The sequence below is a fragment of the Oncorhynchus mykiss genome, chromosome 17 (genome assembly GCF_057628025.1).
Source record: "Oncorhynchus mykiss isolate SJ-2025 chromosome 17, ASM5762802v1, whole genome shotgun sequence".
NCBI classification, from domain to species: Eukaryota; Metazoa; Chordata; class Actinopteri; order Salmoniformes; family Salmonidae; genus Oncorhynchus; species Oncorhynchus mykiss.
In genome coordinates this window covers 38,132,737-38,246,269 of record NC_143038.1, presented here as the reverse complement: position 1 = coordinate 38,246,269, position 113,533 = coordinate 38,132,737, and the positions used below count along the sequence as shown (strand labels likewise).

The window sequence follows — 113,533 nt, the reverse complement described above, 5'->3', positions numbered from 1 at the left end:
CTATTTCCATTTTAAAATAAAAAATCTTAGTCTCAGCATCACTCTGTTACCGTGGAAATGCCCTGATCAAATTGGTAGGCAACCCAGTGGATGTGTTTTTTGGGATTTTATTAAATGTATTCAGTGCAACAATTTTTTTATATATTTTTTTCAGAAAATTCCCAAAACATTCTCATTAGGTTTCCAGGTAAGGTAATAACAAACACAATGTATCAGTAAAGTTTATAGAATATACTGCCACAACTAAATGTGAGAGCAATGTCCTGGGAACGTTCAAGCCAATGTTTTATACAAACATTGTATAATCATCAGCACAACTGGACAGTTTTTGTGTTATGAGAACATTTACTGCTGGAAGTTGAAACCAGTCCCCTTTTTTCACCCCTTACTGTCTGACTGTTTGAAGAGGCCCCACTTGCAAGAGAACGTGGCTCGAACATTTGGGTTAAATTATTTGGGTGTATCAGTGACTGCCCTCATAATAAAGTCGAGACTCATTAGACAGCCTGACAGTTTTTATTTTGTGGTAATGTTTACTGATTCAGGTACACTTGAACAATCTGTCATAAGGAGTTAATAACAAGCACTTTCATTTCTATATCAGTGTTATGTAGCCATTGAAGAAGGTTCAAATAAAGTGTTGTGGTATTTCAATACAAGTGAACAATTATAATCGTCATGTTTTTATTTGTGAATATTTCTAAAAGACTGCATTTGGATATCTTAGGGGTTATTGATTATGCATACAAAAAATATTTGTTGAAGACACAACGAAGACATGGCCATCCATATTGTATCCTAGCAACTGATTGGACCAGCTGATGTTTGTAGTTGAAAATCAGTTCAGTTAAAAAAAATCTTTGGTTCAGTTCGCTTAGCAACAGTTATCCCTATAAAAAAAAACACAAAACAGGAAATTCAAACACTGAAATAAAAGTCCTCAATAGATAGCTCTTCGAGGCCAAGTGTGACATAATCGGTTAATAAGTCAAAAGTGTGTTTATTTAATAATCATACCTTGTATGCTTTTTATTATGAATCATTTAGGTACTCTCTGTTCAAGAATGTATATGAAATTCCTAATGTGAAGCAATGAAACGTACTTTCTCATTTTATTAGCTGTCAAAATGTTCATTCTTCAAGACTCATTTACCTAAAAGTCTATTTTACAATACGTTTTTTGCAAGTCTAATTTGTAACGTATTTATGACGTACAAGTGATGTATAATGTATTTTTGCATCTATAGCACAAATAGCTACGTTTGTTAGTTTGTGGCCAATGATCAGCTACTTTTATTTTGAAAGAGGAAAAGCCAGAAGTTAATATTATTTGTAGCTAAATGCTGCTCTTTGTACAACAGCTGTCATCTGTCGAGCGAAAACTTGTGTTGTGATTTGCAACGGTAGGTTGGTTTTGCTTTATTGATGACGTTCAATATAACAAATAACTGTTTTTCTATGTGATAGCTAAAATGCTGATTATAGATAAGCTAGCTACGGTAGTGTTGTTCTTATTTGAATGGAAATCGAGTAAAAACTAGCTGACTTCTGTAGTCGAGCTAGAAGTGCGCATAACGACGTGATTGCTGACAGTCAGCCTAGTTTGCTGTGATGTTAATGTTCGTCATCAGCTAGATTTGAAAAACTGCTCCAAAACGGCTTTATTGGCTCTGATTCAGTCTGTTAATCTTAGCATGGCTGGCTAGCTAGCTAGCTAACGTTAGCTAGTTATACAGCATGTGTCATGACCAATGACTGACTGTAGGGCATTGCTAACGTTATTTATTTTTTATTTTTTTACATTTCTTTATTTAACCTTTATTTAACTAAGCAAGTCAGTTAAGAAACCATTCTCATTTACAATAACGGCGTACCAAAAGGCAAACGTTAGCACCTGCACAGTCAGTATATCTCACCAGACTGGATGTTCCAGTCCGACTCTACCTGCTGTAGTTACTGTAGTAAGATACGGTATATAAAAAAAAAAAAACATTTGTAAGATGCTGTTTACGTCCAGAGCAATCAATCGTTGCAATTGTTGCCAGATTACTAGCTAATGTCGTTAGCCACCTCAGTCATGATCTGAGCTGTCATTTTTCAGATCTCTCAGGATACGTTATAGCTACAGATTTTATATTTTGTTATTATAGTCTGGGAGTCAGTCTACCTTTCTCTGTTTTTTCTAGGACTGTTCTGAATATGGCTGTGTCATACCTCATGGTCCTTTCAGCAGCTTTGATCCTGATCAGTCGTGAAACTCCAGTAACTAAGGTAGAGTAACATACAGTAACGTTACAGGTAATTCCTAAAGTGTTCAGACCCCCTTCACTTTTTCCACATTTTGTTACGTTACAGCCTTTAATAAAATGGATATTTTAAAAAATCAAAACATTCCCTCATCAATTTACACACAATACCCCATAATGACATAGCAAGAACAGGCCTCTCTCTATACACTTTTGCATATGTATAAAAAATACAAAACTGAAATATCACATTTACATAAGTATTCAGACCCTTTACTCAGTACTTTGTTGAAGCACCTTTGGCAGAGATTTTAGCCTCAAGTCTTCTTGGGTATGATGCTACAAATCAAATTGTATTTTATTTGTCACATGCGCCAAATACACCTTACTGTGAAATGCTTACTTACAAGCCCTTAACCAACAATGCAGTTCAAGAAATAGAGTTAAGAAAATATTTACTAAATAAATGTAAAAAAATCGAATCAAAAGTAACACGAAATAATTACATAACAATAACAAGGCTATATACAGGGGGTACCGGTACCAAGTCAATGTGCGGGGGGTTCTTCTACTTTGCACATTCTTCCACTGTAAATCTACCATTCCAGTGTTTTACTTGCTATGTTGTATTTACTTTGCCACCATGGCCTTTTTTTGCCTTTACCTCCCTTATCTCACCTCATTTGTTCACATCGTATATAGACTTGTTTATACTGTATTATTGACTGTATGTTTGTTTTACTCCATGTGTAACTGTCGTTGTATGTGTCGAACTGCTTTGCTTTATCTTGGCCAGGTCGCAATTGTAAATGAGAACTTGTTCTCAACTTGCCTACCTGGTGAAATAAATAAAAAAGTACATTCAGAGACTTGCCCTGAAGCCACTCCTGGATTGTCTTGGCTGTGTGCTTAGGGTAGTTAAGGTTTACAGTGTGTTTGTTTTTTTGTAGGCCCTACATCAGAATTACTTTGACTGCTGTGGAGAGCGACAGAGGCTGAACAGCTCGTGCTCAAATAGCACTCAATGCGAGCCAGGTACTGACCACCATGTCATCCTATAGTGCAGTTCTGTTAAATGTTATTCATTAACTTTAGAATTGCAACAGTGATTTCCTCATGCATTAGTAGTAGCCACTTTTGGATTAGACGCATGTACTAGGATTAGAAAATAGACATGGGCCTTTGTTCTTCCAGCATTTGAGCAATCATCAAATCTATTTACTCAGGATGCTACCTGCGTGTCCTTGAGAACAACACAGCTGTGTGTATGCACTGTGACTCGACTATTGCAGATCTTGAGAACTTCACCGCTTGCAACTACAGTAAGTGGACAAGTACTGGACATGAACGCTGGGTGGGGTGGGGAGTTCCACAGGTGTCCTGACCCTGTTCATTTTCCCCCTTTATCTCTTTGCCTTTAACAGCATACATCACAGAAAGGACCAATCATACAACTATAACTACAGTCCTTCCCACAATTGGTAAGAAATGGTGCCAGTTATACTTTACATACATTTTGGTTAATTCACAGGTAACTGCCAAAATAAAGGAAACACCAACACAGTGTCTTAATAGGGCATTCTACAAGTGTGTCTATTGGAGGGATGGGACATCATTCTTCCACAAGAAATTCCATCATTTGTTGTTTTGTTGATGGTGGTAGAAAACACTGTCTCAAGCGCCGCTCCAGAGTCTCCCATAAAGTGTTCATTTGGGTTGAGATCTGGTGACTGAGACACACATCCTGTAGACCCCCTATGCTCCTTTGAGACCCCTCTTTCAAAGTCACTGAGGTCTCTTCTAGTCATGGAAGCCAAAATAATGGGAAACTGGGCATTTTAATTCATGACCCTAAGTATGATGGGATGTTAATTGCTTAATTAACTCAGGAACAACATCTGTGCGGAAGCACCTGCTTTCTATATACGTTGTATCCCTCATTTACTCAAGGTTTTCCTTTATTTTGGCTGTTACCTGTGTGTTGAACTGTCAAACTGTATGGGCTGTATCCAACTCTTATATTGTTGTCATGCCATACAATTTGGGTATAGCACATATAGCAGGCATTGACATTAAGGGTTGTCCTGATGCCTGGGGCAAGTGACCTGAGCCGTTGAGCCTGCTCTGAGTTCGCCCCTTAGGGCAGATTATTATTTTTTTTTAAAGGAAGACAGCCTAACTGCAAAGAATTCCTGTAGCCTAAAATGGATCTTTCTTGTTCCTCCCCATTGTTTAAGTGAAAGACAGACTCCAGTCGGTCAAGTTGAGCCTGTTCTGAAAAGTTTTTTTATTGTTAACAACCAGAATACCAATAATTCCAGAACTGGTCATTCTGACCCCTCCCCTATGTGTATGTGAAAGGCAAGTTGATCCCTAATACAGCATGGGTCTTGACTAGATGAGCTGTATGTTTAGTGAGAACACTAGGAGTGATAAAGTTTATTTAACAATTGTCTGTCTGTGTGAACAGGTGGTCCGGGTGTGGCAGCCTCTCTTCTGTTCGGAACTCTGTTGATCAGCCTGTTCCTGATTCTCTCTGTTGCCTCCTTTTTCTACCTTAAACGCTCCAACCGTCTCCCAGGCATCTTCTACCGGCGGAATAAGGGTAAGTCGTTACGATGATGGGTTGAATTTGAATAACTGTAAACGGGACAATAGTTCTATGGTGTGCTCGAAATATGGAAAAGGTAACTAATACGTCTGGTGTACTTTCACAGCCTACATATTCCAACCAAATGAGACGGTAAGTCATTTTCAAACATTTCAACCGATTTTATTGTGAAACATTTACTCCATTGTTACAAAATGTAAATGTATCACCACATCGAATAAACAATACATTAGAATGATTTTATATGCAGTGCCAAAAATGAATATCAAGAAATATGACTTGTGAATTTTCATCTCTCTTCAAGGCTGTCATGATACCATCGGCGGCCTCTTCAGGTAAGAACACTTATTCTAAACCACATCACAACCTTTGATAGGGTTTTTGGTCGTTGTTTCACTGAGAAAAATGTGTCTATGTCTGGCAATTGCGTAATGTCATTGTTTTCAGACGTTTTACATGATCTCACTCCTTTATCCTGGCACGATCTTAGTCAGAGTTTGAACTACCTGCTGTGTGTGGGAAAAGTCAACATTGAGGTCATACCATATCCTATTGGGTTTATCATCCTCCTCTCTCTCCATTGTGTTGTGTAATCTGTAGTTAGGAAACCCAGATATGTGAGGAGGGAGCGGCCCTCAGCAAACTCTGCGTCCAGCGCTGCCACCATCCCCACCACTACCACAGTCTACAACGTGTAGGGAAGGAGGAGGCCTGAGCCAGCTGGCTAGCAGGTGCCAAATGACAGGGACAGGCTCAGGCCAGAGCACTTACAGTAAATTGGTGAGTATGTGTAGGCCTGTCCCTCTGTAGTGTTGCCTAAGAAGACCGTTTACTTCATTCAAAAGCAGGTGGTGTCAGCTTTTTGACTCCGCAACACCTGCAGTATAGCCTTGTTACCGGAATTCTGTTTTGTAATGTAAATAGATAGACCTTAGATTATTTATTTTGAATCCATGTTTTTTCTATTTAGATTTTATTCTATTGCTGTCTAGAATTGGGCCAATTGTTTGTTTTACTTGAACTCTGTAGAGAATGGGGTGAGGTGGACCGTGATAGCCCTAAATTTGAGGTTTATAATTTCCAAGCTGATTTCAATATGCTTATTGTTCTCATTTAGTGAATCTTGTGTTTTAAATTGCATACTTATTTTTTTTTATTATTTTTTTTCTCTGTGGTTTATGCACTGAACCAAACTGAATGTATTTTAATTTATTTAATACATGCACAAATACAAACACTACAAAATGAGAACATAATGTAAAAACGCTTAAAGCTCTTTAAGAGCTCTCCTCACATTCCATGAAAGGTGTGGATCTTCCAGAGCAACACACAACAAGAACGCTAACATGTGATCCACTGGCTGTGAAATATCTTAATATGTCTTATTTAATTCATCCCAAAAAGATGGATCCTCAAATGTTATTTCTCTATCAAGTAGGAAAATGGTCATCTAAGAGTTAGATGAAAAATGCTTCTCAGTAAAAATCTTTAATATTCACCCCAACACAGGTAATAGGACCTGAAAAAGGTGCTAGCTAATATGACGTATGCTTTATCTGGCCATAATGTGGGAAATTCATGCTGACATTTTGCCTAATCTTTTCAGAACCATTGCACATAAGCTATTACTTGAATTCCTTTATTTCAAGCATAAATTGTGACATTTGTTGGCTAAGAGTAGCAACTGTTGTCACTGTTGCCAAATATGTTGTGATGCTTGTCTTACCAAAATAATGTGCACTAAACTGAAGTCGTTAGTGTGCCATTGATGTAACGTGTGCTCAAAGATTTCTCCAGGAAACGGGTGGTGATCATTTTAAAGACAGGTGCATATGTTCTCTTCTGGTTTATTATTGGGTATTTGAGTGACCTCCTGTGGCTTTTTAGCAACACCTTGTATTAAATCAAGGTTAAGTATTTATTTATTTTTTTGTCTTGCTGGAGGAACGGTACAACGGGTTTTACTTGCTAAACTTCAAGGGTGATTGAGTGATGAAATGGTGAATTTAGGGACAAGTTTTAAGTGACATTTTAGTTATTTATGCTAGAAGAACTGTTGTATGAAGACATTTTGAGAACTAGTGTGACTGGTAATTCCAGTTTGTGTGTTCAGTGGGCATGAGTCTGAAGTGATGGTATTTCCAACAACAGGAACAACTGATTGTAAAATCATTTTAATCCCAAATAGAATTTATCCTTCTTACATTAGCTGTTGTACAGCCATTTGTAAAATTGTACACATGTACATTGTTTTTATACAAATGATGTATTGTTTTTGTAATGTGGTATTTTGTACTTATTGATTCTAGTTTTACATTTTATGAAGTATTTTCTGATTCTGAAGAGTATGTATGATTTACAAAAATAAAGCACCTTTCTTGTAATCCTTTGTGATTAGTTAATTTATTCTAATTTAATATTTACATTACTGTTGGTAAATAGTAGGATTTTACAATAGGATGTGTCGTAAAATTGGAATAAACAGATTGCCATAGCATACTCTTTTCCCTATAACCTCTGTGAAGGCTGAGTACCTTGGAAAGAGAAGAGTTTTATATTTGCAGCTGCAGTGTTTTTTAATAGGGAAGCAGGACTGCTGCTAGTATCCAAATGCAAGCTGCAGTAGGGGGTGCTGCATGACCTCCCCAAATCCACTGTCACATTGATCGGTAGTGGCCAGTTTATGAGTTCTGGATTACTACAGTATAACTATGTTAACATGATCATTGGAGCACCTTCCCTGAGGATGAATTCTAATTATTATCACTCAACAATATCTTATCTGTAAATCCTGAATAATTAATTCAGAGTGAAGTTAGACTAATCTTTTTGGGACATAAATAATGAGATGCAGCTGTGTGAAGTGTACTACTTTCAGGATGAGGAAATTGTATTTGAATATAGTTCTCTGGATGTTTGGAAAATAATCACCATGGAAGTTCAGATCAGCTTTATTGTGGCAAAAAGTCAGTTTCTGAATGTAGCTCTGCCTTGGTTGTATTGAACTGTGTCACTACCCAAGTCACAACACCTTTTATGACGCAGTGATTTTTTTATATAGATTTTATTGACATATCTCAAAGTGTTTATGGATAGGCATTGGATATAAAGAGCAATAAAAACCAGTTTAAACACATGGTTGTATAAATAGTGTTTTGATCTTCTGAGTGGTGACGTAGTAAGACATTGTATGTTTTGGTTCACATCCCTGGGTATACTGATGTATTAAAATACAGTATCAGTCAAAAGTTTGGACACGCCTACTCATTCACATAATAGTGAAGAAATAACACATGGAATCATGTAGTAACCAAAAAGTGTTGAACAAATCAAAATACATTTTTATTTTAGATTCAAAGTAGCCACCCTTTGCCTTGATGACAGCTTTGCACACTCTTGGCATTATCTCAACCAGCTTTATGAGGTAGTCACCTGGAATACATTTCAATTAACTGATGTGCCTTGTTAATTTGTGGAATTTCTTTCTTTAATGAGTTTGAGCCAATCAGTTGTGTTGTGACAAGGTAGGGGTCGTATACAGAAGATAGCCCGATTTAGTAAAAGATTTAAGTCCATATTATGGCAAGCACAGCTCAAATAAGCAAAGAGAAATGACAGTCCATCATTGCTTTAATGCATGAAGGACAGTCAATGCGGATAATTTCAAGAACTTGTGCAGTCACAAAAAACATCAAACGAACTGATTAAACTTTCTCTCATTAGGACTGCCACAGGAAAGGAATGCCCAGAGTTACCTCTGCTGCAGAGGATAAGTTTATTTGATTTACCAGCCCCCGAAATTGCAGCCCAAATAACTGCTTCACAGAGTTCAAGTAACAGACACATCTCAACATCAACTGTTCAGATTGTGAATCAGGCCTTAATGGTTAAATTGCTGCAAAGAAACCACTACTAAAGGACACCAATAAGAATAAGAGACTTGCTTGGGCCAAGAAACACAAGCAATGGACATTAGACCGGTGGAAATCTTTGGTCTGATGAGTCCAAATTTTAGATTTTTGTTACAATCGCTGTGTCTTTGTGAGACAGAGTAGGTGAATGGATAATCTCTGCATGTGTGGTTCCCACTGTGAAGCATGGAGAAGGAGGTGTGATGGTGTGGGTTGCTTTGCTGGTGACACTGTCAGTGATTTATTTAGAATTCAAGGCACACTTCATCAGCATGGCTACCACAGCCTTCTGCAGCGATATGCCATCCCATCTGGTTTAGTGGGACTATCATTTGTTTTTCAACAGGACAATGACCCAACACAGGCTGTGTAAGGGCTATTTTACCAAGAAGGAGAGTGATGGAGTACTGCATCAGATGACCTGGCCTCCACAATCACCCTACCTCAACCCAATTGAGATGGTTTGGGACTGCAGAGTGAAGGAAAAAGAGCCAACAAGTGCTCAGCATATGTGGAAACTCCTTTAAGATTGTTGGAAAAACATTCCAGAGAATGCCAAGCTGTCATTTTTTTTCTCCTTTATTTAACTAGGCAAGTCAGTTAAGAACAAATTCTTATTTTCAATGACAGCCTAGGAATAGTAGGAGTAGGTGTGTGGGATAACTGCCTGATAACTGCCTGCAGAACGACAGATTTGTTCTTTGTCAGCTCAGGGATATGAACTTGCAACCTTTCAGTTACTAGTCCAACGCTCTAACCACTAGGCTACCCTGCCGAGTCATCAATGCAAAGGGTAGCTCCTTTGAAGAATCTCAAATATAAAATCTGTTTTGATTTGTTTAACACTTGTTTAGTTACTACATGATTCCATGTGTTATTGGATAGTTTTGATGTCTTCACTATTATTCTACAATGTAGAAAATAGTAAAAAATAAAGAAAAACCCTGCAATGAGTAGGTGTGTCCAAACTTTTGACTGGTACTGTATGTCCCTCAAACATACAGCCCAATGGTCAAATTCAAGCCGATGTATGTGTTTTTTTATCATGAATGGGTAATACTATATGAGCTAGGCCCTATGTTTCCATTCACACCCATACTATAGTATGTCATACCAGGAAGAGGCCTTTATTTTTACAGTAAGACTCACTCCCTACTAAAAGTTTATCAAACAAACTTTATCAAATCTTTTGTCACTGTTACATGGCAAGATGTTTGTGTGTGTGTGTGTGTGTGTGTGTGTGTGTGTGTGTGTGTGTGTGTGTGTGTGAGAGAGAGAGAGAGAGGAGTGAGTAAGTGTTTTCCATTCCCTCCCACCTCCTTCCTGTTCTCCAGACAAGCCTGTGAGCACTGCAGGTGTAGGTGAGACTCCACTGTTAGTTCGTAGACAGCAGAGAGAGGGAGTAACTGAGTTATTACCTGAAGGATCACAAAGACAAGAGAAAGGTCCTATCTGTTGACGCTCCATCAGTTGGCCAAATACTGCCCCCTGGACAAAAAAAGCACCTCCTCTGGAAATACAACAGACATTGAATCAAAACTACTACTAATACCACTCCCTACAGGTAAGGACTATACTACTATTTTGAAAGGAATGGTAATGATAACCCATTTCGATCCTCCTTATCTCTCTGTATGTTGTTGTGGCAGCAAATCACAAAGAAAGCTTTCTCCTAATATGATATGTTAACGCATGTTAACATTTTAAACTAAAGCTGCTACCAAGCTAAAACATCTCTATACTGTAAATTGGTACCTGACAGTCACTGGTAAAACTGATGGAAATAATCTTAAAAATGTTATAAGGATGTTCGAGCTTCCCATGCTACTCCATACATAGAAGGAAGGGAGAGTCAGGAAGTAGAATGTAAAGTTAATGATTAATCTGCTGGACATAAAATGACGCCTGTCACCTCCCCTCTGGGCTGTTAACAAAGACCTCACTCACCTGTTGGCTACACTCAAGGACCTAGCCAGATCAATAAGGAAATGGGGATTTGGGATTTCTGTAACTCTTTCCATTTTTTTTCCCCATTTCCCCTGATGTTTCCTTTACATTGTCAACGTAACACATAATGTCTTTCCAAAAAGGTTGAGACAGACTATAGGACAGACAGAATACACAAGACAATGTAAATGTGAAATGAAGTATAATGTAAATGTTTAAAATACAACCAAAGAGACAATAATGTTTAAGGGTTGGTTGGCATAGTTGCATCAATGAAAAGCCTCCATTGAAAACATGTTCAGTAAAAGATAAGAGAAGCAAGACATGAAGAAAGTGAACAAACAGTCTAATCTATGATGTGTATTTCAATGCACTGTCTAATATTTGAAGAGAGACATTTTCTTTGGTATTGTACTGCCCTCAAGGAATCAATGTGCCAAAACCTTTAGTCAAATTGACACAGGCTAATCAGACCTAAGACTATCCCTTCTTAATCTTCATGGTGTGCAAACAAATCATGACACCAACTTAAACGTTTTCAAACAGTCACTGTCATCTTGGGCATCTATTTCTGTAGGTGCGTATCAGAAAATCAGAGGGAGAGTAAACCATGGAGGTCACCAAGGTCTGGCACATCCAGGCCCTGGACCCAGTGCCCGAGGAAGATGAGCAGGAGTCGGACTCTTCCTCCGGTGGGGACAAGCCAGAGTGCTCCATCTGTTTCAACACCTATGACAATGTCTTTAAGACGCCCAAGCTGCTGGACTGCACCCACACCTTCTGCCTGGAGTGTGTCACCCGGGTCATGGCCGTGTCTGTGGAACAGGACGGGGGACAGATCCCCTGCCCTCTCTGCAGGCACCCCACCTCCATCCCCGCCAGCGGTCCCCCTGCCCTCCTCACAAGCCTGGAGGTTCTGGGCAGGCTCCCCACCCACCTGCAGCAGGAGGAGAGGGTGTGGATGGAGGGGAAGAAGCTATGTTACTCCAGCCTCGGCAGCCCTGACCCCCTCCACCCTGTCGGCTCCTCCACCTGTATCTGTATCGACATTGGGAGGATCCAGGAGGATGCTGTGTCCAGACAGACTGAGGCTGAACAAGGGAGACGCGTCTGGGGCAGACGATACCTCTGTAGCTTCTTCTCAGACTGGAAGCGGCTGGTGTTGTTCGTGGTGCTGCTGGTCATGCTGGTGTGTGTCATCATGTGGCCGCTGCAGTGTGTCTTTAGTACAGGATCGGTTCGTTGTTTGAAAAGCAAGGCTCCAGCCACTTTGGGGCAGACCCCTACTCCCTCTACAGCTTCCACCATCACTCAGCTGCTACGGTGAGATAAGGAGGGGAGACCCAATGTGCAGCAAAGTGCCTGGGGGCACCTTATTATCGCAGGTGACTCTGACTGGCACAGCAGGACTGTGAAGGATGAGACTGAAAGACAAGCTAGCTCTCCTGGTGAAAGGACTTCAAATGAGCCAATTACTAAATGGGCTACATTGAGCTCCAAAAGTATTGGGACAGTGACACATGTTTTGTTGTTTTGGCTCTGTACTCCAGCACTTTGGATTTGAAATGACACAATGACAATGAGGTTAAAGTACAGTCTGTCAGCTTTAATTTGAGCATATTTTCATCCATATCGGATGAACCGTTTAGAAATCACAGCACTTTTTGTACATACAGTGCCTTCGGAAAGTATTCAGACCCCTTGACATTTTGTTACGTTACAGCTATATTCTAAAAATGTATGAAATGTTTTTTTTGCTCATCAATCTACAAACAATACCCCGTAATGACATCCAGGCTGTATCACAACCGGCCGTGATCGGGAGTCCCATAGGGCAGCACACAATTGACCCAGCGGCGTCCGGGTTTGGCTGTGTAGGCCTTCATTGTAAATAAGAATTTGCTCTTATCTGACTTGCCTAGTTAAATAAAGGTTCAATTAAATAAAAACAAACGACAAAGCAAAAAAAGGTTTTTGTTAATAAACATTTTAAAACTGAAATATAACATTTACATGAGTATTCAGACCCTTTAATCAGTACCTTGTTGAAGCACCTTTGGCAGTGATTACAGCATCGAGTCTTCTTGGGTATGACGCTACAAGCTTGGCACACCTGTATTTGGAGAGTTTCTCTCGTTCTTCTCTGCAGATGCTCTCAAGCTCTGTCAGGTGGGATGGGGAGCGTTGCTGCACAGCTATTTTTAGGTCTCTCCAGAGATGTTCGATCGGGTTCAAGTCCAGGCTCTGGCTGGGCCACTTAATGACATTCAGACACTTGTCCCGAAGCCACTCCTGCGTTGTCCTTTTGGAAGTTGAAACTTTGCCCCGGTCTGAGGTCCTGAGCGTTCTAGAGCAGGTTTTCATCAACAACAAAAAAGGAGTCACTGTCCCATTACTTTTGGAGCTCACTGTATGTCATCAACCCTGAAAGTCCCAGAATGGGGAGAAAATGGCAGCCATATTGGTCAGGGAGAAATCCAAACAAGTCTAATTGGAATGAATGCCAGTAGAGGCATAATCCTGATTTTACTTATGCAGGATATTAAAAGTAAGGCATGTGAAATATCAGAAATTGTGAAATATAATTTTTGTCAACGTAAAAGATTGTCATATATAAATACAGTGTATATGGTTTTTATACCAATTTTCTGAAAAACTGTTGGCACATTGTCATTTAATTTAAAACATTTATGGAATCATTATTCTAAAACTGTCTGGCTAGCTAGCTAACAAATATACTGTGCAGATACATTTTAAAATTCATAGGTTCTTTGAGGGTACATTGTTTTATATGATAGTTTGTTTTATATGTGAGATATTTTTTGATTAAATCATGTACCAAATTAAACAATTTTGTTTTTAGCAAATCATACTGTCTTTTTTAGGATACCTAGGGCTCTATTAAATCTGTAACGCTAAATAAATTGTTATATAAAAAAATGAAAAAGTTACAGATTCCGCAATATAAATGTAAAGGTAATTTCCAATTTATCCGACATATGCAGTGTTTTCCATGAATGCAGTCTCTGCTAAAGTGGGAACATTGCCTTTAAATTTCAATCACGCTGTAACGCTGAACTTCCGTGATGCGTTATGAATAGAGCCCCTAGTGTTTGGTTTGTGGGTTCTTTGGAAAAGACAGTGGCATCTTGGTATTTTCATGGCCTTGAGTGGTGATCATCACATGAGCACCCCTAATCCGCATGCACGTGTTACTCTTGTCTCACATTCACACTTACACATTTTATTACTTTCAATCAGCTGACACACAGCTATTTCATTATACTGTACCTCCTTATATAAAGACCAGTACACCTCTATTTCTGCTCTCTTGTCTGTGCAATCAACTTGTCGTGTCTGTCTGTACACACATGTTCATCTATTTAAGCAACTTTCTTAAGAGCGCTATGTTATCAAATGGTCTGTTTGTTCAGTGTATCACCTCATGCTACCAGATATCTATGTAATAATGGTTTGTTCATGAAGACATAACTCTCAATACAGGTGTACCATATCAACTTGTCTGCACACACACTGGTCCCCTCTTTATCACTGCCTCTGTTTAGATATAATATGCTCACTGTTGTTATTGTGTAAGGTAATAGGTAATTATATTGATCCTATCCTACCTCTTCCACTTCAGAGGGCTTCTATTTAAGGCACTGAAATGTTACACCTCTGGGAGGGAGAGAAAGAATGGGAGAGTGTGTGTGTGTGTGTGTGTGTGGTGTGTGTGTGTGTGTGTGTGTGTGTGTGTGTGTGTGTGTGTGTGTGTGTGTGTGTGTGTGTGTGTGTGTGTGTGTGTGTGTGTGTGTGTGTGTGTGTGTGTGTGTGTGTGTGTGTGTGGGGGGGGGGGGGTGAGAAGGGGTGAGAAGGGCGAGAAGGGCGTCCGGACCCGAGCAGATCCCTACATGTGACCAGGAGACAGACACACCGCTACAGGTCTATTTATAATGTGGTGAATGGCTAGGCCCCACTCTGACTCTGCTACACCACAGGCAAGGACAGGAGGACGCAGGAGGACAAACACACAGCATGTCACTGCTGCAGGAAAAGCTGAACCTGGAGACGTTATACTCATCCCACAGGTAGGAGGCCATTCTTGCTGAACACTAAACATATCAGCATGGAATACCTACACCACACATACTGTAGCCTACAATACAGTTCCCATCTTACTGAATGCTAGAATGCCACTTATGGACCCGTGTTGTGCTTATGACAAAAGTTACCTCTAGCCTACAAGGCCTCAGTGTCCTTTGCAAATTTTTTTGCACATTTCTGACTTAGTTTCATTATAAAAAGCTGTCTATCAAACCAGAACAAAGCCTCAACAGCATACGTTGAATGGTATCTGAACTTGTTGACTTTGAAGAGTTGGACGGGTTAAAGCTCTTTCCATGAAGTGGATTTTAATGCATATGAATCTTATATCTTTATGTATGTGAAAACAAAAGATACGCTAACTCGAATGTATTTATTTTGGACCACATTAGGATTTTTATGGGTATGTACTGTATGCCAAAGTTTATGCAGAGTGAAGAGGCGAGTTACAATATGTCTGACATAGATTGCACACGCTAATATAATTTTAACCTTGAGATGTTTCCAGTATGCATAGTATGTTGTGATATTGTAGGTGGAAGGTGACAGTAGTGTCGTTGCCCAACTCTGATCACATGACCATTTTTCCAGGAGTAGGGCCATGATGTATTTTTGGGGGTCTGTTATGGAACTGCAACTGCCATGTTTCTGTGACGCATACTAGCCCATAACATTTTTACATTAACTGATCTACCGAGTGTAGATTTCGACAAGGTACTGCTTGAACTAGAGTCCGCTTTCATATAGCAAGAGGGGAGGGCAGTGAGTTCATCACAACAACACCCCAAGACAAATCAAAACATTAGTTCTAAGTCTGAAATGGCACGAGGGCACCTTTTACAATCATCATTTTCAAAATATTCTGTACGGCATTGTGCTTGATTTACGGAACAACATAAAACATGTAGAAAACACTTCTTGCAGACACTGCGGGAAAAAAAACAATTTAAAAAAGTTATATTTTATTGTTTCCTTAAAAGTATTCATTACATCTTCAGATTAATATCTGTAAATATAATTAGTAAAAGATGCATAAACAATATGTGTCATACAGCATGTGCCTTAGGTTACTTTCAAATTGTTTTGCCCACTTCTCCCCCCCAAGTGAGAATACAGTGCATTCGGAAACTATTCAGACCCCTTTTTTTCCCCCTCATCAATTTACACAAAATACCCCATAATCACAAAGCAAAAGCAGCTTACATACAGTGAGGGAAAAAAGAAGAAGATCTGCAAAGAGGAGTTGGACAAAATCCCTCCTGAGATGTGTGCAAACCTGGTGGCAAACTACGAGAAACGTCTGACCTCTGTGATTGCCAACAAGGGTTTTGCCACCAAGTACTAAGTCATGTTTTGCAGAGGGGTCCAATACTTATTTCCCTCATTAAAATGCAAATCAATTTATAACATTTTTGACATATGTTTTTCTGGATTTTTGTTGTTGTTATTCTGTCTCTCACTGTTCAAATAAACCTACCATTAAAATTATAGACAGATCATTTCTTTGTCAGTGGGCAAACGAACAAAATCAGCAGGGGATCAAATACTTTTTCCCCTCACTGTAAGTATTCCGACCCTTTACTCAGTACTTTGTTGAAGCACCTTTGGCAGCAATTACAGCCTCGAGTCTTCTTGGGTATGACACTACAAGCTTGGCACACATGTACTTAGGGAGTTTCTCCCATTCTTCTCAGCAGATCCACTCAAGCTCTGTCAGGTTGGATGGGGAGCGTCGCTGCACAGACATTTTCAGGTCTCTCCAGAGATGTTTGATCGGGTTCATGTCCGGACTCTGGCTGGGCCACTCAAAGACATTCAGAGACTTGTCCCGAAGCCACTCCTGCTTTGTCTTAGCTGTATGCTTAGGGTTGTTGTCCTGTTGGAAGGTGAACCTTCACCCCAGTCTGAGGTCCTGAGTGCTCTGGAGCAGGTTTCATCAAGTATCTCTCCGTACTTTGCTCCGTTCATCTTTCCCTCGATCCTGACTAGTCTCCCAGTCCCTGCCACTGAAAAACATCCCCGCAGCATGTTGCTGCCATCACCATACTTCACTGTAGGGATGGTGCCAGGTTTCCTCCAGACAAGACGCTTGGTATTCAGGTCAAAGTGTTCAATATTTGTTTCATCAGATCAGAGAATCTTGTTCATCATGGTCTGAGTTTCCTTTAGGTGCCTATTGGCAAATTCCAAGCAGGCCGTCATGTGCCTTTTACTGAGGAGTGGCTTCCGTCTGATTAGTGGAGTGCTGCAGAGATGGTTATCCTTCTGGAAGGTTCTCCTATATCCACAGAGGAACTGGAGCTCTGTCAGAGTGACCATCGGGTACTTGGTCACCTCCCTGACCAAGGCCCTTCTCTCCCAATTTACAGTGCCTTGCGAAAGTATTCGGCCCCCTTGAACTTTGCGACCTTTTGCCACATTTCAGGCTTCAAACATAAAGATATAAAACTGTATTTTTTTGTGAAGAATCAACAACAAGTGGGACACAATCATGAAGTGGAACGACATTTATTGGATATTTCAAACTTTTTTAACAAATCAAAAACTGAAAAATTGGGCGTGCAAGATTATTCAGCCCCTTTACTTTCAGTGCAGCAAACTCTCTCCAGAAGTTCAGTAAGGATCTCTGAATGATCCAATGTTGACCTAAATGACTAATGATGATAAATACAATCCACCTGTGTGTAATCAAGTCTCCGTATAAATGCACCTGCACTGTGATAGTCTCAGTTGTCCGTTAAAAGCGCAGAGAGCATCGTGAAGAACAAGGAACACACCAGGCAGGTCCGAGATACTGTTGTGAAGAAGTTTAAAGCCGGATTTGGATACAAAAATATTTCCCAAGCTTTAAACATCCCAAGGAGCACTGTGCAAGCGATAATATTGAAATGGGAGGAGTATCAGACCACTGCAAATCTACCAAGACCTGGCCGTCCCTCTAAACTTTCAGCTCATACAAGGAGAAGACTGATCAGAGATGCAGCCAAGAGGCCCATGATCACTCTGGATGAACTGCAGAGATCTACAGCTGAGGTGGGAGACTCTGTCCATAGGACAACAATCAGTCGTATATTGCACAAATCTGGCCTTTATGGAAGAGTGGCAAGAAGAAAGCCATTTCTTAAAGATATCCATAAAAAGTGTAGTTTAAAGTTTGCCACAAGCCACCTGGGAGACACACCAAACATGTGGAAGAAGGTGCTCTGGTCAGAGGAAACCAAAATTGAACTTTTTGGCAACAATGCAAAACATTATGTTTGGCGTAAAAGCAACACAGCCCATCACCCTGAACACACCATCCCCACTGTCAAACATGGTGGTGGCAGCATCATGGTTTGGGCCTGATTTTCTTCAGCAGGGACAGGGAAGATGGTTAAAATTGATGGGAAGATGGATGGAGCCAAATACAGGACCATTCTGGAAGAAAACCTGATGGAGTCTGCAAAAGACCTGAGACTGGGACGGAGATTTGTCTTCCAACAAGACAATGATCCAAAACATAAAGCAAAATCTACAATGGAATGGTTCAAAAATAAACATATCCAGGCGTTAGAATGGCCAAGTCAAAGTCCAGACCTGAATCCAATCGAGAATCTGTGGAAAGAACTGAAAACTGCTGTTCACAAATGCTCTCCATCCAACCTCACTGAGCTCGAGCTGTTTTGCAAGGAGGAATGGGAAAAAATTCTGTCTCTCGATGTGCAAAACTGATAGAGACATACCCCAAGCGACTTACAGCTGTAATCGCAGCAAAAGGTGGCGCTACAAAGTATTAACTTAAGGGGGCTGAATAATTTTGCACGCCCAATTTTTCAGTTTTTGATTTGTTAAAAAAGTTTGAAATATCCAATAAATGTCGTTCCACTTCATGATTGTGTCCCACTTGTTGTTGATTCTTCACAAAAAAAACAGTTTTATATCTTTATGTTTGAAGCCTGAAATGTGGCAAAAGGTCGCAAAGTTCAAGGGGGCCGAATACTTTCGCAAGGCACTGTATCAGTTGACCAGGCGCCCAGCTCTAGGAAGAGTCTTAGTGGTTCCAAACTTCTTCCATTTAAGAATGATGGAGGCCACTGTGTTCTTGGGGACCTTCAATGCTGCAGACATTTTTTGGTACCCTTCCCTAGATCTGTGCCTCAACACACTCTACGGACAATTCCATGGCTTGGTTTTTGCTCTGACATCACATGCACTGTAAACTGTGGGACCTTATATAGACAGGTGTGTGCCTTTCCAAATCATGTTCAATCAAATAACTTTACCACAGTTGGACTCCAATGAAGTTGAAGAAATATCTCAAAGATGATCAATGGAAACAGGATGCACGTGAGCTCAATTTCGAGTCTCATAGCAAAGGGTCTGAATAATTATGTAAATAAGGTATTTTTATTTTATTTTTAATAAGTGTGACGTTCACTGTCTTCAAACTCCCTGTCATGAGCCAAGGCGCAGTGTGTATGTAATTCCACATCTTTTAATAAAGTGAAACTTTCACAAAAAAAACAGGTAAACAGAAACCGAACGTGACGCAACCGTGGCGCACACAAACACACACAGAAAATAAACAATTACCCACAACATTAGGTGGGAAAAAGGCTGCCTAAGTATGATTCCCAATCAGAGACAACGATAGACAGCTGCCTCTGATTGGGAACCACACTCGGCCAAAAACAAAGAAATAGAAAACATAGAATGCCCACCCAAATCACACCCTGACCTAACCAAATAGAGAAATAAAACGTCTCTCTAAGGTCAGGGCGTGACAATAAGTTTGCAAACATTTCTAAAAACCTGTTTCCACTTTGTCATTATGGGTGTAGACTGTAACGCAACAAAGTGTGGGGTCTGAATACTTTCGAAATGCACTGTTTGTAAAGGATTCTATAACCTTTCAACTTTGACATTTTAACTGACGCCCTTAAATGTTGTGTTGTTTACAGATGCAGGAGCCTGTGAAGGTTGCCATGGACGACTTAGACCACAGTGTGCACATAGCGGAGCGGGACTGGGACAGCTTCTATAAGGAGAGTGAGGAATGCTCCCTGCCACAGCCCGAGCTCGCAGGCTCAGACGACTTGGGCCTCAGTGATGAGGAACCAGAGGATTCTGTGTGTCCAGTGTTTCCGGCCTTAGGCAATGTCCAAGATGACCCCCGGCAGCAGAATGCAGCTCCAAACACTGCCATCCCATCTGAGCCCAGTGTTAAGGAAGAGGCTACCCTCAGAGAGGTTTTCATCTGTACAGACCTGCCTGTAAAGATTTGCGAGAGTGGCTCTGAAGAAACACAACTAAATTATCCATTGAGCTTAACTGAGGAAGAGGGTGGTGCTCTCTTGGACAGGGTCTTTGACAACTCCCCCCATGCACAGAAAGAATCAGATTCTGGCTACTATGGAGAAAACAGAGAATCTGGGTACTTTGAAGAAAACAGCCTCACCACAGAGTTGGTAAAAGACACCCCAGGAGAGACTGCTGAGCAGAACACAAAAGAGACCTCTAGGAACGAGGACATAACAAAAAATCTGGGTTCAGTTCCAGAATCTTCTAGCAACAAGTGCATAGCTAACAGTGACCCCTCTGGAGCCTGTGATGTCTCAGATATCAAAGGATTCGACGGAGAGCTGCCAAGCGAAGGTGGCACTGGTACATTACATGACATCTTAACACCCCTCTCCCTACAGCCTGTTCCACTGCCACACCAAGACCGGTATCCAGGCCAAAATATCAGCCAGGAGCAGCTGTTGTCCCACACAGAAACAGCTATATTATGCGAGAGACATGCCATTGTGGCGCCAAGGGAAGAAAAAGAGCGCTGGTTTGTGACCGTGAACGAAAGTCAAGCGCCTCACAGAGTACATGCTGCCACCGCGGTGAAAAAAAAAAGAAGAAAAAAAAAAACTTGTAGGAATTCAGTCCCACGGGGCCACCACACCTCAGAGGGGCCAGACCCTCCCCCTGAGAGTGAGTCAGAGATAGATATAGACGGAATGGAGGAATCTAACAGGCAGGAGACCATGAATGAGTTTAGTACCCAGTCATGCAATAAGTCAAAACCACTGCCAGACACACACACATTGCCAAATAATTATCATAGAGAAGTCTATATAGAGTTTCCCAAAATAAATGTAAGCTATTCGGAGTTACCCCCTCTCTTTTCAGAGTTAAGCTCTTCATCATCATTCAGTGAAGACGTGAATATTTCTACAGAGTCGCCCCTTCAGAGGGATGACTCCACCGAGGCGCTCGACCCAGAGTCGTCTGTAGAAGAAAACAAACAGGAAAATTACAGCTCAGCCGTTGGCTTAAAAAGGTCAGTAGACCATCCATTATCCAAACTACAACACCTATTACTTGCACTTCACCGCTCTGAGTCTGTGTACTCGAATGAGGAAGGGGAATTATTTTACACCACCAGCACCAGCTATGATTCTGAAGAGGAGTATGTCTCAGCCACAGAAATGGAGGATACTAACATACCTTCCAGTGAGATAGATTCCACTCGCTCTGCCTCTCTTCCTCTACAAACCCCTACTGCTAATTCACAGCCACTAATTCAGGAAGACTGTCTAAATTGCCCCTTGTTGTCACAACGTGAAGGTTATGAAAACACAGCTGACCAGGCTTACATCGAGTCTGTCAGAACATGTCCCTCCACTGGTCACAGTAACAGTAACCCTATAATGTCAGAGCAAAGCTCAGTGCCGGCTGATTCAAAGCACAGCCCTGACTCCCACATGACTAATGAGACACCAGCACACAGAGCTGGTGAGCCACTTACAGTCTGGGAACATTTACCACAGACAAACACTTCAGAAGATCAACCTCCTCTTCCTCATCCCGAAGTAACAGTGACACCAACAGAAAACCCTGAAACATCGTATAATGCATCAGACCCTACTCGCCCAGTGTATGCCATCTCTGCTTTTTGGGATGAAATGGAAAAATTGACGATTAAAGACATCTTGCACCTCAGGGTATGCAGAAGCCCATCTCCCCCGAAGGAGACCCTCCATCCTCAGGAATCTGACAGTGCATGTGTTGATGTCACAGTCACAGACGCAGACATGCTGAACAGTTCCCTGACTGATATTGAGGAATACTATTCACAAGACAGCTCACTAATGGACACTTCCGATACCGCAGACTCTGACTATTTCACACACAACGATGACTCCCCCAAGCCAGACCGCTCGAGTTGCGAGTTCTCTACCTTCTCCGATTTTGACGAAGAGTACATGCCATTTTTCGGCACTAGCTCAATCCCCAGCCCTGAGCTTGGGAACTTCGAACGGAGAAGATCAGAGTCTCCCCGCTCAGGGGCCATCTCACAGGAAGAAACAGACTCCAGTACTGGCCTGGCCACTCCTGTTGACTGTGAGGAGCTTGCAGCACTATCCTCCTCTTCTGAAGACAGCATCCCCAACAAAGACAGCATCTCCAACACCAGCCTCCTCCCAGAAGCTACATGCCTGAAAAGGATCAGGAAGAGCAGAAGCATGCTCAACATTGTGCAAGATCTGGAGGTAGCTCAAGTAGAGACGCAGCTGAAAGACATGCACAATGCCCAAGCTCTGGATGTCAAGAAGCAACTGAAAGACATGTGCAATGTACAAGCAGCTCTGGAGGTCCACATGCAGCTGAAAGACGTGCACAATGTACAAGCTCTGGAGGCAGAGATGCAGCTAAAGGACGTGCCCATTGTACAAGGTCTGGCTATAGAGATGAGGCCAAAAGACATGCGCAATGCCCAAGCTCTGGAGGTCGAGATGGAGCTAAAGGACATGCTCGAGGAAGCAGAAAAGAGCTTATTTCTCAACAGCTGTCAGGACTTAGACTTTGCGGAGAATCCTGTTCTTGCAGTGATTGATAGAATCAGCCGAATGCCCTCCCCAATTCTACCCAATACAGACATACTGGACGAGCGCTACAGAATCACCTTTCCAGAACTATACGAGTACCTGTTCACAGAGGATGTCCTCTCTGTCTACGAGTCCCTTATGTCTACGTCAGTGGCTGAGTGCTGTTATGACTACTCTCTCTCTAAGTACGGAGCTGGAGTGTTATTCCCTCCCCTGGTCCAGCAGTCCCTGCATGGTGAAGGAGAACCAGTCCCCATCTTCTCCTGCTCTCGCTCGGCTGCACGAGACCTCAGGTCCCCCGAACTGGAAGATTTTCTCTTCCCACAACAAGACACATATCTCGAATCCGAGGAGGACGACTGCTCCCCTATCAGAGTGGTGACTCGCTCCGACATCCAGGCCAAAGAGGCTGTGTCCTTCTCCTCGCCCGCTTCTGCCGCCCCAGATGGTTACCCACAAAACACCCACTTCTACAGCCAGAGAGGCTGGACAGGGAACTGGAAGAGCCTGCTCTCCCTGAGGAGGATCCGCTTCCCAGGAATGGGCAGCACTAGCAGTAGCTGGTGCTGGAGGTCTGGTGCCTGGATGTCTCCAGCTGTGGGTCAGGCTCAGAGGGCTTTGCCCCCTCCCATTACACCACGCAGCCAAGCTGATACAATTGTCAATGAGGCAACCAGGATCTCCCCTCCTCCACCTGAGGTCATTCAACTCGGACACCAGATCTTCAGACAGCTTTCAGAGAAGCAGAGACGATTCAAAAGCCTACAGACAACCGTCTCAGTGTCAAGTAAGTATTATCTAGTGATGTGAGATGGTTGATCCTTTACCTATACAATCACACATTGTGTACATACATACTCTTATACTTTTACACATACAGGTAACTGCCAAAATAATGGAAACACTTGAGTAATTGAGGGATTCAAAATATATTGAAAGCAGGGGCTTCCACACAGGTGCGGTTATGAGTTAATTAAGCAAGTAACATCCCATCATGCTTAGGGTCATGTATAAAAATCCTGGATAGGTCGTTATTTTGCCTACCATAGCTAACAATGCCCCCATTTATTAGGCACGAGTGGTCACTGAATGGTTTGATGAGCATGAAACGATGTAAACCACATGCCATGGCCTTCTCAGTCACCAGATTTCAACCGAATTGAACACTTATGGGAGATTCTGGAGCGGTGCCCGAGACCTCGTTTTCTACCACCATTAACCACACAACACATTTCCCGTGAAAAAATGGTGTCACATCCCTCCAATAGAGTCCCAGACACTTGTAGGATCTATGCCATCTATGCTGTTCTGGTTCGTGGTGGCCCAACGTCCTATTAAGACACTATGTTGATGTTTCTTTTATTATGGCAGTTACATGTACATTATACATAATACTTAATACATTTTATGTATTAAGGTCATGTATTTTCATTGACCCATCTCAGTTACATGTGTTTTCCCTCCTGTAGAGAAAGATGGCATCCTTTTCTCACTGAAGCAGTCTGACATGTGTCTGGTCTGTATTGCCTTTGCCTCCTGGGTACTGAGGTCAGCAGATCCAATGGCTGCAGATACATGGAAAGCAGGTAAATCCATAGAACCGCTTAGTATTGCCAAAAAGCACTGTCATCAATTATCATTGGTTTTTATATCAATGTTTTATTGTATTTATTCTATACATTTCATGGGTATTAAAACGGAATATAAATAAGTCAATTACTCATGTCTAATTGTAGCCAGGATGCCAGTCTGTTTCTGCACTTGCCAACTCTTTGTGGAATTGCCATGCCAAATATTGGCCAGACAATGAGTTACCAAGGTAGCACAAACAGAGCTTGGACCGGACTGGTATAATTGCGAGACAGGTTTCAAATTATGTAAACAAATCTCTCTGAACAATTGTTCAGCTCTGCTGGCAAATGTGAGTGCCATATCTGCCATCCAGTACCTTCGGCGCTACGTGGTGAAGAGAAGGGAAGCTGGAGATCTGAATGATTCAACTGAAGATAGGGCATGATATATAGCTATTGCTTCTAGAGAACCCTTTCCAGACATTTTAACTTGGGTCCATAGGAGTGTCATAAGAGTTTCATACAACGTAGAAACACGAATAACCATTTACAGTTGAAGTCGGAAGTTTACATACATCTTATCCAAATACATTTAAACTCAGTTTTTCACTATTTCTGACATTTAATCCTAGTAAAAATTCCCTGTTTTAGGTTAGTTAGGATCACCACTTTATTATAAGAATGTGAAATGTCAGAATAATAGTAGAGAATTATTTAATTAAGCTTTTATTTCTTTCATCACATTCCCAGTTGGTCAGAAGTTTACATACACTCAATTAGTATTTGATAGCATTGCCTTTAAATTGCTTAACTTGGGTCAAACTTTTCAGGTAGCCTTCCACACGCTTCCCACAATAAGTTGGGTGAATTTTGGCCCATTCCACCTTACAGAGCTGGTGTAACTGAGTCAAGTATGTAGGCCTCCTTGCTCACACACGCTTTTTCAGTTCTGCCAACACATTTTCTATGGGATTGAGGTCAGGGCTTTGTGATGGCCACTCCAATATCTTGACTTGGTTGTCCTTAAGCCATTTTGCCACAACTTTGGAAGAATGCTTGGGGTCATTGTCCATTTGAAAGAACCATTTGCGACCAAGCTTTAACTTCCTGACTGATGTCTTGAGATGTTGCCTCAATATATCCATATAATATTCCTTCCTCATGATGCCATCTATTTTGTGAAGTGCACAAGTCCCTCCTGCAGCAAAGCACACCACAACATGATGCTGCCACCCCTGTGCTTCACAGTTGGGATGGTATTCTTTGGCTTGCAAGCCTCCCCCTTTTCCCTCCAAACATAACAATGGTCATTATGCCCAAACAGTTCTATTTTTGTTTCATCAGACCAGAGGACATTTCTCCAAAAAGTACAAGCTTTGTCCCCATGTGCAGTTGCAAACCGTAGTCTGGCTTTTTTATGGTGGTTTGGAGTAGTGGCTTCTTCCTTGCTGAGCGGCCTTTCGATATAAGACTAGTTTTACTGTGGATATAGATACTTTGTCCTGTTTCCTCCAGTATCTTCACAAGGTCCTTTGTTGTTGTTCTGGGATTGATTTGCACCACAGTACGTTCAACTCTGGGAGACAGAACGCATCTCCTTCCTGAGCCTTATGACAGCTGCGTGGTCCCATGGTGTTTATCCTTGCCTACTATTGTACAGATGAACGTGGTACCTTTAGGCGTTTGGGAATTGCTCCCAAGGATGAACCAGACTTGTGGAGATCTACAATTAATTTTCCGAGGTCTTGGCTGATTTCTATTGATTTTCCCATGATGTCAAGCAAAAAGGCACTGAGTTTGAAGGTAGGCATTTAAATACATCCACAGGTACACCTCCAATTGACTCAAATGATGTCAATTAGCCTATCAGAATCTTCTAAAGCCATGACATAATTTTCTGGAATTTTCCAACCTGTTTAAAGGCACAGTCAACTTACTGTATGTAAACTTCTGACCAACTGGAATTGTGATACAGTGAATTCATTATAAGTGAAATAATCTGTGTGTAAACAATTGTTGGAAAAATAACTTGCGTCATGCACAAAGTAGATATCCTAACCGACTTGTCAAAACTATAGTTTGTTAACAAGAAATGTGTAGAGTGGTTGAAAAATGAGTTTTAATGACTCCAACCCAAGTGTATGTTAACTTCGGACTTCAACTGTATATCTCAATCACAGTAGTAATTGCCATAGCATTACATCATTTTTACTGGCAGGACAGTAGAAGTAAAGTTAATAAGCATTCTAATCCAGATAGAGGCAGTTTTCCGGATACAGATTAAATCTATTCCGGGACAACAACAAAAAGCAGGCTAAATGGAGAATCTCCATCGAAAGTGCTTTTTAGTCTGGTACTGGGTTTAATCTGTGTCTGGGACACAGGCCACTAATGTTTTACTCAACAGGAAGCTTGAGCTGGTAAATGATATTCGATTTTGACAGTGAGACATTACCTAAATTGCGATGTTCAGTATGCAAATATTTCTCAGACAGGATTAAACACACCTAAATAGCAGGGATAAAAATGTTCTGGGTGAACGGAGGTTGATGTGGACCATAGAGACTAATAGAGACTGTGCAGTATGTCAATGTAACTTTACAATAACATGGTAAGCATGACTATGTGGTGCCTTCATGTAATAAAACAGAGTATTCGGGTCTTGTAAAAAGCATTTGTTGTGATTAAGTCAGTCAGCATGGTCAGTTCCTACATTTTATCAAGAGAATTTGAAAGCTAACCATTAGTGCCTATTTTTGACATATGTGCAAAGCAAAATGCAATTTGTATGTAGAGAAAATGGATTTGTCAAGAGTTACGTGTAAGTCAAAGATGTCAGTCAGCCTGGTAGGTTTGTGTTAATGCTCGGAGAGAGGCTACAGCCTACAGAATATGTCTTTGCTTTGTCATGCATGCAAACGGGAGAAACGTGCTAAATATTCTGTGCTTGCAAAAAGGGAGATGTGCAACATTTCATGTGAATGTACATGGTCAACGTACGTATAGTTTAATGTACATGGTCAACGTACGTATAGTTTAATGTACATGGTCAACGTACGTATAGTTTATTGTACATGGTCAACGTACATATAGTTTATTGTACATGGTCAACGTACGTATAGTGTATTATACATGTCATGACAGAATGTCCTTCCAAAGCGTTACGTTGAGGGAAGAAAAATAATTGGAGGGAGTTTTAAGTATGTCTAAATGAAAGAATTGATACAATTTGATAACGCGTGGTTGGTTGCTGTGTAATAAATGATCTCAATGATGGTCAGTCCAAACAAATCATTCAGTTGTTGCAAATTACCATCTCAGATATCAATTACATTTCCACCAAGGGCTCTGTTGAGTACACAACATATTATATCACATTGTGCATCAATTAAAGTAACTGAATGTACTTCAGCATGATTCTGCATGTTTATAAAATGCCAATATTAACATGGTCTATGCAAGGCTCCGATTTGTTTTCTCGGCAGTGGAAAGGCCAAATGGTATCTGCAATATTTGAGATATTTGAAATGAATATCAAACACTAGCACTTTTCACCTTAGAAAAGTTGAATGAACCTCTATGATAATAGGGTACTGTGTGTGTGTAAGTTGATGGAATAACTTCAAGAAGCTATTTGTCATTGTTTAGCAATTAAATGTACCACTATGCATCTCTTCCTCTCAGTCTCCACTTCATTTCCATATAATTGCACAAGTCTGGATGTAGGGTCTACATTACCATACACTCAGTGTGTTGGGATTTGAAATGGCCACAGTGTACAGTGATCCTACTGAAACAGCACAGCTTCAATGAGGAAGGGTGAGGATTGCCCCCTATTGGCCAAATGCTGTTACCAGAACAATTCCCCCCCAAAAGGTCTATCCTAAGCAACCAATACATACAGAAGATATACTTTGAACAAATGTTATCATGTTATTGCAGAATTATTTATTCAAATAAATATGCAATGCATACATTTTTGTTTTTCCATATTATTATTATTTCACATAAATATTAAAACAGGATTTGTCCATGGTAGGGATGCCAAGGTTATAATGCTTTTTCTGTTTCGTCTAACCAACACAATATTACTTTCCTGATCCACTGTTCTAAACACTGTTTTCTGTCAGGGGTGACAATAGTGATACTCCAATTTATAATTTTCTGTGCTAACCCACTTTACTTTATAACGCTATATATACTGTGTGTATATCTAAATAATTTAATTTTATTGTGCCAGCTTGCAAGTCAAGAATTCACACCTCATATTAATAATAATCATAGTTATTAATATAGAATATTGAACATATATTATTTACAATCTCAAAAATGTACTGTGTGTGTCAGAGCTTAGGTTAAATTGTGAAAACTTATCTTGAAATATATAAAACTTTAGGGTTTAGACAAATATTTAGCAGATATAGAATAAAATTAATCTACTATGCTTTTTAGTTGTCTAAACACAAACGAACAACGCTACTCTAAGTTCTGATGAAAATCGAAAGGGAAACAGTCATGCAAGGTTATTACAGTCAATCATCCAAACATCTAATATTAAATGTCATTCTGTACAAGGAGATCATTCAGATTGTTTAGAAATTAAAATGATAGTTCACCCCCCCCAAATCAAAGTTTGTCAGATGTTTTCATAACTCCAAAAAAGGTGAGCCATATTCCGCACTCGCTATATATACTGCATTAGGAGAACTCTAGAAACAACAAAATCCATATGAAGTGGTAGACAACAAATGGTATGGAATAGAGACTACACTAATCTTCAATTTCTATAACCAGACCATTATTGAAATATGAAAAAGTCTCACAAAAACTTGGATGATTTGGGGGTAAACTATCCCTTTAAGTGCTGAGCAAGAAACAAGCATACAGATCCAAAGATAGTTCATTCTCAATTACATTTAGACTTTTAGAAAAGGATACACTAAGATTAGTTGTCGCATAATGTCAAAAGTACACAGCATTGCTATCTCTATGTATTTCCATGGTGACTCACACCGTCAGGTGTCTCACGATGGCTTGTCACCTTCTTTCTTCAGGCGGCTGCGGAGGAAAACAACAACAACACAATATTAATGTCAGTGCAATAGCTCATCAATAAACCAAGATCCTAATTTCGTCGAGGGATTGAAGACTTCTCAATAAATGCATAAATGAAAGCACTGTGGTTCAGCTAAACTGTTGTTGTTGGTTGTTTTTCGAGGTGGTAATCACCTCACCTGTAGTAATCCTCCTGCCCGGGCAGAGGCCCCCCATGTTGTAGGTGGTGGTGTCCATGCAGCCACTGCTGCTCCATGGCCAGCCTCTGCAGCTCTGCTGACTGGGCGTGCATGGCCTGGAGCTGGTGGGCTGCAGACATCTGTGGGATGGGGCCCTGAAGCTCACGGGGGTACCCTGCTCCTGCAACAGCGGCATAGGCTGTTTGGATGTTGATCAAGGGACACAAAACCTCAGAGTGAGTCTCAGCCAATTCACAATAACACAGAAATATAGACTAAATACAGTGAACTGAATGTGTGCGTTCCCATATAAAACAGTGAAGGTTGAGGTTCCTCACCAAACAGTGGGTGTCGCAGCATGTCATGGTCATGGGGCAGGTCGTTGAGCAGAGGGTTGGGGATGGGGCCTCCGGGGAAGGGGAAGCGGGCCAGGCGGGGCCCTGGAGCCAGGGGATCCAGAGGGTGGGGGCCATTACCTGGGTGACAGTAACACACATCATCTAATGAAGCAGGAGAACAAACAGTATATCAATTAACACATATCACACACATCAGTTAACATAGGGCAGGGGGGTGAACAATACACGCATACCAACTGATAACTACACTGATAACTCCTCTCTCAACAATAAATAAGACTACCAAACAACATTAAATAATTTATTTTATTTCAATGAAGATAGCTACCATGTAGCAGAGATTGGTCCTTAAGCTTCACTCACCATAGATGTGGAACAACTATTACCACTTAATTCTGTTTTACATTTTTTTATTTTTTTATCGGATTTTATTGTTTTAGAAGACAGAACAAAAACAATAATCAATTTGTGAATATGCAGAACACATATGTACACACATATCCTGAAGATGAAACAAAAACAAAAAAAACATACAAGTGCCCTTACCCTCACCTTGGTTGAGCGGGTCCTGCTGGTGCAGGTGCAGGTGTGAGTGGATGTGGGAGTGCTGGTGGTGATGCGGCGTCACGTTCAGCATCTGCAGCCTGGCGGCCGGGTCATTCGCCACAGACGCCATCCTCTCTGCGTGGAGCCTCTCGGCAGTCAGCCGCTCAGCGTAGCTCAGCTCCGGACGCATCTGGGGCCCGGCCAGGGCCAGCGCCTGTCTCTCCCTCTCCAGGTGGTTCTGCATGGCCGGGTGGAAATGACCAAAGGGGTGGTGGGGCGGCCCAGCGATGTGAGGCAGGGCCAGGGCTCCATGTCGGGCAAAGTGCTCCATGGGGTTGGCTGATGGATGCATGGTCTCCATTTCCGGGGGTTTGACCTCAAAACCGGGCTTCATCCTCTCGCGGAGCTCCCTCTCTCGGAGGTTACGGAGCTCCCTCTCTCGCATGCTGGGGTCGGCGGCGTACAGGCCGGGCATGTGGTAGGCCAGCAGTGGGTCCCCGGGGGACAGGGACACGAAGAAGGGGTGGTTGCGGTTGGTGGGGGACATGACGTGGGGTCGGGCGTACTCACTAAGGGTGCGCAGGGCCGGGGTGTCGGGGCCGATGTAAGGGGGGACGGCCGCCACGCTGGTGGGGGGCTGCTCGAAGGAGGAACGCATGTGGACCTGGCCGATCATCTGGACATCACTCATACGGCTGTCGTGGGACGAGCTGGACGCTCTCTGGAAGAGGGAACATTAAGGTGGTTAAAATTTGCGAGAAAACAATGTATAGAGCCCTACAGACATCATTAACTGATTACATTGTTTTACTATGTAATAATATCATTGCTGAGATAGGAGATGGTAAGACATGTCAGTTTCAAAAAGGAAAAGATGGGCTCTGCTCCTTCATGTAGCTCAGTGCCAGAGCAGTGAGCACAATATGCTCTATCAAATCCCTTGGAAGAAGAAACACAGAAATCAGACAGGCAGAGGCTGGGGGGAGGATCAGAAAACAGCAAGCATAGCGAGTAACAGCAGCGCGGCAGCAAGAGACACCAGCGCATGCGCCTGTCATCGAGGAAGCATGCGTAGAATTGGTCGACTTAAATAGACCGCATGTAAATAAGAGTGCGAATCCAACTGGTGCAATATCCACTGATGCCACCACACTTGGGTTTCCCTTTTGAACGGGCCACAATTTATTAATGTGAAAGAAAACAAACAAGGAATAGAGGGAAGACCACAGCATATTACTCACAGCATTTTTCTCTTCCTGCCTCTCTCGTTCCCTCTCCCGCTCTCTCTCCCTGTCCTTCTCCCTCTCTCGGGCGTTGTGTTCAGCCTCTCTCTTGGATCTCTCCACAGCCTCCTCTCTCTTCTTGGCCAGCTTGGATGAGGCCAGAGGGGTGAAGAACAGGTCTGTTCTGGAACACGAGTTGTAGCCACGGTCCAGGTGTTTGATAAACCTGAAAAGAAAAACAATGGACGTGTATCAAAACAGCATATTTAGAAATCACACAACATTACGTTTGAGAATGTAGCAAACTCAGATGAACAACATCTGTTATACATCGAGAAACACAACACCATAAGATGGTCAACAATATGGCCACAATTAAATCTGTAAAGGAGACCTATTCTATAAGGCCATCATGAGCGATGTCATGCAGTAAGTACCGTGCTGATTGGCTGGCGTGGCTGGCGATGTCGACAACCGAAGGTTCTGGCGAGGGACTTCTAGGTGGAGGGGGCGGGCTCTCAGGCTCACACTCATCCAATGGCTCTTCTTTAATCTGGACATGTGACCCTCCCATGCCAATGGGGTTTCCGGGCGAGGGTCGCAGGGGCATGGAGGTGAAGGAGGGCTGGAGACCAGGGACTGGACCCATGGTAGAGGGAGCAGAGGGGACAGGGTGCAAGGCCGAGGGGCCAGAGGAGGGCAGGGTGGAGTGGGAGTGACTGCCTCTGCCATGGAGGTTCTGCAGCTGAGTGAGCACGGGAGGTTGGGGTGGGAGTCCCTGCTGCATGGGTAGGGACTGGGGCATGAGCTGGAGGGGGGGTGGAGGGGCACCGGGAGGGTGCTGGTTGGGCAGGGAGTTGAGGGGCTTCAGTGCTGGCGGTGGGGGCAGGTTGGACGGCATCTGGGGGAAAGGGGGAGCAGAGGAGAGGTGCGGTGGCTGCTGCTTGTGCGATGGTGGGATGGGTGTGGTTGGGGGTGGTTTGATTTGGGGCCCAGAAGTAAGGGGGATCGCCTGGGAGAAAGGAGGTTCCCTGGGTATGTGAGGAGGGGGTCGCTGGGAGCGGGGGCCCTGGGTGGGAGCACCATGGAGGGGCAGGGTGGGAGGAAGAGAGCCAGGTGGAGGAAGAGGACCCTGGAACACAGGAGATGGAGGATGAAGGGCCTGTCCCAGTGGTGGAGGGAGGGGTGATGGGCCAGAGATGGGGTGTGAGGAGGGGGGTGGGGGTTGGCTGTGTGTTGGGCCTGACTCATAGCCAGCTGACTGACCAGCCTGAGCAGGCTGGGGGGGCTCTGGGGAGTGGGGTACCTGGGCCTGTACCTGGCCAGGCTCTGCAGAGGGAGAGGTGACCCGGGGGGGCAGGAATGTGGTCGAGACTGCAGCCTGCACTGGAGGAACAGTCGGTGCGGTCTGTGTTACAGCAAGGGCAGCAGCAGCAGGGGTGGTCTCTGCTGCCGCCTGGTGGGCACCCTGGGGCTGCTGGACAGAGGAGTCGGAGTCACTCTCATTGCCCTCGTTGCCCTGGTGAGGGCTGGGGATGCTGGGGGAGGAGGAGCGGTTGTCCTGGTCGATGTCTTTGGTGTCGCTGCTGCCGTCGTCTTGGGCACTGCGGCTGTCTGAGCAGCTCTCCTCCTCCACCTCCCCCCCCTCTGGCTCAGCCTCTCCATCGCCCTCTGACCGGCACTCCACCTGTTCACCCTGAGAGGAATGACACACGGTTAGAATTGTCGATGAGGGGAGTTAATGTTAATGTTACATGAAAAGAGGCAGTGGATAGTTCCAGGCACACCCAACAATGTAGCTCAGCGCAGGAAGATAAGACATTAACTGAAGAATAATGAGGAAACAAAAGCATTTCTGAGAGCTGGTTTTGTAAATTTTTGCTTCTCACTGATCTTGAACCCGTTCGCGGTAATCGCCTCGCTACCGTCTTAGTCTCCGTCTCACCTGCTGTGTTTTCGTCCTTTTAGTTGCTGTTCTCTCAGGCTCCTCTGGGTCCTGGGCTGCACTCTCCCTGGAACGTTTAGTACTCTTTGGTAGGGGCACCTCTTCCTTGATCTTCTGTTGGATGGAAGGAATAGAATTTGGTTATTCAATTCAGTTCTACGGTGTACGTACAACACAGTCAAAAGTCTTCGGACAAAGAGGAAGCTCTGGTCTGAATAGCAGATATACAACTAGACATTTGAAGTGTACTTTCAATTCACAAATGCGCCATTACAGTGAATACATACAGTGCCTTGCGAAAGTATTCGGCCCCCTTGAACTTTGCGACCTTTTGCCACATTTCAGGCTTCAAACATAAAGATATAAAACTGTATTTTTTTGTGAAGAATCAACAACAAGTGGGACACAATCATGAAGTGGAACGACATTTATTGGATATTTCAAACTTTTTTAACAAATCAAAAACTGAAAAATTGGGCGTGCAAAATTATTCAGCCCCCTTAAGTTAATACTTTGTAGCGCCACCTTTTGCTGCGATTACAGCTGTAAGTCGCTTGGGGTATGTCTCTATCAGTTTTGCACATCGAGAAACTGACATTTTTTCCCATTCCTCCTTGCAAAACAGGTCGAGCTCAGTGAGGTTGGATGGAGAGCATTTGTGAACAGCAGTTTTCAGTTCTTTCCACAGATTCTCGATTGAATTCAGGTCTGGACTTTGACTTGGCCATTCTAACATCTGGATATGTTTATTTTTGAACCATTCCATTGTAAATTTTGCTTTATGTTTTGGATGTATGTGAGGATCTCTGAATGATCCAATGTTGACCTAAATGACTAATGATGATAAATACAATCCACCTGTGTGTAATCAAGTCTCCGTATAAATGCACCTGCACTGTGATAGTCTCAGAGGTCCGTTAAAAGCGCAGAGAGCATCATGAAGAACAAGGAACACACCAGGCAGGTCCGAGATACTGTTGTGAAGAAGTTTAAAGCCGGATTTGGATACAAAAAGATTTCCCAAGCTTTAAACATCCCAAGGAGCACTGTGCAAGCGATAATATTGAAATGGAAGGAGTATCAGACCACTGCCAATCTACCAAGACCTGGCCGTCCCTCTAAACTTTCAGCTCATACAAGGAGAAGACTGATCGGAGATGCAGCCAAGAGGCCCATGATCACTCTGGATGAACTGCAGAGATCTACAGCTGAGGTGGGAGACTCTGTCCATAGGACAACAATCAGTCGTATATTGCACAAATCTGGCCTTTAGGGAAGAGTGGCAAGAAGAAAGCCATTTCTTAAAGATATCCATAAAAAGTGTCGTTTAAAGTTTGCCACAAGCCACCTGGGAGACACACCAAACATGTGGAAGAAGGTGCTCTGGTCAGATGAAACCAAAATTGAACTTTTTGGCAACAATGCAAAACGTTATGTTTGGCATAAAAGCAACACAGCTCATCACAATGAACACACCATCCCCACTGTCAAACATGGTGGTGGCAGCATCATGGTTTGGGCCTGCTTTTCTTCAGCAGGGACAGGGAAGATGGTTAAAATTGATGGGAAGATGGATGGAGCCAAATACAGGACCATTCTGGAAGAAAACCTGATAGAGTCTGCAAAAGACCTGAGACTGGGACGGAGATTTGTCTTCCAACAAGACAATGATCCAAAACATAAAGCAAAATTTACAATGGAATGGTTCAAAAATAAACATATCCAGGTGTTAGAATGGCCAAGTCAAAGTCCAGACCTGAATCCAATCGAGAATCTGTGGAAAGAACTGAAAACTGCTGTTCACAAATGCTCTCCATCCAACCTCACTGAGCTCGAGCTGTTTTGCAAGGAGGAATGGGAAAAAATTTCAGTCTCTCGATGTGCAAAACTGATAGAGACATACCCCAAGCGACTTACAGCTGTAATCGCAGCAAAAGGTGGCGCTACAAAGTATTAACTTAAGGGGGCTGAATAATTTTGCACGCCCAATTTTTCAGTTTTTGAATTGTTAAAAAAGTTTGAAATATCCAATAAATGTCGTTCCACTTCATGATTGTGTCCCACTTGTTGTTGATTCTTCACAAAAAAATACAGTTTTATATCTTTATGTTTGAAGCCTGAAATGTGGCAAAAGGTCGCAAAGTTCAAGGGGGCCGAATACTTTCGCAAGGCACTGTATATCCCTGACTTAAAAAAGAAAAGATTAAAAAAAGAACATGTACCTTGCCAGGCTTCTTTGTGGAGTCAGTCTTGTCTGAGCCGGAGCTTCTGGATGTGTTGGAGGTGGAGCTAGCTCCACTGGGTGCAGGAGACGGATGGCTACTGGACTGCTGGTCTTCACTGGTAGGGGAGCCTGTCCGCCTCTTGTGGCCACTTCTTAGTGAAGACAACTGGAGAGAGATACAACGGAGTAAGTACTGAAAGAGAGAATGATTGTAACGGTACTGACTGAGACAAATTAGTGAGGGTGGCAGGGGAGGTATCCACTAGACGGGGCTAAGATGGGAGGCTCTCAGCCTTACCGGTGCTCTGCTGCGTCGCGTCCTCATGCCGTGCTTCCCGTTGCCCTCCTCTTCCTCTTTGACAGGTTTGAACATGAAGGGAGGGTCAGCAGGCTTGGGGCCGGGCGGCAGGCGGCCATGTTTGTTGTAGAAGGTCCGACAGGTGGTACACAAGAGGATGTTATCTCTGCCGCCGTGCTGCCAGTCCTTAGAGGCTGAAATTAAGGCCCAGTGCAGTCAAAAAAGGGGAATTTCCTGTGTGTGTGTGTGTGTGTCTGTATGTATGTATGTATATACACTGCTCAAAAAAATAAAGGGAACACTTAAACAACACAATGTAACTCCAAGTCAATCACACTTCTGTGAAATCAAACTGTCCACTTAGGAAGCAACACTGATTGACAATACATTTCACATGCTGTTGTGCAAATGGAATAGACAACAGGTGGAAATTATAGGCAATTAGCAAGACACCCCCAATAAAGGAGTGGTTCTGCAGGTCGTGACCACAGACCACTTCTCAGTTCCTATGCTTCCTGGCTGATGTTTTGGTCACTTTTGAATGCTGGCGGTGCTTTCACTCTAGTGGTAGCATGAGACGGAGTCTACAACCCACACAAGTGGCTCAGGTAGTGCAGCTCATCCAGGATGGCGAGCTGTGGCAAGAAGGTTTGCTGTGTCTGTCAGCGTAGTGTCCAGAGCATGGATGCGCTACCAGGAGACAGACCAGTACATCAGGAGACATGGAGGAGGCCGTAGGAGGGCAACAACCCAGCAGCAGGACCGCTATCTCCGCCTTTGTCCGCCTTTGTGCAAGGAGGAGCACTGACAGAGCCCTGCAAAATGACCTCCAGCAGGCCACAAATGTGCATGTGTCTGCTCAAACGGTCAGAAACAGACTCCATGAGGGTGGTATGAGGGCCCGACGTCCACAGGTGGGGGTTGTGCTTACAGCCCAACACCGTGCAGGACGTTTGGCATTTGCCAGAGAACACCAAGATTGGCAAATTCGCCACTGGCGCCCTGTGCTTTTCACAGATAAAAGCAGGTTCACACTGAGCACATGTGACAGACGTGACAGAGTCTGGAGATGCCGTGGAGAACGTTCTGCTGCCTGCAACATCCTCCAGCATGACCGGTTTGGCGGTGAGTCAGTCATGGTGTGGGGTGGCATTTCTTTGGGGGGCCGCACAGCCCTCCATGTGCTTGCCAGAGGTAGCCTGACTGCCATTAGGTACCGAGAAGAGCTCCTCAGACCCCTTGTGAGACCATATGCTGGTGCGGTTGGCCCTGGGTTCCTCCTAATGCAAGACAATGCTTGACCTCATGTGGCTGGAGTGTGTCAGCAGTTCCTGCAAGAGGAAGGCATTGATGCTATGGACTGGCCCCCAGAGCTGAATCCAATTGAGCACATCTGGGACATCATGTCTCGCTCCATCCACCACAGACTGTCCAGGAGTTGGCGGATGCTTTAGTCCAGGTCTGGGAGGAGATCCCTCAGGAGACCATCCGTCACCTCATCAGGAGCATGCCCAGGCATTGTAGGGAGGTCATACAGGCACGTGGAGGCCACACACACTACTGAGCCTCATTTTGACTTGTTTTAAGGAAATTACATCAAAGTTGGATCAGCCTGTAGTGTGGTTTTCCACTTTAATTTTGAGTGTGACTCCAAATCCAGACCTCCATGGGTTGATAAATTTGATTTCCATTGATAATTTTTGTGTGATTTTGTTGTCAGCACATTCAACTATGGAAAGAAAAAAGTATTTAATAAGAATATTTCATTCATTCAGATCTAGGATGTGTTATTTTAGTGTTCCCTTTATTTTTTTTGAGCAGTGTATATATATTTCCACACTATGAGGTTGGAATAATACTGTGAAATTGTGGAAATTATGATAATGCCTTTTCGTATACATTTTCGCCTGTTTTGGTGGGATGGAGTTTTAGCCTGCCTGGTGATACGATTTCATACTGAGATCAAAACAGCTGCATTGGACCTTTAAAAAATGTAATTTAATTTAATCAACGGTATTGATCCCGAAAGGAGAAATTGGATTTGGCAGCTACATAGTACACAGACACACAATGCATAAGAACCCATTGACCTGAGCACTGGTGGCTGGTGGAGCAAGTACGATACATGACATCAATGCAAGCTAATATAATCAATGGGGGAATAACATTGTTGTGTTCTCTGAAGAGAAATGGAGAGAGTTCAGCTGTACTCACTGGTAGTAGCACAGTGTCCACAGGTGCCCTGCTCGCTGTCTTCACTGTCCAGATCATCCTCACTGGCCGAACTCACGTCCACTGCAGGAGAGAGAAGAGATCAGATTAAAGACTATACCCACTCCTATTCATTTCGATCTTATTGTGTTGTCTACAGTTACTGGACTAGAAGATAGACTAACGGCCTGCCATAAAATCAGCTAAATCTTAAGGGAATTGATCCTCCCCGGCACTCACATGATTGGGCGCGGGAGGGGGTATTCACAGTGGCAAGGGCGGCGCGAGTCTTGGCCTTGCGTGAGGATGGCTGTCTACGGTGCTGACGGTAGGGCCGGGTGCCTGCAGCCTCGGGCGTTTTCTTCCAGTGGTAGTAGAATGTGATCAACTCACCCTGCCAACAACACAACACGCATGATTTTGAGGAGGGGCACAGATTGCAGATTCCAATGAAGAGACTGACTGCATCTCAAACAGTTAGGTCTGTTGATTGTGTGTATAGTTATGTCCAATTATATCTGTCCGTTATGTCTAGACAGACATGAGAGGCAGTATGATAGTAAAACATATTACACCCGGTGTTTTCATTTACCGTCTTCTTGTTGGGCAACAGCTCTTTGCGAATCCTGAAGAAATGTTTACCGTACTGTCTCAAACCTTTGATAAACCGCTTCTGTTGATTGTAAAAAGATTGTCGTGGAAGCAAAACAAAGTCAACATAGTTCCCAAACATTTGTCTTGTGCAATATACCATGCAGTGTAAACGTGTTTCGTAATGTTGCACTGTTGTCTATGTTATACAATGGCCATAATTCATATTGAACATGCATAGCATTGTTGCTTGGAGTAACCCGATGCAACCACAGAGCAGCCCTAACAGCACATAGGGCCATATACTGTCTTGAAATTTTAGTGCTTAAATCAAATATCTGCGCTGACATCAAGGACTTATTTATGCAAAAGCCTGAGCTGCAACGCTCATCTCAACTCTAAATCGGGTCCATAGTGTCTAAAGTTAAACATTGTCTTTGCACCAGAAGTAAGCATGGTGCAAGCTGCCTTACCACGTCATCTTCTGACCAACATTTCTCAATAAGTTTGGGCACGGGTTTCTTCACTAGGCGCTGCAGAGCTTTAGCCGCGTCATAGCGGCTGGCGTGTAACTGTAAAGGGAGACAAAGGAACACAGAGCTCCTGAGAAGGGTTACAGATCTTATTCGTAGCAATATATTGTTCACACAATTGTACACGGGATATTTTTTTTCCATTTTTTTTTTATTTACCATATTTTTCGGAAAAAACACAAATTACATTTAAAAAGAAAAAGGAGAAAAAATGAAGTAAAACAGGTGAAAATTAAATGATCTTATTGTTCCATTTCATATTCCCATTTAAATGCAGCAAAGTTATCCTGCTGACCATGTTTAAAGCGTTGAGTGTGGTATCGTCACGAGAGGCCGCCAAACAACCATCCTCTGTGGATCCTCCATCACACATTCCTGCAAACGCTGCCATGCTCCTTCAATCAGGAAGAGGTAGGAAATATAAATAAATTAGGAGGGCTGTGCAGTCAGTCAGGATGACAAGAATGAAAAGCATTGTACACTACAGACCCCTACAGAAGTGTTTTTAAATGACATTATCTTTAACAATAATGACCTGACAGGCTAGCTCGAAGAACTCTGATAGGACAAGTCTTTGGACTAAATGACAACTAAAAACCAGCAGCAGTCACACTTTCTTGATATGCTCACCAATGTGAAACAATTATGTTCTTTCTGCACACAACTTCATGACCATAGTAATGCACATCCCTCTCACCACCAGTGTTATGCAACGCTGACAGACACCAAGGTTTTGAATGCATCCCACCAGTCTTTAAATCCGGCAGGAATCGTATGCACCATTCATCACACAAGAGATACAGTATGAGTGTAGCCTGGTCCCAGACCCATTTGTGCTGTATAGCCAACAACAACAAGAGTTGGATATATAGCAAAAACAGATCTGGGACCAGGCTAAATTGAGTGCTGCTGAGTTGACACTAACCTGGCAGCTCTGAGGTACATGAGGAGGTCACAATCATTGACCCCTGGCATCCACACCAACTCTTCATTCTCTGTCTGGGTCTGCACACCAAGCACAGGGCGTGATTGCAGCTCAGGGAGCTTGGCCTGCATACACACAAATAATACAGACAGGTACCATGTTATTCTCACCGTCACAGACAGTTTATTACAATGATATGACTTTTGCACCATGTAATTCACAAATACGGGCAAATATATGACAGGTTATGACCGTGAGATAGTTTATGATGACACACTGTATGAATCAAGTAGCTCACAGATTTTGCAACAGAGATGGTCAAAGACATAGCGGTACTGCTAAGGTCTCGTATGGGCAATACAGACTAGACAGAGTGACATCCTGCCTACAGGGGTTTGTTGGACTATTACCTGATGACTTGATCCCACTCTGATCTCCCCCTGTGTGCTGTTCAGGCTCCTGGAAATAGGGATAATTCAGTTATAACACAAGTTACATATAGCATTACATTGTTATATTATTACGTTATTGTAGATTTCATTACATTAACTAGCCTTTATTGTATAATATTTGCAACTGATAATATGAACAGAAAGGAACCAAGATAAATATTTTTTGGACAATGCAATGCAAGAAACACAAGTCTTATTTGTTGTTGCATCAAGTCAACTTGACACAATTTCATCAACTGTATTATTAATCAAGTAAACACTGTAAGGCCAGTAGGTAGCCCAGCGGCTAAGGAGTTGGCGCATTAGCTGGTTGCTGGTTTGAAGCCCGGGCTGGGCACTGGAAATAAAGGGCGGATTTGATCTGGCAACTGGAGAGCTGTTGGGTTCAGTTTAACAACAATCCCCTATGGTTGGGCCCTTAACCCCACAACATGCTCTTCATCCAGGGGTGCTACACTGCAGCTTGATCCTGTGCTCTTCTCAACTGTGTGCAATCAAATTTCTGTTGTCTGGTGTAACATATGGATAATAATGTTGTATTGGATTTTAATGTTTATTGCTATTCAATTCATGTTCTGTTCTAAAACGGAAAGAGAACTAAGTCTACTGCTAGATACCTCCCTTTTTATGACATACTAATGCATGTGTTGTTTATATGCAACAGTGATTATGCATATTTAACACAAATCACAGGGCAAATATGCTATATGAGTGAGTAGTGGCAATATTTTAATCCCTATTCTAAATATCAGAATATTACCGTTTTAAAATTGCATTTCAATTGGGCAGTGCTTTCCTTTAATCCCGCCCATCCATCAGTAAGAGCCAATCTGAGTGCGGGTATTACGTTCCCGCCTCCAAGCATTACATAAACGAGACTCGTCTCGAGGCCCTTGCAAACATATCAATCACACATTGACATCTTTTTACAAATTGTCAACAAGCATTTATTGCTTTCGAGCGTATAACGCATATTTGAGATTTTAAATAAATCAACCTCATGTCGTCAACGCGTCTATTTACGTGGCACGACAAGTCTCGCAAAATGGAGTATTGATATAACCTAGCTACATACTCTTTTCCAATGTGTAGCTAGCCACCCATCTTTACAGGGAGCAGAAAATCGACAGAAACCACAGCAACTCTGTCACAGTTGATTTGACACATACCGGTATGACACTAAAGTCCAAAATTCACTAACGTAATAATATATTTTGTCCGTACGGTAGCTAGCTTGTTAGCTTTACATAGATTAGGCTAACAACTCCATCGCGACAATTGCAATTCCCAAGTATGTCATAAAAATGGCAATGTAAACATTACAATACAAGATGTTCGCGTCCAAAAACATATACATTTAACGAGGCAACTCGAATACCTTCTCGGACTGAACAAGTCGTCCATGTCGGAGGCTTGTGTCGTTTTTATGTTGACACTGCCAGCGTAGTGGTCGATACAAACTATGCAATTCCTCTATTTCATAGCTACTACTCAAAATGGAGGCTACGATGAGTCGATTTTATTCCTACCACTAAGCTGTGCAATGACCTCAGCTCCCACACGCAGCCTTCAAAGTTCCTTTCTCTGTAGACATAACTGAGCATGTGCCGCGGTCCCTAATACGATCATCCACTTGATGTCCACAGAGCCGTGCCCCTTTTAGAGCAACGACGCAACAAAAAAAAAAATACAGAAGACCATCAAACGTATAAAATATAATTCAGAATTCCAGGAAGATTGTAGAAAGCGAGAAAACTGATTAGGTTAAATGACAACTGTCCTTACCAAAAACAATTAGCTATAACTAAATTCAAGATTAACATTCACCCATCACACTGTTATTATAATTTGCTTGACAATCAAACATTTATTTACACATCCCGCTGAGAATAAATGACCAAAGAATTGCAAATGGCTCAGTTTCAAAAAAGGGGTTTATTCACAGCATCTGCAGCCACAGGTAGGCAGCAGCTTTTGCAATTTCACAATCCATTATATTGATTACTCATGGATATAATTATTTTGCTCTATATTGAAATAGATTCAGTGGAAGACACTCATTGCAGCTCACAGGTAAATTGTTAATCTAGGGCAGCGGAATGTAGGTAGACTAGGGAATGTATGTAATAACCTATGGTATTGGACGGACTTTGAACAAGTCTTTCTAGCTACCTCGTTATGTGTATGTAACCCTTTCAGATTTGGGTTATCAGTAAGCTTCTTTAGCATTTGTAAGTAATCATTAGAATGCTTGCTAAACCGTTGAGTATGTTCCCATTGCACTCAGTTAAGCCAGGGGGTTCCTGAAGTTCTTCCCAGCAAAGACAGCCTTGTCTCCCAATTCCTCTTCAATTCTGAGAATGAACAGGGTGATAAAGTTTAGCACCACAAAGCAATAATACAATTTTTATGATGCCATATCTGAAAAGCATGCTCAACAAGAAAGCCTTTGTAGCAGAACAAAAATTACAAGCGTCACAACATTGATTAGGCTGTAAAGGACATGAACCCTCACCTGAGAATCTGGTTGTACTTGGCCAGACGCTCAGAGCGGCAAGGAGCCCCGGTCTTAATCTGGAGATGAACAGACAGAGGCAACATTACTTAAACAGCAATAATGAAGACAGTAACATGACTATATAATACAAATTGGTTTTTCAACTGTCATATACAGTTGAATACCAACAGTATTTCCTTTGGGAAGCCCCTTACCTGTCCAGTGCATAGGCCCACTACCAGATCAGCAATGAAGGTGTCCTCTGTCTCCCCAGAGCGATGGCTGACCATCACTCCCCAGCCACTTGACTGAGCCATCTTGCACCTGGACAGTGGGAAGAGAGGAGTCATTAGATATAATTTTCCAACTGTGTGAAAACATCTATAAATGTAAGGCTCACGTTAGACTTGCAACTGTCAGGCTATTTGACTTGCCTCATATGAGACGCATCTCGGTTTGTTGACAGTTTCATGAATAGATCATGATTGTAATTGCACTATAAATATGCATTACATCAACTCAAATCTCAGAAAAGGGCAGAAAATAAAAGAAACTGGAGTTCCTCTTGTAGAAGTCATTATGGAGTAAAGGGAGGTTGAAACTTACGCGGCCAGAGACTCGGTCACAGAGCCGATCTGATTGACCTTCAGCAGCAGGCAGTTGCAGGCCTTGTCCTCCACGGCCTTGGTGATGCGTTTGGGGTTGGTCACTGTGAGGTCATCACCCACCACTTGGATCTCTGTGCTGCCGGTGAAGTTGGACCACGCCTCCCAGTCATCCTGGTCAAAGGGATCCTCAATGGATACCACTGTCAAAGAGGGGAGATTGATCATAAGTGAACACATACAGAGAAGAAAGTCATGGTCCTGTACCTTACAGAGTAGACAACCAGAGAAAAGGACAATTGATAATTTTATGTGCGTAACTTTAATTTCAATTGCCAACTCAGAGCAGTCCTACAATAGGTATTTGAACCATACTATTTAAAACACAGTGCCCATCTCCATTAGTGTACAATGATTGAATTGTGAGAATTAAAATACATATAATGCTGATCCATCCAGAGACAACATTACATAGGTTTTAAACAATTATCAAGGAATGACTAATAGGTCAACAAGAGAGGACAGAACACACACCTGGGTAATCCTTGCAGAAGCTCTTGTAGAGGTCAGCCAGCTCATCAGGAGTGATGTAACGCTCTGGGTCATCAGGGGACTTGAAGTCTAAGTCGTATTTCCCATCCCTGTAGAACTCAGAGGCTGCCACATCCATGCCGATCACCACCTCTTCTGTGTATCCTGCTTTGCTGATAGCCTCTTTGATCAGCTCCAGAGCTATGGAAAATTAAGCAGAGATATACATTTGTTAAAATATGGTTAATTAGATATTGGCAGCACCTTGTGATCATGTGGGTACTACACAGGGGTGGATGAGGTGCGTTTTTCCCTTAATGTAAAGAGCTGAATCCAATCAAGTATCACAATATAGTTTTTGGGGCTGAAAATAAAACCCTCTGATCCTGTCGCTCTTGTACCTTCCTTGTTCTCCAGGATGTTGGGAGCGAAGCCCCCCTCGTCTCCCACATTGGTGGCGTCCTGGCCGTACTTCTTCTTGATGACGTTCTTCAGGTTGTGGTAGACCTCGGCCCCGATACGCATGGCCTCCTTGAAGGTGCTGGCACCCACCGGCAGGATCATGAATTCCTGCATGGCCAGCTTGTTGCCCGCGTGAGATCCACCGTTGATCACGTTGAAGGCCTGGGAAATCAGAAATCCACAATTTATTAAAATGACATTTCATTAAATAAAATAATTTTATTATCAGTCCCTTAAGATCTTTTAACAAAGAGACGTAGGTGGAGAAATGTAACTACACAACAAGCTGTAAGACAAGCATTGGTGGAAAAAGTACCCAATTTTCATACTTGAGTAAAAGTAAAGATACTTGAGTCATTTTCTTTTAAGGTAAGTCACCCAGTAAATACTACTTGAGTAATAGTCTAAAAGTATTTGGTTTGAAATGTACTTAAGTAACAAAAGTAGAATTATAAATCATTAAACATTTCTTATATTAAGCAAACCAGACGACTTGATTTCAATTATTATTATTTTAAACGGCTAGCCAGGGGCACAGTTCAACAGTTCAACATAATTTACAAACGAAGCATGTGTTTAGTGAGTCTGCTAGATCAGAGGCAGTAGGGATGACCAGGGATGTTCTCTTGATAAGTGCATGAATTAGACGATTTTCCTGTCCTGCTAAGCATTCAAAATGTAACGAGTACTTTGGGTGTCAGGGAAAATGTAAGGAGTAAAAAGTACATTATTTTCTATGGGAATTGGAGTAAAAGTTGTCAAAAACATAAAGTACATATGTTTTAATTTGAAGCTTTATTTAACTAGGCAAGTGAGTTCAGACCAAATTCTTATTTACAATGACATCCTACCGGGGAACAGTGGGTTAACTGCCTTGTTCAGGGGCAGAGCAACATGTTTATTTTACCTTGTCAGCTTGGGATTTGATCCAGCAACCTTTCGGTTACTGGCCCAACACTAACCACCAGGCTACCTGCCGCCCCACGGATTCCCCCCAAAACTACTTAAGTAGTACTTTAAAGTATTTTTACTTAAGTACGTTACACCACTGAAGACAAGGCGGCATGTGAGCGCGCACTTTGATATTAAATAAGAGTAAAATATGCCCTGTGCTCACCGGTACGGGAAGTATGACCTCTGGGTTCCCAGCGAGGTCAGCGATGTGACGGTACAGGGGGACGCCTTTCTCAGCTGCACCAGCCTTACACACCGCAAGGGAAATACCCAGGATGGCATTGGCACCAAACTTGGCTGATGTGTCAAAAACATGAAAAATTAATAAGTGAAATAGATAAGATATACTTTCATATGGGGGAAATATTTAGTCATTCAGCAGACGCCCTCATTCAGAGTGGCTTACAGTCAGTGCATTCAACTAAACTAGGTCAAACATAAGACAATATAAACAATAGTCCTCTGATGCATTCTAATCTGAAACAACTTACACTTGTTCTCGGTGCCATCCATGTCAAGCATGATCTGATCGATTTTCTCCTGCTCAACCACAGACACCTCCTGAGATGAAGAAATAAAATGAGTGTTTGGCACATTGCACACTGAGGAACTAGGCTTGCATTAACTAGGAGTATGTGGAAGTGGAGTGAACACTAGACCTGCTTATCTTTACCAGGGTGGGAAATATCAAGACAATATTCCATGTTATTCCGGCAATGACATCAACTTTTTAAAAGTATTATGTTCCTACCTGCCCAACGAGTGCAGGTGCAAGTGTAGAGTTAATGTGGTCCACTGCTTGTGAAACACCTGAAAGACCAAGGAAACATTACTGACTAAGAAACATGGAGACAGATGGGGGATTTGGAAACAAACTATTCAAGCAACATCAACAATTCAGTATGCTTTTTCAGACGCAAACAAATGGTCCTCAAAACTGTCAGAGCACTAATAATCCAATACGTGTTTTAGCTTCCTTGTTATCAAGCTTGGTGAATCATACAACCATTACTGTGACAGTGTTGACTTCATGCACAAGGATGAGTACAGTAGTTAAGAGAGACAACAAATCAGTCTGCTTTCATTTCCAAAGTCATCAAGCACATACATCACACAGCAAGACAGGAAAGATGCCTTGGATAAACAATGAAGCTAATTTGTAAAAAGAAATCATGCATAAATGAGCACTACTACTCCGTAGTTCTCCAGTATGTCGATACATATGAATGTTGATTTGTCTAGCAAATGTTCAATGTGTATAAACCTTGTATGACTGACAGAGGGTGCTGTTTTGGTAGTCTTTCTCAATTGTAAAAAAGCAATAAAAATGTCAACATTTGTTTTTGCCAAGGATATTCTATGATAGACACCTTAAGGCAGTGATCAGTCGTTTTCTAGACTGCCCCCAACCTTTAAAAAAAAAAAGAAAAAAAAAGGGGGGCCAAAAAAAATGAAGAGTACAGATTGTACAATTATGGGACCATATACAATTATGGGACCATATACAAATGTTTATGAGAAATATCATTTTAAATTACATGTATAGGCTTCTTTTCTTTGTGATAAAGAGATTAAAATGTAATTAATTTAAGGTTCCTTGTTTTTTGAAAAAAATCTAAATGTATCAATTTTAAGATTGTGACATATTTGGGATTGGCTCATCAGAAATTTTGATGGAATTATACATTTTAAAAAATTAAAAAAGGGGTCCCGGCTGAAAAACATTGAATACCACTGCAGGCTTAATTAACGTATACGTAAAAATTATATTATGTGAACGAAACAAGTGATTTTTTTCATTATAAATTAAAACATTTTATTGAAATACTGTAGAATTACTCATTCTCCTGAGGAGAACCAATATGGCAGCCTGTGGCTTTAAAGACTCATTGGCCAATACATAGCATCGATAATCCAGGGTTTACACACATATTTGGAGCAAACTCACCAATTTAACAGGCCATTTTAGACCTGACAGAGAGGAAGAGTATAAAAGGAAGGAAGACTGTGTGAAGATGGCAAGTTATAGAGACCTCCCTGGAAGAGACTGCCATCATAATCATACAGTATAATGAAGTTACACTATATTAACCCCAGATACACACCTTTCCCAAGGTAGCGTGACTTGTCGTTGTCTCTGAGCTCCAGGGCTTCATAAATACCAGTGGAGGCACCACTGGGTACAGCTGCTCTGAACAGACCTGGGAGATGGAGAACAGTGACAGAGATAAAAATACTGACTCATGAAAAGTAGGGCAATCGCCTATAGGAGGAAATATTGAACTCAGTGTCAAATTTGTATAAAAAAGGTAAGGAGGGTGAATGAACAGGCTGCTGCAGTCACTACTATGGGAGCCATTTCTAGAGCGCCTGGTTAAATTGTGCATAAGAACATTTTTAAAACTCTAAATGTATAATCTAGTGAGAAAGATACTGACTGTACAAAATATTGTGAGTGTCATGCTCGTTCCATGACAGACTGACAAGGTGAATCCAGGTGAAAGCTATGATCCCTTATTGATGTCAACTATTAAATCCATTTCAAAATCAGTGGAGACAAAGGGGAGGAGACAGCTTAAAAACCCTTCTTTAACCTGTGAGACATGTGAACGTGTGCCATTCAGAGGATGAATGGGCAAGACAAAAATAGGATTGAGAGATTTCAGGACGGTCTCTTTCTAAAAAAAGTCACTGGCCTCACGACACAGATTTGAAAGTCAAACTATCACTTAAACAGCCAACCCTTGTCAGTGTTGATATCCTATGTCGGGTCGTGATCCGTTAGATAACAAAGCAACTGATTCATTTCATCCCCGTTTCGGCAGCCTCCCAGAATCTCCACCCGACATTCCAAAAGTGACCACCGTCTTAAGCAAATTCTCTTGTAACCAGGGATATAAAAATACTCAGAATTAGTGTGGCCTTTGAATAATGTTAGTTTAAACAGTGTACACAACCAAAACATTTCCCGACGATTTCAATGTGATATCAACGAGTGATTAACAAAATAGTGTTGTGTTTACCTTTCTGCGTTGGCGACCCACGTAAAAAATGTATTTAAAAAAAGACAATCCAAAATGTAGCTGGTTGTCTTCTCCAAGTAGTCCTCTAACCAGTGATATACATATTATTCCCAGATTCCTGCGGTTTTTCAATAGGGTTAGTTTCACCAGCGCATACAACCTGTTGTCCCCCCTAATCGATACAAGTGATTCATTTACCACTTGTCAAAAAAGGGTTTTGGGTGCATATGCAGTTTAAGGTGCTCATTATTATTATTATTATTATTATTATTATTATTATTATTATTATTATTATTATTATTATTATTATTATTATTATTATTATTATTATTATTATTATTATTATTATTATTATTATTATTATTATTATTATTATTATTATTATATACTAGTAATATGATTACTATTGTGGCACATATATGTAGTACATTTTAATGTTTTTAATATACACTACATGACCAACAGTATGTGGACACCTGCTCGTCAAACATCTCCTTCCAAAATCATGGGCATTAATATGGATTTGCTGCTATAACAGCCTCCACTCTTCTGGGAAGACGTTCTACTAGAGGTTGGAACATTGCTGTGGGGACTTGCTTCCATTCAGCCACAATAGCATTAGTGAGGTCGGGCACTGATGTTGGGCAATTAGGCCTGGCTCGCAGTCGGCGTTCCAATTCATCCTAAAGGTGTTTGATGGGGTTGAGGTCAGGGCTCTGTGCAGGCCAGTCAAGTTCTTCCACACCGATTGACAAACCATTTCTGTATGGACCTCACATTCTGCACTGTTGTCACAAAGTTGAAAGCACGGATCGTCTAGAATGTCATTGCATGGCGTAGCGTTAAGATTTCCCTTCACTGGAACTATGGGGCCTAGCCCAAATCATGAAAAACAGCCCCAGAAGATTATTCCTCCTCCACCAAACCGTAGCTGGCACTACGTAGTCGGGCAGGTAGCGTTCTCCTGGCATCGCCAAAATCAGATGTCTGTCGGACAAGTAGATGGTTCAGCGTGATTCATCACTCCAGAGAACGTGTTTCCACTGCTCCAGAGTCCAATGACAGCGAGCTTTACACCACTCCAGTCGACGCTTGGCATTGCGCATGGTGAGCTTAGGCTTTTGTGCGGCTGCTCAGCCATGGAAACCCATTTCATGGAGCTCCCGACGAACAATTATTTTGCTGACGTTGCTTCTAGAGGCAGTTTGGAACTTGGTAGTGAGTGTTGCTTCAGCACTCAGTGGTCCCGTTCTGTGAGCTTGTGTGGCCTACCACTTAGTGGCTGAGCCGCTGTTGCTCCTAGACGTTTCCACTTACAGTTTGTAGCAGCTCTAGCAGGGCAGAAATTTGACGAACTCACTTTTTAAAAAGATGGCATCCTATGATGGTGCCATGTTGAAGGCCACTGATCTCTTCAGGAAGGCCATTCTACTGCCAATGTTTGTCTATGGAGATTGCATGGCTGGGTGCTCGATTTTATACACCTGTCAGCAACGGGTGTGGCTGAATTTGCTGAATCCATGAAAAGTTATTGTCAATAGGAAACAGCGACAGAGTCATTTTCAACTTATGTTTAAGGAATAAACATTTTACTTTCAACATTAATTTCCAATAGTATTCTGAATGGTATGGTGAAGATCCGGACTGTGCCCTCTGTTCCATGCCAGCCAACCTCAGGCACATTCTCACAGGGTGTAAAACAAGCCTCACCCAAGGACGCTACACTTGGCGTCACAACCAAGTCCTTAAAAACCTTGCGTCCGCCCTGGAGGACAAGCGAGCTGCCACCAACTCCCTACCACCCCCAGCAGCATCACACCCCTTGCGGACAAACTTTGTCCGCGAAGGGGCTAAACCACCGAAGAGCGGCTCGACACCATTAGAGCGAGACCAGCTGCCAGCCCGCGACTGGAAAATGCTAGCTGACATTGGCCGGCAACTTGTGTTTCCTCCGGAGATCGCAACCACCACCCTAAGACCTGACATGGTGCTCTGGTCCCGTTCGCTCAAGAAGGTCTTCATCATTGAGCTCACAGTACCCTGGGAGGACTCAGTAGATGAGGCTTATGAGCGAAAGCATCTGCGCTATGCCGATCTAGCTGCCGAAGCACGGCATCATGGCTGGAACACAGAAGTCCGACCAGTGGAGGTGGGCTGCAGAGGTTTTGTGGCAACATCTACAACCAGACTGCTTAGAGACCTTGGAATTAAGGGCCAGAGCCAGCGTTCGGCAATCAAAGCTGTATCGGAGGCAGCAGAAGGCAGCAGTCAGTGGCTCTGGATGAAGAGGAAAGACCCCAGCTGGGCCCCGAAGTGAGAGGGCCAGGAGGTATGCGGTCAACAATGCTTGACTCAGGGAGGAGGACGCCCCTGCCATGCATAGTCCCATGGATGTTGGCTATCAACAACAAGGAAACTCCTATGACTAATTGGGAATGGGATGCAAGCCTAGGATTGATCACCCTGTCGCTGGCCGCCTTTGGGGAGGGTGTATAGTGTGAAAGGCCGAAACACCCTAGGAACCAAAGGTATACTACTGACGATGCGCTCCCCAAATTTCACCAGGCTCACTGTTCATTAACTCTTGGAAGTGCTTGCACAAAGGATAGTAACATCTCATCCTGTGTTCTTGGAATCTGAATAGTACTACTGAATGAGTCCAAAAACATGCTGTGATGAAGTTATTTTGATGATATACCAGGAGTTGTGAAAACGGGTTTGTCCTGTCCAATAAAAAGGTAACAAAAGTCCCTAACCTGGATTTAATATCATGAAGTAAATGCTTTTACTTGCGAGTTCTTTGTAAGCCAGTGTTTACCTAGGTAAGCTAGGCTTAGGCTATTTTCAGATTTTATATGCCATTTAGCAGACACTTATCCAAAGCGACTTAAAATGTATGCACGCACTGAATGTTTTATTCTGGCATTGCAAGAGCCATGCTCTACCAACTGAGCACAGAGGACCACTTAACAATATGTTAGGCCGATAGCAACGTTTACCTTTGTCAGTGTAGAGGTCCACCTCCACAGTGGGGTTGCCACGGGAATCAAAGATCTCCCGGGCATGAATCTTCAGGATGGACATGGTGCTCGACCTTTGGAGGAGAAAAGTAATAAAACATATTTTTTTGAAGACTACCAGATAGTCTCACCATGATATGAGTTCTTAGCCCTATAAAACATGATACCTCTATGTCCATTGTGCAAACTATCTACTGAGCCTGAAAATGTGAATCAGCATGTTTCTTTCAGTTTATCAGTCATTTTTTGGTACTGAAGTTTCAGAAACCACCTGACCTTAGGCCAAGGCAATGAATGTGAACACTGCCCCAAATGGCCATTCCATATCACAGGTCATTTTTTGACTGCTGAATACAAATAACTTATCAAGTCCAGTACAACTTGTCAGTCAGTGGTGGTTAAAATTTTTAAATCTTTCACTCAAGTCTCCCCCCCTCCAAAAAAAACAAAAGTGTCCTTCCTGGCGGTTTTAAAGCTTAGTCGTGCTAGCAGTAGGTTGGCCACCTAATTCGATTAGCTACTGTCCATCTGATAAATCACATGACACTGGACTGCAGTATTGGTAAGGTATCTTTAGGTCAAGGCTAGAAGGACTACTGGATGTCAATAGACCACGTCTTGAAAGTCAAACCAATAATTTATCATTCTGAACGTTGCAAGCCATCTATTCTCGGCGTTGTGGATGACATTGTGTACGTTTTTTCTTAGAATGATACCTACAAGGATCTCAAATTATCCGATTGACATGAGATCCCCTATAAATCCTCCCAATGGGACGTCCCTTGAACGTGGAGTTGGTGTGCAAAAAGTCTCGTACGTGGGTTGAGAATGCACGTTATGAATGAAAAGGATACACACAGCTCTGGCCACATCACAGCGATGAAGATGAATTGTATCATCACATTACAGGAAAATGTACTACAGATGGCTACATCATTTTTAACACAGTCACTGGACTAAATATTGCGTAGCCAAATGAGCTAGGAATCTAACTAAAGTTACTCAAAAGTAATAGTGCGAAAGAGCGGATTGCACTGTTTGGAAAAAGAGGATGAATCAACATGATAGTGGATGGGCTGGCTAGCGGAAACGAATAACCTTATTTTATACCAACAATAGGAACAACTCAGAGCTCTGTCTTCAAAACGGTTTGAATATTGTGAATACACTAAGTTTCCTCACCAAACAGATGACTGTGGGTAGTCACTTACCTTTGTAATTATAATAGAGGTCAAGGTGACAGGAAGAGCAGTCTTTCTCGAGATGCCGGCGAGTTCAGTGCGAAGTTCTGAGAGGCGTCGCAAAGAGATTTCCGCTTGTTCCTTTTCTTTGGGATCGTCACTAGTTACCACAGCCACAAAGTCATAAACCCCGCCCATTTCTACAACTTCGCTTCGTAAAATGTGATTTTAAAGATAACCTTAACCCTAACCTTAACTGCACTGCTAACCTTATGACTAACCATAACCTTAAATGAAGACCAAATAGCACATTTGAGTGATATAGTCACTTTGTGGCTGTAAACTTTTCCTTGTTTTGCTCTTCTTCTCTGGAATCATCAACAAGAAAGCTCCACACCGCCACTATGGCTTAGGAGTAGGGCCTACAGTTTCAAATGTAAAGTTTTATTGAAGTCGTGTGTATGGGATGAGCATGGCATACATCGTCCAACGAAATGCTTACTTGAAGGTTCCTTCTCGAGAATGCAACAACAATAAGAAATAAGAAAAGATAAGGATACGAACATAAAGTAAATGGCTTAGAATAGAGTAAACATTTTAGCATACATATAATAAAGGAAGGATCCATTTTTAAACATGATTTTTATTTGACCTTTATTTAACTAGGCATGTCAGTTAATAAGAACAAATTCTTATTTTCAATGACAGCCTAGGAACAGTGGGTTAACTGCCTTGTTCAGGGGCAGAACAACAGATTTTTAACAATGTTTATATATATGTTTATATTTATAGTCCGATATTTACAGTGACTTGCGAAAGTATTCGGCCCCCTTGAACTTTGCGACCTTTTGCCACATTTCAGGCTTCAAACATAAAGATATAAAACTGTATTTTTTTGTGAAGAATCAACAACAAGTGGGACACAATCATGAAGTGGAACGACATTTATTGGATATTTCAAACTTTTTTAACGAATCAAAAACTGAAAAATTGGGCGTGCAGAATTATTCAGCCCCTTTACTTTCAGTGCAGCAAACTCTCTCCAGAAGTTCAGTGAGGATCTCTGAATGATCCAATGTTGACCTAAATGACTAATGATGATAAATACAATCCACCTGTGTGTAATCAAGTCTCCGTATCAATGCACCTGCACTGTGATAGTCTCAGAGGTCCGTTAAAAGCGCAGAGAGCATCATGAAGAACAAGGAACACACCAGGCAGGTCCGAGATACTGTTGTGAAGAAGTTTAAAGCCGGATTTGGATACAAAAAGATTTCCCAAGCTTTAAACATCCCAAGGAGCACTGTGCAAGCGATAATATTGAAATGGAAGGAGTATCAGACCACTGCAAATCTACCAAGACCTGGCCGTCCCTCTAAACTTTCAGCTCATACAAGGAGAAGACTGATCAGAGATCCAGCCAAGAGGCCCATGATCACTCTGGATGAACTGCAGAGATCTACAGCTGAGGTGGGAGACTCTGTCCATAGGACAACAATCAGTCGTATATTGCACAAATCTGGCCTTTAGGGAAGAGTGGCAAGAAGAAAGACATTTCTTAAAGATATCCATAAAAAGTGTTGTTTAAAGTTTGCCACAAGCCACCTGGGAGACACACCAAACATGTGGAAGAAGGTGCTCTGGTCAGATGAAACCAAAATTGAACTTTTTGGCAACAATGCAAAACGTTATGTTTGGCGTAAAAACAACACAGCTGAACACAACATCCCCACTGTCAAACATGGTGGTGGCAGCATCATGGTTTGGGCCTGCTTTTCTTCAGCAGGGACAGGGAAGATGGTTAAAATTGATGGGAAGATGGATGGAGCCAAATACAGGACCATTCTGGAAGAAAACCTGATGGAGTCTGCAAAAGACCTGAGACTGGGACGGAGATTTGTCTTCCAACAAGACAATGATCCAAAACATAAAGCAAAATCTACAATGGAATGGTTCAAAAATAAACATATCCAGGTGTTAGAATGGCCAAGTCAAAGTCCAGACCTGAATCCAATCGAGAATCTGTGGAAAGAACTGAAAACTGCTGTTCACAAATGCTCTCCATCCAACCTCACTGAGCTCGAGCTGTTTTGCAAGGAGGAATGGGAAAACATTTCAGTCTCTCGATGTGCAAAACTGATAGAGACATACCCCAAGCGACTTACAGCTGTAATCGCAGCAAAAGGTGGCGCTACAAAGTATTAATTTAAGGGGGCTGAATAATTCTGCACGCCCAATTTTTCAGTTTTTGATTTGTTAAAAAAGTTTTAAATATCCAATAAATGTCGTTCCACTTCATGATTGTGTCCCACTTGTTGTTGATTCTTCACAAAAAAATACAGTTTTATATCTTTATGTTTGAAGCCTGAAATGTGGCAAAAGGTCGCAAAGTTCAAGGGGGCCGAATACTTTCGCAAGGCACTGTACAGGTCAGTGGATGCTGTTGAGGGGAGGACGGATCATAATAATGTCTGGAACGGAGCTAATGGAATGGTATCAAACATATGGAATCCATGTGTTTAATCTATTGATACCATTCCCACTAATTCCGCTCCACCCATTATTACGAGCCCTTCCTCCCTGATTAAGGTGCCACCAACCTCCTGTGTTACATGTGTATTGGGGATGGGGGTCAAGTGTATAAATTGAGCAGTATAATAAGAGTCTTGTAGCAGCAGTTGTGATGTGTGTGTAGCATGAATGTCTGTGTGTGTGTGCATGAGTGAGTGCTTGTGTGCTATGGTGCAGAGAATTAGAGCAGGTGGTCAATCCAATTCAAGTGTTCAGCAGTCTAATGGCTTGTGGATAGAAACTGTCTCTGAGTCTGTTGGTATCAGATCTCATGCTCCGATACTATCTGCCTGACTGTAAAGGAGCGAACAACTTGTGGCTGGGGTGTGGGTTCCTTGACGATGCTGCGTGCCTTCCTCAGGCACTTTTTTGAGTAGATGTCTTGGATGGGTGGGAGCACGGTCCCAGTGATGTACTAGGCCATCTTCACCACCCGATGGAAGGCCTTGTGGTCTTGGACAAAGCATTTCACATACCAGGCCGTGATTCAACCGGTCAGGATGCTCTCGATGGTTCAGCGATAGTATTTGGAGAGTCCTCTGTGATGTGGATGCCGAGGACTCTCTCTACTGCAGTCCTGTTGATGTGGATTGGGGCATGTTCCATCCTCTGCTTCCTGAAATCAACAATCAACTCCTTTGTTCTGCTGGTGTTGAGGGAGAGGTTGTTGTCATGACACCACAATGCCAGTTCACTTACCTCCTCCCCATAGGCTGATTCGTCGTTGTTGATTATCAGGCCTACAACCTGTGTTAAAGACAATTTATGCTTTATCCGAAATGTGGTCGGAGGCTTTGTATGGAGGGTGTGATGTTATTGCTGAGCTGAGCTGCGCTTCGTATAGCTCCGCGTTGACATGATTGGTTGATGGTAGGTGGGGGCGGTAGGTCCTGTATAAATACAAACTCACTTCCTTGACAACTTCCTTCACAACAGCTCTGTTCTGCTCCGCTAAGCGCAAGAAGTATGAAAACCCTGACGTCTGCGGAGGCTGCATCGCAGTAAATGCTGTACGGCCACTTCAGACCCCGGATTGACTATGCAGAGCCTTTTAAGAGTCAGTGTGGAGGAGGTGTTGTTGCCAATCCTCACAGCCTGTGGACTGCCTATCAGAAAGTCCAGAATCCAGTTGCAGAGGGTGGTTTTCAGACCCAGGGCTCTGAGCTTGGTGTCGAGCTTGGAGGGAACAATAGTGTTGAATGCTGAACTGTAGTCAATGAACCGCATTCTCACATAGGTGTTCCTCGTTTCCAGTTACGTCTGTGTGAATAGCAATGGAAATGGCATGTCATGGATGAGTGTACCTTTAAGTGTGCCTTTGATGCACTGAGAGTAAATCATAAATCATAGACTAGTAAATGAATACTGTATCTGGACTGACATAACGGTCGTCTTCAGGATAGATTGCTATTTAGCCTATACCCCAGTTTACTTTGAGCTTTTTCCTACATGAAGTTGAGCACAAAGTCAAAGTCAAAGATGGCCACCTGGACAACATCTATTCATCTCTATCTTCCCCCAACCCCTGCCTCTCTTACTCAGTCCATCTTCCTGAAACCCACCTCTCCCCTTTTCTTTTTTGTTGTTGTCACTATGTCAGCCTTTGTGCTTTTACTCACATACCCTCTATCTTCTTCTCTCCATTCTCAAGACATTCCTATACAGTAATATGACAATTATAGGCAAACTATGTTGAAAAGAATAGATACAATTTTGAATGAAAATGCCGCAAAGAAATATTATTCCCCACCCAACTCCAGAAGCCTAATGAGATCACTTTGCTTTTCCTCCCCAATGTAACCCCATAGAATTAGGAATTAGTATACTAGGATCTCTATGTGTAACCCTTGGTGATATGTAGGCCTACTATAACTTGCTCTATGGACTGGTACAGTATACTATACGTGGGAATACATTTTTGCTTTTTCACGCAGTCTCGCTGGCTGTGCCCCAATTTCTCCCAGCTGGCAGGCACAGCATACTGTGTACACTATACTGCATGTAATCGGTGACTTTTATGAGCTATACAGCACAGGAAGTCTTATATGGTCTTGGCAGTCAACATGGCTTTCTACTACTTCCACTTGTATACAATATTTGGTTAAATCATATAGAATAACAAAGATAAAATGTGTTGTTGGTCAAATGTCAAATGCACTGACATATTCTTTCTTCGTCTTTATGAGAATGATGAAACAACATCAGGGATAAAGGTACAGTACCTTCAGGGCGGTGTGTTTGTGTGGCTTGGTACCCATGGTTACACTGTTGTAACAGGACTCCCTGAGCTGAACTCACCATCTCCACAGGGTCTGTCTCTGTCTGTCTGTGTACCAGTGGCTACATCATTCCCACAACCCCCATTCCATCTGTAGCTGGGACATGACATCTGTCTCTGGGTGATCTTCTTTATGTATTATGTATAAAGGCAGGGAGGTACTGGAGGGTCTGAGTGAAGTCATGGGATTGACAATGTTTGACAATTTGTTTGTGGTTTAACCACTGTATAATCAATGGAAGGCAGATGTCTTAAGTTGGAAGTGGAATCAGCCAGTTAATTGGCTTGTTTGGTTGCTGCTTTGCTTCCCAGATTCACCTGGTCCCATGGGGCTCTGGGGGTAGTCATTTGAATCCCCTGCACTGCCCCACCTGGTGCGCAAACATCCTGCTGGGCCCAATTACCTGGGAGTGCAAGTCAGAGCACAGCCTTGTTGCTTGGGTGCATGTGTTCTCTGATGATTACCCCATGCCCAAAGATGAACTCACAGCCACACCAAATGGAAGATCTCAAAGCCTTTGTCTGCTATTATACAGTGGACTAGAGTTAAATATTAGAGCTAATGAAATATTTAAATGTAGAGTTTATTGCTTGAATAATTTATCAAAAATATTAGATACTAGTTATTAGTGGCTGGTTCTGTATTGCTTATTCGTGGTTTTATGTGAGGTAAGATTAGTTGTGTGTCATGCAACCTGATCAATGACACATAAACAAAAATAAACCATAAAAATGTATGAAATCTAAAAACACAAATGAAAAAGGAATTGTTGAGGAGATATACTCCCCTCTGTATTTATTTGGAAGTGAAGCAAACATTTTTTTGTGCCCTATCATTTTGGATTTGAGATAAGATGTTTCATATGAGGCGATAGCACAGAATGACATCTTTTATATTAGGGTATATTCTAACATACTGTTTTACTGTTTAGAAATGAAAGCACTTTATGTATCTAGTCTCCCCATTTGAAATGTGTTATTTTTTTCATAAGTATTTGCACAAATTCACAAAGATCATAACCCCCCCCCCAAAAAATGCTGCCCTCCCCTCTTATTGGTCATGATGAGAGGTTAGCATATCTTGGGGGTATGATCTTTGTGCCTCTAACTTTCTCATCATTATTCACAATCCACATATGATGATGATCTGTTAACATGGTAGCATCCACATTAACCCACTTATTCCCAAATGTGTATGCCATTAGTGACACTAAAATGTAATCCATATTTATAGATTTTTTTACAAGTAAAAAAGGTATGTTTTATTCTTGGTCACAATTGTAACCGATGTGAACGTACAGTGCTCTGCCTATAATACAATTTACCACTATTCCTCAGCCCCAATATCTATATACCTCAGCCCAATTACCCACACACCCCAGCCCTGTTACCCCATGCCCTAACCCCCATATCCTACCCTTAAATTACCTATTTGTTACTCACAGACCCCAGTTCCTTTGCCAATACACCTCATCCGTGTTGCTTGCCTATCTCGGCCCTGTTTTCCACTTTCCTTAGGCCTATATTGCCCAAGTCACCAACAGTAACCTGTATCCAGCTATTCGCTGCACACACCAACCCTGTTTATATCTTATTCCTGTGATTTCTGACCTGTATACGCTATTAATTTCATAGATACGTGTTATACCACTGTACTGAGTGTGTCACAGCCCAATTCCCTTTTTTCTTACCACAAACGTGTTGCAAGAAAGGATTTGACTAGGAAATAGACATCCATCCAGACCCATTACCTGTATGAGCCTTGACTATCCATACACCACATTACACATATAAACTAGGTCAATTCATGGGCATACTCATAAAACAGTTCTACCCCAGTGCCCAAGCCTCAACTTTCCTACAAACCAGGCCTACACTAGTATATCAGCCCCAATATTCTTACAGGCCAGATGTTCACCTGTATGTCTAGCCCAATATTGATTTAAAAAAAATACAGGTCTACTGCTATGTCAACCCCACTTGTCATAAAAGTAGGTGTACTTATGCATTTCAGTCCCAATATTCATACAAACCAGCTATACACCTGTACTTCAACTCCAATTTACAGATATACAATGTCTGCACCTGTGCTTGAACCCAATTAGTCAACTGAGCCAGGTCTAAATGTGCCAACGCCTGAATAGTCATAATGTCACGGCCGTTAAAAGAACTGGACCAAGGTGCAGCGTGGTGAGCGTACATATTATTTTATTTAGAAAAGACGCCGAACAAAACAATAAACACTACAAAACAAACCGTGGCGCTAAAGGCTGTGCCATAAACAAAGTCAACCTCCCACAAAGACAGGTGGGGAAATGGCTACCTAAGTATGGTTCTCAATCAGAGACAACGATAGACAGCTGATTGAGAACCCTACCCAGCCAAAACATAGCAATACAAATAATAGAAGATAGAATACTCACCCCAAATCACACCTGACAAAACCAAATAGAGACATAAAAAGGATCTCTAAGGTCAGGGTGTGACACAAATTGTAAACTAGGTCTACCCCTGCAACTCAGCTCCAGTACTTGTACACCTTTGACTGAGTCCCAATACTAATATAAAGAAGATCTACATTTGCATGTCTCAGCCCAAATACACATACAAACCAGGTTTACACCTGTGGCTATGTCCTCTGATAAACCAGGTCTACCCTTGTGCAAGAGACACTAACATATTCCCTCTGAAATAACAAAATATGAAGTTTTACAGTCAAAATCAGAGATTTAAACATACTATACATGACCAAAAGTATGTGGACACCGGCTTGTCGAACATCTCAGTCCAAAATCATGGGCATTAATATGGAGTTGGTCCCCCCTTTAATGCTATAACTGCCTCCACTCTTCTGGGAAAGCTTTCCACTAGATGTTGGAACATTGCAGCATGGATTTTCTTCCATTCAGTCACAAGAGTTGAGGTCGGGCGATTAGGCCTGGCTCGCCATTGGTTTTCCAATTCATCCCAAAGGTGTTCAATGGGGTTTAAGTCAGGGCTCTGTGCAGGACAGTCAAGTTCTTACACACCAACCTTCCCCAAACTGCTGCCAGAAAATTGGAAGCACAGAATTGTCTAGAATGTCATTGTATGAAGTAGCGTTAAGATTTACCTTCACTGGAACTAAGGGGCCTAGCTCAAAGCATGAAAAACAGCCCTCAACAATTATTCCTCCTCCACCAAACTTTACAGTTGGCACTATGCAGTTGGGCAGATAGCGTTCTCCTTGCATTCACCAAACCCAGATTAGTCCATCGGACAGCCAGATGGTGAAGCGTGATTCATCACTCCAGAGAACACGTTTCCACTGCTCCAAAGTCCAATGGCGGCGAGCTTTACACCACCCCAGCCGACGCTTGGCATTGCGCATGTTGATCTTAGGCTTGTGTGTGTGGCTGCTTGGCCATGGATACCCATTTCATGAAAATCCCGACAAACTGTTCTTGTGCTGAAGTTGCTTCTAGAGGCAGTTTGGAACGCAGTAGTGAGTGTTGCTACGCGTTTCAGCATTTGGAGGTCCCGTTCTGTGAGCTTGTGTGATCTATCGCTTCTTGGATGAGCCGTTGTTGCTCCTAGACGTTTCCACTTCACAACAACAGCACTTACAGTTGCCCGGGGCAGCTCTAGCAGGGCAGACATTTTACGAACGGACTTGTTGGAAAGTTGACTTCCTATGACAGTGCCACGTTGAAAGTCACTGAGCTCTTCAGTAAGGCCATTCTCCTGCCAAGGTTTGTCTATGGAGATTGCACGGCTGTGTGCTCGATTTTATACACCTGTCAGCAACGGGTGTGGCTGAAATAGCTGAATATGCTGATTTGAAGGGGTGTCCACATACTTTTGTATATATATATATATATATATATATATATATATATATATATATATATATATATATATATTGTATGTAAAGGCTAATGGATAATGGTAAAATAATCTGTAAGATTATCTTGATCAAGTATATCTATAACCAACTCACCTTCAATCTACTGAAAAAAAAAAAAAATCTTATATGATTAAATATATATAATAAGACACTGTATTTTCCCATTGGTCATAAATGTAACTGCTGAGATATTTTCATATACCACGAGCATCCTGGATTCAATGTATTGAAAATGAAGGCACATATGTTATCTACAGTAGCTAGACACTTTAAAAATTATATTTACAAAAATATATATTAAAAAAAAAAATATCGAGGTATTTTTTTTTCAAGCTGTTGAATACAGACTTCTGGTGCCAAATTTGTCCGTAGAAGTAGGCCTTGGAAATATATGTGTCACGTGTGCTCCCTCTCCGGCCTCTAGGTCACCAGGCTGCTCGTTATGGCGCACACCCGCCAACATTGTTATGCGCACCTGCGCGTCGTCAGACTCACCTGGACTCCATCACTTCCCCGATTACCTTCCCTATATATGCCACTCCCTTTGGTTCCTTCCCCAGGTGTCATTGTTTCAGTTTGTTTCATGTCTGTGGGCTGTTAGTGGTTCTCGTTTTGGATTATGTTTATTTTATTAAAACACTCACTCCCTGAATTTGCTTCCCGACTCTCAGCCATATCATTACAGTATGCTTGTTCTTGTGACAATTTAGAGAAATCCTATGAAACTACTCTGAATCATACTACACAACTTAGTAATGCATAATACATGACTTTGTTGATAAGTACAACTTTAATCTCTAGAGCCTGTGAAGTAAAAAAAAAAAAAAAAATGTATCTCTCCATTGTGACCGATGGGATTAAATGGGTTGTAGAAGTGTTCATAAACAGATTATATTCTTATTAACAATAAGTGACTCCAAAATGACACAATACATGATGTACCATTAATTTCTATTGGGCACAACATACTCTGAAACACAACCAAAACAAACAGCAAATGTACCCAGCAAGTTTGTATAGCCACAAGCTGTAATCATTGTGTGCTATGGATATGGGACAAGCACATAAAGTGCTTTCATTTCTAAATGGTGAAACAAATAAAAGGTTATGTTCTGACCTGTCAACTTATATGAAACATTTGATCTCAAATCCAAAATTCCGGAGCATAGAGCAAATAAAAAGTTTTAGCTTCACTGTCCAAATAAATAAGTAGGGGAGTGTATAGTTAAACCAAATAAATAAGTAGGGGAGGGTATAGTTAAACCAGTCAAAAAAAGAAAACTGTTGCTAGGCTATCAGCTAAATTGACACAGCCCTAAATAGCTCAGCTGTATAGACCTCCAGTCAGTGTTACAGGTTTGTAAAGCTGGTCTGGTGGTCTTTTCTCTCAGTTCATTTCAGTACCACCATGTCTATGACTCCATGGCCTTTCACCAGCTTTACCTGCAGGGACCCAAACAGTGCGCCGGTTTATTTTATTTCAGTTTAGTACTAGTCCAGCACACCTGAGTTTAACAAATCATCTAATCATCAAGCCCTTGATCAGTTGAGTGAGGTACTGTATGTTAGTACTGCCTTAGAGAATATGTTTAGATACTGCTTTAGAGAATATGATTAGATAGATGTATGTATGTATTCTGACCAAGAATGTACTTTTACCTCAAGGTTTTACTATTACTTATACCTTCTACCTTTTACTGTGTTACACTCCAATAGTAGTTCAATTATGATGTTGTTCTGTATACCCATGCACTTTGTTAATTCATTTGAATCTTCAACGTGAGCTCAGGTCATAGGGAAAAGGCGTGTTTGAGACGAGGAAGAGAAGCCATGCCGGATAAGGCGTGGTTCTCAACTGTAAAGCTGATGTCATACATGCACGAACACACATACCCCAGTGGACTCTCAGTAGGTTGACCCGACCAATCACAGTGAAGGAGACACACCTGCTTGGTGCTTGGTGCAAGGTGATTGGTTACATCGTGGAGAGACACTGAGGTAGGGCTGGTAGGTGTACATGTAAACCAAGCCCTTTACAAACTCAGACTCTTTGCATTAGGAGCTTAACCAGGTAACATCATTACCACTTCGGGGCCCCTTGTCGATGGACATCACCCGAAACCTCTACCTCTGATGTCTTCCTTCTACATCAACTGATCAACTGATCTCCTGAATCTCGGAGGCCTCTGCCTTTTGAATCTGACCCAGTAATGGAAGAAATCATTCATCGTTCAGCAAGAGGAGGAAAGAGGGAAGAGGAAGAAAAAACACAACAAGACCCGGCAACACAATGGTATCTCTTGTTATGTCTTCTGGCTCTCTGGCTGCTCCAAGGAAGGATAGAGTAACTCGTAATTATAAAACCAAAGTTTTTCAACAGTCATATCTTTATACTTTTTTTCTTAATTGTTGTCATATTTTTTACTTTTAACTTCTATGCAAGGGACTTTTTGAAAATAATCATATCACTACCACAGAATAATATTATTTTAAGGACCGTATTTGTATATTTCCCTGTTTGTCTTATCTGCAGTAAGATTTTAATTTTCTAATGGGAAAACAAGTCAAGTTGAAGGGTGTTTGACTGTGATGGCATCAGATTAGAGACACCTGTCATTTCACGGAGGAAGCCTCTCTCCCTAGTTTATGCTCTAAACAGAGGAGAATGGAAAACCTCTATTCTTTGACTAGACAAACCAGTTACGGCACATATGTCTAAAAACTCTCAACAGAATGAGTTGTGTCAACAGTTTCTCAATACCACTATGTACAGGATAAGCAAATCATGATGGCCTCTCATGGATGAATTTACTTGATGCTGTGGTTGATATGCTGTAAAAAAGACAGTTTCTCTATTCAGTGATTTAAAAACAAATTCTACTCAGACAATTGTTCGGCTCCAGATTTAAAAGAGAAAAGGCGGAGAGTTCTTTTCAGTACAGTAGATGTAACTGACATGCTTGTCTTCTCTCAGAATAACTTCAAAAGGCTCTGGTCAGGCTTGTTCTTACTTGTTTTTTACTGGTATGATTAGAGAAGCTTTCCCCCTTCTCGTTCAACTGGAAGATACGATAGGAAAATGCATTAAAACAGTCTGTTTTAGGCAGTAGTTGATGCTACTGTATACACAACCAACACCTGTCATCTACAGGTAATGATAATGTCATTTTCTCAAGATATCATTGCATATGGCTTTTTATGATTTCCTCCTGCAAGAATAAGATACATCATGTGTCGATGTGCATAGCCTCATATACACTACGTGTGGTAAAAATGTATAAAGATATAATGTTGTTCACAGGTGAGAGGTCAAGTAGTGCATAGCTTGGTTTTGTGTGGTTAAGACCATGCAGCCATTTTGTCAGAATGACTAAGCACCCGGTTGGGTCCTTTGTTTCATTTCTGTTTGTTCGCGCATGCAAAACACTCAGGGTAGGTGGTGACCATGCAGATGCTGATTTACCAGTATGGCTTTGAAGCAAAATAGATTTTTGCATATTGCTTAAAGTCATATCTATATTTGTATCAGTTGAAATGTATCAATATACTGTTCAAACAATTGAGAGGTTTATTAAATTATTCAAGAGCAAAACTATTATTGTTAAAACGTCATGTTTACCCTATAGTAAGGTTTTACTCAGGAGTATTGAAAACAAGTTTCATCCAAGGAGAATATAATATCACATCCTCCTTAGCCCCGGGGATAGATTAGGGACAAGACTAGGGATAAGGATCAGATTATTATTTGATAGAGTCCAAATATGTAAATTGTTTGTGTTTCAAATTGCTTCCTTATTTAATTGTACTTTCAGCCTCCTAAAATATTTGTTCTCTATTTTCTTTCCCTCTCTCCTTTTCTCCCATTGAGGGCCTCTAGTGCTGGTCTGTCTACTGAAATGGTGCCTGGCTGATGACTGGGAGGGATCAGGGCATGTCTGTGGGGTTTGCCTTTCATGGGGCCTTGAATGACCCGAGAGAGACTGGATGTGGCTCTCTCTTGGGCTCCAAGGGGAAATTTGAGATATGTCCCCCTCTACTTTCTCCTTTTACAACTCCTGACTTAAAAAAAAAAAAACTTCTCTATTCACAACGGTAAGATTACAGGTGTTTCTGTTTGATTTCCTTCTCAGTCCCCCTCTCCCAGAGTATTGTCCGACATTTTCACCTGCTCCCACTGCCATACAACCTTTCCTGCTCTCACAACATTTGCATCCAGTAATGTTTGCTTTGCTTGTTTCAGAGCAAAACCTTTTCTTTATGCTTGTTCTGACAGCAATGGAGGCTATGTATTTTGAACATTAATTAATTTTTAAATATATATTTTTTCACCTTTATTTAACTAGGCAAGTCAGTCAAGAACAAATTCTTATTTACAATGACGGCCTGCCGGGGAACAGTGGGTTAACTGCCTTGTTCAGGGGCAGATTTGTACCTTGTCAGCTCAGGGGATTTGATCCAGCAACCTTTTGGTTACTGGCTCAACGCTCTATCCACTAGGCTACCTGCCGCCCCAAAATAAAGAAATCAAATAATATTTTACTTGTAGTCTGTCAAACATCTACTACTGAAAGTAATGTTACTTCACATGAAAGGGCTAATGTAATCGGACAATATGTATATGGTAAAATAACACAGTACCAATTTTTAAATGCTATGATAGTGTATTTACCAGTGCAGGAACAGTGTGATTTGTGCACAGTGCACACAGTTTGTAGATATAGGTATTTAGGCTTGCCATAACAAAGTGGTTGAATAGTTATTGACTCAAGACATTTCAGCTTTTAATTCCACTTTGACATGATACAATATTGTGTTTAGATCAGTGACACCAAACCTCAATTTAATCAAATTCAGGCTACAACAACACAACAAAATGTGTAAAAAGCAAAGGGGTTTGAATACTTTCTGAAGGCACTGTAGCTGTTGTGTAATGTATAATGTTTGCCATGAAATGTCAATGAGGGCATTCTACAACGTTGGTGGCAGTTTGCCAATGAGGCAATGATAAAGAAATAATATAGTTAACTGTATTATGGTTCAACAGTCATAATCTAGTATGACTAGGATTGCAAAGGGAGGGTATATTACTGGAAACTTTCACATTTACCAGTAAACTGCCAGAATTTTGGGTTCTTTCAAGGATGTTATGTAATCTATATCAAGACATGTGGACCATTTGGGTACTTCAGATGTCTGTAATAATCTTTGACCCTCTGTGTGGCTTTATCACATGTAAAATATATGAAATAATGAAATAAGAGATTTAAAAAATAAATAATTCAATGACAAAGCTGTAAAACATTATCCTAAATATAAACCATCAACTTAGTGAACGCCATTGGTGTTTAATATGAGGGTTTCACCATGAAATATCCTAAGATTTTTTTTGACACTTTTATTTATTTGACTATGTCAGTATGTATTTGTTGTCAATGTTTGAGCTTCAAATTGGTGGCAGTTGTTAGTATATGGAAGACAGTCAATATTTAGAAGAATTGCATTAAAAATAATGCCATTGAAAATAATGGCATTGAAAATAATGCCATTGTTGATCAGATGCTTATTATTAATTGGGCGATTTTCTCTTGAACCATATGGCCTATTTACTAGAAACTCATGGACAGCGTGGCCACAGATATATAAAAAAATGAATACTAAATATGAATAAATTTTTTTGAAAGTTATTCAAGCATAAATTACCAAAGTTACGATAGATTGCCATAGATTTTCTGTTCATTACCAAAATTCCTTAAGATTCCAGTAACTTCAGTAAATTACCGGTGGCTTTGCAACCCTAACTATGACATACTCTGATAAATCTAGACATGACAGTAATCTGATTTCTGAAGTCAGTCCAGTTTTTCTGATATTCCTGTCACTGTGGTACTCTAGAATACTAAATTATTGACATCATACTTTTGATGCAGCTGAAGCTTGACTTTGCGATGGCCCAGTGCCATACTTTTTAAAACTAACAGCGCAGATCGTATAACGTCAAGGAACTTTTGTAAAACCGCAGCCTCTTAAATTATAGTTTAGGTTCTTGGATCATAAAAAGAAACGGTTTAGTAGCGTTTGGATAATTATTAACAGTGACTTAGTATACTGATGTTGTTGCACAATGATTGAATGAAACCATCAAAAAAAATCCGTCAGGGTTGGTAAACACAGCAGTCAGTAAGTGCTTTTCTGGACCAGGAGCCTCCCCTATTGACACTGTCCGCATCTGTGTTGCTCTTGTAAATGAAATGTTGAAATTTGGATGGCCATCTCCATCTTACAAGGCAGTTTTGGATGTCATAACTCTCTCTAATACTGCCTGGTAATGATGATGATGACCCCCTGCAAGCATCATAGAGTCAACACATAACACACAAACACAATCCCGTTTAGCACTGCATTTTCTTAGTCCTTGAGCCAGTGTGTAGTTGTATCTTATGAGTTGCTGGTAGCTTTGAGTACTATTCTAAGGGTTGTGTAGACTTAGATATGCTCTGAGTTGGATGTAGATAGATATAGTTATGTGCTTTTGATATTCACTTTCTCTGGCTTCCAGGACACATCTTACCTGACAGTGCTCGGCTGTACACAGATGTTCTAACACTGTCTGGTAATGATGTTCCCTGAAAGACCTTCAAACAACCACATCAACACTGTAGCATACCTGAAGCAGGAAGCATTTGCTGTTTGTAAATAGTTTTTGGTACATTTTCTGGTCAATGCTATATGTTTAATAGTGAGGCCCTTGTATGGCATTGTCATAGTTCAGCTGTAGACTCCAAATCAGGTGATCTCCAGTTTACAGTACAGCAATTGAAAATATGGATGCTGTAGTAGGGTAGTTATTTTTAAAGGACTACGTAGGTGAATAATAAGATGATGGAACAACTGGCTGGAGGAAGCAACCAGAACAGGTGGCACACACTAGACAGTGAAGGCTGACAGAGATAGTCCAATAGGAAAAGAGATTGACGCTGTCTGTGGTGAACACCTTCTGCCTAACCCCCCTTTTGTGATAGGTAGTTCCTTCCTACCTCCTGCCTTTTGTGTAGATATTCCACCCCACCCAGTAGTTAAAGAATACCAGTGAAATTACTGTTGCAGTGGGAGCCACTTCCTCTACCCCTCCCCCAGTCGGAGCTGAGCCTGTGCTTTAGTTGGCTTGTGATTGGTCCAGCGCTACTGTACCTGCGTGGCATATTGTGTAGCTGACACCTGAGATCTGTGTGAGAAAAATAAACACAACGATCTCTATTGCTCTCCTACTCTCATACTCTCTCTCTCTCTCTCTCTCTCTCTCTCTCTCTCTCTCTCTATTCTCTTTTATAACTCTCTACCTATTTATAACTCTCAACCAATTGGCCTGTTTTTCTATTCAACACACTATTTTTCAAGGAAAAGTGAAGGGAGACGAGGAACTAGGCGGCTCCCACCTGGTACTCTACCCTGCACCTTAGAGACAGCTGTACATAGAGTCATTGAAAACTGGTAACATTAATGTTTACATACTGTTTTACCCACTCTATATGTATATACTGTATTTTAGTCATGGATCATCCTATATAACTACTGTTGTACGCATCTTTTCTATTCATATGCTGTCTAACACACTACATTATATGCATACTGTATACAGTACCAGTCAAAAGTTTAGACACACCTACTCATTCAAGGATTTTTCTTTATATTTACTATTTTCTACATTGTAAAATAATAATGAAGACATCCAAACTATGAAATAACACATACAGAATCATTTAGTAACCCAAAAAATGTTAGTGTTATTTGAGATTTGAGATTCTTCAATGTAGCCACTGACAGGTTTGCACACTCTTGGCATACTCTCAACCAGCTTCATGACGTAGTCACCTGGAATGCATTTCAGTTAACAGGTGTTCCTTGTTAAAAGTTAATTTGTGGAATTTCTTCACTTCTTAATGTGTTTGAGACAATGTTGTGTTGTGACAAGGTAGGGGTGGTATACAGAAGTTAGCCCTATTTGGTGAAAGACCAAGTCCATATTATGGCAAGAACAGCTCAAATAAGCAAAGTAAAACGACAGTCCATTGTTACTTTAAGACATGAAGGTCTGTCCATGCAGAACATTTCAAGAACTTGGAAAGTTTCTTCAGGCACAGTCGCAAAAACCATCAAGTGCTATGATGGTACTGGCTCTCATGAGGACCGCCACAGGAAAGGAAGACCCAGAGTTTCCTCTGATGCAGAGGATAAGTTCATTAGAGTTACCAACCTCAGATTGCAGCCCAAATAAATGCTTCACAGAGTTCAAGTAACAGACACATCTCAACATCACCTGTTCAGAGGAGACTGCATGAATCAGGTCTGGAATTGCTGCAAAGAAACCACTACTAATGGACACCAATACTAATGGACACCAATAATAAGAAGAGACTTGCTTGGGCCAAGGAACATGAGCAATGGACATTAGACTGGTGTAAATCTGTCCTTTGGTCTGATGAGTGCAAATATGAGATTTTTGTTTCCAACCACAGTGTCTTTGTGAGACGCAGAGTAGGTGAACAGATGATCTCTGCATGTGTGGTTCCCGCCGTGAAGCATGGAGCAGGAGGTGTGGGGGTCTTTGCTGGTGACACTGTCAGTGATTTATTTAGAACTCAAGGCACACTTAACCAGTGTGCCTTGAGAGAATGGCTGAGAGAATGCCAAGAGTGTGCAAAGCTGTCATCAATGCAAAGGGTGGCTACTTTGAATAATCTAAAATCTAAAATACTTTTTTGGTTACTACATTATTCCATGTCTGTTATTTCCTAGTTGTGATGTCTTCACTATTATTCTACAATGTAGAAGATATACAAAAATAAAGAAAAACCTTTGAATGAGTAGGTGTGTCCAAACTTTTGACTGGTACTGTATATATTTATATTCCAGTCTTTGACATAGAAACTTCTGATATTTCTTAATTTCTTTTTTTTTTCTGGATAATGTGTATATTGTTTTGTTATTTTGCATTCTGCTGCATCTACAATAATTTCTGCAAATCTGTGTATGGGGCCAATAAACTTTGATTTGAAAATGTATGCACGGATGACTGTAATTCACTTTGGATAAAAGAGTCTGCTTAATGGCATATTTTATGATATTATAATTAGAATCATTTTATCAGACTGTGTGTTCTCAAACAATAGGTTGACTGTACAAGTCAATGGACAACAGAGATAAAAGCAGAAGGTGATTGAGGTGTTTCAAAGGTGATGTTTGTCAAGGGCTGTACTTCTGAGTTCTGGTTTAACACACAAATATCGAATCACCACTTCGCGCACTCATTCTGTCCTCTGAAATTGTAGGCCAATTTCATAATTCATTTGCATGTCCTTTTTTAAAGTTCAAATTATTGAAAGATTGTGTCATCTTGCCTTTTGACATGTTTTGCTCCACTGATAAACTATTAACTCTGATAGATTTGTACATTTTTCACCACTGGTACTTTGATGATGTATTTCTATAAACTATTCCAATTCTCCAACATTTCTGTCTTCTGTCTTCACAGCTTGTCTGTCATCAAGCTGCTGTAGCTCCAAAGACCCTGGCTACTTTCCTCTGATGCTCCTACCTAAACCTTGTAATTGTCGTCTTACCAGACAAGTTTAGATCTAGCTACTCTGTCTAATACTGTCTGGTAATGCCGTCCATTACAAGGTGTCTCATCGCTCTTTCTCTGTCAGTCTCTTGGACAATCCTGTACAAATGAACTGGTATCGGGTCATGTGATGTTTTTTCGCCCCTCAATGATTTCTCCAATTACTGGCTTAGGATGTTTAATTGCAGGTACATTTTTTTGGTGGAATTATGTATTTGTATGTAAAATATTTGCTAACAGTATTTTGTTGATTATATTAATAAAGGTCATCAACGTTCTTTTGTGCTTTTCAGTATCATATGAATCATTATAAACGAATTCACACCCACCCACAAACACATACACACACGCACACACTGAGCAACTCACACACACATATATTATTAAGCAATAATGCCAGAAGGGGTGTGGTATATGGCCAATATACCACAGCTAAGGGCTGTTCTTACGCACAACGCAACGCAGAGTGCCTGGACATAGCCCTTAGCCTTGGTATATTGGCCATATATCACAAACCACTGAGGTGCCTTGTTGCTATTATAAACTGGATACTAACGTAATTAGAGCAGTAAAAATAAATGTTTTGTTATACCCTTGTGGTATAAGGTCTGATATACCACGGCTGTCAGCCAATCATCATTCAGGGCTCTAACCACCCAGTTTATAATTGCTGATGAAGCATGATTACACCAACTAGAACAGACTGATGCTGCCACACATGAAGCATAGATGGGAGTCTCAATTTTTTTTATATATATATCTACCACTAAAAAAAAGCTTATATCTTCAGTCGTTGTACAATGCTTTTTGTGCACTAGGTGGCGGTAAAGTTCCATTCTGAATTCAAGCAATAAAAAAAATGCATTTCCGGCACAGTGCACATACGGGGGTTACTTCCGGTTTCTACCACAGTAGCCGTTAGACAGTTTTTCATTGATACAGCGCACAACATTCGCTACTTTGCCGTTTTAGTATATTTATTTATACAATTACTCTAGGTTTGTTAAGTCACCATGTCGGGAATACCACCAGATACCTGGCAGCCACCCACAGTAAGCCTGGAGACAACGTAAGTTCTCATAGCTTGCTAGCCTAACTAACCTTAGCTAAATGTTTTGAGTGAATGAATAGCTAACATTAGCTAGTTAGCTAACTCGTTCGGAGTTACGCAAATCATGTTTTTCGAATACCAAATGCTGTCCAATGGTTAATTTAATATCCGATGGAAAATGAATGCTCCATCTTAGCAACATGTCATGCCCTCTCTTGTTTTCCAGAATGGGTACAATTGCAGTGGAACTATACTGGAGACATGCTCCCAAAACCTGCAAAAACTTTTCTGAGTTGGCCAGGAGAGGTTACTATAACAACACAAAGTTTCATCGTATCATCAAGGACTTCATGGTGCAGGGAGGAGACCCCACAGGAACAGGTGAGACAGAGACACACACAGACACACACACAGATATACACACACTAACATAGATGAGGCCTGGAGAAATTCTTCAGAATGCCACTTGTTCCACTGCCAGGCTTTTGTCTTCCTGAGCATGAATCACCTGTTCACTTTCTTTTTAGATGCATTCAGAATGTTCCAGGGAGACAGAAAAGAAGAGTCACTAACTCAGATGACTAAGTCTGTTGATGTCAACATCAGATTCTTACTCCCTGTAATGTGTGTTGCTTATAGGTCGTGGCGGTGCCTCCATATTTGGCAAAGAGTTTGAAGATGAACTTCACCCTGACCTGAAATTCACAGGTAACAATAGTCTCACAGTAATGAAATGGAAAAAAACATATCATAGTACCAAAATGTAGTATTTTTATGGTGCTTTCTACTGCTCTCTTATGGTGCTCTCTCCCTAGGTGCTGGGATCCTAGCGATGGCCAATGCAGGACCAGATACAAACGGAAGCCAGTTCTTCCTGACCCTGGGGCCTACTCAGTGGTTGGATGGGAAGCACAGTATCTTTGGGAGGGTATGCCAAGGTATGGCAGTGGTCAACCGCGTCGGCATGGTGGAAACAAACACACAAGACCGACCTGCCGATGACATAAAAATCCTCAGGACGACTGTACCCAACTGAGATGCATTCATACAACCAAGGGCAACATTTTTTATTTGTACATTCATTTTGTCATGATTTTTTTGTAATAAATGCCTTTGAATTAATTTTGGTATTCTCAAATCAATAATGTAACCATTGTCATAATCGCTTAAATTGTTGTGGGTGTGTGGGTAAAATCACTGGGCAAGGCCCACCCCCATCTTTTTAAAATTTGTATTACCATATTACAACCTATATGTTGTGATAATTGCATTTGTTTGCTCTATAAGCTGTTGGTTCATATGCCTTGCAAACGTATTGGCCTAAGGCCGAGACAATAAGACGCAGTGGCAGAATAAATTCATCCACACCTATGTTTCATCATAAATCCGGAGAGCAACCTCTGTTACATGACTTACAGCATGGTCAAGCAAGTGAATGCTTCCAACATTTTCGGACTACTAAACAATTTGATTTAGAACCAGAGTTACTGCAAGTCGCAAAGAAAACAGGAGCTGCCTCCACTATTCCAGCAACCACTTCAACATCATCAAATCACCTATGCTTAGTCTACAACTAAATGATTCCAAAAACAATTTAGGGCAATCAAAGTAAGCTAAATATGATGTAGCTGGCCATGATTCTGACTTCTCTGTGCGTATGTGCGTGCACGTGTTTGTGCAAGTAGAAAAAACATGCTGACACCCTATTTATAGAGAAATGCCAATGCCATCTTCCTCTCATGTTGACGAAGCAGTCTGACTCGTACAGTACACGCTTTTATTTTATTTCGTAGGCTACCTGGCTAAAATGCTTTCTCGCTAGCCTAACTTTTTCATTGGCAACAATGCGCCAGGCCAGCTATTTAACATTAGCCTACTACATCTGGCTACATATCGAACTTCCATCCTCTCAAGCCAGGGGCACAATGTATGAATTAATGGTTGGATCAGATTTGACGTTATTGGCCAGTAGGGAGAATTAAGTAAAACCACAAGTCCAAATCCCTATTTCCATCCATGTCTAATTTAGGGAACTAGCAACCAGAGGACAACAACACAAGGCTACAATTCAGGTTTTATTTTCTGTCATGCGTTTTGCTCTCGATGTGACTTTAGTGAATCCAAATCCAAACTGGCTTCCCTTGACACTTTTTTTGTGATGCGCCTGGACCATTCATAGCTGAGTTCCCTCAGTTTAGCTCAACGGTTGATTGGCTATTATTTTATACTTTTTTATCAAGGGAGGCCAAATGCTCGCTGGCTTCCCTTGCGTACAATGCTACGGGTGGCAACAATGTCATATTCCTTTTGACCAGACAGCATCAGATAGATGGCCTACACATACAGATATAGAGGGGTGCTGTTTCGCTCCCTCGGATACTTTCTCTGGTGATATAGTACATTCAGCCTCTTGCAAACTGAAAGAAAATTATGAAGCACAGAGACGAAAGATACATTATTTTATTTTCCCGAATTGTTTTATTGGTCAATTTTGAATACACGCCACTGTGGGTGACATGGTCGGAGTGACAAACTTGAAATAAAATTGTGAGCAGCAATGAACGGGGTTCACAGTATGACTGAAAGGACACAAGATCAGTTGGATAACAAAGTAAGAACTCTATCATGTAGGAACTATCTCGTTTATGTGCAATCATGAGTCTAAAAACAAAATGTAGTGAATCTGAAGTTTGGTTCATGAGGAGAAGGTTATTGCAGATTATTTTGCATGAATCGTTTCCTTATTTTTTGAGATATAAAAACCTGAATAACCTGTTTCCCAGTCCCTGCCGATGGAAAAACATCACCTCAGCACGATGCTGCCACCACCGTGCTTCACTGTGGGGATGTTCTCGGGGTGATGAGAGGTGTTGGGTTTGTGCCAGACATAGCGTTTTCCTTGATGGCTTAAAAGCTCAATTTTAGTCTCGTCTGACCAGATTACCTTCTTTCATATGTTTGGGGAGTCTCCCACATGCCTTTTGGCGAACACCAAACGTGTTTGCTTATTTTTTTCTTTAAACAATGGCTTTTTCCTGGTCACTCTTCCGTAAAGCCCAGCTCTGTGGAGTGTACGGCTTCAAGTGGTCCTATGGACAGATACTCCAATCTCTGCTGTGGAGATTTGTTGCCTCTCTGATTAATGCCCTCCTTGCCTTGTCTGTGAGTTTTGGTGGGCGGCCCTCTCTTGGCAGGTTTGTTGTGGTGCCATATTCTTTACATTTTTTAATCATGGATTTAATGGTGCTACGTGGGATGTTCAAAGTTTCTGATATTTTTTTATTTTTTATAACCCAACCCTGATCTGTACTTCTCCACAACTTTGTCTCTGACCTGTTTGGAGAGCTCCTTGGTCTTCGTGGTGCCGCTTGCTTGGTGGTGCCCCTTGCTTAGTGACGTTGCAGACTCTGGGGCCTTTCAGAACAGGTGTATATATACTGAGATCATGTGACAGATCATGTCTAATTATGTGACTTCTGAAGGTAATTGGTTGCACCAAATCTTATTTAGGGGCTTCATAGCAATGGAGGTGAATACATATGCACGCACCATTTTTCCATTGTAATTTTTTTAGGAATTTTTTTGTAACAAGTTATTTTTTTGATTTCACTTCTCAAATTTGGATGTCCAATGCAAATAAAAATCATTTTTAATTACAGGTTGTAATGCAAAAAAATAGGAAAAATGCCAAGGGGGATGAATACTTTTGCAAGGCACTGTTACTCAGCCATATTTTCTCAAACTAATGAGCCTATATTCCAAATTTGGTGTCGTTTGGTCCTATAGTTCATGAGGAAGAATTCTATATATTTTGCGTATGTGCTAATATGCATCTATGTGGCCATCTTTGAATGCATCAAAGTTATTTTCACAAACTCTTTAGGGACGATTGTGATGAGTCCAAATACCAAATTTGGAGTGAATCTGACTTTTAGTCTATCAGAAGAAGATGTTTTTTTTCATGATTGTTTTAAGCATTAGCATTACAGTTTTTAAAAAGGGGAATAGTTCATTTTACAATTTTTTTAACGATTTCAATGTCAAACTTAACATGGTAATCATGGTAATGTCTTTGATGACACTTAAATGTTTCAAGTTGATAGGCCACTGTGAAGTTCATTTACAACGGATTTAAATGGACACGTCAAATCGTATTTCCTGATTTATCAGTTTCTCAGCCATGTCTTAACCAATCAAATTGAGGCAAATTTGTTTGACATGAGGAAAGACACCTACATACAAAGTTTTAAGTCTAGGTCGAACGGGGCGGCGGATATGAGGATGTGAGACTGCTTTTAACAGTGCGAACTATAGGCCAATCGGTGGCATTCTTTTAGAACAATTTTCTCATGGCCTCTAGTTTTTGTGTGCAAATCTAGAAAACAAAGTTATCAATCTAGGTTATTATCTAGGCTTGAGTTATTTGACCATGTCAGCTTAGCTGAGAACCCCTAAATATGCCTGCTGTTTCTTATCTGATGCTTGCAGAATACTCTCATCCTATAACTTGAACAGACTACCTCTGGAGGGAGACAAACAACAAAGCATACTGTAGGCCTTCTATTTCATTGGATGGTTATGTGACATAAGAAATAGCCAACTCTTGTGGACACAGATAGGATGTTTTGGTTATAATGTTTGGTAATCTCCCTATAGCTTAAGGCACGTTTCCCCAAGTGGCATTTACATTTTTTTTTAGCCCCACAAGTTTTCTGAGCAAATATTATATCATTATATATTATATCTGTTTGGGGTTCTTGCGGTCAATTTGCAGTCTACAAATTATTTGTAATTATGTTCCACCCCCCCCCGACCATACGCTCAAGAAAAAAATTGTCCTGCGGCTAAATCTAGTTGATGATCCCTGGTTTAAGGGTTATCCAAGTTCACCTGGCACCTGCCCTTAGCAGGGGTTTGACTACTCATTTACTGGCTCCCACGGTTCATTGCATAAGATGCCAAACTTGCGTGCCAATTTGACAAAGGACCAAATTCACTGAAACGTTTTGTAACATCTAAAAGGTCCCTTATACAACCTTGGAAATCTGCCAATTTAGGAGGATTTTATGGATCCTGATTTTGTCCGTAGGCTATATTATAAGTTCTGAGTCTCGAGTACACAACTGGGTCAAAGACAGAACATGTCCTAAGAGATAACATTTCTTCAATCATGACATTTTCAATTATCATTTTTAGCATTCAATGTGTAAGCAAATTTGGATCTGTTACAGGAAGGTATAAGGAAGTAATACCGAAGACAAGATTCCAACATTAGTAGGAGACCACTGCCATATCTGTAACTCATCATAATGAATCTGAAGTAGAGTTTCTCCATGAGCAAGCAAATCTTATATAACTGAATTAATTGTTAACAGGTTTTTTGACAAAGTAGAGAGGAGAAGTTGGTTTTCACAGCCTGCCGTCAACTTTAAATGACTTAATCATGCCAGGAGATGAAGCAAGACTGAAATGTATCATGGGGCTGTACACACCTACAACATTAAACACAAATCCTCCATTAACACAAATGTCTCCATAAAAAAAAAAAATCCATATTTTAACTAAATTGATTTGTGGCCGCCCCTCACTTTTTTCGCTGACCTTAGCTGTTCTCTGGGAGATAAAGCGGTGCATCACTGTTACACCAAACTCACTCAACTCAGAAAAGTGCTATCTTCTTCTAATCAGTTGAGCGAACACATTTTTGTTAAGTCCACCAGACCAAACAGATGTGTTATGAAACGTTCCCCTTTGTCCTCTTCAAGCAGAGGTCTGGATCAGAGTTGGGGTTAATGGGTTTGAATTGGAATGCCGACTGCGAGCCAGGACCAATCGCCCAACATCAGTGGCCGTCCTCACTAATACTCTTGTGACTGAATGGAAGCAAGTCCCCACAGCAATGTTCCAACATCTAGTGGAAAGCCTTCCCAGAATAATGGAGGAGGCTGTTATAGCAGCAAAGGGGAGACCAACTCCAATTTAATGCCCATGATTTTGGAATGAGATGTTTGACGAGCAGGTGTCCACAGACTTTTGGTCATGTAGTGTATTTATGTCAAACTCTTTTCAATTTCGGCATTTTCAATTCAAATCCCTTCCTCAATTGAAATACTTAAATTCAAATTGACCCCAACCCTGGTCTGTATCACATATTGTAGGCTAAATGATACATAGGCCTACATCCCACCAGACACTCTTACTGACAGTTGGGGCTGCTTTGCGTGACGTGTTGCCTCTACCTTCTTGTCCTTTGTGCTGTTGTCTGTGCCCAATAATGTTTGTACCCTGTTTTGTCCTGCTGCCATGTTGTGCCGCTACCATGTTGTTGTCCTATTGTGTTGCTACCATGCTGTGTTGTCATGTGTTGTGCCATGCTATGTTGTTGTCTTAGGTTTCTCTTTAAGTTACAAAAATAAACAAGAATAGACAAAAAAAAGGGCTGGTTTCATGGACACAGAACAAGCCTTGTCCTGGATACTATGTTGTTGTCTTAGGTCTCTTTTTATGTAGTGCTGTGTTGTCTCTCTTGTCGTGATGTTTGTTTTGTCCTATATTTTAATGAAACGTATTTGTATTTTTAATCCTAGTCCCCGCAGGAGGCCTTTTCGTAGGCCATCATTGTTTATAAGAATTTGTTCTTAACTGACTTGCCTAGTTAAATAAAGGTCAAATAAATACAAATAAGGAGTAAGAAGGATCAGTGTTCTGTTTAAAAGTATTTTATTACAGAAACGTTAACAAAAATATCTTGTAAAACAGTATTAGATAAAATAGAACATTTCTACATAAGTTGATATAATGAGATATAGGTAACTGCTAAAATAAAGGAAACACCAACATAAAGTGTCTTAATAGGGCGTTGGGCCACCATGAGCCACCATCACAGCATCAATTCGCATCAGCATAGATTCTACAAGTGTCTTGAAATCTATTAGAGGGATGCAACACCATTCTTCCACAAGATATTCGATAATTTGATATTTTGTTGATGGTTGTGGAAAACGCTGTCTCAGGTACCAGTCCAGAGTCTCCCATAAGTGTTCGATTGGGTTGAGATCTGGTGACTGAGACACACAAACCCACTTTAAACCCCTCTTTGCTCCTTTGAGACCCCTCAAGTCAGAGATCTCTCCTTCTAGCCAGGGTAGAATGACGGGATGTTTTTAATTGCTTAATTAATTCAGGATCCACACCTGTGTGAAAGCAACTGCTTTCAATGGACCTTGTATCCCCCATTTATCCCTCAAGTGTTTCCTTTCTTTTGGCAGTTACCTGTATGTACAATGTTCCAGGTGTACTTGTTGACTTTCAACAAATACATCAAAACCCCTGCTGTGGTAGATTTGTATTGCACGACCAACACTTCAGCAAGATACAACATGATACAGACATCAGAAATGGATTTGAAGTTAAACAGTAGACTACAATGCATTATCTTTTTTGTGACCAAATTACACACAGGGGTTTATAACATTATTCTTTAGAATTAGATCCTGAGGTTGTTCATTTTGTTTGTTCAAATAAGAATAGTTCATTACAAATGGGGTGATTGTCAATTTATGTCAATTTACCCGGTAAAATAAAAGGTACACGTCAACGACTTGGATTGATGAACTACTGTATACTGAGTGTATGCACAGATTAAGCCTAATCCTGGACTAAAAAACATGTTCAATGGAGATTCTCTGTGTGTGGGAAACCGGCCCAAAATGTTAAGGTGATCTAGGTGTAGCTATTTTATGATTGGTCTTCAACCCACTAATCATTTCAATCTTAAGAAAAATATGTTTCTATGATTTCACACATTATGCTATAGATATTAAGTTGATTAAGCTAAATAAAACTATGATATTACACTCACTATACATCATACTGCAGTTGAAACCTAATACCCCACATTACTCAAGCACAACTCTGAGCAGCTACATGAACTATATAAAACACAAAGCCCCCAAAAACTCTTAATATATATACAGTGGCGAGACAAAGTATGTGAACCATTTGGAAATACCTGGATTTCTGCATAAATTGGTCATAAAATTGGTCATCATCTGATCTTCATCTAGGTAACAACAATAGACAAACACAGTCTGCTTAAACTAATAACACACAAACAATTATACGTTTTCATGTCTTTATTGAACACACCGTGTAAACATTCACAGTGCAGGGTGGAAAAAGTATGTGAACCCTTGGATTTAATAACTGGTTGACCCTCCTTTGGCAGCAATAACCTCAACCAAACGTTTTCTGTAGTTGCGGATCAGATCTGCACAAAAGTCAGGAGGAATTTTGGACCATTCCTCTTTACAAAACTGTTTCAGTTCAGCAATATTCTTGGGATGTCTGGTGTGAACTGCTCTCTTGAGGTCATGCCACAATATCTCAATCGGGTTGAGTCCTGACCTCAACCCAATTGAGACTGGGCCAGTCCAGAATGCATATTTTCTTCTGTTGAAACCATTCTGTTGTTGATTTACTTCTGTGTTTTGGGTTGTTGTCCTGTTGCATCACCCAACTTCTGTTGAGCTTAAATTGGCGGACAGGTAACCTAACTTTCTCCTGCAAAAAGTCTTGATAAACTTGGGAATTTATTTTTTGGTCGATGATAGCAAGCTGTCCAGGCCCTGAGGCAGCAAAGCAGCCCCAAAACATGATGCTCCTTCCACCATACTTTACAGTTGGGATGAGGTTTTAATGTTGGTGTGCTGTGGCTTTTTTCTCCACACATAGTGTTGTGTGTTCCTTTCAAACAAGGCAACTGTAGTTTCATCTGTCCACAGAATATTTTGCAAGTAGCACTGTGGAACATCCAGGTGCACTTTTGCAAACTTCAGATGTACAGCAATGTTTTTTTTGGACAGCAGTGGCTTCTTCCGTGGTGTCCTCCCCTGAACAGCATTCTTGTTTAGTGTTTTACGTATCAAAGACTCATCAACAGAGATGTTAGCATGTTCCAGAGATTTCTGTAAGTCTTTAGCTGACACTCTAGGATTCTTCTTAACCTCATTGAGCATTCTACACTGTGCTCTTGCAGTCATTTTTGTAGGACAGCCACTCCTAGGGAGAGTAGCAACAGTGCCAAACTTTCTCCATTTATATACCATTTATCTTGCACATCAAGGCTTTATGCAAGTCAACAATTCTTAGGTCTACTGAGATCTCTTTTGTTCGAGGCATGGTTCACATCAGGCAATGATTCTTGTGAATAGCAAACTCAAATTACGGGTGTTTTTTTATAGGGCAAGGCAGCTCTAACCAACATCTCATCTCCTCTCTTTGATTGGACTCCAGGTTTTTTTCATTTTACCTTTATTTAACTAGGCAAGACAGTTAAGAACAAATTCTTATTTTCAATGACGGCCTAGGAACAGTGGGTTAACTGCTTTGTTCAGGTGCAGAACGAGAGATTTGTACCTTGTCAGCTCAGGGATTTGAACTTGCAACCTTTCGGTTACTAATAAAACACTCAAACTACTAGGCTACCCTGCCACCAGGTTAGCTGACTCCTGACTCCAATTAGCTTTTGGAGAAGTCATTAGCCTAGGGGTTCACATGCTTTTTCCAACCAACACTGTGAATGTTTAAATGATGCATTCAATATAGACAAAAAAATACAATAATTTGAGTGTTATTAGTTTAAGCACACTATGTTTGTCTATTATTGTAACTTAGATGAAGATCAGATCAAATTTGATGACCAATTTATGCAGAAATCCAGGTATTTCCAAAGGGATCACATACGTTTTCTTGACACTGTGTGTGTGTGTATCTATATATATATATATTTTAAGTTACAAAAATAGACAACAAAAAAAGGCTGGTTTCCCGGACACATATTAAGCCTTGTCCTGGACGAAAAATCATGGTCTCAGTCCCACTAGGCTTAATCTGTGTCTGGGAAACCAGCCCCAAAACTAGTAGAATAGTCAGTCTATAGATTATTGCTGTATGTCTTCTCATCGTCAGTAACATGGTCCAGAGCATAGAGACCTACCATCTCCTCCTTCATCATCATAGGAAGGTCATCTGCTGGCCGACAGATTGTCTGGAGGCGCTTGGGAGCAAAGTGGTCTCAAAGTAAGTATAATCAATGTGCTACAAAAGTATTCTTACAAATCTCAGAATAGTGCATAAACTCTATGCTAGAGATGAAAGAACCAGATGAAAGGTCCCAGCCTTTCCGATTAGATTAATTTTATTTAGCTTTTCTATTTTAAATTTTCTAGATTGTTAACTTTGTAAATGTGACAAAGAGCAACAACAAGAATATAAATTTGATGCAATCATTCACACTTTTAAATGTTCCAGGGAAAACTTCCCATCATACTGACCTGCCAGAAAGTCCCTTTGCCCCAGTACAATTTGTAGACCATGGTGATGGGGATGAGAGATAAGGAGGACATAGCCAAGAACCAGCCTAGCCAGTAGGCCCACCATGGGTACAAATATGTGTTGTTGAACTTCAAAGGGCTGTACTTCAGCAGGGAAAATACAAAGGTTCCCTTGAAGAGAGAAAGGAAGATGGCAGAAATATGTTGTTTCATTGTTGTTTTGATTATGCCTTGCCATTGATAGACAGCAGAATGTTTTGTAAGCATAATTTCAGTTGTATCCATTAAAACAAAGAATGGAATAATGATAAAAATGGACTGGGTTTAAACTCACTGTGCAGATAGTAGGGGTAATGTAGAGCCAACAATACTTGACCAGGGAGGAGGGCCTATAGCCAATCATATCCTCAATGTTGTCACAGAAGCGTTCAGCACCTTCGAAAGAGACAGACATGTTACAGGATGTAACGTGTACGCTAAGAATTGGGAAGCAAGTACAGGGAGTGTATTTAATAAAGGTTACATGGAACAAAACAAGAAACATGAGTAGCGTACATACATGAAACATATAAACAGAAACAATAACGCCTGAGGAAAGAACCAAAGGGAGTGACAGATATAGACAAGGTAATCAGGAAGGTGATGGAGTCCAGATGAGTCTCATGAGGCACAGGTGCTCCGTAACGATGGTGACAGGTGTGTGTAATTATGAGTAAACTGGTGACAATGAGCGCCAGAGAGGAGCGGGAGTAGACGTGACAGTACCTCCTCCCTGAGGAACCCGACGAGCAGGCATGAGACGAGTGTACCCGCAGAGCCGGATGATGCGCAAGAACCCGCAGAGCCGGCGCCGCCTCAGCCGGCACGAGGTGCGTGAACCGCAGAGCCGGCACGAGGCGCGTGAACCCGCAGAGACGGCACGAGGCGCGTGAACCCGCAGAGCCTGCTGAGGCTTTCCTTTGGTGAGGCATTATTCTGTAACGTGTATGCTAAGAATCGGGAAGCAACTACAGGGAGTGCAAATTTTATAATAAATGGAAACTAGTACAAAACAAGAAACACAAAATGTGTACAGACATGAAACCGAGTCAGCAATGCCTAGGTAATGAACCAAAGGGAGTGACTGATATAGGGGAGGTAATCAGGAAGGTGATGGAGTCCAGGTGAGTCTCATGAAGCGCAGGTGCGCGTAACAATGGTGGCAGGTCAAATCAAACAAGCATTTGTGTAAGTTTATTGATAGCCTAGCATAGCATTTTGTCCAGCTAGCAGCAGGTAACTTGGTCACGGAAATCAGAAAAGCAATCAAATTAAATCGTTTACCTTTGATGAGTTTCGGATGTTTTCACTCACGAGACTCCCAGTTAGATAGCCAATGTTCCTTTTTTCCAAAAATATTATTTTTGTAGGCGAAATAGCTTGTTTGTTCTTCACGTTTGGCTGAGAAATCGCCCGGAAATTGCAGTCACGAAAACTCCGAAAAATATTCAAAATTAGCTCCATAATATCGACAGAAACATGGCAAACGTTGTTTATAATCAATCCTCAAGGTGTTTTTCAAATATCCATTCGATAATATATCCACCGGGACAATTGGTTTTTCAGTAGGGCCGATTGGAATAATGGCTACCTCTGTATTTTACGCGAGAATCACTCTGAGAGCATCAGGTGACCACTTGCGCAATGTAGCCGCTTACGGGTATTCTTCAACATAAATGCGTAAAACTGCGTCACAATGCTGTAGACACCTTGGGGAATACGGAGAAAAAGTAATCTGGTTGATAGCCCATTCACTGCTCAATAGGGACGCATTGGAACGCAGCGCTTTCAAAACATGAGGCACTTTCCGGATTGGATTTTTCTGAGGCTTTCGCCTGCAATATCAGTTCTGTTATACTCACAGACAAAAATTTTTTAAGTTTTGGAAACTTTAGAGTGTTTTCTATCCTAAGCTGTCAATTATATGCATATTCTAGCATATTCCAAAAATGAAAATACTGCCCCCTAGTCACAAAAGGTTAAGACATGAAGGTCAGTCAATACGGAACCATTTTAAGAACTTTGAAACCATCAAGCGCTATGATGATGAAACTGGCTCTCATGAGGACCGCCACAGGAATGGAAGACCCAGAGTTAACTCTGCTGCAAAGGATACATTTATTAGAGTTACCAATCTCAGAAATTGCAGCCCAAATAAATGCTTCACAGTTCAGGTAACAGATACATCAACATCAACTGTTCAGAGGGGACTGTGTGAATTGCTGCAAAGAAGACACTACTAAAGGACACCAATAATAAGAGACTTGCTTGGGCTAAGAAACACGTGCTTCTACACCTGCATTGCTTGCTGTTTGGGGTTTTAGGCTGAGTTTCTGTACAGCACTTTGAGACATCAGCTGATGTAAGAAGGGCTTTATAAATACATTTGAATGATGGACATTAGACCAGTGGATATTTGTACTTTGGTCTAATGAGTCCAAATTGGAGATTTTTGCTTCCAACCGCTGTATCTTTGTGAGACGCGGTGTGGGTGAACGGATTACATAGATTGTATTTTATTCGTGTATTTGCCACCGTAAAGCATGGAGGAGGTGTGGAGGTGCATTGCTGGTAACGCTGTCTGTGATTTATTTAGAATTCAAGGCACACTTAACAAGCATGGCTACCACAGCATTCTGCAGCAATATGCCATACCATCTGTTTTGGGCTTAGTGGGACTATCATTTGTTTTTCAACTTGACAATGACCAAACAAACCTCCAGACTGTGTAAGTGCTATTTTACCAAGAAGGAGAGTGATGGAGTGCTGCATTAGTTGACATGGCCTCCACAATCCCTGACCTCAACCAAATTGAAATGTTTTGGGATGATTCGGACAGCAGAGTGAAGGAAAAGCAGCCAACAAGTGCTCAGCATACATGGGAACTCCTTCAAGACTGCTGGAAAAGCATTCCAGGTGAAACAGGTTGAGAGAATGTCAAGAGTGTGCAAAGCTGTCATCGAGGCAAAGAGTGGCTATTTGAAGAATCTCAAATAAAAAATACATTTTGATTTGTTTAACACTTTTTAGTTTACTACATGATTCCATGTGTTATTTCGTAGTTTTGATGTCTTCACTACTATTCTACAATGCATAAAATAGTACAAATAAAGAAAAACCCTATGTGATCTAAAACTTTTGACTGGTAGTGTATATTTCATTTTGCCTGCATTAAGTACACGTTGTAAATCAACAAGGCCTTTCTGTAATGTAACAAAATAAGATTGCAGCTGTAACATAGCTTGATCAACAGTTGGCGCAATGGCATACATAACCACATCGTCTGCATACAATATTACAGGATTCAATAGATAGTCCCAAAACCAATCCTTGTGGTACTGTCACGTTCTGACCTTTATTTCCTTTGTTTTTTATTTATTTAGTATGGTCAGGGCGTGAGTTGGGTGGGCAGTCTATGTTTGTTTTTCTATGATTTGGGGAGTTGTATGTTTCGGCCTAGTATGGTTCTCAATCAGAGGCAGATGTCATTAGTTGTCTCTGATTGAGAATCATACTTAGGTAGCCTGGGTTGCACTGTTTGTTTGTGGGTGATTGTCTATGTTAGTGGCTTGTGTCAGCACAGGTCTCATTTGTAGCTTCACGGTCGTTATTTGTTTATTGTTTTTGTATTCAGTGTTCAGTGCTTTCTTTTATTAAATACTCATCATGAACACATACCACGCCGCATTTTGGTCCTCTGATCCTTCTCGCCTCTCCTCTTCAGATGAAGAGGAGGACGACCGTGACAGGTACACCTTTGATAATATTGAGGAAACTAGACTTGACACCATCAGTTAAGCACACATTGTGTCCTGTCTGTATTATAAGTCTTAAAGAATTTGCTAGACTCCTGATCCAGTCCCATTTCAGACAGTCTTTTAATGAGTAGGGAATGGCCAACAGTGTTGAAGGCTTTGGAAAGGTCTGTAAATAAGGCAGCACAATGATTTTATGATCTAGGCAATTTAACACAACATGTAAAACAAGCATAGACTTGAAAGAGTGCTATGTCCAAATCTAAACCAGACTGGTTAGCATTCAGAATAAAGTAAAAAGTTAGCTGTGAGCTGGTCAGGGATTCTAATAGCTTGACTAGGCAGGTTGAGAACTTCAAGTTCCTTGGTGTCCACATCACCAACAAACTATCATGGTCCAAACACACTAAGACAGTCGTGAAGAGGGCACGACAAAGCCTATTCCCCCTCAGGAGACTGAAAAGATTTGGCATGGGTCCTCAGATCCTCAAAATGTTCTACAGCTGCACCATCGAGAGTGGTTCCATCACTGCCTGGTATGGCAACTGCTCGGCCTCCGTCCACAAGGCACTACAGAAGGGTTGTGCGTAATGCCCAGTACATCACTGGGGCCAAGCTTCCCGCCATCAAGGACCTCTATACCAGGCAGTGTCAGAGGAATGCCCGAAAATTGTCAAAGACCCCAGCCACCCTAGTCATAGACTGTTCTTTCTGCTACCACACGGGAAGCGGTACCGGAACGCCAAGTCTAGGTCCAAAAGGCTTCTTAACAGCTTCTACCCCCAAGCCATAAGACTCCTGAACAGGTAATCAGATGGCTACCCGGACTATTTGCATTGTGTACCCCCCCCCCCCAGCCCCTCTTTTACGCTACTGCTACTCTCTGTTCATCGTATATGCATAGTCCCTTTAACAATATCTACATGTACATACTACCACAATAAACCTGACTGTGTATAGCCTCGCTACTGTTATTTTTCACCGTCTTTTTACTGTTATTTTTATTTCTTTACTTACCTATTGTTCATCTAATATATTTTTTGCACTATTGGTTAGAGCCTGTAAGTAAGCACTTCACTGTAAGGTCTACACATGTAGTATTCGGCGCACGTGACAAATAAACTTGGATTTGATCATTGCATGATGCAGAAAATGCAAGGGAGTTCAAGGACCTTGTTTTAACAAAGTTAACCATTTTCACTGTAGTGCCCAAAATGTATTTCAAGCTGTCAGGCATTCCCTTGGCAGCAAGAGCCTCTCGGTGGATGCTGCAGTGTACCCAAGTGGCGTCGGGAGCAAATGCTTGCACGCGCGTTACCATTCCACTGTGTCTCCCTGTCATGGCTTTTGGGCCATCAGTACAGATACCAACACATCTTGACCACCAAAGTCCATTTGATGTCACAAAGCTGTCCAGTACTTTAAACATATCCTCTCACGTTTTCCTGGTTTCCAATGGTTTGCAGAAGAGGATGTCATCCTTAATTGATCCCCCATAAACGTAAAGGACATATACCAAGAGCTGTGCCAGGCCCACCATGGTCTCTTGACTCAGCTGTAATGCATATAATTCACTAGCTTGTATGTGAAGCAGTAATTGTTTCAAAACATCTCCTGCCATATCACTGATGCGTCTTGAAACAATGTTGTTTGATGAAGGCATTGTCTGTATAGTTTTTTGGGCCTTTTCCCCCAGCATTGTCCCAACCATATCCGCAGCAGCAGGAAGAATTAAGTCCTCCACAATAGTATGGGGTAGCTCACCATATAAGACGCTTCTAGCCCCTTCTTATTAATGGTATCTGTTGCTTTTATACATGTCTTACTACTTGAAAGTCATATTTATTCTCGCTCAAAAAACTCCCGTGGCTTGTTTTTTACATTCTCATGTTTCGTTTCTAAATGTCTGTGCAAGAGTGAAGGTTTCCCGTGAGAGAGTAACAGTTAATGTGATTGGATGTTAATTATTTGACTAGGCTACCTGTATTTGACATTGTGTTGTTATTTCGCTGAACACTAGATGGTTTAATTTTATTTCTGTCAGTGAAAAGAGGCTACTCAGGCAAGAAAAAAAAATACTGGATAGCTCCACTGAAAAATATAAATGTACTGTTTGAAAATGTGATTCATATTTTTATTTGGCGTACCCCGATGGCCTTGTGCGTACCCCGTACCCCAGTTTGGGAATACCTGATATAGGGGACAGATCAGAGTGGCAGCAAGTCGCAAACCTGTAATGGTTGAGTGGCTGGCCTTGTCCTTTTGATCTGTTTGTCCCTGTAGTCACTGTCAGTTTAGAAGCCTTTGTTAAGGCCTGCAAGTGATATAAAACACCAAATATCAGTTGGTATGCTGTAATATATAGTTACATACACACTATTAGCAATTCCTTAATACTTTTTCAATACAATTCAACAAGAACGTACTGTATTATTGTTTTGCTGTATATTTAATGCTGCATACTATAAATGATGGTGCATTGTAGAAAAGTATTGTGGGAGGGGAAAGAATCGCTGGCTCATTAACATATTTTAAGGCATGCCTTGAAAGTGGCTATATTTGTTCCACCCGGTTAGTGAGAGTCCTGTATCAATTTAAGTGATATGTGTTAGTAGTTCCCAAACAATTAAAAATGTATATACGGGCCAGATCAGACTGGCAGTGGGTCTTAAAACCTCTACAGGATCGGTGGGTCCCCCGCGGGACGGTTGAGTTAACGTAGGATAATGTGATCAGTCTAAAACTTTGCACATACACTGCTGCCATCTAGTGGCCAAAAATCTAAATGGTGCCTTGGCTGGAATAATACATTTTGGTCTTTCTCTTGCATTTCAAAGATGATGGTAATAAAAAATATCCAAAAAATACATTATTTTTTTGTATTATCATTTACCAGATCTAATGTGTTATATTCTCCTACATTAATTTAACATTTCCACAAACTTCTAAGTGTTTCCTTTCAAATGATATCAAAAATATTCATATCCTTGCTTCAGGTCCTGAGCTACAGGCAGTTAGATTTGGGTATGTCATTTTAGGGGAAAATTTTAAAAAAGGGTTCGATCCTTAAGAGGATTTATTAAACCTATAATGGTTGAATATTCAACCACGTCCATTTAATCTGTTTTACCCTGTAATCACGGACAGTTTGGAAGCCTTTGTTTAGGCCTCTAGAAGCGCATGTTATATAAAACACCTAGTATTAATATGCTGTAATATACAAATGCCTAGCAGCCAACCTACTTGCTCCAATCCCTTGTAATCAGGTGTTGGAACCAGTTCAGGGAACAGAATTTAAAAACAGAAAATAATATTTGAGGAACAGAGTTAGAACCAGGAACGAAGGTGATCTATATATTTCTGGAACAGAACCGTTATTTTAAAAGCATGGGAACCGGTTAACAACGTTCTTTTACGTTACAAGCCTTTTTTTCCAGTCCCACAAAAATTGCAACAAACGCCTATGCAAGCCCTCACTCTGTCACTCAAACGTCTTCTAGTGTCTGCCTGCCAGCTGGAAATCTTTGCCAGTGTGTGTGTGTGTAAACTACCTGGCCCTCCCTCTCCGAAGCATCGCTTACTATAGCCAACTGACGACATTACAAGTGTGATTCAAAAATTAGGAAGATACATTTTTAAATAGAGAAGAATGGATTAACATTTTCAATGCTAGTTAAGGATACTATAATTATCATGTTCCACATTGGATTTACAGATTTACAGAAAGGTAAGTTGTAAGTTGGTAAGAAAGGTAAGGTAAGTTGTGTTTATGTTCTAGTGCTGCTCTGCACACACAAGATTGTTAGCTCTGATCCAACGTTAAGCCAAATCTCTCAAGTTCAAAGACATTCAAAATTCCTTCATAGAAGCCTAATTCCAGTAAATCATGTCATAACAAGATGCCCAGCACTTCAAGCCAAGCCTCCTCCTCCACCCTCTCTCCCTACTCGCAAAATTTCAGTCGCATCTCGCACCCTACACTTGTCTGTCCATAGTGACTGACAGCACAGTGCAGTGTGTGTGTTTGTTTGTCATTATGATTTAATTAAACCATGCTGTTACGGCAAAAGACAATTTGCTCTTAACGACTTCCCTATGAAGATTAAATCGCAAGGCACTGTATATAGTTCTGATGATTATGTTGAAATTAAATTGATGTAACAACCTGTTAGTCAGGTTAAGTCAATGTATTCAAGTTACATTTTTACCCTTATTTAAATGTTTACAATGCTGGTTGAAATGAGATGAAAACAGTACTGGTGACTAAACTGATGACTAAAATCTGATGTATTTTCCACGTTGATTCCACATCACAATACGTTGACCAATTACTTTGAAACAACGTTGATTCAACCAGTGTCTGTTCAGTGGGTATCCTGTGTCACGTCTACTCCAGCTCCTCCTCTCTGGCGTTCGTTGCCGCCAGTTTACTAATTATTACGCCCACCTGTCACCATCGTTACGTGCACCTGCGCCTCATTAGACTCCATCACTTTCCTGATTACCTTCCCTATATCTGTCACTCCCTTCGGTTTTTCAGGCGTTATTGTTTCTGTTTATATGTTTCATGTCTGTATGCTAGTCGTGGTTCTTTGTTTGTTCCATATACCGTTATTTATTAAATACACTCCCTGTACTTGCTTCCCGATTCTTAGCGTACACATTACAATATAACGCTTTACAGAGTAACAGTGATTTTCTTTTGCTGTTTTTTACTGGTGTTTTTTACAGGTCCAAGGGCAGCTGCCAAAGCAACTGCGGATGCCCCAGCTGGCTCGTCAGGCTTCCATGCCTCAGCTGGCTTGACAGGTTCACAAGCCTTGGTTGGCGTGTCAGGCTTCCATTGCCAAAGCTACCAGGGATGCCTCAGCTAGCTCATCAGGCTTTCATGCCTCAGCTGGCTCGACAGGTTTTCAAGTCTCGTTTGGCTCGTCAGGCTTCCATGCCTCAGCCGGCTCGACGGGATCCTATGCCTGAGCCGGCTCATCAGGCTCCCGTGCCTCAGCCGGCTCGACAGGTTCCCGTGCCTCACCCGTCTCTACAAGTTTCCGCACCTCAGCAGGCTCTACATTCTCCCACGCCTCAGCCGACCATCATTCTTTCCTCCTGATTCCTGCTTACAGGCAAAAATTAAAGCAGGACGCACCAATCACTAGATCAAAAGTGGTCAGATGAAGCATATGCTAAGCTACAGGACTATTTTGCTAGCACAGACTGGAATATGTTCCGGGATTCCGCCAATGGCATTGAGGAGTACACCACAGCTGTCATTGGCTTCATCAATAAGTGCATCGATGACGTCGTCCCCACAGTGACCGTACGTACATACCCCAACCAGAAAACATGGATTACAGGCAGCATCCGAACTGAGCTAAAGGCTAGCGCTGCCGCTTTCAAGGACCTGGACTCTAACCCGGAAGCTTAAAAGAATCCCGCTATGCCCTCCGACGAACCATCAAACAGGCAAAGCATCAATACAGGACTAAGATCGAGTCGTACTAAACTGGCTATGACGCTCGTCTGATGTGGCGGGGCCTGCAAAGCATCACAGACTACAAAGGGAAGCACAGCCGAGAGCTGGCCAGTGACACAAGCCTATCGGACGAGCTAAACTACTTCTATGCTCACTTCGAGGCAAATAACAATGAAATATGTGTAGAGCACCCGCTGTACCGGAAGACTGTGCGCTGAGATCACGCTCTCCACAGCTGATGTGAGTAAGATCTTTAGAGAGGTCAAACATTCACATGGCCGCTGGGCCAGATGGATTACCAGGACGTGTACTGCGGGCATGTGCTGACCAACTAGCAAGTGTCTTCACTGACATTTTCAACCTCTCCTTGTCCGAGTCTGTAATACCAACATGTTTTAAGCAGACCACCATAGTGCCTGTGCCCAAGAACACTAAGGTAACCTGCCTAAATGACTACCAACCCGTAGCACTCGCGTCTGTAGCCATGAAGTGCTTTGAAAGGCTGGTTTGGGCTCACATCAACACCATCATCCCAGAAACCCTAGACTCACTCCAATTTGCATACCACCCCAACAGATCCACAGGTTATGCAGTCTCTATTGCACTCCACACTGCCCTTTCCCACCTGGACAAAAGGAACACCTATGTGAGAATGCTATTCATTGACTACAGCTCAGCGTTCAACACCATAGTGCCCTCAAAGCTCATCAATAAGCTAAGGACCCTGGGACTAAACACCTCCCTCTGCAACTAGATCCTGGACTTCCTGACGGGCTGCCCCCCAAGTGGTAAGGGTTGAAAACAACACATCCGCCACACTGATCCTCAACACAGGGGCCCCTCAGGGGTGCGTGCTCAGCCCCCTCCTGTACTCCCTGTTCACTCATGACTGCACGGCCAGGCACGACTCCAACACCATCATTAAATTTGCAGATGACACAACAGTGGTAGGCCTGATCACTGACAACAACGAGACAGCCTATAGGGAGGAGGTCAGAGACCTGGCCGGGTGGTGCCAGGACAACAACCTCTCCTTCAACGTGATCAAGACAAAGGAGATGATTGTGGACTACGAAAAAGAGGACCGAGCACGCCCCCATTCTCATCGACGGGGCTGCAGTGGAGCAGGTTGAGAGCTTCAAGTTCCTTGGTGTCCACATCACCAACAAACTAACATGGTCCGAGCACACCACGACAGTCGTGAAGTGGGCACGACAAAGCCTATTCTGCCCCAGGAGACTGAAAAGATTTGGTCCTTAGATCCTCAAAATGTTCTACAGCTGCACCATCGCTGCCTGGTATGGCAACTGCTCGACCTCCAACCGCAAGGCACTACAGAGGGTAGTGTGAATGGCACAGTACATCACTGGGGCCAAGCTTCCTGTCATCCAGGACCTCTATACCAGGCATTGTCAGAGGAAGGTCCTGAAAATTGTCAAAGACTCCAGCCACCCTAGTCATGGACTGTTGTCTCTGCTATCACACGGCAAGCGGTACCGGAGCGCCAAGTCTAGGTCCATGAGGCTTCTAAACAGCTTCTACCCCCAAGCCATAAGACTCCTGAACATCTAGTCAAATGGCTACCCAGACTATTCACATTGCCCCTCCCTCTCCACACCACTGCCACTCTGTTGTCATCAATGCATAGTCACTTCAATTAATTAACCTACATGTACAGGACATACTACCTCAACTAACCGGTGCCCCCACACATTGACCCTGTACCGGCACCCCCCTGTATATATTGTTATTTTTACTGCTCCTCTTTAATTACTTGTTACTTTTATCTCTTATTCTTATCCATATTTTTTTTAACTGCTCTGTCGGTTAGGGGCTCATAAGTAAGCATTTCACTGTAAGGTTGTTGTATTCGGTGCATGTGACTAATACAATTTGATTTGACTTGATTCGTGGTTCCCGCGCCTCAGCCGGCTCTACAGGTTCCCGTGCCTCAGCCCAGCTCTATAGGTTCCCGCGCCTCAGCCCAGCTCTACAGGTTCCCGCGCCTCAGCCCAGCTCTACAGGTTCCCGCGCCTCAGCCCAGCTCTACAGGTTCCCGCGCCTCAGCCCAGCTCTACAGGTTCCCGCGCCTCAGCCCAGCTCTACAGGTTCCCGCGCCTCAGCCCAGCTCTACAGGTTCCTGCCCCACAGCAGAAGCAATCGGCCCACTCCTGGTCCTTGAGACCGTCCCTCTGGTCTGCATCCCGAGGCTGAAGCCAAGCGTCAGGGAAGGGGTACTGTCACGTCTACTCCAGCTCCTCCTCTCTGGCACTCGTTGTCGCCAGTTTACTCATCATTACGCACACCTGCCACCATCGTTGCGCACACCTGCGCTTCATGAGATTCACCTGGACTCCATCACCTTCCTGATTACCTCCCCTATATCTGTCACTCCCTTTGGTTCTTTCCCCAGGTGTTATTGACTGTTATTGACTGTTTCTGTTTCATGTCTGTACACTTTTCACGTTTCTTATTTTGTACTATGTTCAATTTATTATTAAATGTGCACTCCCTGTAGTTGCTTCCCAATTCTTAGCGTACACGTTGCAGTTTCTGTAAAAAATGTATTATATGAGACACCAAACCTGTTCACAGGGATGTTAACTCTCAAAGTTCCAATAGTCCGTACTGGTTTAGGTAGATCCACTTTCAGTTTTAATGTGCAGTTGCCATACCAGACGGTGACACAACCAGTCAGGGTGTTCTCAATGGTGCAGCTATAAAGTTCCTAAGGATCTGAGGGGCCATGCCAAATCGTTTCAGCCTCCTGAGGGAAAAGAGGGACTACCGTGCCTTCTTCACAACTGTGCTGGAGTTAGAGGACATTGATGTGTACACTGAGGAACTTGAAGCTCTTGACCCTCTCCACTGCGGCCCCGTTGATATGGATGGGGGTGTGCACCTGCCCCTGTTTCCTGTAATACACGACAGCTCCTTGTTCTTGCTGACGTTGAGGGAGAGGTTGTTGTCCTGGCACCACACTGCCAGGTCTCTGACCTCCTACCTGTAGGCTGTCTCATCGTCATTGGTGATGATGGAGTTGGAGTTGTGCATGGCCACACAGTCGTGGGTGAACGGGGAGTACAGGAGGGGCTAAGCACACACTCCTGGGTGGCCCCGTGTTGCATGGCGTTGAAACAATGACGTTGGTTCGAACAAACCATTTTACTATCAACATTGAAATGAGGTCAAATAAAATATGTCTAGTTAAATCTCAAATTCAACATGTAAAGTGTTGGTCCCATGTTTCATGAGCTGAATTCTTTTTTTTTTTTTACATCCCTGTTCGTGAGAATTTCTCCTTTGCCAAGATAATCCATCCACCTGACATGTGTAGCATATCAAGAAACAGCATGATCATTACACAAGTGCTGGGGACAATAAAAGGCCACTCTAAAATGTGCAGTTTTGTTAAACAACACAATGCCACAGCTGTCTCAAGTTTTGGGGGAGTGTGCATTTGGCATGCTGAGTGCAGGAATTTCCACCAGAGCTGTTGCCAGATTTCCACCAGAGCTGTTACCAGCCACACGGACAGCTGATGAAATTGTGGGTTTGCACAACCAAAGAATTTCTGCACAAACTGTCGGAAACCGTCTCAGGGAAGCTCGTCTGCATGCTCGTCGTCCTCACCAGGGCCTTGACCTGACTGCAGTTTGGCGTCGTGACCGACTACAGTGGGCAAATACTCACCTTCGATGACCCCTGGCACACTGGAGAAGTGTGCTCTTCACGTATGAATCCCAGTTTCAACTGTACCAGGCAGATGGTAGACAGCGTGTATTGCATTGTGTGGGCGAGCAATTTTCTGATGTCAACGAGTTCTCGTACTGACGTTCCCCATGGTAGCAGTGGGGTTATGGTATGGGCAGGCATATGTTACAGACAACAAAGACAATTTAATTTTATAAAAAGCAGAGATACCGTGACGAGATCCTGAGGCCCATTATTGTTCCATTTCTCCGTCGCCTTCATCTCATTTTTCAGCATGACAATGCATGGCCCCATCATGCAAGGATTGGTACACAATTCCTGGAAGCTGAACATTTCCCAGTTATTCCATGGCCTGCACACTCTCTCCAATATCCAGCAACTTCGCACAGCCATTGAAGAGGAGTGGGACAACATTCCACAAGCCACAATCAACAGCCTGATCAACTCTATGCGAAGGAGACGTGTCGTGCTGCATGTCGAAAATGGTGGTCAACAAGTCAGTTCATAAAATTTCTGCCCTGCTAGAGCTGCCACGGTCAACTGTAAGTGATGTTATTGTGAAGTGGAAACGTTTTGGAGCAACAGTGGCTCAGTCGCGAAGTGGTAGAACACACAAGCTCACAGAATGGGACCGCTGAGTGCTGAAGCGTGTAGCACGTAAAAAACAGTCTGTCCTCGGTTGCAACATTCACTACTGAGTTCCAAACTGCCTCTGGAAGCAACGTCAGTACGAGAACTGTTGGCTGGGAGCTTCATGAAATGGGTTTCCATGGCCGAGCAGCCGCGCACACCATGTGCAATGCCAAGTGTCCCCTGGAGGGGTTTAAAGCTCACCGTCAATGGACTCTGGTGCAGTGGAAACAGGTTCTCTGGAGTGACGAATCACACTTCACCATCTGGCAGTCGAAATGACAAATCTGGTTTTGGCAAAGCCAGGAGAACGCTACCTGCCCAAATGCATAGTGACAACTGCAAAGTTTGGTGGAGAAATAATGATCTGGGGCTGTTTTTCATGGTTCGGTATAGGCCCCTTAGTTCCAGTGAAGAGAAATCTTAACACTACAGCACACAGTGACATTCTAGACAATGCTTTGCTTCCAACTTTGTGGCAACAGTTTGGGGAAGGTCCTTTCCTGTTTCAGCATGACAATGCCCCCATGTACAAAGCAAGATCCATAGAGAAATGGTTTGGCGAGTTTGGTGTGGAAGAACTTGACTGGCCTTCACAGAGCCCTGACCTCAACCCCATCGAACACCTTTGCGATGAATTGGAACACCGACGTCGAGCCAGGCCTAATCGCCCAACATCAGTGCCAAACCTCACTAATACTTTTGTGGCTGAATGGAAGCAAGTCCCCGCAGCAATTTTCCAATCATCTAGTGGAAAGCCTTCCCAGAAGAGTGGGGGCTGTTATAGCAGCAGAGGGTGGATCAACTCCATACGAATGCCCATGATTTTGGAATGAGATGTTCAGCATGCAGGTGTCCACATTCTTTGGGTAACCAACAACAGTGGTATTTCAGCCACGCAGTCAATGTTCCCTCTAAGCGGCCACACACCTCCTCCGGGACTGCCTCGCAGAAGAAATGCCAGTCCTTGCAAAGATGCAGGAGATTGAACTTCACAGTTCGCCCCATTAGTTTGCACTATAGATCAATGTTTTCTCTGATGTGATCTAATCGACATAATATCAGCTTCTTTTCTTGTGCAACAAACCAAACCAAATTGAACTTTGTCAGACTGAGCCTGTGATTTTGTTGTAGTCAGAGCCAGAGTGCATCTATTGACCCTAGCCCACGAGCAGCCTTTCAATCACCTGCCAGTGGATGCCCCTTTTCAGATCAGGGCACAGAGCCACGCGTGTGCACATTTGTTGATGTTCTTTGCTAGTTAGCGAGTTATTAGCCCAGGAATTACTTCTTCCTACAAGATCACAACACATGTACATTTCAAACTGTCTTTTAAAAGCGAGTCAGGAGAAAAAAGCTTGTTTATTTGTATTAAAGGGAAAATGTTGTATTTTGAGATAGGCTTGATTATGCAAATAAGCCAATAGGCAGAGGGTAGCCTACATTGTCTTGTTCTCTGTATGGTTTCTTGCATCAAGCAAGACAATACAATTACAGTCACATAATTACAGTCACCTATTTACAGTCACCTATTTACAGTCACCTATTTGGCCCATGGTGTTCCAGATCAAGTAAAAAAAACATGAATCGATGTCAAGCCCTGCATAATCTAAAACAGTTTTTAACGGTCTCATGATGGAATGTAGGCTGTTTTGAGCACCACATAGGCTGCTGTAGGCTATATCATAGAAATCAAAAGCTATTTCCATGTGAAAATGCTATAGGATTTGCCACTCTGATAGACCTATATTATGCTCAAATAGCTACAATAGCCTATTGGTTACAGTCTAAAACTGTAACTTAAAGTGGGTACAGCCTCAGTTTTCCACGGCAACACAAGCCGGAAGTTGCACAGAATTCTCACTATATTCAATTAGAGGGAACATTGCACCCAATATACAGTATATTGAATGTAGGATGAAAAATACTTTGTTTTCTTTGTGGAATTTTTTATGCAATTTCAACATATAGATAGTTCTGTTGATTATGTTGAAATTAGATTGATGTAAGAACCTGTTAGTTAGGTTATTTCTATGTATTTAAGTTGACGTTTTACCATACTTTAAATGTTTACAACACTGGTTGAAATGAGATGAAAACAGTACTGGTTGATGTATTTTCCAAGTGGATTCCATGTCACAATATGTTAACAAATGACGTTGAAACAACGTTGATTCAATCAGTGTGTGCCCAGTGCGTACTCATGTCCCTTTCAGGACTTTCAATTATTATTATTTTTTATAGTGAGAGAAAACCTGGCGAGGAAACTAGATTTGCATATGTATGTGTTTTTCCCATGATTACATAGTGTAATTTCTCTATTCTTACCATATATCCATCCAATACTGAGTGACTGGCATATGGAGAGGAGCAGCAGAGTGGCACCACTGCACACATAATGGTCAAACAGCTGGATGATGTAGAGGCCACCCTGCAAAAAAAAATGAAGCTTCAATATACAGTACAATCAATTTTTACAGATCACAGTGCGTGCGGAAAGTATTCAGACCCATTGACATTTTTTATGTTACAGCCTTATTCTAAAATGTATGAAATTAATCTAAATTGAGCTCAGGTGCATCCTGTTTAATTTGATCATCCTTGAGATGTTTCTATAACTTGATTGGAGTCCGCCTGTGGTAAATTCACACACCTGTCTATATAAGGTCCCACAGTTGACAGCCATAAGGTTGAAGGAATTGTCCGTAGAGCTCCGAGACAGGATTGTGTTGAGGCACACATCTGGGGAAGGGTACCAAAACATTTCTGCAGCATTGAAGGTCCCTAAGAACACAGTGACCTCCATCATTCTTAAATGGAAGAGGTTTGGAACCACCAAGACTCTTCCTGGAGCTGGCTGAGCAATCGGGAGAGAAGGGCCTTGGTCAGGGAGGTGACCAAGAACCCGATAGTCATTCTGACAGAGCTCCCTTAGTTCCTCTATGGAGATTGGAGAACCTTCGAAAAGGACAACCATCTCTGCAGCACTCCACCAATCAGGCCTTTATGGTAGAGTGGCCAGACGGAATGCACTCCTCAGTAAAAGGCACATGACAGCCCGCTTGGAGTTTGCCAAAAGGCACCTAAAGGACTCTCGGACCATGAGAAACAAGATTCTGTGGTCTGATGAAACCAAGACTGAACTCTTTGGCCTGAATGCCAAGTGTCACGTCTGGAGTAAACCTGGTACCATCCCTAAGGCGAAGAATGGTGGTGGCAGCATCATGCAGTGGGGATGTTTTTCAGCGGCAGGGACTGGGAAACTAGTCAGGATCAAGGCAATGATGAACGGAGCAAAGTTGAGAGAGTTCCTAGATGAAAACCTGCTCCAGAGTGCTCAGGACCTCAAGCTGTGGCGAAGGTTCACCTCCTAACAGGACAACGACCCTAAGCACATAGCCAAGACAATACAGGAGTGGCTTCGGGACCAGTCTCTGAATGTCCTTGAGTGGTCCAGCCAGAGCCCGGACTTCAACCTGATCGAACATCTCTGGAGAGACCTGAAAATAGCTGTGCAGTGACACTCCCCATCCAACGTGACAGAGCTTGAGAGGATCTGCAGAGAAGAATGGGTGAAACTCCCCAAATACAGGTGTGACAAGCTTGTAGCGTCATACCCAAGAACAATGTTTGTCATTATGGGGTATTGTGTGTAGATTGATGAGGCAAAAAACAATTTAGTACATTTTAGAAAAAGGCTGTAAAGTAAGAAAATGTGGAAAAAGTCAAGGGGTCTGAATACGTTCCGAATGCACTGAACAAAAATATAAAAGCAACATTTAAAGTGTTGGTCCCATGTTTCATGAGCTGAAATAAAAGATCCCAGACATTTTCCATTTGCGCAAAAAGCTTATTTCTCTCCAATTTTGTGCACAAATTTGCTTACATCGCTGATAGTGAGCACTTCTCTTTTGCCAAGGTAGTCCATCCACGTGACAGGTGTGGAAAATCAAGAAGCTAATTAAACAGTATGATCATTATACAGGTGCACCTTGTGCTGGGGACAATAAAAGGACACTCTAAAATTTGAAGTTTTGTCACACAACACAATGCCACAGCTCTCAAGTTTTGACGGAGCGTGCAATTGGCATACTGTCTGCAGGAATGTCCACCAGAGCTGTTGCAATGTTCATTTCTCTACCATCAGCCGCATCCAATGTCGTTTTAGAATATTTGACAGTACGTCCAACCAGCGTCACAACCGCAGATCACGTGTAACATTCACATACGACTTCTTCACCTGCGTTATCGTCTGAGACCAGCCACCTGGACAGCTGATGAAACTGAGGAGTATTTATGTTTGTAATAAAGCCCTTTTGTGGGGAGAAACTCATTGTGATTGGTTGGGCCTGGCTCCCCATTGGGTGGGCCCATGCCCTCCCTGACCAACCCATGGCTGCACCCCTGCCCAGTCTTGTGAAATCCATACTTTAGGGCCTGGTCCTGGTCAGTCCTTGGATGGGAGACCAGATGCTGCTGGAAGTGGTGTTGGAGGGCCAGTAGGAGGCACTCTTTCCACTGGTCTAAAAAATATCCCAATGCCCCAGGGCAGTGATTGGGGACACTGCCCTGTGTAGGGTGCCGTCTCTCGGATGGGACGTTAAAACGGGTGTCCTGACTCTCTGAGGTCATTAAAGATCCCATGGCACTTATCTTAAGAGTAGGGGTGTTAACCCCGGTGTCCTGGCCAAATTCCCAATCTGGCCCTCAAACCATCACGGTCACCTAATAATCCCCAGTTTACAATTGGCTCATTCATCCCCCTCCTCTCCCCTGTAACTATTCCCCAGGTCGTTGCTGCAAATGAGAACGTGTTCTCAGTCAACTTACCTGGTAAAATAACGGATAAATAAAATAAAATAAAATAAAAAGGGCCTAATGAATTTATTTCAATGTATTGATTTCCTTATATAAACTGTAACTCAGTAAAATCCTTGAAATTGTTGCATTTTGCATTTATATTTTTGTTCACTATAGTTATTGTAATACACAACCATAAAGGACGGATCAAAAAGTGCTACCCAGATCCACCCTTTTATTGCCATTATTTTGAAGGTATTTAACTTACCTCACTAAGGTGCTTCAATTTATGTTCCTGATATTATATGTTCAGATATCAGAGAACCACCCCTGTAGTCACACAACAACAACAACAACAGTCTTCGAGCTGGTGTGCATTGGAGACCTGCGTCTGTGACCTCTCACCTCTGTGACCATGATGAGTCCGACCAGGTAGCAGCAGCAGCAGATGAGCAGCAGCAGCATCTCCCTCCGGTAGCCTTTTCTGATGAGGTTTGGGTAGACGTCCGTTACTGAGGTCATTAGGCTCTCAAGGCCGACAAACTGGGGAACATGAGAGAGGGCAATGTACTGTACATGGGAAAGGAAAGTAGAGGAAAGAACAGCAGAGACAAGACACCCAGGTGGAGGTGTTGGTGGAGGGCGTAGTGAGCTCTAACCTGGCCGTCCACTCCCAATAGGATGATCATGGTGAAGAAACAGACAGCCCAGAACTGAGGGCAGGGGAGCAGGGACACTGCCTGGGGGTACACTATGAACACCAGGCCAGGACCTGCAGCAGGGCAACAAGGAAAATGTTATAGAAAATATGTACCCAAACATAATTTGATTGAATTAATTGAATGAAACATTCAGTTATGTGTAGTAGTATGTAAAAAATAAAAAAATAAAAAAATATTAAGATTCCATGAGGTGAGACAGGGGCTGTGTCCAAATACCCGCACTTTCGTTCTAAATAGTAGGCATTTTGGGAATGCAAAAATATAACTTTTCATATATGTGACGTTTTTCAAAAAAGTATGCTTTAAATGCCAGGATGTCATACTCATTTTAGCTTTTCATCTTGTAGAATTTGCTGCACACTATTGAGGAAGAGAATCGTCTTTCGAGACCTACGTGTGTTTGACAAGAGCTGACAATAAGCTGAGTGGACGCGCTGTACCAAAATGAAAGGAATGTCAGGAATCAACGTAATTGAGCATTAAAGGCAACATTCTCAGTAGGATGAGTCTAGTATGTTGATATTTGTTGCTTACTGCATTCGTTTTTACTAAACAGTATGTTCTAAATAGTATGTAGTATGATTAGTACACAGTATGTTGTTTTAGTAAGTAGTAGGCAAGATGTACAGTACTTCGGACACAGCCAGTGCTTTTACCAGAAGAGGTAGACAAAAATTAAGTTCAGATGAGGAAAGTGTGCAGTTATGTTGTCAGACAGTATTTAGGTTGATCAGGAGAACAATAAGGAGTCACACCCTTGTAGATGAATGTCCTTTAGAGCCTCACCTGACTCAGCAACCACAGAGATGTCCACACCCTGTTCTCGAGCCATATGACCCAGTATGGAGAAGATGGCAAAACCAGACACGAAGCTGGTCCCACTGTTCAACAAGCACAGGTAGAAGGAGTCTCTGCAAGGCACGAAACCGTTTTCAACACATGATATAGTCACTCTCTTTAACATGCAGTGTTGTCATTGGCAAGGGTCTAATAAGATGTAAATACAGGTGATTAACGTTCATGGCAATTGAGGTAGTGTTGTGACATGACATGTTGTGCCATGAATCCTCCTGGCGTACTGTGTTTGATGGAGACAACTTTTCTTATATGCTCTGAAGAGATCTTGACCTGCAGTGTTTACCAGATGAAACCCTGATGAACGCCGCTTGCTGTCGAAACATTATTCAGTGACTAGAATGAATGCATCAGAGCCATGAGATTGTGCAGCTTTTCTTATCTAAGTGTTCTACTCCTCCAGCCAGAACCTCACCTACCCAGATGTGCCTTTTTACTGTCTCCAGACTGGCTGGAGAAATCTTGTGGCTATGGATCCTCATGGCACTGCTAAATAAGCCAACTGTGCGAGATCTTCAACGCGCCACATGTTTTATTAAACCCACAGCCTAGTTGAAAACTCACTTGTAACAGTTGTTGTTGTATTTGTTGTAGCTTCCAAGAGAAGTCAGGTAGCCCAGGCCTATGGCGTAAGAATAGAATATCTGCGTTCCTGCATCCATCCAAACCTTATTGATGAACAAACAGACAAAGAAGACTTAAACTAAAGTTATAAACTGAACATGTCACCACAGAATTGTATACCAGTAAGATGTGGTGAGAATAGAGGAAGACTTAGAGGGCTGGTTTCTTGGACACTGATCAAGCATACTCCTGCGATAAGACTCAATGGCCTTGTGGTTAGACAGTCCTCCCTAAGATTGGAAGGTTGGGAGTTCAATCCCTGGCTGTGTAAAAATGGGACTTGATGTTTTTCTGCTTGCTACTCAGCTTTGAGGAGATAGATTGGGGCTAAGGCCCTGTGAAAGACTAACATCCTGTTTAGGGGGTCTACTCGTACATCAAGCTGCCTCATGTGACAGGAGATACAGTAGGCTCCTGTTCCTATGATCTTTTTAGTCCAAGACTAGGCTTAATCTGTCTGGGATTTAATCTGTCCATAGATTTATACTACAGATTATACTACAGATAATACCTGTGGATCAGCTAGCCGTGTTGTATTGGGATACAAGTAGTAGAAGATGCCATCTTTAGCTCCTGGAAGGGTCACTCCTCTGACGAATAACACCACTAGCATGACATAGGGGAAGGTAGCCGTGACGTACGCTGCCTATGAATTAGTAGTACGGGGTTAGTACAATACAGAAAACACAACATAGCCACACATACCGGTATTACCACACTAACGACGGACCCATTGTCTCACCAAGTAACTTTACAGCTACAGAAAATAACTGTTTTTTTTTCTGTTTTTCTTTGTTACTTTTTACCTCTGATTTTAATTTGATTGAGATTGGAATGATGCATAATTATGAAACTACTATCTGACTACAATATCTTATAACTCTCACCTTCCCAGTAGACTTCACTCCTTTCCAGATACAGAAGTAACAGACAATCCATGACAGTAGAAGACACAGAGCCAGCTCCCATCTAATACCTCCCAAGGACTCAATCCCATCTGATATCCGCAGCACTCGCCGCCTGCAAGGAGAAATGGTTGACACTGCAATACATTTGTTCCCCAAAGAAAATGTATTGTATGTAAATGTGTTGCAGCCTATTGTAGTTTATTGTATTCTTATAACAATAATTTAAACATTATGATACAACTCTCTTTAAAAATTGTTTAACTATGGTACCTTATTCATTTCTCATGTAAGTAGTCAAGCATCTAATCATGAAAGATGCAGTGGTGAAAAAACACAGCATTAATTATAGACTTACTGCCAAAACTCCACAACGGAAGATGACGAATTCAGGAGAGAACCAGTCCAATTGCTGCTGGCATTCTTGTTGCCAAATGTCACACAAGCATCTGAAATACATTGAAGTCTAGTTGTAACATGTTATAAACTTGACAGCTTTAAGTGGACATGCTAGCTAATATCCAGATCCTCTTAACGTGATTGACTCAAAAGCGACTTGTGTATGCTAAACGCTATGGGGCAGAAGTATCAAACCTGGTTTGAATAGGACAGTTTTAGAGTCTGTTTACTTTTTAAAAAAGAGAGTGGGTCTTTCCACGAGAAGAGTGCACCAATATTGCATTTTAATATAGACCACATGGAGAATTAAAAGTGTCACATCTCACCCTCTGTGACTTCTAGGAAGATTTTAACCCACTTCTTAGGGCTGCAATCCCGTTAATGGGATGATATGACAACAGCCAGTGAAAGTGCAGGGCGCCAAATTCAAAACAACAGAAATCTCATAATTAAAATTCCTCAAACATACAAGTATCTTATACCGTTTTAAAGATAATCTTTTTGTTAACTTCTTATGGCTGCCATCCCATTATTGGGATAATTGTCATCAACAACCGCTGAATTGCATAGCACCACATTAAAATAATATTACTCAAAATATTTATATTCATGAAATCACAAGTGCAATATAGCAAAACACAGTTTAGCCTTTTGCTAATCCACCTGTTGTGTCAGATTTTGAAAATATGCTTTACAGCGAAAGCAATCCAAGCGTTTGTGTAAGTTTATCACATTATGTACACCTAGCATCAAGTAGCTTGGTCACGAAAATCAGAAAAGCAATAAAATTAATTGTTTACCTTTGATGATCTTCGGATGTTTCACTCACGAGACTCCCAGTTACACAATAAATGTTCCTTTTGTTCCATAAAGATTATTTTTATATCCAAAATACCTCCGTTTGTTTGGCGCGTAATGTTCAGAAATCCACAGGAAGAGCGGTCATGAAAACGCAGACAAATTCCAAATAGTATCCATAATGTCCATAGAAACATGTCAAACGTTTTTATAATCAATCCTCAGGTTGTTTTTAAAATATATAATCAATAATATATAAACCGCAACTGTCTTTTTCAGTCGGAGAGGGAAAGGCAATGGCTGCCCAAACTCTGTTACGCATACAAAACGCTGCTGGCACCCGGCCATACAATGACACGATGCTATCTTTCTCGCTAATTTTTCAAAATAATAGCTTGAAACTATGTCTAAAGACTGTTGACACCTTGAGGAAGCGATAGGAAAGGGCATCTGGTTGATATCATTTTAAATGGAGCAAAGGCAGGCTATGGAACATGGAGTTTTCAAAATAGAAGCCACTTCCTGGTTTGATTTTCCTCTGGGTTTTGCCTGCAATATCAGTTCTGTTATACTCACAGACAATATTTTGACAATTTTGGAAACTTTAGAGTGTTTTCTATCCAATACTAATAATAATATGCATATATTCGCAACTGAGACTGAGGAGCAAGCCTTTTAGTTTGGGCAAGTTATTCATCCAAGCTACTCAATACTGCCCCCCAGCCATAAGAAGTTAATCCCACCACAGTGTCTGATTTCAAATAGGCTTTACGGTGAAAGCACCACAAACGATTATGTTAGGTCACCACCAAGCCACAGAAAAACACAGCCATTTTTCCAGCCAAAGAGAGGAGTCACAAAAAGCACAAATAGAGATAAAATTCATCATTAACCTTTGATGATCTTCATCAGATGACACTCATAGGACTTCATGTTACACAATACATGTATGTTTTGTTTGATAAAGTTCATATTTATATAAAAAAATCTAATCTGAGTTTACATTGGAGCGTTACATTCACTAGTTCCAAAAACATCCAGTGATTTTGCATAGCCACATCGATTCAACAAAAATACTCATGATAAATGTAGATGATAATACAAGTTATACACATGGAATTATAGATATACCTCTCCTTAATGCAACCGCTGTGTCAGATTTCAAAATAACTTTACGGAAAAAGCAAACCATGCAATAATCTGAGACGGCGCTCAGAAAATTAATAAAATTAGCCGCCATGTTGGAATCAACAGAAACCAGAAATTACATGATAAATATTCCCTTACCTTTGATGATCTTCATCAGAATGCACTCCCAGTAATCGCAGTTCCACAATAAATGCTTGATTTGTTCGATAATGTCCGTTATTTATGTCCAAGTAGCTTATTTTGTTAGCATTAGGTACACATATCCAAACACTTGTGCGTTTGGACAAAAACTTTGGACAAAAACTTCAAAAAGTTATATTACAGGTCGAAGAAACATTTCAAACTAAGTATAAAATCAATCGTTAGGATGTTTTTATCTTAAAAATCTTCAATAAAGTTTCAACCGGAGAATTCCTTTGTGTCTACAGAAGCAACGGAACGCAAGTCGATATCATGTGGAATGCGCGTGACCAGGAAATGGCTCTTTGCCAGTAAGCTGACTCATTCAGCTCTTATTCAGTCCCACAACACAGCAGAAGCCTCATTCAAGTTTCTAAGACGGTTGACATGTAGTGGAAGCCCTAGGAAGTGCAACTTCATTCATATCCCAATGTGATTTCAATTGGGCATGGGTTGAAAATATACCAACCTCAGATTTCTCACTTCCTGTTTGGATTTCTTCTCAGGTTTTTGCCTGCCATATGAGTTCTGTTATACTCACAGACATCATTCAAACAGTTTTAGAAACTTCAGAGTGTTTTCTATCCAATACTAATAATAATATGCATATATTAGCAACTGAGACTGAGGAGCATGCCGTTTACTCTGGGCACCTCTGGGCACCTTTCATCCAAGCTACTCAATATTGCCCTTGCAGCCATAAGAAGTTTTAACCCCAACATTTCTCCAAGTTTTCACTATCATTGCAATGCTCTAGTTACTTTGTTGTGTTTACAACGTAATTTATGAAGATTATTATTTATTTAATGTGATTAGTGATTCATTTGCATCTGTCCCTCATTTTAAGGTCAACCCCATTACGTGAACTGATTTCTCAATTTAATACCATGAAACTACTCCTTTTAAAATATTTTTTTCAAAAGTAACATTCAAAATCTAATAGTCAGATCATAGCGTAAAAGCAGGTGAGCTGGTTCTACTCTTTTTGGCAATTTTCTAGTGTTTAGTGGTGGAAAACTGAGCACAACGTGTCAACCCTGTTGCCCATAGATTAGCCTCTGCTGAGTCCACAACAACTGGATGTTCCGGTTTTCAGGGGAAATTGAAAGAGTGCCTGTGTACATTAACAAGAGCTTTTGGAGAATAACAAGGCAACACTCCATCTTAACTCCTCCATCAAATTTGCTGGTTTAGTTGAACAGTGCAGAAGTGAACCTCCCCCAACAGTTGTTTTTCTTCTTGTCAAGACCAGTATGTAGGGGATTTAGTTTCAGGCATTTCTTTTACAGCTGCTATGTTAGGTTACCCATAGATAGACAGGCTAGAAATGAAAAAAAAAAAACATCAATAAAATGCCACTCCCTGTTGCACACAAGCTTCCATTCTCCCTGTCACAAGGGGATTTATGACTGATTTAAGATTAAATCATTAACCCTGTTCATTTATTTGGCACTTAATAATAACGTACTATAATCATTTGTTTTTGTATGTAACCTCTTGAGATGCGAGGTTTATGAAGTTAAACATGTGCTCTTTATGACAGAAGGCCAAAATTTGGGGAAATCAAACATTGTTTTGACCAAGTTACACTTCTCAAAAAGCACCGAATGGGTGGAACGCCCAGAGTACATTTGAATGTACTTCATTCAATCTGAGCAAAGAGGTCCGATGACAAGGTACAAACGTTGATGTGGGAGGGGGGAGTGGTAGTGAGAGGTAGAAGACAGCCTGCAGCAGAAAGCACCCCTCCCCCACTATTCTCACTGTTTTGTCTGTCTTCACTGTCTTCTCTTAAACTGTCAGAAGGTGTTCACCTGAACACACTGACTGTTCATGATCTCCACTGAACTATTGTGCCTGCAAGCAGTTTAGAATTGTGGGTGGTTAGGACTGGTTGAACTTTTGTGATGGATGTTACTTGTTTGCAGCACTCTGTGTTTTACAACTAAGCTACGAAGGTAGTTGCTTTTGCAATGATTATCGAATGCACTGTTTGATTTCCCCCAAAAGGGACATTTTCTCACAGACATTACCTGCAACGATTATTATTATCCCACAACTGAAAATATTTATTTCATATATGTTTTGAATTTCAATATATTTTTTGATACGTAGACCATATAATGTTTTTTAAATGATTTTATCAGTCAGTCAGTGGGCAGCTGGGGCCCGTTTCAATCGAAACCTATGAAACATAGCAGTCCGCCTCTGCACCAAGTTTCAGTAGAGTCACCGGTACTGTAAATACCTGTGTTCCAGGCATTGTTGCAGTTGGCCCATGGCAGGTCAACACTGAAGGATGAGAATAGGTAGAGGAAAGCCCACGCCAGAATCACAATGTAGGTCATACATCCATATATAGTAATCACTTGGGCGGCATAGCCCATTCCTGATGAAGAAAAGAAGAGAAACATATCAACATGCTGATAAAAATCAACAACCTAACATGATTTTCCCATTTACCTTGGTTGTATTTGATTCCCCATGAGTCAGATTTACCACAGGGCCCCATTCATTCTGAAAAAATGTCTAAAATCCAAATCAATTTGTGTTACAAGTACCGTTTCTGAATGCTGTTTGATTTGCATTTTTGGAAATAACTTTTTTTATTCCTTGAAAGTTAGTGTGCTTGCTTCAGCTGTGACTCAGACTCAGTTGGTAATAGTGTGGCTCTAGCAACGCCAGGGTCATGGGTTCAATTCCAAGTGTCTGCTAAATGGCATATATTTTTTTTAATTCAACATTTTTAATGAAAATGTAATGCAGACTGGGTCTTCAGAAAGGGACACTGTTGTAATATGAGTTAAATATATGAGTTAGTGTATTAAACATATTCTCAGAATGGGAGAGGCCCTATATAACTGCACATACATGAATGAAGATCACAAACCAATTTTTTGCTTTGTGTCTCACCGCAAATAACGAACGCACACCCTATCAGAGAGCCTACTCACTCTACTGTAAGTCTCACTCTACTCTTCATTGCGGTGTGCCTTATTTAACTTAAATAACATTTCAACTCTACATAGATGTAGCATCATCTTTTAACTTCACTGTGATGTAACAAGACCATGCTACGCACATCTACATTATGATGTTATCTGTGAAGCAGATAATAAAGGCTCATCCTACCAGTGATTGTCACACTGATAACAATGTAACTTACCTGTGCTGCGGCAAAGGCATTTGAAAAAGTAACTTTTAACTGAAGTGTACAGAACTGGACCGAGAAACTCACCTTCAAACACCGGGCAGATCTTTCTCCAGCAGGTGATGCCACCCTGGCTAGTGTACTGGCCCAGAGCCGTTTCCAGGATGAACAGAGGGATGCCACAGGTCACCAGGTACAGGATGTATGGGATGAAGAACGCCCCTATAGTACAGGAAGGAGTCATATATATTAGGCCTCCATACAATGCCTAATGTTAATCTACTTTCAAACGTTAAACTTTAGTTGACACAAATCTTTTGTGACAGCCTTAATATAGCTGACTTGGTTCTGGGTGCTGAGATTAGTTGACACTGACAGCATACATAGTTCTCTGTATCTTTCACCATTACACATCTGAACAATCCCATTTTGATCTGGCTCTTGTGGATCACACCCTCAATGTGGCTCTCGGAATATACGCGGTTTTAGTAATCACATTCCCGTTGCCTGCGACAGATGTCCTCTCAGACGGGTTCAACCTCCGTCAATACTGAACAGGCCACGCCACTGATATCTAAGTCTAGTGTCAACTATAAATAAATAAATAAATAAATAAATAAATAAATCCTCTGTATCATTCAACAATCATCAATATTATTTTAAATTGTGACCATGCAAGGTGAATGAATGTGTACTCAGTTATCACATAGTGATGGGAATGAGAAACCAGCACTATGACCATGGGGTCATCTGGGTTCACACAGTTCTCAGGGGGTTTCACTAAAGTATTTGGATGCAGATATGTTTTTTTGTGTAATTTCAATGAGCTTTATATCAGCTAAACAAAAAAACAATCCTCCTCTTTCCTCTTTTTGCCTGATATAAAATCTGACCAGGGAACAAATCAACAACACATTTGTAAACAAGAATGAGAGAATGTGGAATAGGATGTGATAATTGCATCATCATATTATTATAATTATGCTCTCACAACCACACTTTTTATAAAAAACTTGGATGTAATGTTATTAGGAATGGTATATGTGTTATACAACATTATATTTTGTATAATGACACACAAGTTAAGCCTGTAGAATACACTGTATTATAAACTGTATTATAAACTGTGTGTTTTGAGCCTGAATGCTGATTGGCTAACAGCCGTGGTATATCAGACCGTATACCACGGGTTTTAAAAAAACATTTATTTTTACTGTTCTAATTACGTTGGTAACCAGTTTCTAATAGCAATAAGGCACCTTGGTGGTTTGTGGTTTGGGTTGTGCCTAAGAACAGCCCTTAGCTGTGGTATATTGACCATATACCACACCCCCACAGGAAGAAATATAAAATAAGATCAAATATATTTTGGGTTAATTTTCATGTTCTCTGATGTGACACAGGACTTGCCTGTGAGTCACAAAGTATACAACTGTAACTGTTAAATAAAAAAATAAGGACAGAACTGATTACTATATTTACAGTATTTTCATGAGCCATAACCAACTCTTGAGCTAGCAGACTGGTTCAATGTAAGAATAGCTGTTATGAAAGACTAGATCAGCTGCAACATACCTCACACACCTATTTCTTATTTTCACTAAACTGACCCATAAATATGGTAAGTATTTTGGAAGTTCTAAAGAAGATTTTGGAAGTTCTAAAGAAAATTTTTCAAGGGACTGACCTCCTTACCCCCCACCGACCCCACTAAAAGTACGTAGAAATGTATAAACATGTTTAACCAACAAGCCACTATTGACTGTGTGACTGTGTGATATTAGATTGCTTCTTGTGTAAATATTTTCTGTCTGGGTTTGAATGATTTGTATGTTAACCAATAAGACTTTGTTGACTCACCCCCACCGTTCTTGTAACAAAGATAGGGAAATCTCCATATATTTCCAAGTCCAATAATAGCGCCAGCCACAGTTAGAATAAACTCCATTTTGCTATCCCACTGGCCGCGCTCCTTCACACTTTGTTGGGTGTCCTGCACCGGCCCTGGGAGAGTCTCATGCTTGCCTGCAGAGAGAGAAGCAGCCATCCTGCGAGTGAGAGAGAAAGGGTTCGGGAGGCAAGTTCTGCTGGTGGAGTCAATGGTTGGTGCAATTGTCTGCTGCTGCTGGAGCTTTTATGGATAACAGCACTGTCAAGATGCCAGCTGCTTCTGCCCGAGGGGGGACCCAAAGACATGTGGACTAGATAGTTGAATGAGAGCTGCACCTTTAGTGTGACTAACTTGTCATTTGACACGGTCCAAAATAATGCCTGCAGGACTGTGATTCTTTTAGCAGGAATGGAAGAGATTGATGTTTCAGCAGAGCTACACAGAATGACAAGTACTTTTTTTTTGTGGTGGGGGGGGGATTTATTTTTGCCATTGGGCAAAGGAGAAGAATTTGCAGTTTTAAAGCTAATCTCATGCTATTCTACACATTTTGCCATGAGGCTGAGAGAAAATGTTGCTTTTTTAAAGCTAATTTCTTGAAGTCTTCATATTTCTCTGAAGTCTTCATATTCTATCTGGGGGGCCCAACCTTTACATGGATCTCACAGATCCATTTAACACCTTTCAACAGGTGAGGACCCTCAAAATGGTATTTTCCCCTTGTACATGAACTGCTATGATTATTATTATCCCACAATTAAAAAATACCTTTTTCATATAAGTGTGTCATTTTAGGCAATTACACAGTGTATACACCCTATAAAACTGTTTAATCATCAGATTTGCATTCAGAATCAGTCGGTGGGGGCCCATTACATTAGAAACTGGAGAAACATAGAACTAAGTCTGCCTCTGTATGTCAGTCCTACTATGGAAAAACATGGAACATCAAACTGAAAACACATCATTCCTGAAGCCTTGACCATGGTTGGGCCTTAAGTCCATCATTATACTTCTTGGTTTGAGTTCATCAAGGGCATACATCTTGAGGTCCCAGATACCAGCGCAATGGGGAGGCCAACCTGAAATAAGGTTGGTATTTATGTATATAGGGCTGCTGACTTCGTAGCTCTGTGAGTGACAGGCAGCATATGGCGACTCCTAGAAGTGCAGACAGAGAGGATAGGGGTTAGGGCACGAGGCTTAAGGTTAACCAGGAGCCTTTGGATTTCCTGTATTACATACATTACAGTATTCTTGGAAATACAGTGATACTCTTTTACAATAGATGAAAAAGGGTTTTTATCGTGTGTCTCGTGTTCCGTGTCTATCTCGTGTTCTGTGTCTGTCTCATGTGCTTTGGGTGTGTACAGTATTAGTGATGGTACTGTAAGTGCGCTGACGGGTCAAGTGTGGGCCCCGATCACTGACCGATCACCTTTAAACTAGGCACACCTAAGCTAGTGTCCCATTAGTAAATAATGAGCCTGAAGACAGCTGAGGAGAGCGAATGAGCACACAGTCAAAAGTATTTGTCCTTTCATGCTGTGAGGGATGTCTCCTTTTCATTTTAGTGTAGGCCTACATGAGTTCTTTCAAACAGGTGAACAGGTGAACAGCGGCAAAAGGAACTTGACAGGCTAGAC

The 113,533-nt window shown here is 41.7% G+C and overlaps 7 protein-coding genes and 1 long non-coding RNA gene across 20 annotated transcripts; 5 read left to right on the top strand and 3 right to left on the bottom strand.

Moving 5' to 3' along the window:
- The first annotated feature begins 1,227 nt into the window (after positions 1-1,227).
- On the top strand, positions 1,228-9,725 carry c17h1orf159 (chromosome 17 C1orf159 homolog). 4 transcript variants are annotated; one of them, XR_016487929.1, is made up of 10 exons: positions 1,228-1,403; positions 2,187-2,271; positions 3,197-3,281; positions 3,473-3,568; positions 3,671-3,727; positions 4,717-4,851; positions 4,964-4,989; positions 5,162-5,192; positions 5,458-5,637; positions 9,115-9,725. XR_016487929.1 is itself a non-coding variant. In XM_021568910.3 (9 exons), exons 2-9 carry the CDS (start codon positions 2,200-2,202, stop codon positions 5,553-5,555), a joined length of 600 nt encoding a protein of 199 aa, XP_021424585.2. In that variant the 5' UTR covers positions 1,228-1,403; positions 2,187-2,199; the 3' UTR covers positions 5,556-7,241. The 4 variants fall into 4 exon arrangements, 2 of the variants coding, with proteins under 2 accessions (XP_021424585.2, XP_090061621.1); XR_016487930.1 differs by having other exon boundaries at positions 1,348-1,403; positions 2,187-2,298; XM_021568910.3 differs by lacking the exon at positions 9,115-9,725 and having other exon boundaries at positions 5,458-7,241.
- A 75-nt stretch (positions 9,726-9,800) lies between these two features.
- LOC110494135 (RING finger protein 223) lies at positions 9,801-14,233 on the top strand. The gene is made up of 2 exons (XM_021568905.3): positions 9,801-10,332; positions 11,293-14,233. Exon 2 carries the CDS (start codon positions 11,326-11,328, stop codon positions 12,040-12,042), a length of 717 nt encoding a protein of 238 aa, XP_021424580.1. The 5' UTR covers positions 9,801-10,332; positions 11,293-11,325; the 3' UTR covers positions 12,043-14,233.
- A 177-nt stretch (positions 14,234-14,410) lies between these two features.
- Positions 14,411-29,442, top strand: perm1b (PPARGC1 and ESRR induced regulator, muscle 1b). Of its 2 annotated transcripts, none has more exons than XM_021568864.3 (4): positions 14,411-14,803; positions 19,760-23,465; positions 24,148-24,264; positions 29,304-29,442. In XM_021568864.3, exons 1-4 carry the CDS (start codon positions 14,678-14,680, stop codon positions 29,363-29,365), a joined length of 4,011 nt encoding a protein of 1,336 aa, XP_021424539.3. In that variant the 5' UTR covers positions 14,411-14,677; the 3' UTR covers positions 29,366-29,442. The 2 variants fall into 2 exon arrangements, with proteins under 2 accessions (XP_021424539.3, XP_021424538.3); XM_021568863.3 differs by lacking the exon at positions 29,304-29,442 and adding an exon at positions 24,586-27,919.
- Positions 28,175-42,399, bottom strand: rereb (arginine-glutamic acid dipeptide (RE) repeats b). 8 transcript variants are annotated; one of them, XM_036950169.2, is made up of 17 exons: positions 42,169-42,399; positions 40,749-40,797; positions 40,339-40,463; positions 39,709-39,808; positions 39,354-39,452; positions 38,882-38,962; positions 38,530-38,683; positions 38,293-38,373; positions 36,079-36,272; positions 35,779-35,946; positions 33,557-33,670; positions 32,049-33,307; positions 31,630-31,837; positions 30,389-31,109; positions 29,822-29,983; positions 29,479-29,682; positions 28,175-29,307 (listed from the first exon to the last, which is right to left on the bottom strand). In XM_036950169.2, the coding sequence occupies exons 1-16, from the start codon at positions 42,192-42,194 to the stop codon at positions 29,480-29,482; spliced, it is 3,744 nt and encodes a 1,247-aa protein (XP_036806064.2). In that variant the 5' UTR covers positions 42,195-42,399; the 3' UTR covers positions 28,175-29,307; position 29,479. The 8 variants fall into 8 exon arrangements, with proteins under 8 accessions (XP_036806064.2, XP_036806060.2, XP_090061619.1 ...); XM_036950165.2 differs by having other exon boundaries at positions 29,484-29,682; XM_090205493.1 differs by having other exon boundaries at positions 29,822-29,959.
- A 307-nt stretch (positions 42,400-42,706) lies between these two features.
- Positions 42,707-53,501, bottom strand: eno1b (enolase 1b, (alpha)). Its single transcript, XM_021568898.3, has 12 exons — positions 53,094-53,501; positions 51,862-51,956; positions 47,945-48,040; positions 46,591-46,649; positions 46,331-46,400; positions 46,003-46,136; positions 44,825-45,047; positions 44,427-44,624; positions 43,894-44,095; positions 43,503-43,611; positions 43,306-43,364; positions 42,707-43,144 (listed from the first exon to the last, which is right to left on the bottom strand). The coding sequence occupies exons 2-12, from the start codon at positions 51,944-51,946 to the stop codon at positions 43,078-43,080; spliced, it is 1,302 nt and encodes a 433-aa protein (XP_021424573.1). The 5' UTR covers positions 51,947-51,956; positions 53,094-53,501; the 3' UTR covers positions 42,707-43,077.
- A 10,314-nt stretch (positions 53,502-63,815) lies between these two features.
- Positions 63,816-71,695, top strand: LOC149975938 (uncharacterized). Of its 2 annotated transcripts, none has more exons than XR_016487656.1 (2): positions 63,816-64,091; positions 65,676-71,695. It is a non-coding gene; the product is annotated as an uncharacterized LOC149975938 (long non-coding RNA). The 2 variants fall into 2 exon arrangements; XR_016487655.1 differs by having other exon boundaries at positions 63,836-64,091; positions 65,667-67,085.
- A 583-nt stretch (positions 71,696-72,278) lies between these two features.
- On the top strand, positions 72,279-73,590 carry ppil1 (peptidylprolyl isomerase (cyclophilin)-like 1). The gene is made up of 4 exons (XM_021568913.3): positions 72,279-72,486; positions 72,695-72,849; positions 73,108-73,176; positions 73,284-73,590. Exons 1-4 carry the CDS (start codon positions 72,431-72,433, stop codon positions 73,502-73,504), a joined length of 501 nt encoding a protein of 166 aa, XP_021424588.1. The 5' UTR covers positions 72,279-72,430; the 3' UTR covers positions 73,505-73,590.
- Positions 73,591-79,171: 5,581 nt separating this feature from the next.
- Positions 79,172-112,250, bottom strand: slc6a11a (solute carrier family 6 member 11a). Its single transcript, XM_021568883.3, has 14 exons — positions 111,857-112,250; positions 110,084-110,218; positions 109,094-109,234; positions 104,678-104,768; positions 104,302-104,434; positions 103,926-104,060; positions 103,355-103,458; positions 102,722-102,846; positions 101,873-101,985; positions 101,619-101,756; positions 98,742-98,844; positions 83,137-83,237; positions 82,803-82,973; positions 79,172-82,525 (listed from the first exon to the last, which is right to left on the bottom strand). Exons 1-14 carry the CDS (start codon positions 112,041-112,043, stop codon positions 82,403-82,405), a joined length of 1,800 nt encoding a protein of 599 aa, XP_021424558.1. The 5' UTR covers positions 112,044-112,250; the 3' UTR covers positions 79,172-82,402.
- Between the last annotated feature and the right edge of the window lie 1,283 nt (positions 112,251-113,533).

Bases quoted from the DNA above. Each gene is read 5' to 3' on its own strand.
- c17h1orf159 (XM_021568910.3), top strand. From the start codon at position 2,200: ATGGCTGTGTCATACCTCATGGTCCTTTCAGCAGCTTTGATCCTGATC. The intron at 4,990-5,161 runs GTAAGTCATTTT...TCTCTCTTCAAG, and splicing joins TATTCCAACCAAATGAGACG to GCTGTCATGATACCATCGGC. The intron at 5,193-5,457 runs GTAAGAACACTT...TGTAATCTGTAG, and splicing joins ACCATCGGCGGCCTCTTCAG to TTAGGAAACCCAGATATGTG.
- LOC110494135 (XM_021568905.3), top strand. From the start codon at position 11,326: ATGGAGGTCACCAAGGTCTGGCACATCCAGGCCCTGGACCCAGTGCCC.
- perm1b (XM_021568863.3), top strand. From the start codon at position 14,678: ATGGCTAGGCCCCACTCTGACTCTGCTACACCACAGGCAAGGACAGGA. The intron at 14,804-19,759 runs GTAGGAGGCCAT...TGTTGTTTACAG, and splicing joins ACGTTATACTCATCCCACAG to ATGCAGGAGCCTGTGAAGGT. The intron at 23,466-24,147 runs GTAAGTATTATC...TCCCTCCTGTAG, and splicing joins GACAACCGTCTCAGTGTCAA to AGAAAGATGGCATCCTTTTC.
- rereb (XM_036950165.2), bottom strand. From the start codon at position 42,194: ATGGACGACTTGTTCAGTCCGAGAAG. The intron at 40,464-40,748 runs GTAATAGTCCAA...GTGTGTATGCAG, and splicing joins GAGTGGGATCAAGTCATCAG to GCCAAGCTCCCTGAGCTGCA. The intron at 29,308-29,483 runs GTGAGGTGATTA...TTTCCTCCGCAG, and splicing joins GGGCAGGAGGATTACTACAG to CCGCCTGAAGAAAGAAGGTG.
- eno1b (XM_021568898.3), bottom strand. From the start codon at position 51,946: ATGTCCATCCTGAAGATTCATGCCCGGGAGATCTTTGATTCCCGTGGC. The intron at 46,137-46,330 runs GTAAGTTGTTTC...TTGACACATCAG, and splicing joins GGATGGCACCGAGAACAAGT to CCAAGTTTGGTGCCAATGCC. The intron at 43,612-43,893 runs GTAAGTTTCAAC...CCCACTGTCCAG, and splicing joins GTGACCGAGTCTCTGGCCGC to GTGCAAGATGGCTCAGTCAA.
- ppil1 (XM_021568913.3), top strand. From the start codon at position 72,431: ATGTCGGGAATACCACCAGATACCTGGCAGCCACCCACAGTAAGCCTG. The intron at 72,487-72,694 runs GTAAGTTCTCAT...CTTGTTTTCCAG, and splicing joins ACAGTAAGCCTGGAGACAAC to AATGGGTACAATTGCAGTGG. The intron at 73,177-73,283 runs GTAACAATAGTC...CTCTCTCCCTAG, and splicing joins CCCTGACCTGAAATTCACAG to GTGCTGGGATCCTAGCGATG.
- slc6a11a (XM_021568883.3), bottom strand. From the start codon at position 112,043: ATGGCTGCTTCTCTCTCTGCAGGCAAGCATGAGACTCTCCCAGGGCCG. The intron at 104,061-104,301 runs GTGAGAGTTATA...ACTAATTCATAG, and splicing joins GAGTGAAGTCTACTGGGAAG to GCAGCGTACGTCACGGCTAC. The intron at 101,757-101,872 runs GTTAGAGCTCAC...CATGTTCCCCAG, and splicing joins TATTGGGAGTGGACGGCCAG to TTTGTCGGCCTTGAGAGCCT.